The sequence below is a fragment of the Lacerta agilis genome, chromosome 6 (assembly GCF_009819535.1).
Source record: "Lacerta agilis isolate rLacAgi1 chromosome 6, rLacAgi1.pri, whole genome shotgun sequence".
In the NCBI taxonomy this organism is placed as follows: domain Eukaryota; kingdom Metazoa; phylum Chordata; class Lepidosauria; order Squamata; family Lacertidae; genus Lacerta; species Lacerta agilis.
Window position 1 is genome coordinate 29507483 of NC_046317.1, and position 125366 is coordinate 29632848.

Genomic DNA, 125366 nt, shown 5'->3' on the forward strand with positions numbered 1-125366 from the left:
CCGGTCGCAGTGCACAACAACGCCAAGGCCTTCTGCCAAGCCACCAGAGAGATGTCCCATCTGTCAGAAAGGATTTCATTGGGCGAATGATTGTCGCTTGAATCCACAAAACACATCACCTACCTCATCTCCAGTTCAGGGAAACGGTTCTGCGGGCCGCGCCCCGGCCCCGGTAAAACAATAGGGTGCAAGTTCAAGAACATCATGAAGGTCAACCATCCCAGAAAGGTGAACAACGCTACTCCTTATCCAGGTCATCAGGAAAAAAGAGTGATCCAGAGAGATATCTACTCTTCAGATGTCCAGAGAAAAGATGTGACCTCATCAAGCATTCAGGTTCCAGAGGTTTCATCATCTGCCTTACCTATTCAAAGGGTTCCAGTAGAGAACACAGCATTCAGTTCACCTTCTGCTGACCGCCCTTCAGTTCCTGCTGATGTTGATCCTGCTTCACAGCAAGCAATCACAGTCAAGCCTCTGATCGCAGAATTGCCTTCAACGTTGAGAAGACATCCTACTGAGATCAATCTCGCAACTCCTGAGCTTTATTCATCTTCAAATCAAGGTCAATCTGTCATTGAAGGACATTTGCCCTTGATGAAACAGCAGTGTTCAAGTTGCAACCCAGCTGATGATCACTTTCCGTGTGGCCAAAGAATGCAAGTGAGTGAGCCAGCTCCCTCTTGTGGAAGCTTAAGCATCACTCCAGTTAACAATGTCCACACCTTTGTGTCACCTCCAGCTTTTAAGCTCAGCCCGCCACAACCAAACAACTATCAGGAACAACAACTTCTACTGCCTCGTGTCAAAGAAGAAGTTCCATCCTGCCAGTTTGATGCACAACTGACTGAATGCCAACGGGTTCAACAGCATCAGCAACTTTTACCAACAGAGGAACCTCAAGTTTGCCAACTCAACGCCAAGCAGCTTCAGAGTTGCCAACTTCAGCAGTGCAAAAAACCCGAAGCCAAAAAGATATCTTCAAACACTGCCAACGAAGAACAAGAAGAATCTTCTGTCCCAGGTATACCACTCTTCTTAACAGAGGACTGTTACTTTTCAAATCCATGGTTTGCTCAGCAATTGCCAACATCCATTCGTGGTCCATTCCCAGACACCTCAATTTGCCTTATCCTGCCTAGGATGGATCGCCTCCCTGCCACAGTCACACTGACTGCAGGCCTAGTTCGAATCACAGATTCATCGCAGTTGCTGATTCCAGGATTTTCAACTGTTCCTTGTGTCCTAACAAAAGGTTTGGAAATTGCCAGACTCTATTTGCTTACTTCTACGCCTACAGCTCCTGTAGACTCTTTGCCTCCTCAGGCAGCAATGGCGCTAATCAAGATTACAGAAGAACGCCCTCATCTCGTCTTAGAAATGGGTGGACGAAAGATCAAGGGTCTTCTTGATACAGGCGCAGATGTTACAGTGATCGCCAGAAAAGATTGGCCTGACCAGTGGGCAACGACTGTCACCCAGGAAGTCTTCGGAGTCGGAGGTTTCGAACCCGCCCACCAGAGCGTGCATCCGATTACCTTCCAGTCAGACTCAGGCTCCATGGTGCAGCTCCGTCCACTTGTTATGGATGTGCCTATCACCCTTTGGGGTAGAGACTTATTGTCTAAAGCAAGAACTGTTGTCCATACGCATTTTTGATGTGGGCCTTTGCATCAGCGCCAGTACATGCTCTTCCACTCACATGGAAGGAAGGACCCCCTGTATGGGTCGACCAATGGGCGCTGACGTCAGAAAAGCTCGCTGCAGCAGAGGCCCTAATCAAAGAGCTGCTACACCAGAATCACATGCAACTCTTTACTCTCCATCAGTACCTCATGGATAGAGCTCCACAGTCATTGACTTTAGAGTGTTCCCTTGATAGTCTTCAAACTGTCCCTTGCAGAAAACCTATTGCAAAGTTCTCCTGGAGAATTTCACTGCTTGGTAAGGTGAATTCTCCTGTCTACAAGTTCTGTTCAGCAGCATCTTCAAGCACTCTTACGCCGTTGAAACTTTCTTTTGTCTCAGTGATCCAATCGTCAACCATGGGACGCTCCTTGCTATGTTCCGTGCTGTCTTTTGCATGGGCATTCTGTTGGCTGGTTTTGAATGGTACTCACCGTGCCTACAGATTGCTGCCATCACTTCTTGCAGCATACCTGTTTCCAACCAAAACCGCAAACCCTTTTCACCTGCTTTCTGTTGCTCTCTACCTGGTTGCAAATATGCTCCGCATCTCCCCAGGTATTCTTCTGGAGTATCTTTTCCTGCATCAACCAAGAACTCTACTACAGGCTCTTCGGGCAGTTCCTCCTTGTGCTCAGAAGTACTGTCTTCCGCAAGGAACTCTTCACCTGAAGATCAAGTCATGTAACCCTGCGTGGTACTTGCCAGCCTGCATCTTCAACGACAACCCCTTGTTGCTTAATCTTCTCAGCGGAGGACTGTCCCTACTTCTGCGAAAAGAACCCCTATTTCCCACACCTGTTTGTGTGCTCAACTCCATTCTTCACTCAAGAAACACGCTGGACAAACTTTGCGTGAAATTCGATACTCCCTTTTCATCACAAGCCGTGATGTCTAACTCTGGTTGTTAGCTATTCGCTAACTTCTCAACTTCCTGTCAAATGCAGCAATTCTTCAAAAGTGCTCAACTAACAGCACCAGTTGAGTTCTGGGCAGTTTGCCTTACCCTCCTACTGCCTAGGCCTTTTGTTTGCCTCTGGGCGGCCTCTGGTTCCTGGCTGCCTAGATTTGTTCCAGTTACTCTCATACCTGCACTCACTAGCAGATCACCTTGATTTGCTTGCTTAACCTCCTTTCTTCTACAGGTATCGTTGTTTCTTCAGAGCTCGATGTTTCAGTACTTTCCTGAGCTCCATGAACTTTTCCTGAGTTCCAGGACTATTTCTTCTACATGGTCGTGTGTAGTCGGAGAAGAAGACGACCGGCAACTCATTCATCGTCTTCATCCTCCTCTCCAACACCATTTTGCAGTTCTAAACCTGTCTTATACTTTATATTGTACTTGTAAAAATTGCATATTTGCCTTTGTATGCTTCTTGAAATATCCGCCTCGCATATTACATGTGTTTTCCATATAGCTTGGTAATTAATGATATGGGTGTTTATATATATGATAATTTTTCTGCAATGGTTTCCATTTAGAGCGTCACAACTTTGATGATATGGAAATGTTTATGTAAGGTCAAAGCATCATCTTTGTGCAGTTCTAGTCATAGACATTTTCATGCATATATGTTTTATTTCAGTAATCCTAAATCTCCACGTTGTGCTTGCAAAAGTTGTAGTTTAAAAATGTGGTAACATTTATATGCCTTATTTGAAATATTTCCTTTGGTCAAAGAATTGGTCATTCTCGGATTTGTTCAAGATATATATGTCAAGTCTGGTGGCGTCCTACCCTTTTGGTACCCCTATTTACTTTAAAGATTCCCCCTCTATATGCTACCTTTTGGCAGTAAACCAGGTTCCCAGCTTTTCCCTTCACTCTGTTTCCTGCTGTTAATGGGAGACCCTTATGTAGCTGGTTTAAATCCCATTTCGTTTCGCTGGAAACCCTTGCGTAGATGGTTTAAATCCTCATCCTGGCTGGGACACCTTTATGTAGGTAGCTTAAATCCCCTCTTATGGCGAAAACCACTTGTACATAGGTGGCTTAAATCCCCTCTCTGGAATCGGACCCTAGTTCCCCGTTACCTGTGGTCGCTGTGGTAAGTCCAGAATCTAAAGTTCCCTTGATTCTGTAGCCTCAGAGCCACAACCCCTTTATGTTTCCTTATCCATTTTCCTTAGTTTCCAAATAAAAAATTAAAAAAAATGGGGGAGGGGTCTGGGTAGGCCATGTAGCCCCAGCTCTAGTTATACTTTAATTTTGGGTCCCGGATCGGGACCTCTCTTATGTTTGGGCAGTCGTTATCCGTTATTCTTAATTTTGGACCTGTATCAGGTCCTCTCTTGTGTTTGGGGAGTAATTTGTTATTTTACGCTGCACGCGAAAGTATACATGTTTATGAGGTGATTTGTTGTGTTACACTACATATTGAAGTATTTATATATGCCTAGAAGGTTTATAGTGTATCGGATCGATCACTTTTTATGTTCGGCTAGTGGTTTGTTATTTTCATGACTTTATTGCTACATTATTGTACAAGTATTTCCTCCGATGAAGGGGATGAATATTGATGGTGTTGCTAGTGTTTATATCACAGTTTTGATGTGGACACTGTTGGCACTGTTGATGCTCTGCCCTTTCATGTCGAGTTCTATATCTAAACAAATGGTAATGTTTGTGTCAGATAAATGCTTATGATATTTCTAACCTTCCTTTTTATATAACTAAATCAAAATTAATTTAATTTAAAACAAAAAAAGAAAGATGATATGTCGGAATACGTTTCACGGATCCGCCATGGATTCATAATTAATAGGTTATTTTATGGGTTTTTTAAGGTTTACTTTTGGTATAATTGCGCGCAAAAGTGAAAGTGAAAGCATGAATGAATAGTGTGATTCACTTACAAGATTAATCCGCCTTTATTTTGTAGATCCGGTCATGTTCAAAGTTGTTAATGAGCGTTAAACTTGCTTCCCGCCCTTTTGGAGGGCAGCAACAGTGATTTTATTGGTTAAAGTACTAATGATGATGTCACGTTTGTTCCCTAATAAAAGGCAGAGGCACCCCGCTTAGGCAGGAGACCGCACGTTCTTTAGGAGAAGTTCGTTTATGTCTTTTAGTTGGGTTTTAGTTGAAGTCAAGTTTAGTTTAAGGGGCTAGGAGCGGGCTGGACGGGTTGGATGGGTTTTTCTTTAGTTAGAGTTAGATCGCGGAAGATCATTCGGTTTTAGTTTTAGTTAGGTTCTTTTAGGTTAGCCTAGGGATAGGCCCGCGGAAGATATTTCGGTTTTAGTTTATTTAGTTAGCCTCGCGGAAGATTGGGCGCGCAGGGTCTTTAAGCTTAGGAGAACTTAGCTTAGGGGACGAGCCTACGCGGGTTCTGCCGAAGCCACTAAAGATACAACCGGTGTCTGTCTTCCTTTGGGGTTAAAGGGGGGAGTAAAGTAAAATTTTTATTTCTTTAAACTGGTCCGTCTATTCAGAGTCAGGGTATATATTTTATTTCATGAGGCAATTTTTCTTTAAAGAAGGCAACTAGGAACTCACACACCATCAGAGTCTTCAATTGGCTTACTCATCATCCTTCAGACTGTGAGGCTTGGCCGGCGACCGTGCTCAAAAGCACGCGGAACGCTGGCCGCTTTCCCCGCAACTGGTACCTCGTGCATAACCAGTCCAAGGCCGTGCACGAGGAGCTCCAGCACCCATACCCCGACAACATCTGATGGGAGGGTGTTCCACAGGGCGGGCGCCACTACCAAAAAGGTCCTCTGCCTGGTTCCCTGTAACCTCACTTCTCGCAGGGAGGGAACCACCAGAAGGCCCTCGGAGCTGGACCTCAGTGTCTGGGCAGAATGATGGGGGTGGAGACACTCCTTCAGGTATACTGAGCCGAGGCCGTTTAGGGTATGAGAAAGTACTATACATATCTACTTTCTAATGCACACTTGGGTCCATAGGTGGCATAGGGCGGTAGATCCATTCCAAGATGAGGAACACTCCGGAGTTCTCTCCATTGCTACTATACTTGCAGAAAATAATAACAAATTCACTGATCTTCTCTCTGTGCATGAAAAACTCATACAAAGTACCAAAGAAATTTCATGGATATTGGCAGAGCACATACAGGAGGCAGGTACAAGGGAAAGGTTAGTGCTATAGTAGCCAGCCTGTGATGTCTGTACTTCAGTGTGGAAATGACTCCATTAAAACAACTGAATTCAAAGATGAATGCATATCCACATCAAAGTACACCATGCAGTGCCAACACCTTGGGGATACCTCTGAATCAACTCCAAAATCTTCCACAGAGCGTTTTACAAATGTAATGTAGGTTTGAATGAAGTTGTCTGTTAAACAAGGATAGGATACTGAGTGTTCTAAAATGCATAATTTGGAGGGAAGGTGTCTGTCCTCCAAAAGCCCTTAGCAGTTTGGAAACTGGCCGGATTATCCGTCACAGTCACATTCTCCTAGTTTGCTCCTTAAGACAATTGAACCCATACTGCATTTTTTCCTCTTTCGGGTTCTTAGACACAGCAGCCTAGCTTCCAAAATGTGTCAGATATTACTGCTAATGGTTCTGCTAGTTCGTCAAGCAATTCTTTCAGCTCCCTAGGTAGGAGACACACTGAACCTGGAATCTTCTTTTGTTGACTTCTTTGAAGAATTTACTGACACTTCCCTTACTACAAATTAGTTCTATTCTGCCCTGCTTTGGTTTCCTGAGTTTTCCTCCCAATGCATGTCTGCTTCCATTTTTTTTTCAATTAAACATATACCAGAAGTATTTATCTGAGCTTTCTGTGTCAGAATTCTTGCTATTTGTTCCACCTTTTATTATGTGGAGATTGTATTTTATCCTTTGGGTTTTCTTTTTTCCTCTGTCCTTTAATATAGTTGAAAACTTTCCTTTCTTTACAACAGCTAACATGAATTGATTGCATTTTAAAGTTTTTCTTTTTTTTCTTTTCTTACACTGCTTGACCGCTATCATATAATTTATTTTTTTCTTTGTTTCTCTTGAACAATATTTTATGCAAATCTTCCTAGCATTTCTTAAACTGCTTATTTCTCCCTCAGTAGGGAACATTTAATGTTTGGATTGAAATTATTCTAATGGAAAAACTAGAGAAAGTAACATGGTGTATAATGAAAGTAGAAGCTTCACTGTTAATCAGTGCTGGGGTTTCAAGAGAAGAGGAGGAAGGGATGAATGTCAAGCTCAGTTTATTTTACTAGTATTACTACTACTGCTGCTACTGCTACTACTACTACTACTATTTAAATTTGTATACCACCAGGGAAGACTCCCTGGAAAAGACCCTGATGTTGGGAAAGATGGAGGGCACAAGGAGAAGGGGCCGACAGAGGATGAGATGGTTGGACAGTGTTCTCGAAGCTACTAACATGAGTTTGGCCAAACTGCGAGAGGCAGTGAAGGATAGGCGTGCCTGGCGTGCTCTGGTCCATGGGGTCATGAAGAGTCGGACACGACTGAACGACTGAACAACAACAACAATACCACCATATACCCACAGGTCTCAGGGTGCTTCACAGTTATCTCAACTGTCCAATCTTCAGTTTGGTTCCTCGCATTTGCAAATCAGTTTGTGATTTTTTAATTTGTCACAATAATTTGCCAGCATTTTAGTGTTTGTTTCCCCTAATATATTTGAAATTTATAGCGGTATGATACACTGTTATGAGACCCACAGAGAGACTGACTCCATAGCTCTGTCACCACAATCAGGTTTCACTGCTTCTGGTCTATGTAATGATTGCTTGCAATGCAAAACCAGCCAAGCCTCAGAGGCAGTTTAGTAATGCATGGCAGAAAGTGTGATTCACTGCTAACTATATGCAGTGCCACCTCATCCAATATGTTGTGAACACCCTGTCTTTGTCTCTCTTCCTTTTTCTCCACCCCCACTGTTCAGCCCGGATACTGAGGTCCAGTGCCGAGGGCCTTCTGGCAGTTCCCTCATTGTGGGAAGCAAAGCTACAAGGAACCAGGCGGAGGGCCTTCTCGGTAGTGGCACCCACCCTGTGGAACGCCCTCCCATCAGATGTCAAAGAAATAAACAATTATCTGACTTTTCCCCTTAATGGATCACTGCCTTGTTGTGGTGAAGGGGCTTGAATAACTCCAAGAAGCTTTGAGCTATACTGTGAAGGGCCACCCAAAACCGACAGGTCATAGCTGAGAGTTTAGACTAAATGTGATCCACCTGGAGAAGGAACTGGCAAACCGCTCCAGTATTTTGCCAAGAAAACTCAATGGACATAAAAAAGGAGAAGCTTTGAGAAGTGAGAGTTTCCAAGGCATGCTCTGGTTCATGGGGTCACGGAGAGTCGAACATGACTAAGACGATTAAACAACAAACAACATCTGACTTTTAGAAGATACCGGAAGGCAGCCCTGTTTAGGGAAGTTTTTAATATTTGATGAATTATTGTATTTTACTCTTTTGTTGGAAGCTGCCCAGAGTAGCTGGAGAAACCCAGCCAGATGGGCAGGGTATAAATAATAAATTGTTGTTGTTGTTGTTGTTGTTGTTGTTGTCATCGTCATTGTTGACAAGCAGGTTTCCTGACTCCCTTCCCATGGCTTTGCACACTACCACCAACCACCCTGGCAAGCTAATCTTATGAATTTAAGGACACAGGCCCATTGATAGGAACTAGCTGTTAGATAGCTAAAAGCAGCAAAGAAATGCACTTTGATGGGAGAGTACTGGACAATCCTTTGCAAGCATCCGTCATACCTACAATAAATGAACACAACAGCTATTCAAGAGCTGAGGAAGAGGAAATGTGAATTAACTATAAGATCCATGGATTTAAATGAGATAAAATGTCCATAAAATTGACAAAGGACACAGGAAGCTTGATCATCTGTATCATCCAGCCAGGGTTTACAAAGGGTATTGGCCCACATGAGGTATGGAAGAGATATGACAGTTTTTAAGCACAATTATGTGTGAGATTAAGGAAAGTGGTTTAGTAAACCCACCCTTAATCTCATGCATAATTGTGCTCAAAAGCTGTGTCATATATCTAGCTCACTGTCATTCTCAAGACAGACCTTTGGCAATCATGAAGGTGGTGTTTGTTCTATAAATGGGGAAGCAAGAAAATAAGTCTGGTCTCTGTGCCCTTCCCTTAAGTAGTCCGACAGTCTTAGGATTCCCAGAAAAGATCACTAAGGCACAAACAAACAAACAACAAGCCACCCTGAAGCTATACAGACAGTGTGCCATATAATAATCAACAACAGAGACTCAATCCCAAGACTTCCAATTAGATTAAATAACAAAGAAAGAGTGTCATAACCTTTGTTCTGCCTGATGCAACTTCAGTTGCGGTCCCCAGGATTAGGCATGGTTTGTACGGCATGGTGTTTAATGTCTCACGCATTAGCTCTTTAAACACTACCTTTCATCTTGAGCCTATCGATTTCAGCAAGTACAAACACACAGTTTCTGAGTCGTCTGCCTACTAGTTCCTGATGAAAAGAGGATGCTGGAATACTCAACAAGAGTGGAGCCGACACAGTATGAAAATAATGCCTCCAGCTTACTGGGTCTCATGTTTTCTCCTACTGCCTTTCAGACCTGCCCCTTTCCTTTTCTTTGAGTATGCAAGTGAGGCTACGACTGCCAAAGGGAATTCTTATTACAGAAGCCTGTATTTCAGAACTGATTAAAAATAAATTATCCATGCCCTTCTAAAACTTATTCCACAGAGGGCCTTGTTTTGTGTCCATGCAAGTAAGAGGATCTGGTGCCTGGTAGTTAATTTGATTCACCTAAGTCTTACCTCAGCAGAGTTAAAACAAATCATAGTAAGGTTTTCATTATATTGCATGCTTTAGCCATTTTTGTGAGTTTCATCGGGGACAAACTACAAGGAGCACAGCTTTGAAGAGTTCCAACATCCCAACCCTTCTTAAGTAAATCAGAAAGATCTTGGAACAGTTATGAGGAAGCTTATCTTTTTAACTGCTTTGTAACATTCAGTGTTTTGTCTCATTCTCCAATGGAAAAATGCTGAGGAGTATTACAGAGTTTTCAAATTCTAGCTGTCCATGTGGGAATAGATCCTAGGAACCTGGGGGGGAAATGAAAGTTGGCAGAATTTCCATGTGGAAATTCATTTCATCTGTTTTCATTTTAAGACATCTGTCACGTTGTCTTATCAGTAAATGAAAAAGAAATGTGAAATTCTGCCATATGCATTCTATAAATTTCAATTTTGCTCTCAGGTGTCACACTTGCCATAACTCTGCTATTTGCTGCATTTCAGACAACAGACATAAGCATTCGCTTGTGGTTCTGCATTGTTGCCTAGTGGGACATCATTTATGGAAACATTTGCGATAAAACTCACTAGCTTCTATATACATAATATGCCTAGCGCTTGAAATATAGACAGTGGCATCAACCTCTCTATGGGAAACATATTGTATCAAGTTAATTAATTGGCAAAATTTATACCCTCTGTGCTTCAGCTGACATGTTTTGTGCCTTTAAAATTGACTGCTAAGACGTTTCATAAGAACCCCCACAATACAGTTTATTGTCATTTTACTTTACATTCCATTGTGCACAGGAATCCTAGACTCTATACTTCATGGTCTTATGAGGACCTCTCTTGATAGTTAAGCACATTGTTTCAATCAAGGACATTTTAAATGAGTGGCTTGCAGAGGGGAAAGCAATGCCCAAGGGTTTTGCTGTGAGACCCAAATCACTTCTACCTCCCCCCGCCTTTTAGACTTAAAAAAGGAAAAGGAAAACACTTTGCTTGTGGCAGTGGTAGGGGACCTTTTTCAGCCTGAGGGCACATTTCCTTCTGAGCACCTTCACCTGGGCCACATACATAGTGGTGGACACGGCCAGAAGCAAGGTGGGGTGGAGCAACAGGTACAATAAGCTATAATCCAGCCATGCAACAGTCAGTGGTTTCTAGAATCCTCTTCTTGTCTCCATCCAGGCAACCCAGAAGCACTGTAACTGTTCAAAGTTATTTTCCATATATATATATATATATATATATATATATATATATATATATATATATACATACATACACACACATATAATTTTTATTAAATTTTCTGTATTACAATTTAAAATACTCATTTAAACATCCTTAAAATGTCAATGACTTCCCTTCTTCTCTTTCCATGGTCCCTTTCTCATATCATAAAACCCTGCATATTTTACAAAAACTAAACCATTCAGTATTCCATTATTACATCCATCAAAACTTATTTATTTATTTACTTAATTAATTACACTGTTGAATTTATCTTAGAGCTGCCAACATTTTCAAGTGTACATAATTCCCCCCCCCATGTATTCAATCAACGTTTTCCAATCTTCTCTAAACATATGTTCGTCTTGTTCTCTTATTCTATATGTTAAGTCTGCAAGCTGCACATATTCTGTCAGCTTAAGTTGCCATTTTTCTTTAGTAGGGACCTCACTCGTTTTCCATTTGGGGGCTAACAAAACACAGGCCGCAGTAATAGCTTACATAAATAACCTTTTTTGACACCTGGGTGTTCAAAGTTCTTTTCCAGCCAGGCAAAAGCCCTCAAGGCAGGTGTGGAACACAACCTCTCATGGGGTGGGGCCTGGGGTGGGGCCTGGTATAGAGAGGCCTTCCAGGGAAGAAGAAGAAGAAGATTTAGATTTGATATCCCGCATTATCACTACCTGAAGGAGTCTCAAAGCAGCTAACATTCTCCTTTCCCTTCCTCCCCCACAACAAACACTCTGTGAGGTGAGTGGGGCTGAGAGACTTCAAAGAAGTGTGACTAGCCCAAGGTCACCCAGCAGCTGCATGTGGAGGAGTGGAGATGTGAACCCAGTTCACCAGATTACGAGTCTACTGTTCTTAACCACTACACCACACTGGCTGCAGCTGGGCACCTGGACAGCCTCCCCACACAACCACTGTGGAACAAATAGTTCTACAGTTTTGAACTAATGTGGTAAAAACCTACTAGAAACTAAATATGAACGTCCAGTTTACCCAAAAGGAACCAGAAGTCTGTGTGACCACTTTGTAAAAGTGAATAGATGCTGTTCGGAAAAATCTCAAAAACAGTTTTTGATACTAAGTATTAACATTTTTCTGCTCTTCCCTCTGTTAGGAAAAAATCTGCTTATTCAAAGCATGAGAGCAATATGATTAATGGAGCTATTTATGAAAACTTCCTGTGATCTGTAAGCAAAAGAAGAATTGAAGATCAATGAGGACTTTTGGCCATTAGCTTTTTGTGTGTATTAGGCTTTATATGGTTTTAATTGAGTGTCATTGGTTTTATATTTGGATAATGGTTTTATATATATATCCAAAATAATCTTTTTCTGTTTTATTGTTCTATGTGAACCACTTTGGGGGGCTCTGCCTTCAAAGATGGCATACAAATGTCAGAATGAATGAATAAGCAAACAAAGAAATACCACACAGATAAATATGTGGTAGAATTCTTCTCAAGCCTTGGCAATATTGACCAGACTTCCAAGTGGCTATGTGCACTTTCACTTACAGTGAATAGTTTTTGCCAATTTTGTATATACAGGAAAATGTTCAGAAAGATCCATAAGAGTTTTTTGCATAATGATTACAAAATATAAGTACCGGGTCTCCATCCCTCTGTGAAATCTAGCCGTTTCCAATAGAAACCGCAAGAAACACGCAAATGAACATCTGTAGGCTTTTGTGTGAAAGTCATATTTTGTATAGCATGGAAAGAATACATAAAGTGAGTGTTGAGAGAAGGCTGGAGTCCTTAGCCACTTTTTATATATTTTTTACCTCATATCACTTCATTTCATTTCTCCCCATTTCAAATCCCATGCACTTGGTTCCCTCGTGTCTGACAAAGATAACAACTTTTAAAGGAAACGTTTGTTTGCTGTAATTCTTGCCAAGATAGAACATATTAGCACTTGTGTGTGTGAGTGCGTGTGCCTGTGTGTGCAATATAAATGTTAAATGGTAGAAGAAGCATAACCCTTAAGAAATGAATAAATATAAGGACAATGTTAAGTGCCAGCAACCTCTGTTTTTAGTAGATAAAGGGTTCAATCTGGAAATACCTCTGCATGAAAGGGCATGCCAGATGTCTAAGGCCATGTGTGGTATTTTGATATGGATACACATTTGCATCTGCATTAAGATGCACGTAGTTACACAGATCCACCTGTGCAATAAGATATACACATACAACAGTGATATCCATACAATACAACGGTGTCCATTTTATTTCTCAGTGTGGAAAAGAACTGCAAATTCACCCCGCCTGTTTCCATGAAATGCTTCTAAGACATTCGTGCAGTGGCATTCTGTGGGTTTCTACATGCAAAAAGCAGGGCAGCCCTTCTTTTCCTCATGTGGTGGGATCTGGTAAAAGGTCTTAGTTCACAAAAAGAGATCCCCCCCCCAAAAAAAAAAACCCCAACAACAACAACAGAGAGTTAGTTTGGGAGTTGTGAATATGTTATTCCTGGTTTGTGGAGGAACAAGTCTACATCAAAGGATTCCATCTCCACAGGTGAGTTTGCAAGGGAAGTACTTTTATTGAAAGGTAAGATACTGATAATTGTTTCTTTCACCCTGTTCTCTTTTTCTCACACTGTACCTAGGAACCAAATGGCCTTGTAACAAGATAATGGATCTGGTTGGTCTTTAAGAAAGGATTGAAGCAGGCCACCTAGCTGAAGTTTTGGTCTTAGGGTCTCCCTGGCCTTCTTTTCCTCAGAGCTCATTGCCTAATCCCACCAAGCATGCCAAAGCTTAGTGCTTTCCCTCATGCCTTACCTGAAATCTGCAATGTGAGACTTGCTGCCTGAGTCTGCTCGTTTTCCTCTTGCCTCTGCATCCCGTGTTCCTTTTGTGTCACATCTTGTAGATTTGTTGATTGTATGTATGCCTCTTTGGTTGAATCCCAGGGTAACATTTTCGATACCTGCCCTGCACTGATCAGCCATGTAGCATAGGGACAAGGGCCCTTAAATAGGTTTCCTTACTGGTAATGACCACACAATTTATGTATCTATTTAAGCTGTACAGTCCTTGCTACTATGGAAACCCATTTTACAGCCCTTGTCCCTGTGTTATGTGGATGATCTGTGAAGGTAGATATCAAAAATGTTACCCTGGAACTCAACCCAATTCTACTATGCTACGCCACGAGGCTTTGTTTCTCCTTGTCTGCTCACAGACACACTGAGGAGCTCTATTTCTTGCCATTTTAGATTTACGACCGTTATGTACCACCCTTCCTTTGTTTAAAAAAATGTCTACTTCACGGAGCTATTCCATACATACAGCATAATGTATGGGATTCCAAGAATAGCCACTGCATAGCTTTTAAAATCTTTTTTGTTCCACTGATGGCAAGCTTAAAAAGAAAAAGAAAAAAAAGCACCATATGGCCTAACATTTGCATATAAAATTAAATACTGCCTATTTGTGCTATGTCTCCAGCAAAGCCTAAGTGCCATGTGTCTATTAATAAAGTTGTCATACCAGTCAAGTATTTCTTAAGCGTATATCAGTTACACCCTTAAAAACCAATAAATGTTGTGTGTTAAACCTCAAAGCACCATTCAGTGGGCAGTGGTTGTGCTCAACATCCATTATAGAAAGCATTTCCAGTCACACTCTTAGAGAAGCCTGATTGCTAGTGTATTCTTCTGGCTATCCTTAGGCTGCTTAGGTGCGATATTTATTACTTTATGGAGTACACCAGGCATCTTGCAAGCTTCTTTGGTAATCTTAAGGACTTTTTATGTTTGGGTCATTCTTTTTAAATGTGTGCTGGTATGTTTACAGGTCTCTGGAACCAAAGCACACTCTTTCTTCAATGCAATTATTCCATCTGATTTCATATTCTACAAAAGCAAGGAACGAACAATGGTAAAGAGCCAGTTGTCATAGGTGTCATAGGGAGGTGGGTAGTGCTCTGGTCTAAACCACTTAGCCACTTGGGCTTGCTGATCGGAAGGTTGGCGGTTTGAATCCCCGTGACGGAGTGAGCTCCCATTGCTCTGCCCCAGCTTCTGCCAACCTAACAGTTCAAAAACATACCAGTGCACGTAGATACAGTACATAGGTACCGCTGTGGTGGGAAGATAAACAGTGCTTCTGTGCACTCTGGCTTCCGTCACAGTGCTCCGTTGTGCCATAAGCAGTTTAGTCATGCTGGCCACATGATCCAGAAAGCTGTCTGTGGACAAATGGCGGATCCATTGACCTGAAAGTGAGATGAGCGCCACACCCCATAGTCGCCTTTGACTGGACTTAACCGTCCAAGGGTCATTTACCTTCACCTTATTATAAGTGTGTACAGTGCATCTCATTAGGGTGCGCACCTAGCTTTTTAAAAAAAATGTTATTATTTAAATGAAGGAAGAAGGAAGAGGGGGGTGACAAGACAAACAAACAAGGAAGGCAGGAAGGAAGGAAGATGTAAAAGTGACAAAATAATTCACAAAACAACCACAACAGAGGTGATTAAGAAGCCAAAATGGGAGAGATTTTATGCAGAGAAAAATATTCATGCCAAGCCAAGCTGACTGGGGGGCCGAAAGCAGGATGCCTCCTCCACTTCCTTCCTTGCCACAAAAGAAGGCCCCTCATCTATCGCCACAAATCTTTGTCCACAAAATCATATGATTCTATGATTAAAGACCAGTTTAGCTGTGTGGACTATATTGGCTCCACAGAGGGGCATCAGCCTCGCCACCGTGCTGCCCTGAGTCATCATGTAACAATGTTGGTGTTGGGAGGGCAGCTCTGTGCCCCTGCCCCACTTCAGGCTGCTATTGGGGGCAAGACTCCTGCCAGCATCCACACTGACAAAATGTGGGGGAAATGTAATAGCTTGGAAAAACTCTTTGGGACAGTTGTTTTAAACCATTTCATTTAGAATTCTGAAGAGATGTTGTTCTGTATGGCAAGAGATACCCATAGCACAATAATTTATTTCAAATCTATATTTGGAGCTTGTTTTCCTCAAAGGTTTGCAGCAGCATGTTCAAACACTTAAGACGATTTAAATTGTGATGACACAGAACCTCTCATTTCCAAGCCATTTTATAACTTTGCACAAAGATCCACGTCAAAGGGATAAAAACAACAACAACAACAGTAACTTTGGTTTCTTCATCTTTGGAGTTTAGGTTAAATAATTCCCATTATTTTAACATTATTGTATATGCATGTAGTAAAGAATAATAGCCTTTCTAGATGGCAATTTTAAAACAACAAATTGCTTGGGCAGCACTTGTGGAAAATTAAGCATTTTGCATTTTGCAAACAATTTTCTCCCCGTTTCAATGCACAGGGTCTCAGAACCCATTGATAGGCCCATGTTTAAACTGCTAATCACATGCCGCAATTTGTCATTATCTTGTGTCAAAGGTCAAATCGCAGCTTGTGTTCATGATCCAGCCAACCCACTCTCCTATGTGATCCAACCTAGCAGTTCAAAAGCACACCAGCACAAGTTGATAAATAGGTACCACTGTGGTGGGAAGGTAAACAGCATTTCCGTGCACTCTGGCACTCGTCACAGTGTCCCGTTGCACCAGAAGCAGTTTAGTCATGCAAATTATATGACCCAGAAAGCTGTCTGTGGACAAATGCCTGCTCCCTTGGCCTGAAAAGCAAGACGAGCACCACACTCTGTAGTCGTTTTGACTGGACCTAACTGTCCAGGGGTCCTTTACCTTTACCCTATGTAATAAAGGTGTGGAAAGGTGTCCAGCCAAATGCAGAGTGTTTACCTGAACTGATTTCACCAGATAAAAACTTTATCGCTCCACCTTCCATTGGAGCCAATATTTCCATTGGAAATTTCCACTGTTAGTAATGGAGCTTGATAAATTGTGCCCATTGACAATATCAAACCACCAGGTGTATGAATAGTCCCCTTAGAATGACATTTGAAGCTGAAGTTTCTAATACATTATTTTTCTCCCTATTCTTCCTTGATTATATGAGGCATTGAGGGAAGACCATGAAATTATAATTTAAATATCCTGATAAGAATGGATTAGTTGTGTTCCATTTTTAGCTCTTATTACATTTTTTGTCACCAGCCTAAGGCTGCAGATTGCGTATAAAGTATATTGGGCTTTAAATTCAATGATAAGTCATTCTTAGGAGAAAGAATTTTGTGATAACACAGGCACAAGATTAATCCACTCTGATGACAGCCTTACAAGTCTATCAGAAACAGAATAAGGTGTGAGATTTATCCATCCTATTGACAAGGACAGTGAAGTGAAGGGGAAATGGAACAAAATTAGTCTATTTGCATGACAACCTAAGACTATAATCATATGGTTCCACTCAAATCCTACAGTAATGGCCCACAAGGAAGCAGCATAAACAAGGCACATCACTTAAATCTGCAACGTACTCATCAACCTTTCCAGTCTTTCTACAGAAAGTTATCGCCAGTGAATAAAAATTAATTGCAACTTTCTCAAATACATGATAAACACAGATGAATGTGTCCTACAACAACATTCTTTCTAGACTTCATTTTACAAGTTTAAGAAAGGATAGATCCTTGCAATGTCAGGAGGGAAAAGATGGCACCCTCTTTTCAACAGGCATAAATCAGCTCAACTTAGGAGAGGTTTATCACTCTAACCAGCTTTTGGGCATAGCCCTTAATCTCCAGTAAGAGAATCTTGAGCTACATAGAAATAAAACAAAGAACTGAGTTTATGAGGTGTATGAGAGAATCTTTAATATATGAATTAAACAGGTCACAGAAATGCAAACAATTTGAGAAAGCGAGACTGACAATATGCTCTCCAAATCCCACCAAGCTATCAAGAAGGTTCTTAAATAAGGATAGAAGGGAAATTTGATTCGGTTCATGTTTAAAGACAAACCTATCCAACTCACACTTTCTGAAGTACAGCAGGTCTTAGAAATCTGCACTTCTCTGAATTCTGCAATGCTTTTCTCCAGCAAAATAATGTTTACAGAAATGCATAGACAAGGGTAAAGTAGCATGTGTTCATGAAAATAACATAGGAAAATGCATTACATCAGGGGGGGAAATTGCTTTACAAAAATGTTTAAATTAGGAAAAATTGCATAAAGTTGCTGATGAATTTTCATTAAGCGTTTTTGCTTTTTGTAAAATAAATAAGTAAAATAAGTCACAAACTGAGATGGAAGTGTGGAGATCTGGATTTAAGATTGGAAAAATGAGAAGCTGAGGGAAATTAAAACTGACAGATTGCTCATCCCTAATCTTAAACACTTGGATAGTTCAGCTAATAATAATATCATTACTACTAAAAATATGATATAATTGCATTTATAATGCTTTCCTTGCAAGTTAGCATTTGTGATACTTTAAAGAATATGGGAACTTGACACTTGGTCCTCACTGTAGTTACTTGATATCACAAAGAGGCCTCTTAAATGGCTGAAACGGGAAGAGGCAGGAATAAATTAAAGCAGCATGAACAGTGCTCAGTACTAAATTCAAAAATGAAAAACTCAACTCTTATCAGCCAGGACAAATCTAGATGAACATAATTTTGGAGGCAGTGGTGCAGTTAGGTAATAACCGTCTCCGGACTTAATGGTCTCATGGGGGTGGAGATGTTCTCAGATAATAACTTGCATTACTTCACGTACTTCAAAATGTGGTAATCCAGCCCAGCTGCATTTGACAGCCCTCCTGCTAATTCTCATGTACGGTGCTTCATACCTTTGCCCTGAAATTCCTGCCACAATGCACACCTGGGGCAGCAGTTTTCCATCCTTGGCTACGGTTGGACTGGGACCATCTTGTTTTCCCTTAAAGCAATGGGAAGGAAATAGGAGTATCTGGAGAAAGCACATACCACATAAAATTGTTTGCCACACCATTTTAAAGTGTGATGGCTGATGAAGAATTTTGTACACTATACAAATAAGAGTCGTTGTCATTGTTAATAAATAACAATGGCAACAACATATTCAAATGTAATATCACAGTGCAAATAGCTATCGGGGCAAGACTTCAGGAACTGTAAAATCAAAATATGTATTTTTCAGGATCTTTATAAACAGCAGTGCAAGATTGAATCCAGTCTGTTAACAGACTATCCCTTGAGTGACTATAGGTTTTAAGCTACAATCCTATGCAGTGCTACTTGGGAGTAAGCTTTTGCTGCATATTCTTCAGGTCTGTCTCTCGAGAGGATACATTATTTAATAAGTAAAATTTAATAGCACCTAACACTATTTCTATATGGCTCTGTACGTCTGTTTGACATTTCCTGTGTTCTTTTGTTGGGAGCTATAGCAACAGGTATGAAAAAGAAATTATTAAAATCACAACTTTTTTCATAAATAGATGCTTATTTAATTTAAAACAGATCTTCTAGCTGAATGTCTACAAGATTTTACAACTTGAATTATAACTTTCTGAAACCTGGAGTTTCTTCTGGAAATGATGGCAGGTGTAACAATGCCAAAATTGTGGGTAACTGTTGTGTTGTTTGAGAGGTCAGAATGGCACAGTTAATAGGGTTAAAGGTAAATATTCCTGACACCTATTCACCTAACCAGTGAGGGGGAAATGGTGAGGTAAATGATGCTTTAAATAGAAAAGTAGTATGTTTGTTGAGAGGCTCTTTATGTGGGCAAGGAGCAATAAAACACAAGGGACCTTTTAAAAGTGCAGAAAATACTGAGGCCTCTTGGATAGTTCACAGAAAACATCAGCTCAATAAGCTGTAGATGTCGATATGGCAAATATAATATGACAAACTATTAGAAAAAAATACAGAAGATATAGCATCACTGTACAAATTTGCAGCTGTGCAAACTGCAAATCCAGTACCAAGTTAGGTTGTGGTTGTCTAAATTTAAAGGTATGTGACCCAAGCAAGCTGACTTGCATGTGTATAGTCTCAACAGGACTGGATGTACTGGGGGGGGGGGGGGCTCTTGTCAAAAATCAGTCCCATGCCAACATCTTGTACACAAAAAAGGCTAATACATCAAGGAGTAGAACATGGGTAAGCAAACTTAGGCCTGGGGGCTGGATCTGGCCCAATCGCTTTCTAAATCCAGCCCGTGGGCATTCAGCGTATTTTTACATGAGTAGAATGTGCCCTTTTATTTAAAATGCATCTCTGGGTTATTTATGGGGCCTGCCTGATGTTTTTACATGAGTAGAATGTGTGCTTTTATTTAAAATGCATCTCTCATCCCCCCCCCCCAAAAAAATATAGTCCAGCCCCCCATAAGGTCTGAGGGACAGTGGACCGGCCCCCGCTGAAAAAGTTTGCTGACCCCTGGAGTAGAAGCTTAAAAAATACTTTATGCTACATCCTTATGTACACTTGCTTGAAGAGTAAGCCCATCGAAACGCCTTATATTTACTTCTGAGCAAACATATGTAGGATTATGCTACTAAAGTACTATGAAAGGTACAAGAGTTATGTTTCTCTGGTTTGTTGTTGTTCAGTCGTTCAGTCATGTCCGACTCTTCGTGACCCCATGGACCAGAGCACGCCAGGCACGCCTATCCTTCACTGCCTCTCGCAGTTTGGCCAAACTCATGTTAGTAGCTTCGAGAACACTGTCCAACCATCTCATCCTCTGTCGTCCCCTTCTCCTTGTGCCCTCCATCTTTCCCAACATCAGGGTCTTTTCTAGGGAGTCTTCTCTTCTCATGAGGTGGCCAAATATTGGAGCCTCAACTTCAGGATCTGTCCTTCTAGTGAGCACTCAGGGCTGATTTCTTTGAGAATGGAGAGGTTTGATCTTCTTGCAGTCCATGGGACTCTCAAGAGTTTCCTCCAGCACCATAATTCAAAAGCATCAATTCTTCGGCGATCAGCCTTCTTTATGGTCCAGCTCTCACTTCCGTACATTACTACTGGGAAAACCATAGCTTTAACTATACGGACCTTTGTCGGCAAGGTGATGTCTTTGCTTTTTAAGATGCTGTATAGGTTTGTCATTGCTTTTCTCCGAAGAAGCAGGCGTCTTCTAATTTCGTGACTACTGTCACCATCTGCAGTGATCATGGAACCCAAAAAAGTGAAATCTCTCACTGCCTCCATTTCTTCCCCTTCTATTTGCCAGGAGGTGATGGGACCAGTGGCCATGATCTTGGCTTTTTTGATGTTGAGCTTCAGACCATATTTTGCGCTCTCCTCTTTCACCCTCATTAAAAGGTTCTTTAATTCCTCCTCACTTTCTGCCATTGAGGTAGTATCATCAGCATATCTGAGGTTGTTAATATTTTTTCCAGCAATCTTAATTCCGGTTTGGGATTCATCCAGTCCAGCCTTTCGCATGATGAATTCTGCATATAAGTTAAATAAGCAGGGAGACAATATACAGCCTTGTCGTACTCCTTTCCCAATTTTGAACCAATCAGTTGTTCCATATCCAGTTATAACTGTAGCTTCTTGTCCCACATAGAGATTTCTCAGGAGACAAATGAGGTGATCCGGCACTCCCATTTCTTTAAGAACTTGCCGTAGTTTGCTGTGGTCGACACAGTCAAATGCTTTTGCGTAGTCAATGAAGCAGAAGTAGATGTTTTTCTGAAACTCTCAAGCTTTCTCCATAATCCAGCGCATGTTCGCAATTTGGTCTCCGGTTCCTCTGCCCCTTCAAAATCCAGCTTGCACTTCTGGGAGTTCTCGGTCCACATACTGCTTAAGCCTGCCTTGTAGAATTTTAAGCATAACCTTGCTAGCGTGTGAAATGAGCGCAATTGTGCGGTAGTTGGAGCATTCTTTGGCACTGCCCTTCTTTGGGATTGGGATGTAGACTGATCTTCTCCAATCCTCTGGCCACTGCTGAGTTTTCCAAACTTGCTGGCATATTGAATGTAGCATATTGAGTGTAGTTTCTCTGGTAAAAACGGCAAATAAGATAGGTCTGTAGATGTAAACAAGTCATAATTATGGATCACAGAAATCCATGATGAGTAGTGTCCAATTGGCCTCCCCCTGTCAATAGAAGGCAGGGAAAGTGTGGCAGGCAATTTTCAGCAATTCCCCTTCACCCCTGCAACCCTCTATTTAAAAATGATTCCATCAAAGGTTCTTCTCAGAGGCAAGTGACATTAAATCCAGTACAGTCTTTAAACTAAGATCTCTTGTACTGCTTTGTCCAAAGTAAACACAGACACTGCACATATAATTTCCTGCTTGTTCCTCTATAGATGCATATCCATGAAAAATGTTATGTAGCCTACAGTTTCAATTTCTATAATTCAGCAGTACTAACTGTGCCTTATCCAATAAAGACTTGTTTCTCTTATTTTTGGTATGAGTCCCTTTGCTCAGTACCGTGTTGTTGAAATTCGGTTCATTAAATATGCAGTTTCCTACATTGCAAAGCTAACGACAACAGCTACCAATGTTCATTCCTGTGTGAACAAAATTAAGGATGTACAAATGTCATTGCAAACTCATGTTTAATTGGTATTTAACAGTACCTGCTGTAAAACTGAGGTGCAAGTCCCCCTTGAATAAAATCAATCAGTAGAGACTTGAATCAAATCCATCAGTAGAGACTAACTTTATTCAAATGTACAGGCACTCATTTAAGAATTTGCTGTATAGTTAACTTAAACTGCAATGGTATTTCAGTAGTATGCCTCTTTGTGATTAATAGGGCTTGCTCCCAGCTAAGTAGGTATAGGCTAGAAGCTTATTCTTCTTTTTAGAATTGGTATTAGGGAAAATAAGGCTTTTTTGTGCCTTTAAAAGCACAATCAGGGCCACCAAGACATAGCTGATCTACCATGGTAAATATGAAGTTGTTTGGGGACAGCGGATGAAAAAGTGGCAATAACTATATCTGAAACTTTAAGTTATGTCATTATCTCCAGCAGCCATTTTGTTATGCCATGCTAGGGTTGCCATAAGTCAGGAAAATCCCAGACATGGCCTCTTTGGGGAGGGCAACCTGGCTACCCAGGGGGAATTTTTCACTTTTAATCAAAGGGGGGTTTATGGGTTTGTTTTTTTAAAATGTGTGCGGGCAGCTTAAGTTCAAGCTCCTGTTCAAGCTGGGCTCTGGCTCTGTTTCGGGCTCTGGCATGGGTAGTTCCGTTTTTGTTTTTGTTTTAATTTTTGTGCATTAGCGTCTTGGGTTTAGGCTCAGGCTTGGGAATGGGCAGCCCAGGCTCAGGCTCTGTATCGGGCTCTGGTGGCTCCAGTTTTGGGAGGGGTGTGTGTGTGTGTGTGTGTGCCGGCAGTTTGGGTTCAGGCTTGGGCTCGGGAGTGGGCAGGAGGGCTCTGGCTCCATATTGGGGTCTGGTGTGGGCAGGCGATCACACAAAAAAACTCAACAAGTTAGGGATTTTTACTTCTTGAAATATGGCAACCCTATCATGCCTCCCCCCTTCATGGATCACTGCCTTGTCGTGGCGAAGGGGCTTGAATAACTCTAAGAAGCTATGAGCTACACCGTGCAGGGCTACCCAAGACTGACAGGTCATAGCCGAGAGTTTTGACTAAATGTGATCCACCTGGAGAAGGAACTGGCAATCCACTCCAGTATTTTGCCAAGAAAACTCCATGGACATAAAAAAGAAGCTTTGAGAAGAAAGTGAGAGTTTCCAAGGCATGCTCTGGTTCATGGGGTCATGGAGAGTTGAACACGACTAAGACAACTAAACAAATCATGCCTCCATGACAGCCATTTTGCGACTGACTTCCTTTCTCACAATGTACCCCTGGTCCAAAAAGGTTGGCAACCCCTGTGATAAACATATAAATCGATAGAAAGTATAACTGAATGCACTATAAGCAATAACATTAACAACAACAATAACGGATGACAACCTAAAACAGATTGCTTTGCTACATAGAGGGATGGACAGCTCTTTTTCTGGTCTATATTCTTACTCATGATTCCATTATTTGCTACTTCCACATTAATCTGCACTAAAAACAACAACCCTCAAACTACTTTGAAACCCAAAGTAAAATGAATTGCGATGTATGTATTCTTTCCAAATATATATTCTCTCAAAACAAAGTTTTAAATTCATCTTTTGATACATTTAGACTGCTGACAACTGTTTTTCAACATTAGCTCAATTAGCTAAGTGCCAATTGACACATTATTCTGAGATGTGTAAATCAGGTAATTTCGTACGGGAATTTGCAAAGGCCAGATTCTGCATGTGTTGTGAGCTAAGTGAGTATTTCTCATTGTTTGATAAATGGGATATAAACTCATTTGGTTTATTGGAGCCTGGGCTTATTGGACAATCACCATCAAACATTTTCTCTGAGCTGGCCTTACTTTCTGAAGAATCTATACAGAGTCTCAAATTAAAGATAGCAATGAAGTGGGCAAGAGACTAATGTGAATAGATGTTACTTTTGTTTTTCACAAAATTTCTACTGTCTCTGGCAATACAGTTGTCCCTTCCATTTCCTAATATATAATTAACCTTGAGACCATTTTGCAAAAAATTACACAACTCTTGGAAATGACTCTCTTTCTTTCTCTCTATATATTCTAGACCCAAGTCTAAAGTTTTGTAGATTTTGACTGCATCAGGGATTCCCCCCCCCCACCAGTGGCTACTGAGATTTCACAGCAATAAGAAAGTCTTGGCAACATTGCAGATTTCGAAGGCATTTTCTCACATGGTCTACTGTTCCTTCTCATGTGTCACTCCACTCTTTATCCCTATATACTGGTAGATATTATCACTAAATCCAGGTGGTTTTATCTCCCAAATGTCTCTAAAATCTTCCATTTCCTCTTCATTCTCACCACAAAAATATAAAACTTGTCAAGTCCATCATCCTCTTCATCCTTGATTACTGCGACCTCATTTTCTTCAGGCTCCAGCTGATACCCTCAACATTCAGTTTTACCACTAATCTGTTGTGAAAATAATCCTCCATTAAGATAGTGCTCTGACATTCCCAAAATTGTCATCTCTGCTGGCTCCCCGTTGCCTGCTAACATCTGATGTAAGCTTCTCATATTATCCTTAATGGTTTTATGAGCTGACCCCTTTCCTGCTCGTCTCCGCTTTTCACCTTTCATTCCTACCTTCTCAGCTCATCTAAGCTCCTCATCAAGATCTTCTCTCCCCCCGCCTCCTTTTCACCTATGAGCTTCTTATGTGCTTTCCTCCTCTTTGTCAGTCCTCAGAAAATACTGTTGAAATACTACTGAAAATACACAGGGAACAGTTCCCATGCACGTGTATATCTAACCAATATGGTAAGTTTCCCATTGCAAAAGAGACTAGAAATATGTCTGTCGTGCAGCATAACAATATAACATGATTCCTTGGGGAAATCTTTTTGTGGAAAGACACAAGCCAATTCTTAAAGCCAATTCTTAGAAGGCTCGGAACAAGTAGGGTCAAAATTAATACAGTCTATTGAAATGGCACATCAGGTTAGTGATAGTGGAACTGTATGTAGATTGGATATTAGGGCAACACCCACCCAGACAGGAAGCACCTATCAGAAAGTACTTTTGTCATGGGCCAGGAGTCGGCTTCACCTGCTGCCAATCAGTCTTCTTGCTCTTGATGAGAACCAGCAGGCTCCAGCTTTCTTAAGCAGGGTTTCCAGCCTCAGTCAGTTTCTGGAAACAACATTTGTCATTCCATTGCTTCTCGTGATCTTGGCTTCTTGGCTTTTTATGAACCCCAGATAGTCTGGCTACATGAACTGAGATATTCCTGACCTTTAGGACTGGACTGAACCTTGTATACAGACTCTGCCTCCAGGCAAATATCCCCAGAGACTCATCTGGTTGGCTAGCTTCTCCCTCCATTGAGCTCTGTTGTGGCTGGCTGCACAGGACTACAACAGCTGTCATCCCAGAAGTAGAACTTATTACAAAGAACAACTTAATGTCCTCTAATATTCCTGGTAAAGCTGAGTCATTTCACTTCACATTTATTTGCTTCTGCAAGTTCCAGACAACCAAGCAAAGCAGAGACAGGGAAACCTGGTGCAGAATGATGTCATGTCACATGAGTCACTATAGTACCATCCTAGATCCCTCACTTGATGAAAAAGAGTTGGGATGAGCATGCTAACTTCATCTTCCCAGACTGTCTTTATCACCCATCCTGAGGTGTGTTTGGGGGGTATGTTCTGTAGTTGGGAGGCTGCTTACCTGTGTATGTTCCCTTTTCAATTTAGGACCATGGAAGATCGTGGTTCTAAAATGTGGAGGGAGCTTACACAAGCCGAAAGGCTCCCAACTTTAGAGGTCCCCATCATGGCGAGAAATTTATAATGTCTCAAGGTTTATGTTATGAGAGGGGAAAGGGAAGGTGAGATGTGAAGTTGCTGTTTTCAGCATCCTCCATAACCACACCCAAGAACAGCTGGGATATTAAGGTTGGGACGGTATTTTACACAATACCTTACACAATTGCTATAATAACTCCCAACAACAACCTTTCTGGTTCTTGGGAAAATAAGAACAGTTCCCTGCTGCATGATGTGAGGGGGGTAGTGGAAGAGAGTTAAGTGCACGATGGCATGCCCAGCACCTGCTCAGTTGTGTGTTATTGTGCAGGGGGACAACAGTGTGCCACCAGCAGAAGCCGTCCCATCTTTTGGCTAAATAACTCAACCCTGGGTAACATGGCAGGTGTTGCAACCTCAGCAAATGGAAGTAGAAATGGCTCCTCTCCACTCTATGCCTGCAGACTACACTGTAGTCTGATGCAGGCAATGAGAGTTTCGCCTTCATAGAAAGAAAGCTGAATTTTAAAACGGAGGGAAATGTGCTTGCTGCCTCCAGCCTACCAAGTAGATGTGGAAAGAGGAAACACTGTTTTCATATTACTTTCTAATTTTCTCTCGCAAAGAGAGATTTCCTGTCACTGTGGCTCTTGCCTGCTGTTACAAAGTTGGCAAACTTCCATATGCAGTGACAGAATGGCTGCAGTTGTGAGATGTGTTTTGTCTCGCATAGCCTTTCAGGGCATTTTTTTTTTTTCAGAAGAACAGTAGTGCCCTCCCAAATGGGTTCCTGTCTTCCATAAACATAGGAGAGAAGATCATGTAGATGGATCTGAGAGGCCTGAATTCTGTGGTAACCAGATGGATATTGCTTTCAGAGATCCAGAAGGAAGAACTCTTTCACCTCAGCTGGAAAAACTAACTAGAGATAAGTCAGCTCTAGGGCATAAGCTATGGACATTCCAGAAGAAAGTGACCCAGCGGATGGAGCCAAGCTTACCAAGACAAGCTGTTCAGTGAAGAGAGCACAGGTGTGGTATTTCAGGTTCTGCCTACCACACTTCATGTTCTGCTGCCTGAGGTGCAGATAGCACTGGCAAGCTGTTAGAAGACAGAGCTGTATGTACCATGTAGCCCATAAGCTAGCCTCCTGCCTTCAGGTGCAATGGAAGATGAGATCTGGTAAACAGTGCCATCAGGATGGGAACTTCCAGCAGTACTCCTTTTGGAGTTATAACTAGTGTGATATTTCACAATGCAAAGCCACCCATGACTGTAAAGCTGGTCAACACCTAGCACCACACCCAGTTGCTGCCTATCCTCAAAAGAAAAAGTTGTGTGGTTCTATTCTTGGGAACTGTGCACTCCCTGATAATATAATTTATTGACTTCATACACTGTTTTTACTTTGATTTTTAAAAAAATCCAACACCATACAGAAAAATTCTCAATAGATTAAGACACTCAAGTAATCCTAAAAAGTTCTAAGCATTTCTTTTCCACACATCATCTTAACGTGAGCACCGCATGTTTTTGCAGCTGAGTTCCAGTGAAATCAAAGTTCCAGAGATAATTTTATAAGATAGCAGCAGCAGCAAGGTCCTTTTTCCACCATAAACAATTGGGATAGAAATATATTTTCAATGATAGTAGTAATAGAATACAAAATTTGAAAGAGGTGTATAGCAGGAAGCAAAATATATCCAAGTGAAAGAGAGACTGGATGTGTGCTTGTCTGCATTACGTTGCCATATATTCCCCCCCCCCCATTCTCTGTTAGGTGCAGCAAAATTCATCTTCTCCCCACCCCCAATATTCTTTGCTACTTATCCTCTAATTATGATTACATCACCCCTTTAAGACCTTAACATGTACCTCCCTGTTTAAGCCTCCCTGCTGGTCCTGAAATTCCTTGCTGCACATTTGGCTTCCTGCCTCCTTCCTCCCATGGCTTTATATCTTTGTTTTCCACACAAAAGAAGTCTCAGTGGATTTCCTGTGCCTCCTTCTCATGCTGCTGCTCTTAAAGTGACTGAATTTCAGACTGTGATTGGGACATCTCTGGATAGCCAACGAAAGAAAGTCAACACGGAAGCAAACTACAGATTTCACCAACTCCTTTCGGGTGCTAGAATTCTGATTTGCTCAACCTTCTTCAGGCAAGGCTGATGGGATTCTGGTAACTGCCTCACCATTTCTTACTACTCATTTTTCATTCCTGGTTACTCCCCACAGCTTTCCAAGTCCATTGTGATCTCCATCCACTGTGCTATCCTCAGTCTTTGGTTCTATCCCTGTATCCTTCTTAAATCTTCTTGTTGGTCCCTAACGCTCCATCTCCTCAAACTCTGTGCTCATGCCTGTCTCCTGCTCAAACACCTATCCTCACTCATATTCATTCATCTGTTTTATCAAACTTTCTACACAGTTCCTTTCCTTTGCTCTCCAGCTGATTTGCTGTTCAGCATTTTAGCTCACTTCATCCTTCCCTCAAAATATTTGAAGAAGCATATGGACAGGCAAATGGCAGAATAAAGAGCTTTGGCATTTCGCCGCGATCCGCTTTCCTAATGGGCATGGGCAACCCCTTTGCACACGATCATACATTTTCCAGCAGGGCCAGATATTTTGTTACAAAGGGATTCAAGACTGAGCACTTCTTAGAAGCACCACCCATGAAACTTCTACTGGTCCTAGGTAGGTAATTTTATTTCATGAATGGTTAAGTTGTATGTAAGAGACAAAACTGGTGAGCAGGGTGTGGAAATAGGGAAGAGAAAGTTTGCGAGATCCATGTGGGACAGCCAAAGCACAGTAATAGAGCGTCCCCGGCATCATCAAGTAGGACTGGGATGGACCAATGGTCTGAATCTCAAGTAGTTTCTCAGGTCCAGCTTTGGAAGTTGCTAGATTTGTCAAACCCACCTTGGCAAAGAAACTCCAATGACTGCAGAAGACTGGCATGCATAGAAGTTGATGACAATAATCCCGTTAGCTCAAATGAATTCTGACCTTGAGAAGACAGAAATGCTATTGCAGTGGCGGCGGCGGCGAATGTGAATATTATCCAGTTTGTTAAACCAAGGCCACATCTCACAGATGGCCAGATTCGGAAATAATAATAAGAGGTTTTCTGTAGGGAAGAAGCACATAAATAATGCATAATGTGATAGAGGAACGGAACAGAATTATATATTTACAAAGTTGTATAATCATGACCTTTAAAATGTTTTTTGGACATTATTATTCATAGAAAGCTACTTCTTGTTTTTCCTGCAGTAATTAATCTTGGACATAAAGCACTAAGATGGCGATTCAAATATTAGAAAGTAATATTAGGGTTAGGAGAGTATTGTCCAACAACTGCTTACTTTATGAAGTTTAGGCTGCTATCCTAAGCACCCTTAAAAGATAGTAAGCTCCCCTGAAGTTACAGGGATTTCGTCTGAGTAAATGGCTTGGTCTGCATTGTTTGCATTCTGTTTCCTTTTCCTTTGTTTTAACGCATTTATTTATTTATTTATTTATTTATTTATTTATTTATTTATTTGGAAAACAGATTTTCCACTCTTCAGGGGGAGAAAGGAAAGCTCAGAGTGGCTTATGTGAAATAGTAATAAAGGTTGCCATTATGGGGAAATGAATTTATACTTAATGTTTTCAAAAGCAAAGTTTCATAATGCCGAAACTCGTTGCAATCACCAGATGTAAGGAGAATTTGAAAATCAGCCTGGGCTCCATTATCACACTCAAGATGAAGCAAATAGCTCAGGCATACTGTAGCCTTGAAAAATGGAGAAAGTGTTCTGAAATGATACTGCTATTGTGTGTAAATGTAATCTTCCATGAAGTTACATTGTTGGACTAGTGCTATGAAAAAGTAATGTTAAAATGCTTGTTGTGGGGAGGGGATGTGTCCTGCAGATGCACAATGTTTTTTGTCTCCTCTGTTATGTTCTTTGAACTGAGAACTATTTGCCACTTTTGCCCTGTGCAGGGAAACATGGTAGCATTAAACACTGATGTTTCGTTCTTTTGGTGTGATTGGTGGGCTACTTAAAAATGAGGCTGCAGTTTAGATTTAATTTTAAATTGTATTTTAATCTGTATTTTAATGAATTGTTTTATGTTTTTGTTATGATTTTATTGGTGTTAGTCGCCTGAGCCCGGTTTGGCGGGGAAGGGCGGGGTATAAATAATTTATTATTATTATTATTATTATTAAATTCAAAAATACTGTGGAGCTTTGTTTGATGTGCAGTATGTTTGTGTTTACTGAACACACTTTAAGGCTGATGCTTTTCAAGACAAATCCATATACTTGAAAGCCTAGATATTTGAGCTTAAATCATTCAGGGGTTATAATTTTGTTTTAGAGCCTTGTTCAACAGGACTCTTTAGCAATAAGATTTTTCAACTTAATGCCAATTTTATTTTGTCCCAAATGTGTTTGCCTAAAACTGATTTCAGAACTCAACAACTACAAAGGCAAAACTCACATTTCTTTTAAATTCCATTTAGTGTTCATGTCCACACTGCTGGACAGTAGCTACTCCTCCCAGAACTGTACCATCCCATGCGATGAGCGAGCAAAATGTGAAGTTCGTAATGGACGCCAAGGCTGTTTTTGTAGCCCAGGATTCAGTGGGCCCGGCATAGAGAAGCCAGACAGAAATGGATGTTATGGTAAGCAAGCTAATATTCATTGAGTTTCTTACAAATCATTATTTATTTTATTTTATTGGGTTATCTTTAGCAATCTCTTCTTCCGACAACCTTGTCATTCCAGCATGATTTGTAGATGTAGACACTGGAAGGTCACATGGTTATTTTAGACTTTGTTCCTGGTATTCCTGCATTTTTGTATGACGTGTGGAAAATTAATTTTGTCACCCAAGTATCTCCCTTTGCCAGTGTGAGGTCAGGTAATGAGTGCTGACAGGATTGGGACCCAGGTGGGGCCCGTGAAAGAAACAAGCTGAGGTGGAATGAGCATGCTCTGGGAAACCCTAGGGTTTGCAGAGTATGAGAAATATTTTTAAATATAATTAGGAGATTAATGTTCACACTCACACACATACGCCCAACAAATCAATGAGGAATTAGCATGCTGAGTGGCCATGGCGTGGGTAGAGTCACTTGGAAAGGAAAAGCAGAAAAGATGGGTTGGGAATGGAATAGAGTATCCTGGTGTGGGCTCTGGCTAGCTGGCTGGATGCCTGAGGCTAAATGGGGAGGTAGCACCAAAAGTCATGAGAAGAAGAAAGTGGGGGGGGGGGGTTGCACAGCCTCAAAACTGTGCTTTAAAAAACTTTAACAAATGAAGCCTGGGATAGCTCAGTTGGTAGAGCATGAGACTTTTCATCTCAGAGTCATGGGTTCAAGCCCCACATTGGGCAAAAGATATCTACATTGCAGCGGATGGCCCTTGTGGTCCCTTCCAACTCTGATTCTATATACAGTCGTACCATGGAAGTCTAAAAGAATCCGTTCCAGAAGTCCATTCGACTTCCAAAACATTCAGAAACCAAAGTGCAGCTTCTGATTGGCTGCAGGAAGCTCCTGCATCCAATCGGAAGCCACGGAAGCCCCGCTGGATGTTTGGGTTCCAAAAGAATGTTCACAAAACGGAACACTCACTTCCAGGTTTGCAGCATTTGGGAGCCAAAATGTCTGAGTGCCAAGGTGTTCGGGATCCAAGATAGGACTGTAGTTTGTACAAAATACTGAAAGGCTTGATTTATTTCAGTTGAAGATTGCTTCAGATATCCTACTGAGCCAACATCTCTCAAAAGAAATGTGGGGCTTTTTCAGTCTTCTATAATGACTCTCTTATTTGATGAAGTTTGATTGTTAGCATCATTTTGATGCGTCTCCTCTTTCTTTACTTCTTTCAAATACTGTAGAGCCCTGGATAGGAGGACTCAGGTGAGGAAGTCAGGATGGTCTCCGACAGTTGGTGTTGATCCCCCTCTCTCTTTCCCCTCACTTAAAGCATTAATTTTTGAGAGTTTGCCTTCATGTAGAATACCTGAGGGGATTTCACAGGAAGATCAAATGCAATGGATGAAAGTAGCTCACTTTCTTAGAGGGGTCCCACCAGGTTCTCACTGGATTTCACCTAAATAAAAATGGAAAGTGAAACCAAGGAGAGCTCTAATGATAAGAGAAAGTCCTCAGTGGGGGGTTCCATTCATACTTGCTCCACCATTGTTTCCCTGCCAGAGCAAGCCTACGCTTTCTTACTCAGACAAAAGTCACACCTCGTTCAATGAGGCCTGCTCCCAGGAAAGTGCCCAGAGGATTGCAAGCTTTTCTGCCCATGACTCCCGAAACCATATTGACCCATTTGTTTTTAAATGTCAGATGTTTTAGTTCTTCAGTATCTGTGAATAACAAATATATGGGGAGCCACAGGGATCCATTACAGACATTCAAATTAATGTGCATAGGTTGGGATAGAGCATGTTGCCCCTACACCCATTCCTTATCCATAAATACTGAAATAATTTCTCTTTTCCATGAATACTAATACTCAACCATGCATTCCTAAACAGACTTTTGCATGGACAAAAGAAAAGAGCCCCAAGGTGGATGAAATGGCCCTCCCAAAACACATTGAATGATAGAATTGTAGAGTTGGGAGGGACCCTGAGGATTATCTATTCCAACCCCCTGCAATGCAGGAATATTCAGCTGTCCCATACAAACCTGCAGTCAGGACCATATTCTAACCAACTGAACTATCCACACATGACAGGATCAAGGAAAGAACAGTACACCATCTAAATGTATTAATCCATCCCTTGGGCCAAGTTTAGTCAACAGGCATACACACAAACACATGAAGTAAAAATTATGGAAAGATAAATAAATGAGTTTTAGGTTGCCTGTGCATTCATAGCTTCTAGAAATCTCATAATAACAAAGGCATGTGGGGGGGGGGAATATTACACAAAATGACGCTGTTTCCAGAGGGGAAAATATTGTCATAATCAGTCTAATCTCTGTTTATAATGGAAAAGGAGAGGACAATGACCATATCCGTGTGATAGCCTACATGGCTGACTGGAATGGATTTTACTGGAATGGAGTTACCCTGAGAGGAATTTGTCCTATCATGTTCCTGTCGTTGAGAAACATGTTTATCAAGTGATGAGTCTTTAATTTTCATGTGATCACATGAATTTGTTACTACTCCAAATCCCTTATATTCACCAACGTGTGAAAGGAAAAAAAGGGGGGGTCTTCTGTCACACAGCAAAAGAACTAATGCGAGCCAAACACATGCTTAATTATTCCATGAAACCAGGAATGACTGAGCTGTGACCCTCCAGTCAGCATGGCCAATGGTCAGAGATGATGGGAGTTGTAGAGTATTAAAATATGATACATATATATATACACACACATACAGTGCTTTTTTTCTTTTAACATGTTTAGGGTTACTCTCATTTTGACTCAAGAAAATCACCATTTTATAGTTCAAATTGGGGAAAATAAATACAGTAAATGGACAAAAGTACAAAGATTCACAGTGTTTAGGGGTATGCGTACCCCTGCGTCCCCCCAGAAAAAAGCACTGGGTGCGTGCGTGCACGCACACATGCACACTGCTAGTTTAAAATTTAAGCAATAAAAATCTGGCCTTTGAAATATGTCTACTGTAATTTTCAAGGGGATGCTTAAGGTCTTATGTTCTACTGATTTCAATGAGGCTGGGTGCTTCACTTTCCCTGACTTGCACCTGGGAGCACCAAATCTGAGTTCACTGAAAAAGACCAAAGGGATTTTAGTAGGTCCATTTGCCCCTTCTTGTGCGGGTGACTTCGCAGGCGGACCCCGGACCTCCTCTGTGAACTAGCCTATTGCAGACCACATTGTCTTCCTGCTGCCAAATTGGCAAACAGTGGCAGGAATTAGAGGTCGTTCCACTTCATGTGGGGCCAAGTGACCAATAGCTGTGCTTAGCCCTGCACCCAGGGCAAGGATAAATTCATGGCCTGCTGGGCCTTTTGACCTCTCTTTCCAAAGGGATTTTAGATTTCAGTGGCAATGGAGTATATGTAACATCAATCTGGGAAACTATAATCTGTCTGTTAAAGCTTTTATCTGGCTTCGCCTACCTACGCAGATTCTGCTTGCAATCCTAACTCCTCTCCTCTCACTGGTGGATCTTTACAGAGTGGTTCCCTGCCAATTGTGATGGCTTGAGTGGAAGAGGGCAGTTCAAATCCCTGAACCAGTCTTCAGTCGTTGTGTAATGGCAATGAGGCTGGCTCAGCTCCATCTCGTCACCTTCCAAATACTCCTTTTTGGTGCTGCTTTGTGGGTCCTTCTGGCAGGGATCCTGCCAAGTGGGCCACCTGCTCACACGTTTGGCAGACAGTGGGAAGCCAGTTTAGCCAGGAGATCTGGGCAAATGGACGCCTCTGGTCATTTCAAACCCTCTTTCCTCACGCTACTTTAAAGGATGAATTATGTGCACTTACCTGGGAGTAACTCCCAATGAACTGTTTCTGTTTGCCTAGCCTTTGTCTCTTTTATTGTTGGATATACTGTGGTTTTTGTTGTTTGGTTACTGCTTTATTGTGGTTTATTGTCAAGAACATGTTCACTGGCTTTGGCAAGGTGAATCGTCTCCTGCATTAGAGAACTCCGGGACACAATTTTAAATTTCCCCACAGTACTCCATAGTGAGTTGGTGGCTTCCAGGGCCAGCATCAATGGTGGTCCCTGGCAGAGTTCATGAGCCACAGCAGCTGCCCAAGCTTTCTGGGTGAAGATAGTAGGAAATTTCTTTAAATTGTTTTTACTGAAATATTTTCATGAATAACAAAGCTACATATAGCATTTCTGTTTTCAATACATAGTCTTTTCTACAGGTTGGTTACATTTGGTGTGAGACATTGCTATCGTAGGCATTGTGAGTTTGTGGGGGGGAGGCGGTGGAGAGAAGGGGGTAATGTTATTTCCTCTTTTTGTATAGTGTATGTGTGAAGTTTTGTGTCAGCATCACATGGATGGGTTCTTTATCTATTCATTCATTGGTTTTCATCAGTGGTGCGGGAAATATTCTTGGGAAAGCAAAAAAAAAGAGCGTTTTTGTATAGTGTATATACAAACACTTTTTGTATAGTGTATGTGTGAAGTTTTGTGTCAGCATCACATGGATGGGTTCTTTATCTATTCATTCATTGGTTTTCATCAGTGGTGCGGGAAATATTCTTGGGAAAGCAAAAAAAAAGAGCGTTTTTTGAAGGCAGTGGATCGCACAACTCTTGGCTAATCTTCTTTGTAGTCTTCTAAGAACATATTTACCATCTGCTTTTAATTGGATAAGATCTTAAAAGGATTAAAAGATAGTCAGGTTAGTTATTAGCTTGAAGCTAAAATAAGTGGAGCAATGCTGTGGCTTAATGATATGTTAGATCTTGGAGTGTGAGTGTGTGTTTTTCTCCTCTCCCTTTCTCCTAGGAAGTGCTTCTGGAGATAAATGCCTGTTACTCTTCAATTTATAATGTATGCTTGCTAGTACAACAGTCCTTCTGTTATCATCAATGCAGATTCTCTTTCATGTATGCATATAAGCCGCAGCTCGCCAAATGACACACACAGTGCAAGCATGTTAGTTAGATAGGTGGCAACGCTCACTGTTGCTGTCATTAGTAGCAATTTAACAATTTTGCACCTGTTCAGTAATAGCTGGCTTTTAATGATATCCTTAATGATGTTATTTAAATACGTCTCTTCTCCAATCTTAACTCTGGAGCTTTGTGTTGATATAATCAAAGAAGCTGTAGTAGCTATTGGTTTCAGAAGTAACATTCAACCTTTTTTAAACAAAGGATCTGTATGATTTTTTTTGAAAGCAAGAAGAGGTTGAACTGACAGTTGTTAGTTTAATTCATTTAATGTGTATACTGCTATGAAACAGTTCTTTACTCTTTAAAGAGACAGTGATTCAATAACGCAGTGTGTCTTCTCCAGATTGTCCATGAAAGGAACTTTGTCAAGTAAGATAACTCAAGCAGGGAATGGGATCTAAAGATCAATGTGCTCTGCCCCATGTTAATCTCATTCAGAGCAGGCTCAGTGAAATGAAAGGGCATGACTAACATAGGCCCATTCATTGCAATGAGTCTCCTCTGAGTAGAGATGGAAGGATCTGTCATTTTTGTTTCTCAGAGATTCTCATTTTTCTGATCTTAAAAACAGATCTCAACGTTTTACAGGTCATAGCAAATTTTATTTTAAAAATTCTCGTGCAAGTTCTGCAGCATCATGCTGCAAATTTTTAAAAAGCATTTTTAAAAAGGCAGTTATCAAAAATATAAAGAGAGCAGATGAAGCCAAAGACACCAGCAAAGGTCACATTTAAACAAATGTTGTAACATGAGCCATGGATAAATATATCCTAATCTTATCATTATTCTTGTCATGTGGTGATCGCTAAAGTTGCCACATGCACCAGGGAACTATGGTTCCATTTTCAGGATGGAAAGACTCCTGTTCAATACTCTAGAAAGCCAACACTGCTCACAATATTGGGATAAATCAGGGTGGAAAACATCTGCCCTTCCAGATGTTGTTGGACTACAGCTCTCATCATCACTTGCCACTGGCTGTGCTGACCGGGGTTTATGGGATTTGGAGTCCAACATAATCTGGAGGGCCACAGGTTCCCCATCCATGTCATACATGGTGGGGAAAACAAGACCACCCAAATCTCATAGGTTCACATTTTTAGGAGGATTGCTGTGGATAATGTGTGTGTGTGTGTGTGTGTGCTAAAATCATGAAGAAAGCTGATGGTGATGAAAAAATGAGTTTATGTTGGATGTGAAAGAGGATGATAAGGAGTCAGATGACGAATTCAAATTAGAGGACTGAGCTGCTTCTTTAAATTGCAATTACAGCTTTAGGTATGAATATAAACCACATCTAAATTACAGAGAAATGGAACTTCCGTGCAGCAGATAACCCAGATCCAGAAAAATAATTCAGACTCGACCAAATAACAGTAGATGACAAAGAAGCCAATTGAAATGCAATGTTTGGGAATTTCCCCTCCCATATTAGAGATAAAGTGGGCTGACATACTTGCAGCTTTCCTGTACTGTTGTATAGTTTTGCTGCTGGCTGCCTGATGACTGCTGACTGCCAATTTGCTGTTTCGCTGGCACAATATTGAAGTAAACAGCATGATCACAGTGTTTACTTTAACTTTCTAAAATATGGCAGGACAATGAAGCTGAGCTGTTTGTTCTGCACAGGCCGGCAGGCAGGAAGGGGAAGAGACAATAGCCACAAGAATCCCTTGTAAACGTCAGTCGCAATTTACACTCTGAGAGATGAATCAATCTCCACACTAGCAGCTCGCCCAGCCATCGTAAGGCTGCATAGTGCCATATGAAGTTGGGGCTCTGAAAAGCCATCATGTCTCTCCTTTCCAACTGCACAGCAATTATATTTGCCAGAGTTTTTGAAGTAATTGTACAGCCTGTGTATATGTAACCACAGCTGTCCTGCTGCAATGATTTCCCAGACACAGCAAAGATATTTTGAAAAGCACAGGCTGCACATAATACATGAAAACTCAGAACCCCCCCTCCAAATACCAGTCCAGTCAGTTTATCTAACTTTAAGATCTCTCAAAACTCAGTGCTGGGTTTAGGGCGGTGTAGGCAGTTCCCATGTACAGGGTGCCTAGCCATAGTGACACAAAAGTAGTAGGAATAATACCGGTAATAATAATAATAATAATAATAATAATAATAATAATAATAATAATAATACATTTATACAGGTACCTACTGAAAAGATCCATTAAAAAGAAACTGCACCCAAAGGAATTATTCTGAAAATAAGAAATATTTAGGAGGGGAGGGAGCCACAAAATTTTGTCCTCATTCATGGTGCCATATTACCAAAGTCCACCCCTGCAAATCTTAATTTGTTAACTGATTCCACTGGAAGACAATGTGTTTTCAGAAGGTATTAAGATAAAGGTAAAGGGTAAAGGGACCCCTGACCATTAGGTCCAGTCGTGGACTACTCTGGGGTTGCGGCGCTCATCTCTCTTTACTGGCCGAGGGATCCGGCGTACAGCTTCCGTGTCATGTGGCCAGCATGACTAGGCCACTTCTGGCGAACCAGAGCAGCGCATGGAAATGCCATTTACCTTCCTGCTGGACCAGTACCTATTTATCTACTTGTACTTTGACATGCTTTCGAATTGCTTGGTTGGCAGGAGCTGGGACCGAGCAACAGGACCTCACCCCGTCATGGGGATTCGAACCACCAACCAGCAAGCCCTAGACTCTGTGGTTTAACCCACAGCGCCACCCATGTCTTTAAGATAGTGCTCTTCAAATTCCTGAAGGACTGTTGCCTTGTAAAAAGGCAAGGACTTGTTCTCTCCTGCTCCAGAATGGGCCCTAAATTACAGGAAGGTAGATTTCAACTGAGCATTAGGATAAATTTATTGACAGTTTACATTATAACCAATTAGTTGTAGGGGTGATGGCTTTGCCCTAGCTGGATTCTCAAAAAGCTGGATCTTTTTGCCCTAGCCTAGATCTTCAAACAGAGATAGATAGCCACCTGTTGGGGGTGCTCTGCATTGAGGAGGATGGTCTACAAGGCCCCACCCAACACCATGGTCATAATATGCATCATATATTTTAAGCACCTGGCTTCCCCCAAATAATCCTTGCAACTGTAGTCTGTTAAATGTGCTAGGAGTTGTAGGGCAAACTATAGTTTACAGTAAGGTTACCAGATTTTTTTTCAATGAATCCAGGGACACTTTTCAGCTTCAATGGGTTTTGTCAAGGGACTGATCTGTGAATCCGGGGACTGTCCCCGGGAAATGGGGACATCTGGTAACCTTACAGGATTCTTTGGGGGCATGCAATGTATTGCATGGATGTGATCTATGTCAAAGTTATACATTTAATATACAGTGGTGCCTCGCTAGACGAAAATAATTCGTTCTGCGAGTGTCTTCGTAGAGCGATTTTTTCGTCTTGCGAAGCACCAATGCAAACCGCTAGTTTTCGCTTTAAAAAAAATCGTCTTGCGAGGCAGCCCCATTGACTTTTTCGTCTTGCGGGGCAGCCTTCCACTAGCGAATGCCGTTCGTCTAGCGAGGCATTCGTCTAGCGGGGCACCACTGTACATAAAATGTATGTTTGAACACATTGTATTTGGAATCCTCTAAAGCGGTTACCTTTAAAAAGTTTCACTCTGGCAAAAGCTGATCTGAATTAAGCTAGCTGATGACTCATCAATGGAAACAGGAGCTGCAGAGCTCTCACAGCACGAAGCTGAAACTTGAGAAGTAAGTGTGTGCTTGTTGGTGATGGCTAGTGGTAGCAACAGCGGTTGCAGACAAGCTCTGCAATGCTGAACAAGCTTAGACTGCAACAAAATAGAAAATGGAAGAAGCTGAGAGCAAAAAACAACACATACACAGGAAAGAGACCCAATAAATGCAAGCAGATATTTTGCTGTTGACCCTGGCATAACTGTTTTGAGTATTAGGACCCAACTGAATCAATAAAAAATAAGTATTTCAATAAGTTGACTAGTTATGATAGAAAATAGTAGGATTCAAATATCTTTGTTCTTTAATTTGTATGTGTAACCAGAACTCAGTAATATACATGCAAAGTATATTTTCTTAAAGCACATAAAGAATATGTTCTGGTTAGCCATATTGATTCGTATGCTGTTGGTGGATTTTTGTCATTGTCTTGTTCGGCTGTGTATGTGATAAAGGGGAGCCATACCAGGGTGAAGGTGTCTTCTTCTATTTGTCCCCATGTCAGTTTCAGTTTATTGGTTAATTTTTCTAGTAGGGCTGTTTCCCATACTATTTTGTACCATTGGTCCATGCTTACTCCTGACAGGTCTCTCCAGTGTCTGGATCCAAAACACCCACCCATCCCACTCACACATGAAAACAAAGATTACCACAGCCAATCACAAACAAACAACCACACCCTAGGCCAATCCCAACCTCTCTCACCATCAAAGGAACACAAGTGAATAGCAGAGAACCTGCACAAGCGACGCTGACACAAAATCCCATATATATTAAGTAAAACAGAAACGTTGGCACCCAACCCCAACCCCACTCACCTCTCCCCCCTCCACCTCTCTCCCCCTTTTCTTCCAGCGTCTCAACAAATGAAACTGATCTGTAAAAAATGTTACTTGGGGGAGGGGGGAGAGAGAGACATTGTACATACTTTTGTAAACCAAGAAAATCTTTAATTAAAAAAAACAAAAAAATATGTTCTAAGATCTTGAAGGATCTAAAGATTGTAAGGTGGGAAAGAATTCTCTCTTTGCAAGACTTCCCTGGGAGAGCCTCTACCACTCGGTGTAGAAGATGATGCTAAGGTAGAAGGACCACACTGGTGTGGCTCAGTATCAAGCAGCTCTTGATATCGTCTTTCTATGATATGCCTGGTCTTTCTCTTATGAGAAACATGTGGGCTGAATGTCTAACCTAGCTCAAATCACCTTAGCCTGAGGTTACAAGCTGGTTCTTGCAAAGTCTGGCCCGAGGCATAGCTCCACAGCATGGAACAGTAAAGGCATTCCGAAAGCTAGTGATTATAGAAGCTCTTCACACTAATTCTCTTCTCAACCTGAGTTCAGATAGACTCTTGTAAGGGTCCCCTGCATGCTTGGAATTTTATCAGCATCTACAAAAAGAGTTGCAGTTGAGAAGGCGGCCCTCAATGGGTCAATTAGAACATTCCCTTCTTAGAACAAAAAAAAATGGGACGGTTTGATTTTACAGCAATCTTCTGATTTTGACTCAATAACTGCTTACCAGTTAATGAACACACAGCAAAGTGTTTTATTAAATATGAGGCAATAAGTCCTGCAAGATAACCAAGTGATACAAAGACTGACTTTTCCTCTCTCTCTCTCTCTCTCTCTCTCTCTCTCTCTTTCTCTCTCTCTCTGTGTGTGTGTTCATTTTATTTTTTTTAAACCACATCTTCAAGAAGTTTAGTAGCAATGGTTCTTTTAGATAACATTGCAATAAAAACAGAGTCCTGAATTAAAGGCCTCTTATGATTTTTATCATGATAAAACACAGGACTTCCATATTGCAAAAAGAGCAGTAGTCATTCCCACTCTCTTTTGCTTAATTAAATAGCCTGGCTAAGCCATAGTTCTGAGTTTCAGAAAAGCAAATTCTTAAGGTTTGGAGTGAGTTACTTTGCATGTCGAGGTCCCCAAACCACCCCTCAAATGAAACACACTTCACACAGAAATTTAAGTTTAAGGTTTTTGGGCATAATTTTGGCCACAACTTTATTAAAACACAAAATATGTGAGTGGTTGCTTAGGCATTGGTTCAGACTATCTGTCCCACTGGGGACAGAACTGACATCCACCCGCCTGTGGAAGTGGTAGCTGCAATAACGGATTCTATGTATATTGGAAGGTCAAAGGAAACAATAGATGTTTGGAACAAATTCGTTCTTTCACCTTGAACTCTTCTCATAGTGTGGGAAGGAAACTGCTGGTTTTGTTTTGCTTGGAGGATGAGGAGACTTAATAATCTTTGTTGAAAGAGTGGGATCTTATGGGAATCACTTCAGTTGCATGATAGCCTATGTAAGAATTTGGAGTATTCATGTCATCACTGACTATAAACATAGAAGAACAGAAGCTCAGGGTTGTACTTATTTTCAATATATTCAGTACAGATTTCCTTATATTGATATTAACGAAAATACACAACCCTCTACTGTATCCAGAATGCTCTATAGTTCTTAATGGACTGAGTCATGCAACCATTGAGTTAAAAGGGTCTAAAAACTACCTCATCTTTTCATTGTGACAGGGCAGCAGGTCTATCACCTGCCCTCTATATCATGTGTCCTCATCCATCCTGGCTTAGCTCCGTTCTTAAATTGGGTTTATCTTGGCTATAGTTTCCTCCTCGAGAAGACTAAAGGTCATGAATAAGGTTTATTGTGGCCATGCTGCTTTCAATTTTGTCACATCCCCCCCCCCCCCGGCAGTATGGCAATAGCAGGAGAATAATTGGCTGTAACTTGTTTGATCCTCTCAATTTTTTTGAGTACTTTAGTGACTCTTTTTGATAGCCACTGTAGATCCCTGCAGACCTCTGGCAAGAGATGCAAACAGCAGCTTTTTTGATTTACACAAGGTTTTAATTAATTATATGGTTTTATACACCTTTGCCTCCTCCATGTGTGTCATTTCACCACTGCGAAGATAATTAATGGGTTACTTTCCCTTTTCACTTGGAGTGGGTGTAATGTCTGCATTTGGTGTAGGGCATAGATCACATGAAGACAGCATACACACAGCTTGCACACACACAAAAATTTGTACACAAATAGTTCATGGAGGTCAAAGGATGGAGAACGCTATCCCAAGCCCCATCCGCTCATTGATTGCATCAGGATTTTAGCCCTCTCTACAGGACTATATCCATTGCAAGATACGTATGGTCAGTCTTTGAACAGCCTGTTAAAAACAATGTAACTCAAGCTTAAATCCACATGTACAGAACAGTTTTGTACAAGCCAAAGTGAGAACTCAATTCTTTTTGTTATGATTTAATGTTGCACATTTGTTACCTAGACACAAAGATCTTGTTTTTGCTACAAGGAAAATGAAACTTGCCCCCAAAACACACCACAATAAATGGCTATTTTCTACCAAACAGATGAATCCAATCTTTGCTTATTTTAAAGGCAGCTATGTAATGGGTGCTGCAATTTGAAAGAATAGCTCGAGTGGATATGCTTTATTCATAATGAAGGCTGTTCACATGACCAGCCATCTAAACAAGTTATTTTGAGAGTGGACATAAGCTTCAGCAGTGACTAGCATATATCTTTATTTAATATATGTTTCTTGCAAAGAGCCTAGATTTCTTTGGAAAGAAAATGTGTCTCATACAAAGCTTTGCTCAGAGAAGGGAAGAGAAATGACTCAGACAGCAAGGTCACATTGTTGCCCGCTCAAAAAAGTAGCAAGGGGAAGATTATTTCTGAAATCACATCCTGGACACTTAAGTGGAAGAACAGATGCTTTGCTATTCCACTGGCCCTGGCACATAGCACTCATACAAAAAGGACAATTGTGCTGACATTGATCTATTCAAAAAGGAGTTCACCAAAACAGAATAATATAGCCTAGGTCAGGCATAGGGAACCTTCGGCTCTCCAGATGTTTTGGCCTACAACTCCCATGATCCCTAGCTAACAGGACCAGTGGTCAGGGATGATGGGAATTGTAGTCCGAAACATCTGGAGAGCCGAAGGTTGCCTATGCCTGGCCTAGGTAATGTAACCTCTGATTACCTATAGCTCCTTCACTTCTATTACTAATGATATTCATAGTACTTTTTAATGTGCAGTGTCTTGCAGCTTTGGAAGGAGAGCTGCATCTCAGTGGTAGAATATCTGCCTTGAACACAGGTCCCAGTATCAACCCCCCTAAATATCCAGATAGAGCTGAGAGAAAACCCTGTCTGAAATCTAGAGTGCTACTACAAGTCAGTATAGACAATACTGAGATACTAGTAGGTAGTTTCCTATGTTATGTCAAAGGTCCCGGTTTCTTTACTGCTAAGCATTGGACACTTTGGCTATGGCAACATCTGGACCATGCCTAGAGATTCAGTGCACATTTAAAGCCGAACCTATCCAATTCAGACTTTCTGGAACAATATGTGAACCAAAACACAGCCATCCTTCAAAACACTCTTCTGTTTTGACTGGCTTGGCCAGCTTGGCTTTCTAGTTTTGTGTTCTGCTTATAGATTTCCCTACATTTTTTGTGCTGTTTACCGGTATTTATTTGGTGAGTGATATTGCTGGTGTATTTTTTTAAAAATAGATTATTGTGTATTTTTTTAAAAAAAAATGTCACACTGATGATTTTTCTTTTTATTGCCAGCAGCCTTGAGCAATATTCCACTGGAAAGATGGGATACAAATATTCTTAACAAATAAAATTTAACCAATAGTGATGTTGTTTCCTTGCTCTCAAGGTGCATTCAGATGCAGTCTTTGTTGTTTGTAGGATGACATGCTGATATCTACATGAAGAAAAGCAAGAGGGGCAATGCATATAATGTCACCATAGACAACTAAGGATCACATTATTATAGCAGGACAATCCTCACACATCTCACGCAAGAGGTCTTGAATTGAAATTGGCATCCATCTCTCCATTATTCTGATGGGAATATCTGAGTGATCAACACTGGCTATGCATATTTAGCTTTATATTTATCATGCCAAATGTAATTTCCAGGGACATTTTTATTTAGTACTGAACTTGTGATACAGAAAGCTACAGTCTAGGTATGAGCAGATATACCCTCACCTCCTTCAATTCCATTATTTTTCCATAGATTCATTCTAGATTGATTTCATTTATTATGATTTACTAAATTTGTATCCTGCCCTTCATCTGAAGATCACAAGGCGGTTCACAACATGAAAACACAAAATGTGAACACAAAATACATAATAAAACAAAACCAAAAACATCTTATAACCCCCTTTCCACAAAATATTAGATGCCCTACATCCAGCTTTTCCTCTTTCTGGTATATCTTGGACAATTTCTTAAAATATATTTCAGTGCTTGCACATGAACAGCCTCTCATAGTTTTCAGTTCACATCCTTTTCCTGTTACTTATTATATCAATGTGCACAACTACCAATGCATCCTGATTGCAAACCAGTGCACAAAAGAAATCTTCAATGTGATGGAATGATTACATCAGTATTCCTCTTTCTGCAGTGCGTTAACCGGTGCCCAGATGTGCTTCTGCACATCAACCACAAGCAAGGGAGAAAAAGACATAACCAAAGACTGCTGCAAAGCTTGCATGCGCAAAAGACCTGAACAAAACCTGCTAATGCATGGGAAACAACTTCAAAAAATAATTTCAGATCATTCAGAATCCTAACAACTGGGGAGAAATTCAGATGAGGAGAATTTCAGTGTGATCCCTCCTACAGTGCAGATGTTCATTACATGTTTGTTAAAGTCATGCTCAGTATAAAATCGAGGGGATTTTTTGTTCCTAGTGCAGCATGAACCTAATATTTTAATGATTGAAATTTAGATATTTATCCTTATTGCAGAGGAAAGAGCAATGTGGTATAAATGTTTAACATAAAGTTTAGTCAAATACGTGATATCGGTTCTGCAGTCTTATTCCGGAAGCAGTTCACAGTGCATGCAGAAAGAATCTTATTTCCATAACAACCACAGTGAAAATAGGAAAACAAATAGCTTCAAATGTGTATTGACTTGAAAGTCTATTCACAGGAACACTTTTCAAAGTTAATATGACTTTCCATCTAGAGTAGTCGGAGGCATGAACGCAAGCAGTAGCTGTTAAGTGAAAAGGAAGCTCAGTTCTATTTCTTTCTAAAGTGGACATCAAGTAGAGTTTGGAGAGATTTTGGACAGTAATTGTGAAATAGTTTTAATTGACCTGATTTCTTATTATGATAAGTTTGCCGGTAGTAAGAACTGGCCTCCCACAGTGAACTCCACCCCAACTTTTTCAAAGCAGAGCCAAACAATTGTGCAATATTTTAACCAAGAGTTCAGTCTTCATAGCATGATAGAAGTTTAGCATAGGGCTACAAAAGGGTTACAAAAGCCATATCCTGATTGGGGGTCTCTGTGTGCCCAGTCTAGGAAATAGATATGAAGGGGGTGGAACATGTAAACTGACACTATTTATACAGCTGCATAGCATAGAGGAAAGTCTCATTAGCTGAACATCGAGTACATCCTATTGTATAAACAGGTAGTTGGCTCATGAAAGCATGCCTTGTGCTTACATTGCCCTGGCAGATTCATATTGTCATTCCAAGTGTGCGTGCAGAAGAGATTATGTCCTCTTTTGGCATGTATTCTGACCTGCCTTTGGGAATAAAGTGGCAGAAATGTAAATAAATCTATAAATCAGACCAAGGCAAACAAAGCTTGACAGTCATGTAGACTGGTCCATGAAGTGCATGACAGCTCACCTAACCCACAGGTTTAGCAGCCCTTCCCTCCACAAACCAGAGACACTACTGAGGTATTTTACATGTGTGGAGGACTATCTTGGGCTTGCTGTATCTGCCAAAGCTCACATTCCATTAATGGACCACTAATGACCTCCCCCAAGAGCCTTCTGGGTCTGCTTCTCCGCTGTTTCTTTCTCTACATCTTCCCATCTTTAAGTGAGCCAAACAAGAAGCAGCTGATCTGGTGGAGTGGAACCACAACCCTAGCTTCCTGGCAGTGGTTTTTCCTACTGCTTACCATGAGGGGTGGAGCAGCATGGAGGGAGGTGTGCTGCTGGTGGATTGGCTCCACCAGTGCGGCCACACATAACCTTGCCTGGTATTTTGCTGTCCCCAAATATGGGCCCCAGCACTGCCAGGCAAAGGTGCCCCATGTTTATTGGCATGGTGTGAGGCGTATACTCCTTGATTGTAGGGGGTAACATCAAATGAGAAGCAGCAGGAGCCACCCACTTGCCTTACCTTCTACTTCTTGGCAATGGTGTGGACTTGACTCAGAAAGTGACCAGGCAAAAGTGCAGTGTCCAGTAGAAAGGAGAGGGCTCTACTCAGGGGAGGGGTCCAGTAAGGGTGTCTTGTGATCCAACGATTGCAACAAATCTGGAACTAATACTAGACCACAAATTGTGTAGTTCTGCTGCTAAATAAATACCGAGTAACACCTGCCCCTTTTCAATCCCAACTTTCTGCCAGTATTTGCCATTGCTTTTCTATTGTCAAGTGGGTCTTACAGCTATTATTAAGCAAAAGCACTTTAATGAGAAAGGGAAAATAATTGAGTAGACTTAGATCTGCTACTAGTAAAGCTTCCTCTGTCACAGGAGATTCAATAATTAAATAAGTAGGTAATATCCTCCTTATTGAGGAGATTTAGGAAATCGTAAGGACATTATCTTATTGCAGTGTTTAACATCAGTGAAGGGAGAAGAAAAGCATTATGGCTGGTTTTATTGGTTGCAATACCCATGGAGCTCTTTCTTATTTTGAGTAGCACAACGCTTAAACAGTTTCTATGTCTGCCTTTGTTGCTGAGGTTTATTTCTTCGGTGGTTAAAATGTACATGAAACTTGCTGTTAAAATGGAAGCAGTAAAGGGAATCCAAAACATTGTTCTAAATATCATCATTCCGCTGTTATTCATCTATACTGTTTTGGTGGTGTTACTTTTTTTAAAAGTACTTATTTTTAAAATAGTCTCCTTGTTGTTCAGTTTACATTCCATATCTGGCAAATATCTCTACTTTAACACAATTTGATTATTAAGAGAAAAGGATATATATTATCCATAGTAGCTAACGAAGTAACTTTATTAAATTCATCGTTCCATTCAGCTAAATTGCAAAATTACGATAAACTGTGCACTTCAAGGGGGATTTATTACTTCATACCCAAGACCACTTGCTTTTTATTCTAGCCTTAAGAAACTATCCTCTGATTCCTAGTCCAATCACAGGCACACATTTGAAAAAGAATCTCTTTAGAATGATACTGTGGTCTTAAATTTAAAAGGAGTGATCAATGTGTATTAAGGAAAGTACTCCTTTATATGTGTGTGTCATTATGGACCTTCTCAGCATCCTCGAGTGAATCATTCATTGCACAACTGCTGTGTAAAGTAGGTGTGTAGGGCAGGCATCCCCAAACTCAGCCCTCCAGATGTTTTGGGACTACAACTCCCATCATCCCTAGCTAACAGGACCAGTGGTGGGAATTGTAGTCTCAAAATATATGGAGGGCCGAGTTTGGGGGTCCCTGGTCTAGGGCCATGTGTGCCAACTCTAGGGGATCAAGGTGTCTTTGGCCCACTCCATATTTGTTGGAAGGGGGCCGGTCCTCTCAATGTTGAGGGGGTGGAGGAGGCCAAGAGCTGAGTTGAGTGTGGCACAGCTTTGATGGCCAGCTCCTCCAGAGCACTCAACCTCCTCCAGACAATGTGACACACACGTGTGCCGGGTCCCCTCAGTCTTGGGGGCAACATGTTGCCTCTGTCTGGGGCTGGCATACAGTGGCTGTGATAGTCGTCCTGAATTTCTTGTTGTATACTCATCTTCAGGATAGGGCTGTATTCACACCAGCTCCCTTTGGCTCCTCAGAGATATTTCAGCAGCCTTCCTGAATTTTCGGCTGTCTTTCTTAAGAAGTAAATTTCCACTCCCACAGAGCTGCAATTCCCAGAGTGGTTTAACAATCAATCCCTCTTCCTAGGGAGCTCTGGGAATTGTAGCTCTCTGGGGGGAATAAGGATCTTACAACAACTCCCAGCACACCCAACAAACAACAGTTCCCCTATTCTTGGGGGGGGGGGAGTCAAGACTGTTTATAGTGGCATAATATGGCTTTAAATGGGGCCTTAGATTACTTACATTCATTTTAAGAAGACAACAGGATTTTGTTTTATTTCACTAAGCATGCTTCTAGACATTCATTTTGATTTGTTTGCAAATATTTTGCTGACATTGCATCAAAGCAAGCATTATTCCACACTTTCTCTTGCATTTTATTGACACTTTCCTTATATAGTCCAATCTTTGGAGGAAGTGGGGTTTTTGCCAGATATCTCCCAATCAATTATAATTGTGTAGCCTGGATTTGCTGATATGTGATTCAGTTCCACCAGAAAATCATGACAGTCTGGAAGAGCCCCAAATGACAACAACACAGGGGAGATCTGGGTCTCTGCCATAGATGACTGCTATTTGCATTTCCTTCAGATTCAATAGCATTGCCGTGTGTTCTAAAATCTGAAAGTTAGGCAGCGGGCAAAAGGAATCTATTCACTGGGAGTGGATGCACTGAAAGAGCTTTATGAAGCAAAATGTATTTTCCTTGCAAATTCATCCTTCTGCATATTAGGCATGAAAGGCCTTGGTCAACCTGTTTCTCTGACAAAGAAAAAGAAGAAAACAGAGTCAAGAGCTGAAAAGCCAACTTTTTCTGAAAATGTTGCAGCGCACACAACAAGCATTGAAAATGGCCTCACATGCTGATCACCATGTATACAACTACTTAGCATTTGGATTCCTGCAGTCGTCTTTTGAGCCTCTAGTGGCTGCTGTTATCAGGGGCCTTGAAATAGTTGAGATCCCGCACGGGATGCAGTTCTATAAGTTTAGACTGAGACAGAGGTCATTTATCACAGGGGAGCCATTTTTCAGCAGCACTCCAGGCTAACTGTAATGTGTGTTACGTGAGAATAAAGAAATTACTGCTTAGCATGAGAAAATGTTGCAGGAAACAGGGAGCTGAGAGAGGCAGGAAATATTTAAGTGTCTGCACTTCTGTACATTGGGTTCCGAATGGACAAATTAGTCTGCTTCAGCCTTCTCCAACCTGGCGCCCTCCGGAATTTTTTGACTACAGATTCCATCAGCTGGATGGGGCTAATGGGAATTGAAGTCCAAAACTCTTGGAGGGCACCAGGTTGGAGAAAGCTGCTCTCTTTCCAGGTCATCAGTGCATGTATTTATTCCTGACTCTCTCTTTCGTTGTGGAGGGATCTTGAAATTTATTGGTTAGCTTCTTCTCTGTTATGGAACTGTCTTGATTGAAGATTGACCTGAACAAAAGTAAAATCAACTTTAGGAAGTGTTGTGAGATCTATCATTGGAGAGGACTTTTAAGATCCAGGCTGTCAGTGGTGGGTGGAATCTCTGATAGGTTGTAGTTTGCTTAGTGCTATTTTTCTGGAGTGCTTTGGTTGTTCTAAGCCTCTGTTGGGGGAAAGCTTCAAGAAGATAAAGAGAGATCAAGAGAGATGAAGAGCAATCTCAAGTTTACTTAATACAATGGGTATGATCAACTTTGTGTTGAATTGAGAACTAACAACTGGGTCACACATTCAATGATCCACATTATGTGAATTAGGAGTGGTTTACCTAGCAGTTCGAAACCACGTCAAAAGTGCAAGTAGATAAATAGCTCTGGTGGGAAGGTAAACGGCATTTCCATGCACTGCTCTGGTTCGCCAGAAGCAGCTTAGTCATACTGGCCACATGACCAGGAAGCTGTACGCCGGCTCCCTCGGCCAGTAATGCGAGATGAGCGCTGCAACCCCAGAGTCATCCACAACTGGACCTAATGGTCAGGGGTCCCTTTACCTTTACCTTACAGATATAATATTTGGAGGACTTGAAGCAAAAAATTGCAGTTGTATATATATAAAAAGGTCAATCTTTGTATGTTGGTCATAAAAGCCCATGAGAATGGGAAGCAATGGCAAGCTTAGCAAGTAATCATACTTTCTTTGTTTCCACTTCTGACAACCGTTCATACCGCTACATTTGTCATTGTCTAATAACTCCTTCCTCTTCTTCTGAATCGGGTCTACATTTTGTGAAGTTGGTCCCCCCCTCCCCCCGTTTGAATGCAGCCTAGATATTCAGAGATGGTCATGTTGAACTTGTCACATTTCATGCAACTATGTAACTTTTAGATGCACAGGAACCTTTTTCTGATAAACAAGGGTAGCAACTCTTGCAATGTCCCAGGGCCTCAAACTTTCTTGTGGGGGGGGGGGCATAAATTTGTGTGTGTTTGGAGGGGGTTAACTACAGGAAATAACATACAGAATTGGAATCCAAACATTGGCTTGCTCAGTACCAACTTTGGCATTTCAACCAATTTTTTCTCCCCTAATTTTTTTTATGGAAACATGTTGAAAATACACTATCTTAACTTTCCTTCCCCCTCCCTCATCCTGAATGCTCTCTTTTCTTTAGTTTCTAGCTTTAGTTTCTGGATTACATGCTTCATAAGAGAGGCAGCAGCAACAGGTTTTACTTTGCATAGAAGTGCCTGTGAAAAGAGTGAGATTGAAAAATATGGTTGACATGAAAGGGCAATTTGATCACGTTACATAAATCCTGTCCTAGGTCCTGGAACAAAACATGAGCTCACACAGGAGGACCCTGTTTCTTCTAGTGATAGATGCATTACATTTTTAAAAAGAAAAAGAAGACAATGTTTCCTATGGGAAGAAGATAATCAAAAGTGTTGATGTTGTCACTTCCACCCACTGGAATTAAGCTGTTCAATTAATTAAGATCATCTGTTTATATTATCAGCAAGAGATTTCACAGTAATTGTACAATTAGTAACTGTAAACGTCTCCTACATAGACTTTTGTGTTCACTATGTTTGTGTTGTTCAGATTTATCTTTTCTTAGTGACAGACTTCTGTTTTTTCCCATTGTTTGAGACCATATTCCTTGGGGAAATATGACTTAGCACGTCAAGATCCTTTGCATTGTTTTAGTGAGTTATACTATGTCCCAAAGTACCACATAATCCCCGCTCATAGAGGGACGTCATGTTCTTTTCTCCATCAAGCCCTCAAACTTTGAAATGGGAGCATGGAAAACTAATGCAAATGTGCTCTTGGGAATGTAATTATGCAGTCAGTTCAGTTCATCTGGATTTCAGAATGCAGATAAAAATACTGCGTTGCTCACTTCCTGCATCTGACAAGCTAGCATGTCAGGGTAAAAACTACGCGAGAACAGTTCTTCCTGATATACTAGCTTTCCACAGGCAGGAATGGATTGAGTTGCTTTTTTTTCATGTGGTAGCTTTCAAACATTTTATTCCTCATCCACACCACAGGCTGTAGTGGTAGAGGAGGGTTTAACCATATATACTGCAATGTCTTGTCATATTGAATTTAACCAGAATTACCTGAGAGAAAACAAAAGCTTTTCACTTCATGAATCATTCCAATATATTAGTCTCTTGCTGCCAGAAGCATGTGTCTATCCCTAATAACCAATAGCAATAGTGTGGAGAAAAGATCACACACACTTGGGCCCATAATCAGTGTCATCCACACCACAGTGAGCTCCACTTATGATCTTAATGTGGTATCGATAACATATAAATTGATCTTTAGCACTGCTTGTGGACAGATTCATATTCTTTCCTATGAGCAAGAAGAATACTATGTACACACAGAGAAAATGGTGTAGCTTGGCAGTAGAGCACATTGCTGGAGCCTTGGTTAGTTTCCTTGGAATCTCATGTACCAGATTGAGGAAAGGCCTTTGACTGATACCTTGCAAAGTCACTGTAATTTGGACTAGATAATTTAGGGGGGAAGTGCCATGGTAAACCTGCATCTGCACAATGGATGCCTTCTTCTGCCACAGCTGCAACAAAATATGCCTTTCCCATATTGGTGTCTACAGCTACAGCAGGCACTATAACTCTCCTACAGTTTGACTTAACCCCTGAAGGCGCACTCTTCCATCGTCTCCTGAGACAGACAAATACCAACCAATTTAGTATACGGCAGCTGAATCATTACACATGCAGAAAATTAGCCTATTTGTGCAAAAGAAGAAGAAATTCTCTGCTATAGATCTTTAGAACTTATTGTGACCTCTGCATAGGTGCTGTTGGCCTGGCTTTCAGAGATTCCTTATCCGTTGCACAAAGCAAACAAATCACTATTAATATTAGTTCAGGGTGAGTGAAATGGATGCTTTAACATCACTTGAGTTCTTATCGGTCCATTCCACAATCCACCAAAAGAATCGTAACCCATTTCTAAAGTGTGATTCCTCCATGACACTGACATGGAAGCTTTTATGACAATTCATCCCCAGCTAGTGTTTGCAAGCATGAGATTAAACAAAAAAGTGCTGAGCTTATCAATTTATTTCCAAGGTGATATTGTAGTAAGATACAGATAGAACAGTAATAAATTGACTGTTTTGGAATTCAGGAGGTATCCACCATGTCAGAACAGAATTTCAATGGAAAATTAAATGGGCTTTCATACTATTATTATTACACTAGTTGTTTCATACCACAGAAATGGTTTTCTTTATTAGCTTTCAGTTTTTATACGATCTAGCCAGGCATGTGGAAATAAGATACATACTTGTGAAAGGTGAATAATTCATTGTGAAGAACAATGAATGTAGAAGGTAGTTGTTGCCTATCTCTGCAATTGCATTTTTTATATATATAAAAACTGGATTGGTTTTTAGAATTGGGTTTTTTTTAAAGTGGCTTGCATTTCTCAATTAAATGTTTTCTCTGAAGGAACTCCTCTCTCCCTCCTTCTCTCTCCCTCTCTTTATCTACTTCCTCCACCCCAACCCACCCTTGGGAAAGGAACACAGACAAACAAAATGACTCTACAATTATGTCTTGACAGGAAGAAACTGCAACATAAACCATGTGCCATTTTTCTCAAATAAAAGTATGATTATTACACTGGTTGTCATTGCCTGCAAACCACATAAACTGTTCCTGAATCCATTCCCAATTACATCGTTGATAGTTCCGGTCCAGTAAAGGAAAAGCCCAGAGCTGTAAAAGCAAAGGGGGGGGGGACACACACAATATAATTTTATCTGATGAGGACAACAACACATCAGCTAATAAAATGCTTGTCATGGCCAGCCACTGTCTAGGCAAGGAAGCTGGGAACTTGAGGATGCCCTTGGTGGGTCTGGCAACTTGCAATTATCTTGCAACTAAGCACTTCTTTGTTGTGATTGATGGACAAAAGAATTTGAAATAATCTTTCTGGCTGAAAAATATACTGTAACACTCTGATTAGGAACCGAGAACAGTACTTTTTTTCAGGGAACAAGGAAGGAAAAGGTATTCGATTTGTTTATGCTGCCTTGGGTGTCCTTGCTCTGTAGCTTCTGTGTGTTGCATGTGGGAGCGTAAACAACTTAATTCTAAGGTTCATGCGTTGACCTTTTCCTTGCTTTGATCTAAGTAGTGTCTGAAATACAGATGAGAAACCTGGAATACTGGCAGTACCCTTTCACAGAGGAAGAGATTTAAATGTGAAAGTGCACAATGAAGAAGGCTCCAGTCGCAGAAGGCTTTGAACAGCGTGTAGGAGAAATGTACAGAAGAAGAATGATTACCTTGTGGGTTATGAATAAGGCCTACAACTAAGTATAGTTTTGGCCTTTGGATTGTCCTGCTTTCCTGAAAGTAGAAAGTAAGTTTTACCATATCACAACGGAGCATGGAGCTTTTTGATCTGCTCTTCTGGGTCAAGAGATTAATTCATGAGAACCCACTCTACATTTCACATAATAACTAGAAATCTTTTGCTGCTGCTATATATCAAATAATGAGTGATAAAGGGAAGGGAAATGTAGGTGACACTGTATTTAAAAAATGTGTCAAATAACATCTTTAAAATGTGGTAATCTAAAATATAGGGATGCGGGTGGCGCTGTGGTCTAAACCACAGAGCCTAGGGCTTGCCAATCAGAAGGTCGGCGGTTCAAATCCCCGCAACAGGGTGAGCTCCCGTTGTTCGGTTCCAGCTCCTGCCCACCTAGCAGTTCAAAAGCATGTCAAAGTGAAAGTAGATAAATAGGTACCACTCCGGCAGGAAGGTAAATGGTGTTTCCATGTGCTGCTCTGGTTCACCAGAAGCGGCTTAGTTATGCTGGCCACATGACCCGGAAGCTGTACGCTGGCTCCCTTGGCCAGTAATGTGAGATGAGCGCCGCAACCCCAAAGTCATCCACAACTGGACCTAATGGTCAGGGGTACCTTTACCTTTAATCTAAAATATATGTGGCCTGTTTAAATCTTACCAATAGATACTAATCAAAATGGTTATACATTTGCTTTAGTGATGACATTCTGAGATTCTAAGTCCAAAGATTGATCCACCTGCAAGAATTTTTACTGCAGTGTCTAGGAAATGATCTATTCTGAATGAGTCTTAGCAAGCAAGCCAATAGCCAACCGAAGACCAGCTGAAGGGTTGTTAGAAGCAGTGCAAGAGTTGCTTCACAGATGCAGAAGGAATCCATGCATGGCTGGCCTATATCAAGAGGCCTTTTATTCTGTTTCTGATGTTTTGCATAACTGCACAAAAAATGGAGGGCTTGTGAGCAAAGTGCAACAAATACATTTCCTATATTTACTGACAGAATTTCGGTTCAGACAAATATCTGTATTTTTACTTTTAAATCTGGAAAAATATGTCCTATGAAACACTTAAATTGTGCTTTCTTTGTAGCCTTTTATATGCCTTTCTTTGCTGCATTCACTGGGGCTCCCTGAGTTCTTTTTATTGGTAACTGCAGAGCAGGAACAGCTGTATGCAATATGTAGCAGTGTAAATGGGATTTCTATGGGGATCATATAGAAAAGTCCCCCTGAAACAGTTTTCTAGAGAATTAATCAAGTAACATAACCACCCCTCTTATGCACAGGCAGGCAAATGATTAAGAGAATTTACTGTATCTCTAGATGTGTGAAAATTTCACATGTAGTTAGTGTGATAGTACCAGGTTCTAATATCATGTTGGGATCCTGCATGAGTAGAGGGGGTTCCTCACTTCAGACTTTTACCCTTACACTTGTGGAGACCTCTAAAATGTGTATGGTTTACATCATGGGTAGGCAAACTAAGGCCCGGGGGCCGAATCTGGCCCAATCGCCGTCTAAATCCAGCCCACGGACGGTCAGGGAATCAGCGTGTTTTCACATGAGGAGAATGTGTCCTTTTATTTAAAATACATCTCTGAGTTATTTGTGGGGCGTAGGAATTTGTCCTCCCCCAAAAAATATAGTCCGACTCCCCACAAGATCTGAGCGACAGTGGACCGGCCCCCTGCTGAAAAAGTTTGCTGACCCCTGGTTTACATGCTGCAAGGGGGAAGGGATTGGCAACGTGCCTGTGATTCTCCTACAATTACAGGGTTCAGTGTGTGGAGGGGATGCAAGACCTTTCCTGCTGGCCCCACCTCCCATTTCACATACAGTGTCACATGTGATGTGCACATGTTGAGCAAAGACCTCTATCTGCAGAGAGAGAGAGGCTTCCTTACTTATAATAAGCTGAATGCACATAAGCCCTCCATATAAGCCATATGATGGAAGGGTCTCAGCTGCATAGCTAAACCCATTTTGCTAAACACAAGCAGGCTCCCCTTTGCAGACATCCATGTTCAATGCCTTGACCCTGAGAGCATGTTCCTTCAGTGGCCATCAATCAAGATGGCTCAATAGAACCTCCAGACTCAAAAGCAGTATACCAGCTGTAAGAAGGCAGCCACAGTGAGGGAGAGCTGTTGCCTTAATGTGACGGTTGTGGGCTTCACAGAAGCATCCAGTTGGTCTCTGTGGAAAAGAGGATACAGGGCTGGGTCTGGCCCCCTTAAGTTCTCCCCAACCCCTCAAAAAGAATATTACTTAAGAAAAATGAATGAAAGATAAAGAGTATAAAGAAATGCTCCCCTTAAGTTATTATATTTTCTAATTATATATTCATTGTATTAAATACCACTGGATAAGCTTATCAGCTATTTTAAATGTCAGCCGCATTAACGTTTGTATTTGTCCAATGATTTGTTTCTTTGTTTCTGTGACTGGTTAGGGCTGAGAACAATGTTGATTTCACGATTATTGTGGCTTCCTTAGTTGGGAACATTTGGTATGGGAACATCTCAAATGTGACATCCCATTGTGAGGTCTTGCTCGACATGCTTTTTTCTGGGGGAGAGCCGTCACTTCTTGTAGCGTACAGAAAATGCTTCTGCTTTATACCGAATCCATGAAATGGATTCTGTGATCGACACATACTTCACATTACTCTTAGATGTAAGACTGAAATGAAGGAGGAGTGGTTAGCAAAGGCACTCTGCACTCTGTGAGTCTTAGACAAACTTTGGAGCCTGATCCTTGATTGGTCAACAGTTGATCACGGGAAGATGAACTTGTGAACTGACTCCACAGGAAAAGAATTGGGCTTGCTATGTGAAACTGTAATCATTGATGTTTGAGATCTTGACCAGCTCATTCACGCTTGCAAGTCATTACCTGATGATGTAATAATCCTACTGCAGTTATCTAGGGATGAGTATGCAAGTGTGAAACGGCAATAAGTATGCTCAAGTCTTTCTAATACCCTCACCCCTGGTCATGTGATAGGAACTCACCTGTCATAGCAAGCATAGCTGATAGGTGGCTTTCAGGAAGGGAGCATGTCAAATCATCTCATCTAACTAGCATTAAAAACAAATACTGTAAGGTGGGTAAATGTGTTTTGAACAACATTTGGGAGCAGCTTTTGGAATGAGCTGCGTGGAGCTCCCTTTTTGATGGCAACAGTACTGCTGATTTACTTCTGGTGTGGGAACTGGGCATGGAGGCTATGAGGTGGAGGGTGCACGGGTGGACACACATCTATATTGCATCAGCCCATGCGCTTGCGCAGCACTGACCTTGCCCCACTGCCTCTCCTCACACCGTCCAAGGAAGCAGCACCTATGGTCTCTGCCAGCTGCTCCTATAAAGACATTTCCAATTTTGATTGGAAAGAAGATACATGCTGATGCATAATTTGCCCAGTTCCCTCCTGTCTCATCATGGATTCCTGCCCATAATTTCTCATTATCTAACTTGATTAATCTAGCTCCTCATCTTCTTTATTTTTGAGTTTTCCTTGATATCTGGCCGACTGAATACTTTGCTCGCAGCTGAGTTGAGCTTTAATGTGTTTTCCTCTTTTTATGTTGTACAAATGAAAGATTACAAATGAAAGATTTTCTTCTGATGATACTTCCTAAGCAAGGCTGAATTGTTCTTTGTGGCTAACCAAATTGTTTTCCTCCTGAGAAATACTCACCCCTATTTCTTTTGTGAAGCCTGATGTTACAATTTAGAAATGAGGTGTGGGGGAATGGGTTGCCAGTTAGAGTCCGAAAACTGAAATTTCGTGCCCAGCCACAGAGTTCCCCACCCAGCACACCCAACTGCTAAAGGGGGTGAAATAACTGGACAAGACAACCGACGGGGGTTTTAAATGGCCAAAACTTTATTGATTTCAGATGTAGGAAGCCTTGGTATAAGAATTGGGCATGGTTAATGCAGCAAACAACTTAAATGAAGGGTGGGGAAAGGATGGGTGACGCTCCTGGCCAACTGGATGAGGAGGGCAGAGTAGGCTTTATTGTTGGTGAGTGGACTTGAATGAAGCCTGCCTCCCTCAGGTCCACTCGCCAAGCCATGCCCCCTGAGGCCACTGCAGATTGACGCATTTGAATCAGTGAGTTTGGCGGGAACCCGTGAGTCTCTGCAGTGGCCAAGGGGGACGTGATACACACAAAATGGTGTGTTGCATCCAGGCAGTGAGGGAGGCACTGTGTTGGGCTGCAACCACTGCTCACCGAGGAAGATCAGTAAGTGGCAGTAGCTAGAATTCAATATATCTGGAAGCAAAATAATGGCAGAAAATCATCAAAGACATGTTTAGCACATACACAGAAGGCATCAGAATGGCTTCCCATTTAGGCATCTCTGTCCATTTCTCTGGAAGAGTAGAAAATGAAATATGGAAACCAATGTGGAGAAAACCATACATAATAAAAAAAAAAAATACAACAGAGTCTGCAAGCTATTTTTGCTATACAGGTATTATATACACACACACACACACACACACACACACACACTATGGTGCTTGCAAGCTCTTTGAGACCATGCTAGCACATTCACCCATACTGAATGAAGCCTTTTAAAGAGAGTGTGGGCTGGTCTGCTTGTGGTTAATTTGTCTGATTTATTTAGCATAAGCAAAAACTGACTTTTTGGATGCCATGCGAATCTTCCAAGACTGCAGTACTATGTACACCTACCTGAAATAAAGTCTGTTGAGCTGAGTAGGACTTAATTCCAAGTGGACATGTGCAGAGTTATGCTTTAAATGCAGGTTTCCTGGAAAATAGGTGTTCAAAATTTTTCAAAATAAATAAATTGTTACAGATAATTTTGCCTATACAAGTCTGCGGTCCATGTTGTTCCTTCTGCAGTGCAGCAGCAAGGGGGAGACTAGAATCATCTGCTTTCATTTTTTATTATGTCCAAACCCAAAACTGTGGTTGTAATTTTGGTTTGCTAAAACGAGTTCCTAAACCATGGTTTGAAATTGGATTGCTCAAGTAAAGCATAGTGCAGACTAACCACAGTGATTTTGTGTGTGGTTAAGCTCATAACAGTCTGCTTTTTCCTCTCCAGGTATTTGATGTGTTAAAGGATCCTTTTCAAATATAAAAGGATTCTGTGGGCAATAAGGAATTTATTCCCAAGTGAATTTTTAATACAATGTTCACATGCTTCACGATTTGAGTAAATATGTCCATGTTCATGTGAATATTCATGTCCTGATACAAATGATTATTCTGGTCTTCTACTTTTTTTAAGAGTTAACCTCACTCTTATCCATATAGATTTAAAACTTTATCCAAGGCACCACCTGAAAGAAAAGCAAGGTGAGGATTAATCCGGGCATTGCGGCCGTGAACTTGTTTTGTCTTCTGTATAACTGGAGACTCAGCACAGCAGCACAAGGGGTAATATATGTCAGACTGCCCACTGTGCTGAGACCTCTACACAAGCTGAGCACAGCAGGGTGAATGTCGCTGGGATTTGTTTTACAGGAAGCCTTCATTTCCTTGCTTTGGAGGGGTTAAGTGAGCCACTTCAACCACTGCTTCCCTTCGGGGGTTACACTACGTAAAGGCAGCTCCAGATTCCCCCAGAGGCTATGCCAGCAGAGAGCCGCTGTCAGAGGAGAACAGCAGGATGCAATGAATCAATGTATTCCCCAGCTGCCTTGGCTCTGCTTACTTCCGAGGCAGGGCTGTCCAGTTTCATGCTGTGATGGCCCCTCAGTGGCCTCCAGCCTGAAGCTGTCAAATTCACCCCCGACAGGTTTTGGCCACAGGGGACCTGGTGTCCAGGTTTATTCTGGAAAGAATCAGGCTGAATTTCATCCTTTTGCCTTAACCGTCTCTCTTGTGGTAGTGGAGGAAAATTGACTATAGAAACTTTGGACAGAGTCTATCAAGAACTACTCCAGTGGAAGCTCCATTTAAGTGAATGTGGCCATTCAGTGAAATGAGTGTAATGTTTATTACCAGCTAGCTGATAACTTGGGTGTAAAGGTAAAGGTAAAGGGACCCCTGGCCATTAGGTCCAGTCACGGATGACTCTGGGGTAGCGACACTCATCTCACTTTATTGGCCGAGGGAGCCAGCATACAGCTTCTGGGTCATGTGGCCAGCATGACTAAGCCGCTTCTGGCGAACCAGAGCAGCACACGGAAACACTGTTTACCTTCCCGCTGGAGCAGTACCTATCTATTTACTTGCACTTTGACATGCTTTTGAACTGCTAGGTTGGCAGGAGCAGGGACCGAGCAACGGGAGCTCACCCCATCATGGGGGTTCGAATCGCCAACCTTCTGATTGGCAAGCCCTAGGCTGAAAGATTGGGCCATCTCAGTGGCAGCCTAACAGAAGATACAGGCTGTGTTGTGGGTGACTAGAAGCCAGCAGTCCATCCTCATCCCCATACCTCCTCAACATCAGTTATGGACCACGTTTCCCCCATCCTTCTCAGGATGGCAGTGGCAACAACAGGTAAATGCCGTGGTGGCATGAGAATAGGAATTGCAAAAGAGGTGGGTCTGGAGCCTGAGCAAGGAGCATTGGTGAGAAAGAAGACTCAAGTCATCTCTTGTAGAGCTGAGAGTAACCAAGGCTATGTCCTTGATTGTATTGCTGACTACTCAGAATAACAGCCACGTTTTAATGAAAAATGACTTCCATGAAAATATTTCCTCTTATCTCAGCTGGGTTAGATCATGTTTTACTATACATCTTAAAACTTACTGTGTGAAATATGAGTTATCCATTGACAATGTGAAGGCAAAGGCAAATGTTTAATTTTATTTAAGATCTTAATTTCGAAATGCTGTTTTTTCATGTTGTTTGTGTTGTGTGTGCTTCGTTGTTCAGTTGAAGAGGACAATTTGGTCTGTGACCATTTAATAAAATTTGATTGATTGATTGACTGTGTGAGTAAGTACATACAAAGTACCTGCTCTGTGTAGAATACTGACCATGAGCTCATTCATTTTCAATTATCATTAAGGGTATAAAGCCAACAATTTGTTTTAAACAATTTGGGCTAGAATATAAGAAATGGTTTTACAATATTACACAAATTAATCTATTTTTAGATTCGTGTAGCTAGGATTTCTTAGCATATTTGTGTAGCTGTAAGTCCCACTATGTTACCTTGGACTCGTTTTTAGTAAGTAGCCACAGAATCACAGTGTGTACTACTAACAACATAAACAACAACAACACTGCCTTTATCAGAGGCAAGGTTTGCCCCACCCATGTGGGGAGCTCACGGAATGGCACTCACATGTGGGGGAAAGCCAGTAGAGTCTGGCAGGGCAGCATTGCTTTCCTGGCTTCCCAACCCCAACAAAATCAATGGGACTTACTTCTGAGTGGGTATTTATAAAATTGCACTGTAAATGTTATTTTATTTCAAAAATGTTGGGGACGGGGTTTGAGTTGAGGATTGCTTTGCAACATTTGGAACAGCAAAACCTAATGTATAACTATGGGTTGTACCCAATGCTACATGAGTAGAGTTCTGCTTGCATAACATGATTTCTCCTTATCCTCTTTCTGCATGCCCCCAAACTCTGCTCTGGAGGGTTTCCCAAATCTATGAAGCAGGTGTTATACATATAAGGGGCTGCAGGAGAGAGGAGAGGAAGTCAGAGTTCCATTGAGCAATGCTATATAGTTCCAATCAGCACATTAGTCCAGAGTGCACAGATAACCTTGGACCATATTGGAATTCACAAATATTGAATTTTTCAAACTTCTCTAGGGTATTCATAACTCATCTTATGATCATTTAACCCTTTGGATCAAACCATAAGATTATGGCATCTTTTAAACACTTGCCCTTGAAGTTTTGGCTTTTGCTTAACCACTCATTGCCACAATCAATCAATTTCATAGGCTTCCACACACATTTAGAAGAATAATTCTTATAAATCTATACATATATCGCCCTTAAGGACAACCTGTGCACTGTCAACCCTCAGTCATATTCTCTGAAGAGCATCTAACCATGATGAAACCAATGGGCTTAGACTTGACTGCCTTCGCACAGATTTAGGCTTTTAATCTACTTAATATACAGGTTCAGTAAATGAAAAATAGATATTCAGCGGTATGCCATATGATGGCAAACACATTATTTAATAGGGAGTTCTTCAAATGATGAAAAATCTCTATCCGTGATAGGTAGCAGGTGCTCAAGCCATCCCTTGATAGCTTCTGACATCGTGTAGAAAACTGTATTTGTATTAATCCATATGGATGATTCATGATTTCCTGGCATTGAGACATTTAATGGGAACAAGGAGGGTGCAAACAATACACCATTGCCATCAAATAAAAACATAATAATAATTTGCTGTACACTGTTAAAATTGAATCTGAATTCCATTAGTCCCATTGACGCCTTAAGCCCAATGGCATTTGGCTGTAATGACTTTACCATCCCTTTGAATGGAGGGAGCCAATCAATGTGTTCATGCCTTTTCATGTATCTCAGGCAGAGCATCTGAGCAGCACAGAACTCCTGAAAGAACAAAAATGTAGAACTGATTTGAACATAGCTTTTATCACTGGCAAGTCAATATTTACCGATCATTGCTTGTCCAGTAAAGTTTTCTTTTTTTCCTATTTAAAATAATAGCAATAACAACATCATTTCAGTTATATCTGGACCTTTCACAAATTTCCAGTGCATTCCCCAAACGTTGTTTTGCAATGCCTGAGAGGTGTCTTTGCTGGTGGTTATTTGGTTGTGCATAATTAACCCAGGTAGTAATGCGACCACAGAATGAATGTCTGATTGCTTTCAAGAACATCTGTTCTGGCCAAGATGAGAAAAACAAACTTGTTTACAAAGGTTCCAAAATTCCCAATCTATAAACCCTGCAGTTTGCTACTTCCCTCAAACCATGCAGCATTCAGTAGCATTGTAAATTATGATAAAAAAATTGAAGAATAAATTTAAGCCCTTGGGTCCCAGAATTGATTTGTGTTATGCGTTTCAAGACTTTGATTTATTAAGAAGCATGTGGTTGATTAATATGTTTTGAATATATTGTAAGAAGTGAAGAGGACTATTTTAGGACAGACATTCACTGCCCTTATATAATTTTTTCATCCTTTAAAAAAAAATCAGCATAGATACTCACTGTCCTTATATAATTTTGTCATCCTTTAATTTTTTTTTTAATTTGGCTTAGAAAGGTCAATAACAGCAATGGTTATAAGAGTAATGTTAAAAAAATATATGCTCGCACATCCCATTCATGGAATGACTTCTGCTTGCACAATGGAACATTTCCTCTCTGTCCTCTCATGCACCCCAAAATTTCCCTAGATTGGAGGAAAATATTTGGTGTGGGGAAAGTAGAGGAAGAGGCAGTTCCATTGCTCAAGCAGAAGTCCTTGTTCAAATGTGATTACTTCAGTGGCTACAACCCACTCCTCCTAACTTTAGTACAACCTGCTGGGAGATCAGCCCAAGGAGGAGACAGGAGGGGTGGCTTCCTTCCACGGCTGAGTTGCCTTGCGCACCTTTTCGCGCCTCTCCCGTTCGCTCACAGCAAAAGCGCCTCTGGAAGCAGCTTTTTTCCTGCGCAAAAAAGCACCCCCTTTGCAGCTTTCCACTACACGTTGGCAGAAAGAATCAACACGAGGGCAACGGGGATTCTTCCCCCCCCCCTTTACTTCGTTCCAGAATGAATTGAAAGGAATGCCGAGGAGGGAGAGGGTGGGGAGGACTAGCAGCTTTCAAGGGAAGCAGGTCCTGATGAGGGGAATTTTTTTGAAAAGGCTCTCACCGGATTCCTTGACCTCCACCCGCCCAGGGGCGCCTTAGCCATAGAAGCTATAGTGGTGCGGGGAACTGCAGAGGAGCCGCCCTCCAGCTGCTGCCCACCCGGAGGGGAAGGTGGGATTGGGGAGTGCTGGAGGGATCCCAGCGCCATGGCGCCAGATAGGCTTAAGACAGCCCTGAGTGCATGAGAGGTTCCCATTCTCCTCCTTCGAAAAAGAAACAATGTACACTTAAGCAGTATAGTTGTGTAAGTATTTAGTACCTAAACTGTTTTGGTGGGCTGGGTAGTCCCTCGACTTAACTGGCCAACCCCTTGACAATGCCTCCCCCAGGCGGGATTGGACCGTTAACTGGGCAGGCGGAGACCCCAGGTATCCCTTCTGAGGGAGGGCGTTGCCAGACGAACTACCAGGTGTCGCCCAGGAATTCAAGGGGCTGCGTGCGACCACACAAACGTCGCCCCCCATTTAATGTGGGGAGCGGTCAATGTGGCCTCTGCCTCTTCTGTTTCTCACCCTATCCTTCTTTTCGCTTGTAAAGAAACAATAGACACCTAACAAGCACAAGAGTACAATTGTTTGCCATCTAACTACACTGAAAAGTGTCATACCTTGATTCCATAGAGGTTTAATCCTATGTACACATACCGTTTGTGACAATAAGTTTTTCTTTTGCATACTGTACATCTTGCAAAAGAATAAATGATTTTATTAAAGAATAATTTTTAGGGATAGGATTAGCATTTTGCCCCAGTCTTCAGCCTTAAATAATTCCCAGAGTTGCTTACAATGATCAGTAATATCCAAATAAGAGCAGGCAAAGGCTAACCTATTCTCCTACCTGTGGGATGACCCTCTAGCCAGATGAGAGGGGAAAGGTCTACCAGCTCCTTTTGAACACCACTAGCTACTAGTTGTTTCTATGGCGATTCAATCAATGCTTTAGACATGTAAATGTGACAGTCATTTTTTTTTTTGCAAGTGATTTCTCCTAATGTAATGCAACAGTGTATGATAATTTCACTAATTTATGCCATTATTATTATTAATGCAGACTTTTACCAATTTACTCATTTTTGTACACATTATTGGTTAGACAGGTGCCACACAAAATTCGGGTAAGTGTGGATTTCAAGGATACCTACATTTAGGGTTATATATTATTTTTGATATATACCTCCGCAAATAGCGGAGGTATATATCAAAATGTAAACCAAACTAAAAATTTCCACACACACCATTTTTTATAGACCCACTTATTTCCTGTGAAAATAAATGGATATTTGGAGACTGGGGGAAGGTGGGTGGATTCTAATATTTTGAGGAGGGGGCAGATAGCTTACTATGATGGACAAAGCAGCAGAGGGCTACATTTTGCTCAACCTAAAATTGCTGCCATTTCAAGGGGTGGTGGAGTTGAAATAAATGGCAGCTTGACAATGTTTGTTATTAACACCAGAATAGTTTAGTAGAAATGACACTGCATTATAGTATATAGAAAATGGGCATAATAATACTAATCCACCTTACAGGTTCAATATATATGAAGCACTTTGAGCACTATACAAATGGCTAAGTATTATTGTCGCCTACATCCTTTGGTTTAGAATGTGTGTGTAAATTAAACTAAAAGGAAGAGATCAGGATAAAGCATAGTTTTAAGTGGGGGTGGGGGAAACTGCTTTAACGTTTTCCAGGCACTTGATTACAGAAATCCTTTTCTACCCTATTTATACAGGGCCTGAGGCTGACGCTGAAATAAATCAAGAGTAATATTGCTGGCGCAACTTCATTGCCTTCCTAGTATTAAATAAGAAGGCGCCTCTTAGAGCATGTCCATTTAAGTCCGTCATTCCTGCAGATGGTCATTGAGTACAACTTAATTCCACAGGAATTTAGTCAGTCAGGCCCAGTGACTAAACACAAGCCAGCCTTGTAAGGAAACAATAAAAGGAGCTTGTTTCCTTTTAGAAAATGGAGGGAAATGGCAGCACTGGTCTAAAACGAATTTGCGAACAGGAGTGTGACTACTATATATGAGTCTCCATTAAAATCTTTACAAGCACCTAGTTGAGGGAGTAATGCCAACACCATGATAAAGTTAATTAGCCAAAACTGTAAAAAGTTTTTAATAGTGAACACCATATGAGACAATCTATACCTCTTGGGAGTTTTCCTTGCACCCCTTGAGGGTTGTAATAAAAGCATGTTTTCTACACTGTGCCACTTATACCTGAAGTTGAAGGTGGAGGGAAAGCATGTTGCAGCTTTTATTCTTGAATCTTAGCAGAGGAGAGGGTTTGGAGGAGGTGGATACAATTAATAAGAAAAGGGTTGAAAGCAGCCATGTATTCTTGAAATGAAATAAAGGCTCACATGTGCAGTGTTCTTGCTCTTTCACTTAAGAATTGAAGCCCATCGTTTTCTTAAACAAAATGTCAATTGTCCTTCACATAAAGAACGATTAAGATTCTATCTTCTACTGTTTGATAAACCTCTCACATTCAGTGAGTGACTGAATGCTTCTCCCTTCAGTCAGCAGAGTGCCAGGAATGGTTCCTTGCTTGAATAGGCTGACAGAAACTGTCTGTAACATGACAGTAAATGGGGAAAACCCGGCATGCATGTTCTGTAGGCACTTCAATGCTTCTGTATATTCAAGCAGCCTTGAATAAGCAAGCTGGTATTAATGTTGTTGATTAATTGTCCCTTGGGCAACACCTTAAGGTTCTGGACTAATATTCAAAGGTGTGTTTTCCCACCCCCACCCCCCAGGAAAAAAAACCTTATGGTACCCCAAAACTCCTACCATGTCCTTTGATTGCAATCTGAGGTACACAAATGAAGGCAAACAAGGCCAATGAGAATATCAGCATATTGCTGAAATATACAAACTATTTAGTGAGGGGACTAAGGGGGTGTAACTCATCTGGAGCAGCCCATTGGGAAATGGGTACACTAAATAGCTAAACATGCACCAATGGCTAGAAACATATGTATGTTCCTACCAGAAACTATATACTTTCGTTCGTTGTCCTCTTGCTATCTCACCATATTGTTGTTTAGTCGTCTTAGTCGTGTTCGACTCTCCATGACCCCATGAACCAGAGCATGCCTTGGAAACTCTCACTTTCTTCTCAAAGCTTCCCCTTTTTTATGTTCATAGAGTTTTCTTGGCAAAATACTGGAGTGGTTTGCCAGTTCCTTCTCCAGGTGGATCACATTTAGTCTAAACTCTCGGCTATGACCTGTCAGTCTTGGGTGGCTCTGCATGGTATAGCTCATAGCCACAACAAGACAGTGGTCCATAAAGGTGTATCTCACCATACTCAAGTAGTAAATACCTCCTTTCTGTACCTTGCATAGTCCTGCTCTCTGCACACGTTCATCATCTCTATTACTTTCCTGATTTTGAATTTACAATTTTCCTGATAATTCAATAATTCTGAGTCTTCCATGAAAAGAAATGTGAACTACATTATTTTCTTAAAACCTGTTATAAAAACCAATGAATCATTTACACACACAAAACCAAAACAAAACAATGAGTAAAGGCAAGCAAATTAAGGTTGCAGTCCTATACACGTGTCAGTGAGACTAAGTTCCTTTGATCTCAACAGGGCTTATTTCTTTGTAGACATGTGTAGCATTGCAATGCAAAGATCTGAATATGTGAAAGGGGGGAAATGATATATATCAACATAATGTGGGTTCAGATTATCTAGCTTAGTATCTAGAGACCTGTGCAAATGTGAAAGTGCTCAATTTTATTTTATTTTTAAAAGAAGGTGGTTGACTCTTGTTCCTTGGAGGTTTTTAAGCAGAGTTTGGGTGGCCATGTATGAGATAGTTGTGATGCCTGCATTGCATTGGGTTGCAGGAGGTTGGACTAGATGACCCTTGGGGTACCTCCCAACTATACAATTCTATGATTCTTTTTTTAAAAGCTGGCAATTGTGTGGGTTCTCCATTCTCACTGATGGCTATAGAGCAGTTGAAATAAAAATTTACAAGTAATGAGTATTTGCAATAAACCCACAAACAAATCAATGTTTATTGAAGGATTCTAGTCTGGGTATATATTGAATCTGTTGTTTGGAAATGGATCCATCCTTTCTTCAAGCATTTCCATTAGTAGAAGACAGAATCCTTTCCACGATATAATTTCCTGGAATTTTGCAGAAGAGGAGAGAGATTTGAATAGAGAGCTTGGCAATGATTTGATTTTGTTTCTTTGCAGATGACAATGAATGTACAAATGTCACACAACTTTGTGGAGAAAATGCCAACTGCACAAATACAGTAGGAAGTTACTACTGCATGTGCGTACCTGGATTCCGGTCAAGTAATCGTAATACCACCTTTGTGACCAATGATGGGACTTCTTGTGTAGGTAAGATACCAGTAAATATGCTTTTCTTGCTGCGTATTTTCTCTGGGTCAATATAAACCACCAAAAATTATATGAAACTGTAGAGTTTGAGTCTCTTGTTGCCAGTCATGAAACTTCTACTTAAATATTCCAGTCTATTTTCATTCAGTTTCTGAATCATAAACTTGTAAATCCTGATATCCTCCCATAAACATGATTCAGTTAGCTTCAGCAAAACCTTTCTCAGCCATCCCACAAAGAACACAGGACATTTCAAGCATAATAGTTTCACAATTCGTTTTTCTACCTTATCCTTCTTTGTCTACCATGCACTTGATGGGAGAAGTAATATGAAGGATTTCAACCTCACATTTCCTACCATGAATTGGGGAAAGGGGAGGCCGACCCCATGGCTGATGTTCTGAGGAAGTTAAATGGAGGTTTCATAGGCACCCATCATTGACATACTCTGTCCTACTGGAATTGGAGCTCTAGCAAAGAGAAGAAAAAAGTGGGGTTCGGGTATCTGATAAGGTTGCAGGGTAATATCTCTTACATTGCCCCATACCCAGGATTCACACATAGCAGCGGGTGTAGCAGCAGGGCCCATTCCTGAGAGATGAGCCTTTGGAAATGGTCCTCCCAGTCCAAGCTTCTCAGAAGAACTGTGTTCACCAAGTTAACTTCATATGTCTTCATATTCACCTACTGTGTCTTCTCACTAGCTGAGGGATCCAGGAGCCCAGAAGAAGTGCATTGAAATAGGAATATACGAAGCTGCCTTATACCAAGTCAAACAATTGGTCCATGCATATCAGGATTGTCTACACTGACTGGGTGTGGCTCTCCAGGGTTTCGAACGATGTTCTCTCCCAACCTTACCTTGGGAGACTGGGGACTGAACCTGGAACCTACAGTAGTGCATGCAAGGCAGGTGCTCTTACACTGAGCTATGGCTATGGTGTTTCAAAGGACTCCCCACTCACTGCTCTATCAAGAACAGCTCTGTGCTCTTATTCATTACAGACATGCATATTTGCTACCTTAAATTATAGTAAATGGAAAAGCTTGCCATGAACCCCATTTGTCTATTCAATATCCTATCAAGCTCAAACCACAGTTAACAAGTAAAATAAACGTAATATACTGTATTCTACCCCTCTACAATATGTTACGTGTCTCTTTGGAATTTACATATCTGAAACAGAATATATTTAGGATATATATTGAATAAAAATCTACTAGAAAAATATATTCTGTAACCTTTTAATAGACCCAATGGATTCCTCTTTTCTGGAAGAACTATATATATTTTAGTTTTTTTCTTCTTCTGGCATTTTTCTCATGATGCTGGGCTGCCCCCTCTGGGACTAGGGAAAACATCAATAAATCCACATTCTCTTGGCAAGTATATTATGCCTGTGTTGATTGCAGCTTGTTTGAGAAACATCTCTCACACTTTCTCGTACTGGTTAATTAATTCTTCTCATATAAGATATTCTTCCCAATATAAGATAAATGCTTGTATTTTAATCTATGGAGGTGACGAACAGTTTTTTTAAGATTACTTCATACTTCTATGAAACTCTTTTCCCCCAACTTGATAGAATTTTATTAACACTGTTGACCCCAATGTCATAAGCACTTTGTTCTTGATTTTGAGACTGTGAGACCCTGTTGTCCATAAATAGGATTCATGTCTTGATAGGAGATCACACAAAGAAAGTGGTTGTTTATTATGTTGTTGTTGTTGTTGTTGTTGTTGTTGTTGTTGTTGTTTGTTATACTGCTCTTCAGCCAAAATTCCTAGGGCAGTTCAAAACATGAAAAACAAAATGAGAATACAAAATACATAATAAAACAAACAAAAACAATTCAATAACTCCCCTTCCTAGAAACACATTCAACAAGAATAAATCTCTGGACTCAGCAAAAAAAAAAAAAGTAGTTTTGAGAAGTAGCAGAATATCAGCGGCAGGCAAAATTGGCACTTGACAGCACAATCCTAAATATGGTAAATCCCATTGTGTTCAATGGGGATTATTCTGATTAAGATTGCCGTTTCGGATCCTATACTGATCTTGTAATCTTTGACTGTCAGCCATGGTAGCACTTAATTGCTTAAGGGTGTGGAAATGTGAGCATGCTTGCTTGAAACCCATCTTCTCCACTTCCACCCTGCAAAAGATGATCAGAGCTGTCAGTGGTAGCCACCGGGTTGATAGAGAAGAGATTATTGTGTGCAGCCTGGCAACTTTCTATTTCACCTTAACCAGTACTGGGCTAACTGCAATATTCCTGGACTGCCACAGTAGGTTTATCTCATCACTACTGCTGCTGCTGCTGCTGCTGCTGCTCCTCATCCTCCTCTTGGCTATCACTTTCTGGTTGCTTGTCAGACAGGGCAAGCAGGGAGTAGTCTTGACTGCCCTTCCTCTTCTCCCCTATATAGTATGGGCTAGAGTGAGGAGCAGATGAACAAGCAGCATCCAAAGGTGAAGACAAAGAGTAGATCCAGGAGGTTCATGACAGTGGTCCCCCTGCTGGATGATGGGCATTTTGGCAGATGGTCAGCATGCTTGGGCAATGGGCATCCTTGAAGCTCGCCTTAGATTTCCAAAGACAATCCAAAGTATTTTCTCATTGGCCTCAACTGGCCAGTCCTTGTGTAAGCAGTTCTTGAACTACACCCTGGGTTTATTAAAATTATGAATTATATTATAAGGAACTTATAATAAATGATTTATGGTGGTGATTAACTTCTTCCTTTTGTGCTTATAATTTTGAACTACGCTGAATTATGTATAACTATCTTTGCACAGTGTTTATCACATTTGGGGAGAAAGTGCTGTTAGTATTAATTTATGCATTAATTTTTAATACTCTATTTATAAGTGCACTTCTAAACCTGATCGATATGCAGTATATTATTTTGTCACTCAGCTTAAAAGGCATTGCGGGCTGTTCCAAGTTTGTTTGTCCCTTGGTAGAAAGCCATTTATTTGTATTTAGGAATCCAGCTCCCTTTTTTTTTTTGCAGCTGACATGAAGAGAAAAACCCTTGTAATAATAAACTGATCTCTGACTGATCTATTCAACCATTATGAAAAGGGATGTTTTGCCACTGCTTCCTTGTACTTGACACTTGCATTATTTTTTTTTGACAAGTGAATCTATGTTGTAGCAGTGTGCTCTGCATTATCCTGCTTATCAAACTAGTCTTGTTTACAGTTTCCTACTATGCAGAGGTTACTTGGAGCCTATTCTTTTATCATGTCAAGAGAGGAAAGGGTGATCCTGCCTGTGGAACATTTTAACAATGATATTCCATGCAGCATGATAAATAGAATGACATTGAGCTTTATATTGTGCCCCCTATCCTGGGATAGGTAAAGAGTACTGGCTGGAGATCAGGATTTCAAGTGAGGGCAAGGCGGGGTTTGAAGGATTTTGTATCCTTGTCACGCCACCCTGCCAGCCCTGAGCCGCTTTGCGAGGCTGGGATCATTCAGCGCTCCCTGTGCACCAGCATACCATGTTACACCACTGCAATAAATAAAACATACAAAAGTACCCCCAAACATCAGCATAGTGCATTTCTGTCACACAGGGAAACCACAGCTAGTTCTCGCGCAATTGAGATTAGGGGCCAAGATTTCCTGTCAGGTAGGTCCAGGGCTGGATTTAAGTTTGATGAGCCCCTAAGCTACTGAAAGTAATGGGGCCCTTTATATGCCCAGTTGTCCTTTGTCAACAACAAATTGTCACAGTTTTTTTGTGTTGAATATATGCTATATGGTAATTTATGGACCTAATAGGTATCTAAAGCCATTTGCACATAACAAAGTATGTATTTTATCAAAGTAATTGTTGGACTGAAATACAATTAAGAAGAAGTATATTAATAGTGAAATAATTATTAAGCTCTAACTTAAAATGATTTTTTATTCATAACAAACTTAATAATGCAAACATATTGGCATTTGGCAATAACAAAAGTTCCTTTAGAAACACAGTTTACAAAGACTCATAAACTAGTCTCCAGAAACTTGTTATAACATGAAATAATAATAGGTGTAAATATATGATGCAAACTACTAATAATTATAAATAGCAGAATGTAGGCACCCTATATATAGAAATGAGCAAACCAGTGATATTTTAGGGAGCAGGCTATCAGGCGGGGCCCATTATTTACATCACAGGAGCCTACACAACACAATGAGTTCCCCACATCAAATGGGGTGGTCACGCGCAGCCCCTTTGATCCCAGGGCAGCACATGGTAGTTTGGGCTGGCACCACCTTCCCAGGTCAGATACCTGTGGTCTCCGCCTACCCAGCCAGCCATCCAATCCATCCTGGGGAGGTGTTGCCAGGGGGATTGGCAAGGTAGGAGGAGAGACCACACAGTGCACACAATAGAAGGTGAGACATAACTGGGAAACAGCAGTTGACTCCAGAGCTTCCCCACCCTCCACTCCCTCAATTAACGCTTACTTTGCAGGATAACATTTATTCCACAGGCGCACACGCACGCAGGCGCTGCTATGTCAAGGCCACTGTTGAAGGGACGGAAAGGAATTTCCCTGCACTGGCAGGTTTCGCCTTTCCCGTAGCAATTCATCGCAACTTTGGTGGTTGCAGGCCTTGGGCGGAATCCTTTAGTCATCTACCTAAATGGGGGGGCATGGGGTGGTGACCCCCCACCCCCATTGCGGCAGTGATACCAGGGTTCCCGTTAGAGGGGTCTTAGGGGGAGGCAATGGCCATACGCTCAGAGGTTGTCATTGCCCTCCTCCTCCAGCGGCGGCGAACAGGGGGGGCGGGCTATCTGCTTGAACATATGTTCTCCAGAGCTAGCCCAACCCCCACACATGCTGGATAACCCTGAATTTACCCAGTTCCCCAGCTGGGGACTGGGAAGGATAAGCCCAATGCCTGAGCCAAGGTCTCCCTACATCTGAATCTTAATAAAGTTGTGGCCAGTTTGAATCCCATAGAACGTTGTCTTGTGTCATTATTCCGCTCAGGGGTCGCCTGGGGTTTGGGGGACTCCGCCTGACCACGCAAAACACTGTTGCTGTATGTAGATTTTATTTTTATTTTTTTATATTATATTTTGGAAATGTACATCCAGTTTTTTCCTTTAATTATTTTTAGGGGGGGCCAAGGGACTGGGGCCCTAAGCTATAGCTTGTTTAGCTTATATGTAAATCTGGCACTGGGTAGGTCTACTTTTCAGTCTCACTTGAGCCACACTGCTATCTCCATTTTTTGACATTTAACCCTGCTCTCATTCCCTTGACTTTTATCCTGCAAGGCACTATAATTGCCTAATTGCCACACATGTTTCTGTTCCATTTGATCAATAGCTTAGCTTTCTTCTTCTGCTGCTGCTGCTATTAAAAAAAATGTAGATGTGAAATTTCAATATGTGATTGCTTGCAGCACATCGGCCTACTACCAACAAAGCGGCAAGGTGTTAGTATGTAAAACCTTTTTTAAAATTCAATTTCTCACAATATTTGCAGATATAGATGAGTGCGCTGAACCAGTAACTGCTGCCTGTGGAGATCATGCGAAATGTGAAAATGTGTATGGAGGATATAACTGCTCCTGTAAGGAAGGTTATCAACCATCCACAGGAAAATTACAGTTTAAGCCAAATGATGGCACTTCCTGCCAAGGTAAATGATATTATAGAGCTTTATGTGTTATTATGAAACTATATCTTCTGAGAGGCCCACCAGTAACTCTTTATCTTCAGTTAGATTAATCAGCTGGATATAAAAAAGTGGCAAGATGTGAATACCTACATTATTATCATGCTTTTTAAAAGAGAGAGAGAAGACTGATAGGTGTGTTTGCTGAAAAATAGAAGTAGCCTGTCATATATTATAAAATACAGAACTGATTTTCTTCTATTACTTACCAACCAAAGTCCATTAACCATTAAGTGGTCAAATACACTATATGACTGTAGCTTTGCTATTATCAATAGAGCCTTAGAGATATTCCAGAGTTGTGCTACACTTGAGTAAAGATTGGGCAAAACTTGTAAACAGAAATGCTAACTTGGTACGATGAAATCACCTTTGCTTAATCTACTGTAGATTCATGCACGTGTCTTTTTGGTTCAGATTGAATTTTTTGTCTAAGTTGGTTTAAGTACGAGTGGCTTTTTAAAAAAAAATGCATTGACAAGTATCAATACATTACAGTGAATATGTGGCTGTCACAAATTTAACTGCACCTGTCATAACATGCAGTATTGCTTACCTCATGCTGTGGAATCATCATGATATACTGTGTTTTCCTTACCCTCATTCCACAAAATTGGCTGCCACTGATTGGGGCAGAGAAATGCAGAATGTTGTGATGTCACAGCATGGATAGCATGGAGTTGCGGTGCTGTTACCTCATAGGGTAGCCACACTTGTCGGTTTTGACCATTCAACATCTATCCCTAAAAAGTTCAAGACACCATATAATCAAATTTACAAAACCACAAAAGAGAAAGAACAAACCCAGGCATGTCACTGATTTTTAAAAGGAGCTTCATAATTAATCAAATGAGCTCCCATCTATTATTATAGCTACATAAATCTTCACTTTCATAAAACATTCCTGAATATATAAGAGCATTCTTAAAAGTAAAAATAAAAAGCTCGTAAAAGTCACAGCAGTAGAAGCAGCTTAGAAAAGGCATTCTGCCCTGTGTGAGAGAGGAGAGATGTGTCTTCTGAGAAGGTAGCTGCTATCCATGGCTTTGTAAATGCATTTAAAATAGGAATGGGTAATATTAGTCTATTTTGAGTCCAATTCAATTTTGTATACATGCTGAGTATATGTGGTTTGGTACATATCCCTTCCCAACGAGATTACCCTGTGTTCAATCCTGCATCTCACAGTTAGCTATGAATGAATATATGTTGAGCCGTTCACAATATCATTTGCACATCCAACTCAATTTAACAAAAAAAAAGTATCTCTGGTTTTTAAAACATACCGAATGGAGAAGTCTGGAGCTTTAGTTATCAGCCAGACTGAAATGACTGTATGCCAAGACCTTAATATTCCCTTTTAATTTCAGCAGCAATCCCAGCGCCAAAGTGTGAACTGAACTATGACTGCATAGCTGAAAATATTAACAGAACCTTAGCTAAAGTAAGTAAGACTCACATATTTATCTATTGTCAAATCTTATTTTTACTTTCCCTCTGTCCTGAAATGATACTGCCCCCCTTGTTTCCGATGTAGATCTTTAACCCCCCCCCAAATGTTCCTGATGTAGATCTTCACTCACCCCTTCCTTTCTGATGGAGAGAGGCACCATTTTGTCATTCATCTCAGGTGCCAAAATGTATTGGACCAGCCCTGTAGACACACCTGCTTGTACAGTGGGTTTTTCAGATTTATTTTTACAGCTACCCTATACAGGTACAGTCTATATGGAAAGACAGGTACCTACACAAGGCTACCCAGTGAGCCAGGTCTGGGGAACCTGTGTGCTTCCAGATGTTATTCGACTACAGCTCTCATCATTCCTTGGCCATGCTGGCTGGATCTGCTAGGAGCTGGAATCCAGTGACAATGGGAGGGTCACAGATTTCCTACCCCTGCAGTAAGCCATGAATAGACTGAGACTTGAGCCTTCCAAGTCAACATCCAATATTCTATTCACTCTCTCACGTTGGCTCATCTTGTTAACTAATGTTGATAAATGAATATGAATCTTCATTTGACTGTAAATGTTAGGAATGTCATGCCTAATGGTTTCAACTTTCTTTCAGATTAGAAAAATAAAAGAACCCCTGGCTGTATTACAAGAAATCAATCAAAACACTGTAGGGCAAATTTCACCAGTGGATGTGATTTCCTACATAGAAGCATTATCTGTATCTTCTCCCTTGCTAACCATCATGAATAACACGATTTCTGACAATGAAATGCTCTATAATCTAACTCTTAATGTAAGTGAATCGAGCCATGCAGCAGATTTGAACTATTTTTGCAGGGTGGGGAGCACTTATAAGATATAGTACATAACCTAAATTATTTATTATTAATCTAACAGGAATTCATTAATACTGTGAACAATTTTGTTCAGAAGGATAAAACAGCAGCGTGGGAAGCTATCCCAGAAGCTAACAGAAGAAGAAGCCTCACTAAACTGATGCATGCTGCAGAACAAACCACAGCACTCATGTCACAAAGCTTTCAAAAGACAACAGAAGTGGAGGTTAATGCCAGTGATTTAGGTATGCAAAAGGGAGCAAATGATTTTGAAAACTGTTCCTGTTTTCCTTCCAGGACAGACTGTTGATATTGGAAGCAATGTTGTGCGAATGCCTTGCAGAGGCTGTTGTTGTAGAGTCTCAATTAAGACACCTATCTTCACACTACTCTTCTGTCCAGCTCTCTCTGTGCTTGGAAATCTAAAGGGTCTCTTCACTGTGCCTTCTGCATGTGTCTTCCAGGAGCTGGATCATGGCATCACAGGAACGCATATGAGATAGGTCGGCATCAGACACAAAACTGAGACAGAGAGTTTGCAGTTGCCCATGGCTAGTTAGTGAGTAGTAACCACAGCTGTGCCATGCCATTGCAGAACTCAGTCTATTAGCATACAGATAAAGGTTAAGGACCCCTGGACGGTTAAGCCCAGGTGAATTTGACTATCTTTGCTTTCAGGCTGAGGGAGCCGGTGTTTGTCCACAGACAGCTCTCCAGGTCATGTGGCCAGCATAACTAAACCACTTCTGGTGCAATGGAACACCGTGAAGCCTATTTATCTACCCACGCTGGTATGCTTTCAAACTGTTAGGTTGATGGGAGCTGGAATAGAGCAACGGGAGCTCACTGCCGATCATGCGATCGGCAAGCCCAAGACGCTCAGTGGTTTAGACTACAGCGCCACCTGCGTCCCATTAGCATACATCACCCAGCTCTGTCTCTTCACCTCAAAACTTCATCATAAAACTGCAACACTTCATCATATACTGTAAGTGCATAAGCTGCAGGCTACACCAACAGGAATTACTTTTTAGGCTCTCAAATGGCTGCACACCTTTTCCCATGTGAGTGAGGGTTTTGGACCCCCCCCCCATCCTAGCCACCATCCCTGGGCGGTCAGAGTTCATGTTGTCAGCTGCCTACCTGGGAATTTCTCTGGCTGGCCATTCTTCTGGGCGTGATGGCCCACCCAAACCTAAAATTTAAATGGGCCAGTCCAGTCAGGGGCTCTTATGGTTGGCCAGGCATTGTCTGCTTTCGTGCCTGGCCAGCCAGCTGTGCGAGACACCCTTGGCAACAGGACTTTTTTTTTTTTAATGCTCTCAAAAACATTTGCTGAGATTTGGTTTGCTGGAAACTTCAGGTCACAAGTGTGTGTGCTTTCTGTGCTATAAGTAACAGACAGTCCAGCTAAGTAATTCCAACCCATTAGTCAAATGTTTGTTTTGTTTTGCTTTTAACTTTCTGATTGACCTTTCTGTTGCCTTATGGGTGACTGAAGCACTACATTGATCAGAGCAAAGCAACAAAAATGACTTTGTGTCCTCTAATGTAATTTTCTTTGTCCAGGGTGGTTCATATTAGGTTTCTTTCTTTGGTTTCGGCAGCAGACATCATTACAGCGCCGTGCAGCTGTACTTTGTGTAGCTGTATCTTTGTGTAGTAATAATAAAATATTCATTTCTCCCTCCAAATATTATAAAATAAAAACTGTTCAATGGTACTATGCTTTTAAAGATGGCAATTGATATTCCATTTCAGAAATGCATTCTTAATAAAAAGGTTGTTCCTTTGAAAGTAGTTTCCATTATTCTTTAGGAAATGCATTGAACGCAAAGCAAATTAGGGGCTGCATTTTTCCAAGGAAAGGTACGAAAATGGAAATAAAAGATTTGTGCCTACTAGAACTAACGAACTCCTGAACAAATATGAACCACACAATGGCGTGTGTGTGTGTGTGTGTGTGTGTTTGTGTGCGAGCGTGTGTGCGTGCGTGCGTCTTCGCTCTTAAATTACCTGGCTGGACTTTGTACTGACATCTGTAATAAATGTTCAGCTGAGTGTAAACCTAATTGCAGAAGTGTGAGGTTTAGTAGGCTGGGATGTAATTGTGATTTCCAAAGGAGTTTCCCCCCCTTTCTTTTTTTCTTTTGCAGCTTTCAAAGTTCTTGCCTTTGATATACAGCGCATGGAGCACATTCACCAGCATGTGCAGTTGGGAGGAGAGATTATAAAGGTCTCTGCAAAGAAAAAGGAAGCAACTACTTCTAAAGGTTAGGGAGAGAAATGTGACTCGAGGAATTAGGCTATAGAAGTGAAGTTCAATGGGGTTTTCCAGAAGCCTCCTCCTTTGCAAAATTCAGGAAAGTAAATCCTTCAGGAGTGTTCGGGATAGCCAATCGCAATAATGCAATTTCAATGATTTCTCAAAGGTATTTCACTAGAGATGCACCCTTGGCAAGGGTCAAATGCCTGCTCTTGGAAATATTCAAAGTGTAATAGCAAAGCAACAACAAAACAAACCTCTGGAATAGATCCAGTTAACTTCCATGAATGGACCTGTACATAGAAGGAGCCAAGGTCCAACAGATATTCCCTGCTGGAAAAAGTGGGGAGGCGATTTTCACTCATTTCCTCCTTCTCCCACCACCCCCCGAGCCACCTTTTTTTCCCCTAGACTGCAAACTTCTCCCAAACTCTTCAGAACAGATTTTCACTGGCACAGGGTTGGATCCAGAATTCGCATGAGCAGATTTCCACTCACAGGACACATGCAGAAACATGGTAGCTCGGTCAGAAGAGCAGGAGACTCTCAATCTCAGGGTTCCAGTTACAATTTCAGGGTTGTGGGTTCAAGCCTTACATTGGACAAAAATATTCCTGCATTGAAGAAGGTTGGAATAGATGATCCTCATGGTCACTTCCAACTCGATTCTATGACATCACAGGAAAGGAGGGGCAGGTTTTGCTAGTTTCCTCCTCTCTGCAGCTTCCTGTTCCTCCTGAATATCTGCTCTGGAAGTTTGGAGGAAAGAACAGCGTGGAAGGTGGCACTGGGAGCTGCAGGAGCAATGGACAACAAAATATTCCTCCTCATTTCAGCAGCAGCCTCTGCTGGACTTCAGTGCCTTCTCTGAATCAAAGGATCCCTTCCAGTCACAGAAGGGAAAGTTTGGACCCATCTGCTTAATTTTGTATCTCAAACACTCATTTTTAATACTGGTGGGTTATATTATCTTGAAAGGCAGACATTCTTCACTGTCTCTTAACCTTTTCAATAACTGTGTTGCAAAAAAAAAAAAATTCTGTTATGCATATTTCATGCAAAATAAATACAGATATCTATTGTTTGTCATTTCCTTATTATCTTCAGGGTTGTTAGGAAACAAGCTACAACCCACTAAGCACAGTTTGTTTGATTGATAGGCACCGTTGCAGTTGTGTTTCTGCGGTACAGCAATATTGGCTCTCTCTTCTCATCATCGCAGAACTTCTCACTGGAGGAAAATTCAGAGCATGGAGAGACAGTAGGGTCATCAGTTATAGCTGTCGCAATTCACTCCACGCCACCTATGCTGTACCCGGTAGAGAAAATAACATTGACTTTAAAACATGCACAGGTAGGTTTTCTTTCTAATTATCACCTGATTAAAAGTAAGCCTACAATTATGTTGTAACAAGGAGCGACTCTGTTTTCATTTGGTTGTTCACTCACACCTATGTCATTTGCTGATATGTGTATATAATATGATTAGAGGGGAAATTACAATTCTGATTTCCACTCAGCAAGTGCCAGGAAGGGAGTGTGTTAGCACTGCAAAGTGTTGATAGGAATTGACAAGACTAATAACTGCATGTTGGTTCTACTACACAATTGTCAATAATTGGTTAGCGTAATCCGAATCTCCTCCTCACCTCTCAACATTCTCCATTTACAAGCTGTGCATCTGTTGCATTTGCCACGTTTGCCCAGAGAGGCAAAAGCAGATGAGCAAAATTTAGCAGGGCACTGAAGTTAATGGTGCTGGTGCTGCATCTCACAAACAGGTGACCTGGTGGTCAATCAGCAGTAGATTGCTGTAATGTGCTGTACGTGGACTGCCATTAAAGGCTATTTGGAAACTTCAGCTGGTACAGTACGTGGCAGTATGAATGCCTGAGAGGGACAAAGAATCAGATCACATCCCACCTATTGTGTACCAGTCACACTGGCTGCCTATTGTTTGTGGGTCCTATTTAAAGTGTTATTTATGACCCTAGATGGTCATAAATAACACTTTAATGGGATATTGGGACAGCTTGGTTGGTAGAGCATGAGACTCTTAATCTAAGGGTTGTGGGTTTGAGCCCCAGGTTGGGCAAGAGATTCCTTTACTGCAGGGCTGAACTAAATGGCCCTCACGGTCCCTTCCAACTCTACAATTTTATGCTTGAGCTTGAAGATCAGCTTCTGGGGCTTTGCTCTCTTAGCCTGATGATAAGAGGTTGCTGGATTCAAAAGATGTGGCCTTTCAGAAGCAGCCTCACATCTGTGGAATATCCTCCCCCTGGTGGTATTTATAGTCCCATCACCAGAAATTTCTTTTTAAAAAAAACAAAACCCAATCTTAAAATCTTTTATTTCAGTCTGCTTTTCGTTAGCTGCTGTGACTATGCCTGGATAGCTCAGTTGAATAGAGCCTGGTACTGATAATGCCAAGGGTGCAACTTCAATACCTGTATGGGACAGCTGCATATTCCTGCATTGCAGGGGGTTGGACTAGATTGTTCTTCCAACTCTGCAATTCAATAAATAAATAAATAAATAAATAAATAAATAAATAAATAATACCCCGCCCAACTGCCTAGGTTTCCCTAGCCAATCTATGATTAAGTTACTTGTCATTTTCAGGAGCATAATTTGCTGAGTTTCTTGTATTGCTATTTTTATTGTGCTTGTAATTCATTAACTATCTTGTATCTCTTCTTGGAAGGGCAATGGACCTGAAAGGTGACTCAAAAGTCTTTTAATCAGTTAAAAAGAAAAGAAAAGGAGAAGAACAGAAAAAGAACAGTTTCACTGAAAATTTAGAGAAATTCATATGATGACTTTCTTTCCTCCTGTGCTAAAAGACATGATATTGCATAGTGTAGGAAGTAGCAGTTGATAGGAAGTAGAGTGGCATTAAATCCTGACTCAGCCATAAATCCCACTCAGTATTCTTGGCGAAATACGATGTATTGATCTTGTCTACCTCCCAGGGCTTTTGTGAAGAAGTCATCGTGATGGGGGGGGAGGGAGGTGCTCAGGATACAAATATAATAAATAAATAAGTAGAATATTAAATGGGTATGATTCAGTATGCACCTTTAGCAGTTAAGCTGAGGAAAGTTTTTTGGTTTTGATGTTGTTTTGCAGGAAGATAAGGGGAATAATATGGACGATGAAAGTCCAAAGTAGGCAAGCAGTATCATAGCACTTTAAACAGTCATGACTTACTCTGAAGAATCCTGAGAATTATAGAATAATAGAACGGTAGAATTGGAAAAGGGACTCTGAGGATCATGTTCCTAGTCCAACTCCCTGGAATGCAGGAATATGCAGCTGTCCCATGTGGGAATCAAACCTGCAACCTTGGCACTATCAGCACCATGCTCTAACCAACTGAGCTATCCAGGCTGATCTTAGTATAGTTGGTTAAAGATGCTGAGAGTTCTAAGGCCCCTCAAAGAGCTACAGTTCCCAAGTGGTTTAACAATCAATCCCTCTTCCCAGCAACTCTGGTAATTGTTGCTCTGCGAGGGAATTAACGCCCTCCTGCCAACTCTCCACTCTCTTAATGAACTACAGTTCCTAGAATTATTTGGGGGAAGCCATGATTGTTAAAGTGGCATGATACTGATTTGAATGTATTGTGCAGATGGGGCCTAAAACAAGAAAGATGGGACATTATTATTATTATTATTATTATTATTATTATTAATTATACTGCCCTTCACCACAAGATCTCAGGACAGTTCACAGGATAAAAATACAAAGTAAAAACACAAGTAAGCAGTTAAAACAAAAACAACAAAACAATGACCTCTCCTCCCACAAACCCATTTCAAAGACTAGAAGGTGAAGTGATGCAAAAAGAGAAGAATTAGCAAGCCCTGGTCAAAATAAGGCCACTGGAAACGGACAGGAGCAAACATATTAATTGTACAGACATTTTAAAATCAATTATTTGAACTGTTGATTTCTAAAACTCAGGAACAATGTTTGAAAAGGAGAAAGCAGGTGTACTTTTCCTTCCTCTCTTTAGTCTACCTTCTTTACCTATCTTGTTTCATCTTTCTGTTCTGATTTTCTTTGTTTTTATTGCTGTGTTTCTCCTGAACCTGAATTATGAACAGTTCAGATTCTGGGTTTTGTGGAATAAAGGCATTGTGATTAATTGCCTCTGCTAATGTAGCAAATACTTCTTATTGAGTGGCTTTGTGCCTCTTGCCATCCATTAAACATTTTCCTTCTGTTCCAGACTGTAGACAAAAAAGATGTTAAGTGTGCATTTTGGAATTATTCAGAAGACACAATGGAAGGAAACTGGTCTACAGAAGGATGTGAACGAGCACATTTCAACAGCACGCATACCACATGCAGATGCAATCATCTTACCCCTTTTGCTGTTTTGATGTCCTCAAACAACTCTGAAGTTGTAAGTGCTCTTTTTAAATATAATGTTTATTAATTTCTTTAGATAGTTTGTGTGTAGAACCTATTGGTCTCTGCAGTTAAATCATTACTTCCTTCCTCGCTTGGTCTTTGCGTGTTCAGACCTTTTAACCTCCCCCTAAATAAACTTTATTGATTACAGAAAGTGAGTGGTTGCATAGGCTCTGATTCGACTAGCTACCTGCTCCGCAGGTAGCACTGTCCCAGGGTTCCAGCATAGGTCAGCCAAGGGTGAACACCTGGATAAGCGGAAAGCCGGGAACATGCTCTCTCCACCACCCAAATGTCCCCCTGGACTCAGGCATGGGCACAATCCCCTCTCAGGGGTTTACCAAACCATCGAGTCCCTGGATTCCTTTAATGGAATACCCTTCACATAGGGATGGCAAGAGCGTTCTCCCATCCCTATCACCTGAACCAGAGCCTATCCACAACCGTACAAGTTGTGACGATTTGCTACATGGCAGGCGAAACCCAAGTGGCAACAGCCAATCAGCCAAGTGGGGAAAATTCCTGCCGTGCCCCTGTCCCAATGACAGACGACACACGATGGCATAGCAAGATCAAGCACAAAAGCCCTAAAAGTAGGGAAAGGTGGACGGGTGTTCCGATACACAAGCTGAAAAGAGGAAGCTTTAGGTCATGTGCATGGGTATTTGTAGGTCCCTCAATCCCTTTAGCCTGCGTCCCATTGGCCTGATTGAACCCTGCATCGTGGGACCTACCAATTGGGTGTTGTGGCTGTCCAATCTTATCCACCCACAACACAGGGTTTGGTTGCCAGGTCTCACCGCATTACGTGCCCTCTTGAAGGGAGGATCTGATATCACTTTATTCTCACTGAGCAAATATAACAATGGGATAATTCTTTAGCAGCAGTAGATATTTTCATTATAACAGTGTAATGCACATGTGATCTCTTATATGGGTGCTAACTACTCTACTCTTCCCCCCCATTTATTATTTGTTTTTAACTGCCATTGAGCATTTTTCAATGCCCATAATATTTATTATCTGTATATTATTCATGCTTATCAGTAACCCCAAGACTTAAGTCACTACTATCTTCATTTTACAAACAGAAAACAGGGCAGAGAAACCATTTGCGGACACGGAGCAGCTGTAAAAGTACTATTTATACCACTAACAGTCACGGTTTCCCCCATGATTCCCAGGCACTGTTGCTTGTTAAAGGTGCTGAGAGTTTTTAGGTGACCCCTATTTCCCTCATAGAGGTACCATTCCCAGAACGCTTTAACAATCAATCTTCCCAGGAAACCCTGGGAATTGTGAGGGGAATAGGGGCCTCCTAATAATTCTCAGCACCTTTAACTATCTACAGTTCCAAGGATTGTTTCGGGGAAGCTAGGTTGGTTAAAGTGGCATAAACTATGCTATAAATGTAAGATGTGGATATGACTGCAGAATATGCAATAGGCCTATTTTTCCCAGAAGTAAACCTGACTAAAAAATAAATAAATGTTTGAACAGACAGAACTTCAGACTTTTGAAAACCATAGTGCTTTTTATTTAAAGAAAAAGCAAATGTAGAATGATACCCAAAAAAGTGGAAATATTTTATTGTGATGGCTGTGTGTGCCCATTTCCAATATGCAGCACTTAGCATTCAACAAAACCAACTGCTGTGTATAATAACATTGATATTAGACAAGCATACATATGGAATTGTAGTCATTTGCATATATAGTGATATAACATACCTTCTCCCCTCCTTTTAATTTTTTTAATTCACTTTTTATTTCTATTTTATTTTGTTCAGTTGAAACATTCTCAGTAAGAAATTAAAAAAAGAAGTACCGTACATATCTGAGTATCAGATTAAAGGAAGATAGCCATAAAATGGACATGGATTCTAAATACAGGCCAAGTGATCACAGAGAGAAGAGAGAGAGAGAGCAAAAGTCAAAACACTTCCCCAAAAAACCCCTCACATTTGAACTGAAATTGTAAGTTGCTTTTAGCAACTGAGAAGCAGAATCTGTCAGCATAAGAGCCCAGCATGTGTCAATGCAATGTGCTTGTGCTAATACTCTCAAGTCGGCTAAATCCTCTGTCCAAAAATAAAAAGCTCCATCCCTAGAGTCATACTTAGACTCCTTCCCAGCTCATGAGGAGTCCTCAAATAGAAGAGTGTGTTTTGCATCTGTGGGGTGTTTACTTAATGTGGGTTTAAAATATGAATCTGAAAGCAAGTGAGGCGCAAGTTACAAGACAAGTCAAGAGTGAATTGTTTTTGTTTCCTAAAAATAAAATTAAAAAAATAGCCCAGGTTTATACTCCATCTCTTCGAGTGGGATAATTTTCAAAGCGCTTCAAATGATATCCATTACATTATTCTGTCATAAGGTATTAATGGGCAGTTAAATTAACGACAGCTACTTGGAAAAGAAATATGCTGGGCTCTATGGCTATTGGTGACAGATAATTGCCAATTCAATCTGACGATCTCTACAGTCCCTGAAGAAATCGATATCTATATTTATCCAGGCATACCAATGCAAAACCAGATAACAAATAGCCTGCACCCCCACTGCACTCCCCAAAACCTGTTCTGGGTTTCCCCCCAATCCTCCAGAGCAAATTTAGAAGGCACAGACAAAGGAGGAGATAAGTACTATCGTCCAAATTCTATGATTTTCCCCCCTGCACACTTCCTTGTACCAACTAGTACCTTAATAAAATCAATTTTAAAATGTGTAAAGCTTTTCAACCAATAACTTGGCTGGGTATTTTAACAAGGAGTATGGAGTGGGGAAATGGAGTAGAATCAGAACTCCATTATCAAATGAGGTTTTAAAGAAGCTATTCTTTAGCCATTCTCTCTAATATTTTATATTATTATTTCCCCCTCCCAGGATGACAAGAATTATTATATTCTCACAAGAATTACTCAGCTTGGAATAATTATCTCCTTGATCTGCCTCTCCATGTGCATTTTCACTTTCTGGTTCTTCAGTGAAATTCAAAGTACGAGGACAACAATTCACAAAAATCTCTGTTGCAGCCTTTTTCTGGCTGAGCTAATTTTTCTTGTTGGAATTAACATGAATAGTAATAAGGTACGTGGCCTTTCCTCATGCCATTTCATGTTGGGTCGGAAAGCAAATGTGTGCTCTAAAGTGCCTTTTTCAGAGGTGCAAGTAGCATTTCTCAGTTTCCCCGTGAACGTTTTACCCACAACTAGCTGTGGATATAAAACATTCATTTAAAGATTCCAGGAAATCCCATTTGGAAAGTGTAAGCCTCATTGAAGAGAAGGGTCTTCTGCCAGTGGTCCACTCTGAGAATGGGAGCCTTAACTAAGACAAAATGAAAGCAGATTTTTAACTGAGTTTAAATTGACCATGTTGCAATAATATCAGAAGGTGTGAATGCCAATTTACTTCGGCAGGTGTTGTCCTGGCCTTGTTTTCAGTGTAAAAAGGGGCTGCTTGTATACATGCCCTTGTGGAACAGGGGGTATATATAAGGTTGAATATATTCAGCAAAATATATATATATCATCTTCTTCATCAGTTTGTGTATTTCATGTGATTGTAGGCACACAGACAAAAAGAAATGAGCATGAGGTCTGAGTTTTAAAATGAAATGGGTTTGGTGGTTTCCTGTGTACTTACAGAAAAGTAATGACAGGGCCTGAGCCATTTTCCTATCGAGACAAATTTCCAGTGGAAGAGGTTTTGCTGGTACTATGACAACATTTTTAACCTGCATCGCAAGATATGGAGTCTTTTATGTTATTCACTTATGCTTTTTTCTGTTTTCCCTTCTAGCTATTCTGTTCAATCACTGCTGGATTACTCCATTACTTCCTCTTAGCTGCCTTCGCGTGGATGTGTATCGAAGGCATTCACCTGTACCTTATAGTTGTTGGAGTAATCTACAATAAAGGATTCTTACACAAGAATTTTTATATCTTTGGCTACGTGAGCCCAGCAGTGGTGGTTGGCATTTCTGCGGCACTGGGATCCAAATACTACGAAAGAACTGATGTGTAATTCATTGTTTTCATATTGACTTTAGTTATAGACAGTTCTGACATGACTTCTTCCTGCATCAGCCCACTGAGATGTGATCGCCTAAGCATGTTTCTAATAGGAAACTATGTTCACATAACAGTGAGTTGCCTGCACAATCCTGTGTACATTATATTGGGCTGTGACTACCTATTGAAGAAATGGTTGGCCCAGTCAGCTTTGACAACTATGGTGGTTATTTTTCAGAAAGAGATGTGTGGCCTCTCTGCAACTAAGAAAGGTGTATGCAGTCTACTCCCCCCTCAAACAGATTATTGGAGCTGCTAACACTCACCACCCCTACCATTTTGTCAGTGCTGTGCACACTGCTGTCAATCCAGTCTCTGGATGCTCTGAGGCAGTTCTGAGTACTAGATGAAGGAATCTAGCCCCAGACAGATGCACGTTTGTGCATGAGAGCCACACCCACCAGGGTATGAATGCATGGACACTTGATTGCACACATCTGCTTCTTGGGTTTCAGGGAATACATACTGTGATACTTATGGAAATTTTCACTGTTAAGTTCTAGACACAAAGGCATATGCCCTGATCCAGATGGGCTTTAAGCTTGTGGTAGCTCAGGTGCCCAAGCTGCCATATCTATAAAGAGGTGGGCATATCATGCCTGTGCAGAACTGCCCCCTTCCATGAAATGATGACTACTATTTTGGGTTTAACATGATATGTTGGGGGGGAACATATCACGCAGGGTCACTAGTCTAGTAATTCAGACAATCAGGCTTGTGGCTTCCCTCAGCAATAGGCTTCCCACAATGAGGAATACCACATATCTAGTGGCTATAATGTAAGAACACAAAATGAGCCCAGTAGACTAAAAGCCTATCTAACCCAGCATTTGGTTCCCTCAGAAGGCAACCCGATACTTATGGGAAGCCCATAAGCAGTGCCGGATTTACATATAAGCTAAACAAGCTATAGCTTAGGGCCCCACTCTTTTGGGGGGCCCCAAAAAAATTAAAGGAAAAAAACTACATTTCCAAAATATAAGATAAAAAACAAATAAAATAAAACCTACATACCTATTAGGTCCATAAATTATCATATAGCATATATTCAACACAAAAAACTCTAACAATTTGTTGTCGACAAAGGACAGCTGGACATATAAAGGGCCCCATTACCTTCAGTAGCTTAGGGCCTCATCAAACCTAAATCCGGCCCTGCCCACAAGCAGGGCATGAACTCAACGACACTCTTCCATTTATGTTCTCCAGCAACTGGTACCCAGAGGCATACTGATTCTGACACTGGAGGCAATATATAGTCATTACAACTAGCAGTCATTTCCAGTCTTCAAAAACACCTGATTCCAAAGACAGGAGTGATTCATCTGTAAGCAAATTTGCAAACATGCACTATTTACTTTTCAGATGTTGGCTCAGCACAAAGAACAACTTTATATGGAGTTTTATAGGACCAGCATGTCTAATCATTCTTGTAAGTATGGTTTTTTATTATTGGGGTACATAAAATTGATAATAAAAGGTGTATAATAATCACTAACCCATCGCTGTCCCACCTGTGAGTGCTAATTATATGGTAAAATGAACTATTTTAGCTGTTTTTAAATAGCCACGCTAAAATATGTTTATCTATTACGCGCCCAAGTACTTTGCCTGTCTCACAGACAAATGTTTGATTAACTAATATTTCAGTTGAGGGCCCGTTTCTTTCAACCTGACGGCCTGAGGGAACGGCATTCTCTGTAGCAATTCTGGTATGTAAGATGTAGCATCTTTACATGTCAGTGATATCTCTGCAGAACTCAGCAGGAGAGATACACAGACACTATGCCAGGAGACAGATAATCTGGTATTTCAAATGCTGAGTTACTTAATCTTTTATCTGTGATCGGTCATCTTTGAAGATTAGGCTGTCATCTTTATGATTTTATCATCCGCGTGTACCCTGCCATCATCAAGGCTATTTTAAACAAAATTGCGACATCAGAGACAAGAACCCACTATTTCACATGGGCAGGCAAGTCAGCAATTGATAGCCTCTATTTCTGCTGGGGAAAAAGGAGCCTTTTTTTTAATTCCTACTGGAAATGTTTTCAGGTTTGATCTTTCTGAAACTTTTGGTGTCCCATTATAAACAGCAGCAGCAAAAATACGGTGTGTGTTTCTTAAAACAACTACAACAACACGCTTGAGTGCATGAAGATATTTTCAAAGTGCCGCTAAGTTACACATGTAAAAATGGATTGAGATAAAGTAAGAAATGTTAGAAGGCACAGTGATAAGAGCAGGTGCTGTGAGTAGGCAATTAAGCTGCAGCTTCTTGTCCTTATTTATTTGGTAATAAAATGTGATTACAGTAGCACACAATACTGTAACTATCAATCTATAAAGCAGATAGATAGATAGATAGATAGATAGATAGATAGAGGGCTGTTTCGAATAGGGATCTGCCAGTTTCAGTTTCTCTCAGTTTCTCGTTTTTCCAATCTTAAAATCTTCTCTTTTGAACCTTGGTTTTTGGGCCTTAATTTGAAGAATTTCAGGTATTTGTAGCCTGCTTTAGTGGCGTGGGGTCTGTAAGACCTGTCTTTTATCGGTATAGTTGCATTGTGATGTTTTAATGGTTAAAACAAAATAATAAATAAATAAATCCTTCCAGTAGCACCTTAGAGACCAACTAAGCTTGTTCTTGGTATGCGCTTTCGTGTGCATGCACACTTCTTCAGATGTTTTAATGGTTGTCATACTTGCTTCTTACTGTAATATTGTTTTCGTAAGATGCTTTGAGCCACTTTTGTGAGGAAAGCAAGTAATAAATAATCATAAGCATGATTGCATTTACCCATATCTGCATTAAAAAAAAACCCTCATTAAAAATCCGTCAACAATTCAGCGTGAATTTCTCCTAATAAACACAATGTTGTGTAGTTTTTGACTGTCACTGACATTTCCCAAAGCAATTCCCCCTAATATAATGCATATAATATAATCTGTCATTTTCACAAATATATGCATGTCGAAGCACTTATTTTCCCCAATATATGCATTTTTGTACATATGGTTGGATAACTGCACTGCAAAGTTTAGAAAAGTGTGAATTTTGAAGGATACACTGGCGTAAGAAGGGCGGGCCGTAGGGGGCGGGGCGCCCCGGGCAGTGTGATCCCAATAGGGTTCTATCTTGGAACGCCCCGTCCCTAGAATGCGTGCCCCGCCCCCAGAACGTGCGCCCTGCCTATGTGGGCAGCGCACCCCGCCTGCTTCCTGCCCTCCCCTACACTGACGTAGGAAGGGCGGGGCATGGGGGCAGGGCGCCCTGGGCAGCGCGATCTGGATAGGGTTCCATCTTGGTGCGGCCCGCCCCCACAATGCGCGCCCCGCTACAGAACGTGTGCCAGCCCCACCCCCGCCTGCTTCCCACCCCCAGTGCCGGAGCATGAAGCTCCGCCACTGGAAAGATATATGTGTTTCAGTTTGTGTGTTGGTTCAAGAAGTGTGAATTAAGTAGTTTCTCATGAAAAGGCAGGCAAAATCAAATCCCGTCCCCATCCCTTGTATCCAGTGGCATCCCTTAAATAGAAGGCTGTCTTTGATCTGACAAAGGCTTCCATCAGTGGAAAGGGAAGTTTATTTTTTACTAATTCCCTCTCCATACTTCAGCTACTCTGTTCCTATGTGTTCCTTCAACCTTTCAGAGTGGATTGTGGTGGGGTATTCATCAGGAAAGAAGAATCAAATCCTTATTCCACTAACAGAAGCTTTGGTGAACCAATGTGCTGAACACCATTAGGACCAACCTACATACAAGCTCTTTCAGATTATAGGGATTTGTGGAAAAGGATAAACTGTTTTTTTCCTGATCCAGGGACCCATAAGTACTGCCCCACACATGCCCAGATGCCTGGAGTTCATGCATACATTCCTGAACACATCAGCAATGATGTTAACCTGACTATCAAAACATCTTGAAATATTCACAAGTAAATATGGCTTAGTACCCAATTGCAAACAAGAATTTCAGGTTGAGGAAGTGAAATACAATCCAAAATATAATGGCAGCTGTTGTTCATTGAGAGGCATTGAGTTATGGGTAACCCCTGCTTATAGATTCCATATGGCAACATTACAAATTTTGTTAACTTAAATATTTGCAGTGTTCTGTTTCAGTAAGTTGCATTCCATTTTTATTTTTATTTTTTGCCTGGATGGAGTGAAGAAGCTATTTTGAAGAAGATGGCAGGGGTTTTCAGAAATAGGGCACTGTGTTGTTTTATGGAGCAGAAATTAGAAGAATAACTGAAACCGCCAGAATGAAGCTGTACATGATTGTGACTTTCAAGCACTAATGGGTAGATGGCAACAATTTCATAGCCTTTTCAAAGCAGGCTTTTCTGGACTTCAGCTCTCAAGTAAAGCACACAGAAATATGCCACAGCTTTACTTCTTTCTTAGAAACATTACACCTTTAGTGAGCAGGAAAACACCTCAGCCAAGAGCCAAAGAACTCATTGGGGTGCATGAAAGGGCTTGGACAATAGGCATGGACCTAGTGGGACTTTTCATTTTACCCCATTTAGAGGCTGACCACCATGCCAAAAACCCAACTGTTTTTGAACTATCTTTCCATTTCAAAAGAGAAGTGTTGAAGAAACACAACAGCACCACTGTACTTCAGATACTTATTTTGAGGCAGATCTGACATGTCTTCATAGAAAAGCCTTGTTCACTTAGGCATTTCTCCTAAAAGAACTTGTTCTTTTCTGAGCATATCAACAACACCTTTTCCCCTCTAACATACGTACGCATTAATACCAATCTGCAATTAGAATTCTGAAGTGCATGCCATTAGCCTCATTGATCATATCAAGCATTTTTTATTGTTATTCTCTGTGTAAGTATACATGAAAAGGACTGGGTCAGACATTTGATAGATTGAACTACAGGGGGAAAGGAGTACTTTAAACCTGCACAAAACAAGCTGCAAGCTAAAGATAATTCCCCCAACTTGTTTCTCTTAACAGCCTTTCCAGCCCTGCAACCAATATATCTAAGGCTGTGTTTCGATCAATGCACACAAGTCATGTAGGATTGGGGGGGGGGGGGTTGCAATTATCTAATTTTAAAACAGAGTAACGAAGGTGGTGCAAAAGATTGGGAAATAAAGAAAAGCTGCAAGTAGGCAAGAATAATTATGATCCATGGACAAGAAACAATATAAAATGCTAGGGTGAAATTATTATTTTATTTTATTTATTTATTTATTTATGGGTTAACCCAAACCTTTTCCAGCAACAACAGGGCTTGAGAGACATCACCATTTTTGCAGCCAGTGCAGGAAGTGGGAGCAGGGACAAATACACTTGAAGTTGAACAGACTTCAAGGCTCGTATGGGGAAGAGGCCTGGATCAGGCCCATAGACATCATGCAACAGCAGCAAAGGGTGCTGATCCAGCTCTGCCCCCCCCCAAATGCCCCATTTGTGGGTTTCTTCCACTGTGGGGGGAGTGGATTTCATCAGGACCATACATAGGGGAAAGGGTTAAACATGAAACTTTCCCCTGCACACAGTGCTGATGCCGAGTGCCAACTATTTAAACTTTTAAAACTAGACACATTACTTGCAATCATGCAGTTAATGTCATGTCTGTTTTGACCCCTGAAGCACATGCTTGTCTTACTAGTGCTGGTTTTGACCTTTAAAGCCCTATGTAGCCTAGGACCCTCGTACTTACGGGACTGCCTCTCCTGGTATGTCCCGCAGAGGATCCTAAGGTCCATGAATAATAATAGCTTAAGGGTCCCGGGCCCTAAAGAAGCCAGATTATCCTCCACCAGGGGCAGGGTTTTTTCAGTGATGGCTCCGACCTGGTGGAATGCTCTGTCCCACGAGACTAGGGCCCTGCAGGACTTGATCTCCTTCTGCAGGGCTATTCCGCCTGCCCTTCAATATGAATTAGTCTGATCCTCCATTCCCTTTTCCCTTTCCTTTTTCTATGAAGAAACACTTCTGGGACCCCAGATTTAAACTCTTCCCTGGTCTCCTTGCTGGCCCTAGCAGGACCAACTTGGCCAGTTAGCCCTGACAATCACTTGATGTTTACTGAACTGGGTTCCCCCCCCCCCAAAAAATGACCCTGAATTTTTTTGAATTTTATTGACATGGATGCTACATTTATGTTGTATTTTATGCTGTTTTTAAGCTGTTTTTAAAGTTGCTTTTAATCAGTGTTTTTTATATTTTCTGTTGGCTGCTCTGAGCCCGGTTTTTAAATCGGGAAGGGTGGGGTATAAATAAAATTATTATTATTATTATTATTATTATTATTATTATTATTATTAATAATAATTTTTTATTATTATTACTCAAAAGCAGGTCCCATTGAGTTCAGTGGGATTTATTACTGGTATCTGTGTCCAGTTTTTCTACAATAAAAAAATTAAAAAATTAGGCATACCCTTCACGGAACCCTTAATCTCTTACCCCCTCTTTTCTTCCCCCCTCCCAGTATTTCTTCTTGTTGTTGTTCTTAAATATTTTCCAGTGCTGTGTCAAACTAGAGGAAATAGCTAAAGCATTTGGGCAGGTGTATTCATCAGGGAGATGATAATGAGAGAAATCAGACAGCAAGACATACCTTTCATTGTTTGACTGCCAGCTTGTGTGCAATTTCAGGCAATTAATATGGCATACATTTTCGTTTTCCGGCTTAAGCTGTTGCATTGTTATCAGCTTAACTCTCTTCCATCCTGTGACTGAACAGCACCGAAGCAGCATTTTCACCCATCCGTTAGCCAGGAGACAGAAATCTGTCCTCATTCATGCCAGATTGCACATCAGAATTGAAGCTTGTTAATTCTAACATTGATAATAAGGGTCATTGGGGAGAATGATGCCTATGCAGCTGCTCCTGAACATCAGACAATTTTGAAGGAGCCGTATCTAATATGATATTTTTTTTAAAAAGCAAGTATATAACTAAAAGAGCAGCAGGAGACATCTCTCTCTCCACCACCACCATCCCCGTTTTTCTAAGATTTGACATCAGCATATAGATGGTTTCATCAATTATTGAGCGAGAGCCTGAGAAAGTAGAAAAGGGATGGTTTCGGAGCTTCATTTTTGAAGTTTTGAATGTGAAGCACTCAACAGACTCAGAAGTAGTGTGTCAAAATCTTTAGAATTAGCTTTCCCTTTCCTAAGTTGACTTTCTTTTTTTGTTCAGAGAGCCACAGAAGGTCTAATCCATGAGAAGCTTTGATACCAGACAGTTTTCAGTAGTCTTCTATCAGAAGGGAGGGATACAAAAGGGGATCGTCTCCCTTTGAATTTGCTTATATTCAGAACAGTTGCTTTTTGAATTGTTCAGCTACATTACAGTTTGTAAAGGATTGTTTTGATTGCAGTTTAACCTTAATTATTTTTAGAATGCTCTTCCCCACCCCCTTTCTGCTCTGTTCTTTGTGGCAGCTTCGTATTTTTTTCATGCAGGTGCAAAATGTGTTGTTGCACATTACGGAAAAGTAAGAATGGAGCTGAGTAAAATTGTTATACTTTTGCCAATTAAGATCTGTATAAATTGTAGTGATAGGAGCAATTAAGACTTGGCCTAACAATGGACGTCGAAGTAATTCCTTTGGTCTCGATGGGATATTTAAATTCATACATGATCCACTAACATCCTATTTGTATCAGAAGTCCTACTGAGTTCAATGGGGCTTACTTCCAGGTAAATGAATATAAAATCACAGGCTAAATCAAGCAAATATTGGGCAACATATAATTGCATACTGGGGAGGGGGGTTGCTTCACCAGCTTCTGCAGGTCCCCAAACCAGTCATTTGAGATTGCTGCCCAACATCTCCAGTTGCAAACATTGGGACTACACAAGGAAAAATAGCAGGAACAACAGCACCTTGTAAGAGCAAGCACTCTTCTTACTGTGTGAAGAAGAAGAAGAATCGGGGACACACCCCAATCTATGGTTAATTGATTGGATGAGTTCCACTGTGACCATGACTCCAAGTCAACACAGAACTGTTGCATATGCATTGACAGGTTTCTGTGTATTTTAAAACCTTTAGCACTCAATTAAAAATTATGGTTGGTTATGCTAACTCTAGAATTATTTTACATAATATCAAGCACTAATATATGTACTCACGAGACAACATCAGGGCATTCTCCTGCTCTGTGAAAAACATTGTGAAGATCTGTCAATGACTAGCATTTTAACTCTACGAACAAGTGAAGGCTTTCTTCTGGGTTAACGGCACATTATGTGCAAATGCACATATTAGAACCATGATATAATTCCCCCTTTCTTTTTCTTTCTTTTTAAAAAGCAGCTTCAGAGCAGGCAATTGAAAATGGAGAAGTTGTGCATTGTTTGAAGATAATTTCTTCTTCCACAAACTACCCTTCTGCTCCAAGTCCAGCCTGCATCCTCCAAGCTATGTTTTCCCCTTGCGAGATTTAAAAACATATATTGTAAAGATGCATAGAAAAGCCATTTTGTGAGGCAATTTAGGAGGAGGCAAATGAGACTTACCCATTTTGAGAAGAGGCAGCAGGAGATTCTCCAGTTTCTTGCCCATAACCAAACAAAGTGTTTGCCACCAGTTGAAGAACTATCAGAGTTTCAGCCAGCATCTTCACAGCACTGAAATGACCCACAGAATGGCCCAATGGAATTTACACGCATCGTTCCAAGTAGACTTTGCTGGTGGACTTCTGGTATGGGTAGGATGGTGTTCTTAGTGAGTCATCTCTGAATTTAAATATCTCATTGTTTTTCCCAACAATGGCCAAGGGAACAATGTTACATCATGATATAAAATCATTCCCATTGGGTCTTTTTTAGGATATTACAGCACTACTGATTGCATTTTCACTGCTGCTTGAAGTGATGGTTAATGGAGAGAATCTGGAAGCCTTTTGTCATTGCTAAAGGAAATAAGCTATAAAGTAATGCCATGCACCTGCCTTTCATTGAATGGGCTTCTGTTGGGTTGTTAATAACTTAAAGCAGAACATGTCATGTTTCCCATCCTGTTCCCAGTCATATCTTTAGAAAGCTGCCATTCATTTGTTTCAGTGTAATTATATCCTATCTTAAAGACTATGGGCAGGTAAAAATAACGACAAATTTTCTATCACAAACATTCACAATTATTATGCAGGCTGAATGAGAAAACAAGGGAAGGGGATCAAAAACATTAGTAAGTATACGCTTCCGCTATCCCCGCCTTAATTTAATGAATGCCAGAGACTGCAGAAGATTAACAGTAACTCTTTTATTGTCTAAAAGTTACTGCATAAGAACCATAACAAACCCACTAAGGCAGAACATTGTAGTGTTTCCTTCTTAGTCCATATGTAATTTCCCATGCCATACTATATAGGGCATTGCCTATCTGCTGAAGACCACATTTCACTTAGTGCAAAGCCTACCAGATTGGGACAGGGAAGAAATCTGATCTACATTTATAGATGAAGCTATTTTTGAAACTGTGTGTGAACCAAAACCCAGTCATCTTTTCAAATTCACACTTCTCTGAATTTTTCAATACAGTTGTCCGGCAAAATAATGTGTACAAAAATGCATATATAAGGATTAAATCTGCATGGAAATGCATATGTTTGTGAAAATAGCATTCAGAACTGCATTATATAGGGCAATATTGCTTTGCAAAGGTGTGTGTATTAAAAGATGTCTATCAGGAGAAATTCACAGTAAAAATGCTGCCGCATTTTCATGAGAATTTGTTCAAAATATTTGAAACTGATGTGGAAATGTGGAAAGCTCAACTTAAGAGTGGAAAATGAGAATATGAGAGAAAGCAGAATTGACTGATTCAGCCATCCTTATTATCTACCAGTCAGCCAAGACAGTGTATTGTGCCTATCCTAACACTATCCTTTCTTCTCCCTCATTCTTCAAACTGAGGTTTCCATCATCAAAATTTGTCTTCCTCTGCTAAACGCCTTCCATTACCACAAAATTACAGCTGGTGGATTTAATTACTCTCCTCACAGCCATTTATCATGCTTCACCCTCCTCCTGCCAACACCATCAGATTTCCCATAACCTACTATGAATAGGCAGGAGAAATTATTCTCCTTTGAAGCTGAGGTGACAAAATCTAAGTGAAGCATTCATATATATGTACACCGAAAATTGTTCTAGAAAACTATTAGATGCTCATGGCCTTTCTTTGGATAATTCTGCAACAAAGTCTATGGCTAGGCAAATCAAAATTCAGCTCTTCTTCCTGTATGCCAGCATAAGGCAAGAAACACATTCAAAGCCAGCTGTTTAAGCAAACTGCCAACAGAAGATGAAATAACTTGTATTCCTCAGATGTGTGCTCAATATGGAGCTGTCTGGATGTCTTACAACTCAGTCATGGATCCTAATGCAAAATCTAACAAGCTAGGATATCATATGGTCTTGTAATTCTCTCTGAAGGAACTTAGAATTACAATGATTCATACTTGCTGTTTTTTCCCATCTGTAAACAGGCACAATAGTGTTAGTACATTGGCGGGTTTCTTTGTATACTGTAGTGTTCAATAGCTATTCATTTAAAAGATGTTTTACTTTTTTGTTGTTTACACAGAAAGCTGTGGAATCAGATATTGCTAAGAATACAAATAAGCTATGGGCAGCTATGCCTTGTCAAATACCTTTGGGATCAAGCAGTTTGAAATGGTTTTAGGGACAAATACAAATCCCTACCCCACAACAGGCTTGGCTATAGATGGGGACCACAAGAATGATCCAAAATCCTTTGTACCTGGAAATAATCCAGATTCAAGTTCTCATAACTCGAGAATCTCGATTCAGTCCATTCACTGTTCCTGCAATGCTACCAGTTAAACTCTCTCTACGACAGCTAGTAGAAAGAAAACTTGTTGTGTGTTGAGACCCCAAGACCACCCCCCTCGTTGATGAATAAGACATAAGGACATGGATATTAGGTTAATGTTATTGGACAAATTTAGGCCACAACTTCATTGGGCCACACAGGGAGTCCAGTAAGGGTGAACCACCGGTAGGAAGAGCCCTGTTGATGCAAACCAACTTGAGCTCCCCCTGGTTTCCCAACGGGGTGGTGGCATGGCCCTAGCCTCGCCCCAGGCTTCAGACAAGATCTACATCCCCAGATTCCTTTAACAGAATACCCTTAAGCTTGGAGGGGCAGGTGATGGCCACACCTCACCTCCCCCATCATTAGATCAGTGTACACATGACATTAGCCACAGTCTACAACTATTTTGTCATTTCCATGAAACACTGCATTTTGATGTGTTTGCCCCCAAACCAACTTCAATCGGGACTGAGAAAAAGAACAAACTAGTTGCACTTTAAGCTGATCATGTGTTCACAGCCTTTATCATGGCATAACCCTTCTCTCCTCTTACCTCTCTCCTTCCTGTTTTTTAAAAAAATCATATGATGGATTCATATGACCTCAGTTGGTAGAGCATGAGACTCTACTAATCTCAGGGTCATGGGTTTGATCCCCATGTTGTGCAAAAAGATTCCTGCACTGCAGGCAGTTGGACTAGATGACCCTTCTGGTCCCTTCCAGCCCTATGATTCTCTGTGACCTTTTTTCCAATATAGTTTTGTTTTGAGTTTTTTTTTCCATTTTGGAAAATGCAGTGGAGAGTTTTGCACTTGATTTTGAGACCCACACATATCTGACCCATCCAACCATTTATATATGATAGATTCATTGAATCATTTCTCCCAACTCAAAAGGGGTGGCTTTGGAGGGGGAAGTGCATTTGGGGGGATGTGGTGGAGAGTTGTGCTACCTAAACATAAAAAATAAGGCTAATTTCATTGTTGCCAATTTAGATTTTGCAGTCACATTACTGTTGAGGGGAAAAAATAAACCTTTTAGTGTTGATGTAAGAATGCAAAAATTGCAGATTTCAGTCTCCTGAGTAGCCTATCTTTTTTACAGCAGCTCACTTTAGACATTTGTTAGCACAGATACTGATGTGAAGAGGTAATTAGAGCTATTATACAGGACATCGAAATGACAGCAGGGCACATTTGACCATGCTCTTGCACATCTTCCACCAGTCATTTAATGTGTTCTTGAGGGATACACATTGGTTTCAATGGGACTTGTGCAGGAGAACTTTCCAGTGGATTGTGCCCCATGGGTCGCATCTCTGAACCTCCAGCTATTAACATAATCCCATTATTAACAGCATTATTTGGACCCGACATGTCATGTCACCCAATGAAAAAGGAAACAATAAATACTAGTAGCCATTAATGTTAAACAGTCCTAATCATGAACAGCACATAATGAAAGTGAATGATTATGCTAGTAGATCTCTCACAAGCAGAAAATTACACCATTAGGACCAGAGTCATGTGGGTGGTTCTGGGTTGAAAGCTACATCCCTTTATATATGAGAAGCCATGCATTTGTTTATTGAATTGTACAGGAAAGTCCAAGGCTTTTCCTTTGTCAAGCAATAGGAATTATAGTTGGCTCTTGTCCAGAATCATCTTGCTTTTATGAGTGTTCTTGGTGTATTTAAAACTCAGACGATAGTTTCCAACTTTAATTCTCCCTCTAGTACACTTCAACTTCTCACCCACTTACAGCAGATGGTGTAAGACCACAAAATAAAAACAGGTGGGAAGGGGACCCACCTTTCTAAGAATATATTCAAAACTGTTACTTAAACACTTAAGAACTTTCAAAGGACATCTGTAAATTCCATACGAGCTTAGAAACTTTGATAAATAGAGTGTCTCAAGCACCAGGACTTTGGTGTGACACAAAATATGGGGGGGGGAAATGTGAGCATTACAATACTGTCTCCAAATCTATGAAGAGATAGCATCCATTGTTACAGAAATGTATGTTGAGAAAGCACTTAAAATGACATAATCACATTTTCAAAACAGAGGGAAGCAAAGAAGATGCATGGCAGAAGACAGAAAGAGAGGGATAGGACATGGAAATTAAGGGAGATGATGATAGGTATGTTTAGCCAAATGGAGCAAAGAAGAATTAAACATACAACAGGAGGCACATTGGGTTAGATCCAATGGTGCCCTTCCATCTGTGGAAGCTCCTACCCATGAGTCTGGAAGCAATTTTATGGATTCCCATTTCCTCTGGTAACCTCTCACACCACATTTCACACTATGCTGGAGGGATCCTTACACTAAAAAGTAGATGGGAGGATGCATGGTGATGTGGGGTAAATAGGGAATCAGTGAAATTCACCTCTTCTCTTCCATGAGTGGGAACCTGGAATGACCATTCCATGAGCAGAACTATACTCCAAAACCAACCCATAATTAGGACAGAGATGCATGAAGTTGAAATTAAATTCCGAGTTTGCCACTTAGATGCCACTGAGATGTCAAACAGTATGAGAGCATTGTCTGGACTAGATGATTAGGCTGATGCCACTTACATTCCTAAAACTTCATGCATCCTCCAAGTATTACCCTTTTGTGTTCCGACTACATCTTGCCCCACTTTTAATAAGAGCATTCCAAACTCATATTATGCCAGTTAGAGATAAAGTGAATTATTTCCTCCGTTATTCACCAGAATATGTATATTATATAAAAGCCTGCATATAATTATTATAAAGGTCAAATTAATTGTATAATTAACTTGAAGAACTGCTGGTTTCAGAAGTATTATGTATATCAGAATTTTAAATATTGGTGCTAATAGCAGATTCCCTCCAAACAGCATCTTTGGGGTTTGGTGTTAGGAATGCAGTATGCATGGGAAAGGCCTTAGCCCCACTTTTCTGTCTGCCACGTTCATAGTGACTTCCACATCTATTGTACATTAGCAAACATGTATTTAACAAAGTTAATATGTTGAATGTGTTAAATGCATGACATAAACTTCCTGGCCTGGACTTCTCTTCTTCCATCTCCCTGCCCCCCATCCTCAAGACTTTCTTCAGGTCTTTTAAGGTGACTATTTCAAGTAGTTAATTGTTTCTTCACTAACTACCTAGTAGTTATTACTAAGCACAAGGGATTGTGAACTGTTAAGTGTGATAATGTATCATAGAGGTGTTTTGCCCCATCTTTGGGCATTATGCCTGAATTGGAAACATTAAGTCCATGTTGGGGGTCCCAAACTGTCCCAAACATCCTTACGCCTGCCCACTTAACCCCAGACCTTTCGATGTTGAACATAGAAGGTCTGAAGGAGATTCTATCCACATCCATTCAAAGGGGAGGAGAAATCACCATACAATCACGAGCTCTGCTAAACTTGCCTCCCTACTCTGTGGATACAACCCAAAAATGCAGGTAGATGCCCCCATAAGATCTTCCTTGCTCAACACAGGAAGGTATGGAATAGAAAGATTGTACAGTCTGCACACAGAGAGATGTTGGAGGCAGGGCTGGCACACATAGCCCTGGGTCACCTACACACAAGATTTTCTGTTCATAAATAAAGCATTTGTGTTCCTAAAATAATGCCTTTGTAGGGGTGCATGTGATCAAACCCAGACTGTGGTTAAGACAAGTTCTTAATTGTCCACCCCACCAAAATCTCCCATATAGGCTTCCCATCATGGACCCAAAACTGTGCTTCCAATTGCTGTTTTAAATATGAGTGGGGGGGGTCCCCTCCTCTTGAAGCATATTGCTGAGGAAACAAGTGGATGTTTCATTAATATTACTCAGTCAGCAGATGCAAATCCATAAGAACCGACTGGCACAATTGCAATCAAGAATTCACAGACAGAATGCAAAAAGCTAGCCAGCTGAAAAGTGGCTCATTCATTATATTTTTAGAATTTCACAAATCTAAGTGAAAAGATATGGGGAAGGGGAAGGACACCAGCAATGCCCACAACAGCAGGAGTCCTCAGGCATTGCTCCACAGCAGGCTCTCTCTGTGTGTCCACCTACCTGCACTTTTGGTGTGGTACAAACCCACTTAGGGTCACTGTGTAAACTGAGGTTTGTGGTGTTGGATAAATGAAAAAACAGGTAGGGCTAAACTCAAAGGATGTTTTTTCTTGGGAAAGGAGAATCAGGGTGGGGTAGGAAGTTAGGGAACAGCTAGGCAAGGCTTGGAGATGCATGTGCCTGCAACAGTTCCTGCTTTATGTTAATTGTGTGTGAAGACCCCCAAACCCCCTCCAAAATAAATCACAAAGGACACAGAATATTTGTTTAAGATTTTTGGCATTAATTTGGACACAACATTATTGATTACAGCATGTGAGTGGTTGCTTAGGCATTGGTTCGGACTACCTGAACCTGCACTGGCAGGAACAGGACTGACAACTGGAACCTCCAGAGGTCAGTAAGAGAAAACATATTGGGGAAGCACAGAGGTGGATTTCTGCCTCTTAGTTCACCCCAGATGCTCCCAGGAACTCTGGCATGGCCCTACCCCTGAGAGGGGATCGGACAGAGCAAATCGAGCCCCTGGATTCCTTTAATGGAATTCCCTAGCAGCAGCAGCAGCAGCAGCAGCAAAAATGAGGGGCAGGCACAGCCAACCCATAATCCCCTCCACCAAACAATGAACCAGTGCCTAACCGCCAGCCTTACAAAGTTGTGACGATTTGCTACATGGTAGGCAAAAACCAAATGGCACCAGCCAATCAGCCAAGTGGCAAAATTCCTACTGGGCCCCTGCTCCATGAACAGATGACTCCTAGACAGGCATAGCAAGGTCAAAAATACAACCTTAAATTATAGGGAGGGAGGGAGATCCACTGCACGATGCAAAAGAAAAAGTGCTTCGCCTTGTGCAGCCCCTTAAATAGCCCCTTAGTTGCCAATCAAACCCCAATGGACAGAAAATTTTCCCCAGTAACAAAGAGGCAACCAATGATGTGCGGAGGTCATCCAAATGGGCCCGCCCCAGCAACAAGAAGGCAGTTTGGTGATCTCACCGCAACACGTGGCTCTCCATGATTTGGAGGACACGATTTATTGTGGTTCAAACACAATTTTCTCTTTGGGTTACTTACTTAATGGAAAGGTATTTATTCCACTTTTCCACTATAAAAGCATTCAATGTAGTGTACAACACCAACAAATGAAAACAACACATTTAAAACTAATTGAATAGTTTTATCGATAAAAAGGTGTTCCAACTGGTTAATATCAATAGATATTATTTGCCACCATTTTCACCAGCAGCACCTCCAATTAAAGCTGACAGTTCTCAAGTAAAAGCTTTTGGCTTGGCCTTCAGTTATGCCAGATGGATTTCTTTATCTGAGGAACCAATTCCATGCATGCTGGGGAAATAAGGTGTGAACAAGTTTGTGGGCACATACAAACTCTACTTGTGTAGGCTTTGCCTGTACAGTTATGGGCACCTGAATAAGTAAACAAATCAAGCAAACAAAGTCTATTTGCATACCATTTAGATTGTGCAGGCTATCATTTCCCCAACTTCCCCTCCCCCGACCATTTGCTTAGGGTCTTGGTGGACCACTTACCTCTTTCTGCACGTTGTAGCACTTGAAATACACTAGGCTAGATGCTGTGTGATTTTCAGATGTAGTTTTTACTGTGTCTATTATTTCTTATATCATGTTTACCAGTAATTGCATTACAGTCTGAATACCATAGAACTTTATAAAATTAAAATATAAAGTGTCCTTCACAGATATGTCACAAACCACCTGAAGGAAAGTCAGTGGCCACTGAATGTCCATGGACCACAGTTTGGGAACACCTAGTGTAGGATCTTTCACATAAACAAGGCAGGGGGGGGGTGAAGCCCTGTGCACACAAAGGACCAGAGAAATACTGGATGGGGGATACTCAGGCAGCGATTCTTCAACTTGAGAGAATTGTACATAACCAAGTGTCCCTATTTTACTTTGTGAAGTATTGTACAGCTTTTATAAAGCACCAAAGACTACTTCAGAAGCTTTCTTCAGGCAAACTTTGTCCAAGGAATGTGCTGTTGTTATTGATAGAGGTGCAGGTGGACTCTGCAACATAATTATTTTAATACTGATATGCTGTTACTCATGAATATTTTTGGTGAATAACTGCTGCTTGTGAATAGCTGATCAGACGCTTCCACTTACTTCAAACACTAGCATAACTTTATTGAACAAACCTCACAGGTACCTAACCTAGCGCTTCCCTGCTACTTTCTAAGGAGCACTTCCTGTGTGGGAGAGCTGCTTTCTTTCAAAGTGAAAAGCACCTGATCTCTAAGATATATTGGTATAAGATATTATATCGGATACTATATTACATTATGCTGGGTATTGCATACATTTGGACATTTTCTTTTCTTATTCCATGTGATATATGCACTCAACAAACATCAGTGAGGCTCACAGCTACATTTTTCGTGGCTCACGTCAAAGAAGATGTGAGCATTGCAGGCCCTGAATTCTTCTGGCTTAATTAAAAATCCAAGCCATGGAGGAATTCCTGGTTTATCCCCCTTCCCACCTGTTCCACGACACCCTTTGTCTCCCTTTGGTTTAGACTCTACCTACAGGTCTGAGTTGCCAGCAATGGCATCAGCAGCAATAATGACATTCCAGCCACAGGGAGAGAGAAGAAGGTATGGCCTCTCCCTACCTTCTCCAGAGCCTGGAGAAGGGGAAAAGGTCCTGGAGGCTTTGGGGAAGTGTACTTCACCTGAGGGCCATCAGCACCATTTTTCCTGGTGTGCTCTCTATATATTGCACCGGACAAGGGAAGGTGTAAGTTGTGGGCTTACTATATGCTGCTACTGTTGCCACCAGCAGAAAATGGGACAGGAGGATTGGAGGATCAAAGGGCTGGGTGGCTAGGAGAAAGAGGGCTTTGACCCAGAGATAAAGCAGGCTATTGCTCATTTTTGTGGTGGTAGCTCAGATTATTTCCAAGACAAAGCCATCACTGCTCAGTAGTATCATTTGTGGTTGGCTCGTATGTGGTTGGCTGTCTGATTTATGGTATACTGTTATTTGTTCCATGCCTCGATTCCATATTTTTCTGGCTTTTTCTTAGTCAAACAAATGCAAAGCTTAATACCAAGTCCATAGTACGTTACCCTTTTTACCAAAAGTACCTTTGAAATTCAAAACTTTTCACTTGTATCTTTTACACCCAAAGATTTCAACGCACCCATGATGTTCCTAATGTTACTTAGTAGGAAACAGTAGGTTTGTATTTTCAAATGAAATATCTGTATAATGCCTAACCGAGAATACATATTCCATATATCTACTTTGGGGGAGAATTCTGATCCAGAACCTAAAGAGATTTGCCAATAAATTCAATAAACATTTGCAGACTGCTGTTAATTATACACTTGAAAGGATATAGAGTTACATTCGTCTTTGACCTAGGTTACTGTAGTACTCTTTGTTCTATTAAAAGGATCGGAATAGCTCTTCCAACAGAAAAAAGGGGTTTGATTTGTTTGCTTTAAATATGAAATACAGCTATAATTCCAACGTTCATCTTGTTAAACTGAATACATATATGTATATATTTCCAGGTTAATTTGATTGCTTTTGGTGTCATTATCTATAAAGTATTTCGACAAACAGCCATGCTAAAGCCAGAAGTTAGCTGCTATGAAAATATAAGGTAAATTTCAACTTTGACTCTTTTTAAAAAACTAAAACCACTTGATTTGAAAACTGATGTTATTCTATATCAACATCACTCCTGAAGGAAAGTGTACTTTACACTGCACCCAGGCTTGTCTCTTGCTGACAAAAGCCAATGACTATGCTTGTGTGTCCATTTACCCGTGAGTAAGCCCCACAGAACTCAACAGGATATGTAGCGGAACTTCCCCACCTTCTCCTCTCCCCCCACAACACCTAAATCTGTTCTGGGAATTCACAGGGTGTTCACAGTATGTGCAGGGAAAGGAGAGGGTGGGGAATATCTGCTGCTAAACGGTTTAGTTGGATGGCACCCTATTAAAATAGTTGGCAGTAAGGATGGGTTGGTAAGATTCCATGGACTCTAAGTTCTGCAGTTTTAAGAATCTGGGTCTTAAAACTGTGCTTCAGATAGAAATCTTGTTAATGAATTAAGATTGCCATATGGTGGGGATGAGTGGCAGTGGTGGCAGGGCACAGCCGTCGCTGCCTCCGCAGGGTGGCTTGGCAGGGGTGATCATGATGTCTCCCGGCCACAGAACGATGGGCCTGAGAGGGCCCAGCCACTCGGCCATCCTGCACCATGACTCACCATTCCACACGATGCGCTCCGTTGTCCCACTGCCACTGCTCTGGGCACATTTTTTGGTGCCTGGAGGAGACAACTCAGGTGTGCATGGCAGGAAAGCAGGCAGAACTTCCCCCTCAGAGCTGCCAGCAACTGCCCACCATGACTGTGGCTGATTCTGATTCCCACACACAACTTGTCACCCCAAAGTGGCCAAAATCCTGACTGTCGCTGCCACAACCCTGACCAACGAACGCCTTTGGGGGGGTTATTGAGTTTTTTGGAGGGGCAAAGTTATCCACAAAAATTACTTTTTTAGGCTTTGGGGGGATTTTAAAAGCATTTTTAAAACAAAATCACCATACTTGTTGCCATATATCCATTTCCCCCAAGACATTTTGCTGGGGGGAAACTCCCAAGCCAAACTCGAGGCATAATCCCAATTTATGCTGCAATCCTATGCATGCCAACACAGAAATAAGTTCTACTGAGTTCATAGAGACTTACTCCCCAGTAAGTGAGTATAGGATTGCAGTCAGGATGCCCGTTGTTGTTGTTTTTCCACTAAGGGAGAGCTCAGAATTTGTTTCACTCTCCCATTGAAATCAATGGGGTTGAAAAAATACTTCTCTTCCGTCTTCTTGCTTTCTGGGTGACGCACTCTGTTGGTGGAGAAGAGAGAAATAGGAGGAGGGTTCAACAAACCTGCCTTTTCATTTGTTTGTCTCCCAGGATTGTTTAATTATTATTTTGTGTGCTGCTATGATTTCCCGATCAACTCATTTTCTTTAAAACTGATTTATAGAGACCTTGAAAACCGTTTGTGCTGGCAAGGCTGGAGTGTGTGTGTGTGTGTGTGCTACAGGGACCACTGAAAACAACTTACTGTTTTTGTTGCTTAGAAACACTCCTGCAGTTTCAACTCACTGCGTTAGATTTATAGTTAGGATTTAGCAATTGTTTGATTGATCACTTTTCTCCTGTTCCTCGCCCTATCAGCTTCACACAGTGCACTGCTTCTAATGAAGTCAAAAAAAAATATTCATTTTTTCTGGAAGCAGCACCAAAAAAGAAAAAAGAAAAAAAGAGGAGGGGGGGAGAAAAGGCTTTCTTGTGGAAAGGAAGTCCAGCAACTGCTGGACTGAAAATGAAAAAGAAAAACTAATCAAGGAGCTCATTTGTGAGACAACATGGTGTAATTTGTCAGAGTCCATGAGCAGGGCTGGGTGTACTTAGACTACAGTGTGTTAACAAAAAAAGAGGGTGGGGGGATCAGAGGCAATTGATTTGTATGCTATTAGGACATCAGTATTCTGACCCTGCCATAATTTAAAGTTCCCTTGCATTGTAAAAGCGAAATCCTTTTAATATAAAGAGAAAGTCTGGTTTTACAGCCAGCACTATCTCCGAGGCTGAAACTGAGAAACAGCCAAAAGATCCCTTTGATGTCATGCACATGTGCTGACCTAAGAGCATACTATACATTTTTTCCAAGGTTTCTTAGGGGGTATACTTCATAACAGACATGTGTTTTACCTTGGGGAATTACACTAACAGTAGATTTAAAATCAAATCATATGGCTCTGCAATACACCAGAGAAAACAGATTTGAAGATTAAGACAGGCAGTGTTTTTAAAAAACCGTCCACTTTTTACTCTTTCTTCTGCAATTTTTGTTGCTGTGTTGTTTTTTTCCATTTTGTTATGAGAGCAAGAGAATATCGTTTCGGCAACAGCACCGCAGCACACCCTAAAGGAGGAACCATGTAACTGCAATGCAATTTTCAGGGATATTTCAACTGCAAAAATTATTTCCTGCATTTGGTGGGAGAGGGGGGGAAGGGAGAAAATTCTAACTCTTTTGCTTCTGCCTAGATCTTGTGCACGGGGGGCTCTTTCCCTCCTCTTCCTCCTTGGGGCGACGTGGATCTTTGGCGTGCTTCACGTCATCCAGGGATCAGTGGTCACGGCATACCTTTTTACAATCTTCAATGCCTTTCAAGGACTGTTCATCTTCATATTTCTTTGTGTTTTGTCACGAAAAGTGAGTGCTTCTTCTACCTAGAAATGCTTCATGCGGCACACCTGTGCCAAAGCCACCCTTGAAATTTGTAAACCAAAAAGTCCCCTCCTCTTTAAACATCCCTCTCAGAAGTTTTCTGCCCCCTTCTTTTAACCTCAGAGATTGCTTTCACACAGGGGTCTGCAGTGGTTAAATCATCCCAAAAGGGACAGGCATGGGAAAGCTCTCCAGGTAGGGTATTTAAAGGGAAGCTGATTCAGCTGACCCCATTTTTTACCACAGCTCAGGGATTGTACTGGCCCTTAGCAGAAGTCAGCATGGTGTGCTCTGTGTCTGAGAAGCATCAACAGAGAGAAAAGGGTAAAAGATTGTCAGAGGCAGAGAAGCTAGAAGATTTACATTGCTTCCCTATCCATATTATCTGGGCAGTCCTATTTATTTAAATGGGCCACACTTAACAAGTAAGTGTATTAAGGATTGCAGCCGTAGATGAATAAAATAATTCGTGCACATACATAATTCACAATCATCGTCCTAAGACTCTGAAATCTGATTTATGTCTCACAGATCTAGAATTTAAGAAGCAATGCATTTCAGATTGTACAGCAATAATCCTATGAAATAATTAAGGAGGTTTACTAACTATAGTCATCTGATTCTGGATTGAAGCCTTTATGTAAGATCCTGCAGTCTGCATTCTGAAAACCCCTTCAGCATCGTCCCTAATCCTCTCTGAGGCCAAATTATGTAAAAACCTTTATAACAGAATAAGCCACACTCTCTGGAAGATGCTTAAAATACATATATTTACCTGTTAATAAGCCACTGTATTCATTCCATCTTTTCATTTCAGATCCAGGATGAATACTCTAGGTTGTTCAGAAACGTCCCTTGCTGTTTTGGATGCTTAAGGTAAATTGATGGAAAGCTAAGATGAGCAGCACCGTGGAAGAAAGGAGAAAACGAGAGGCTTTGGAAAAATTGCTATATTGTGAAAGTATGAAATGAGCTACTGAGCTGTCATCTCTCTTAAATCAATTACTTTCTCTCCAGTATAGATATTGTACTTAAATGTGCATTCAGGCACACTATATTGTGTACAAACAGCATATCTATACAAGACAGACTGGTTTATTGTGTAACAAATAAGGCTTCTAAAGGAGCTCAGGACTCTTCAGGGCTAATGGCTGTAGCTCAGAAGGGAGCAAACCCAGTGTGCAAAGCTGTTTCTGAGAGTGGCTTTCCTATTAATGTCATACCTGCTGACTTGGAAATGAAAATAATTTAGCTTATTGCTGTTTAAAGAGAGTAAATTCCATTAGAGTGTTAATAAAAAGATTTTACTTTTATCAAAACTCAGTGTCCACTGTTGAAAACAGCTAGATTAAAAATAAGGTTTCTCTCTCTTTCTGTTGATATAATTGTGTGGTTCTGTGTGTGCATCAATGCCTCATTTATATGGAAACAATTAAGGGGCTCACATCACGAAGGTGGTGCACACATTCCCAGTGCGCTCCCACCTGCTTGAAGCCAAGTACACAAGATGTTAGCCACAATCCATACATACCCTGTAGTATGCCACATTAACTTTGTACTTAAGCTGAGGTGTGGGGCAGATGGTCTCATCAACCTGTGAACGTAGCCCATCTAAGATAAGGAAAACTCTTACCCTTAACCTCCGCTGCCTTGCAGAACATTTTCAGTAGAAGAAAAAGCTAAGGAGTCCCTAAGATGGTTGGATGGAATCTTGTAACCTCCTTCTGGCAACTCCTGCGTCCAAGCTGGTGTCAAATGTATTGTATTGCTCTGCTTTCCTTTGGACTACATCAGCGAGTCTGAGAAGGGGGTCTTGATGTCTGGGAAGCCCAGCCTGCCAGGTTTACGTCCTGGGGAGGTCACTTCAATGCTGCTAATGCAGCTGCTTGCCTCCAGTCCCGGAATCACATTCCATCAATTCTTGAGACAGATGGGCTTCTTCTCTGAAACGCTGGAGCATAACTGCTAGTTTGTATAGACAATACTGAAGTTGATGGACCAATGGTCTGACTCAGTGTAACACAATTTTCTGTGTCTGAGAAAAGTGTCTTGCATAAAACAATCAAATTTGATTCCAATAAGAACTCTCCATGTCCAATTTAATCACTGACAGACTGATTTCAAGGAGTCAAAATTTATTTGAGATCTACAGATAGAGAGTCCTTCAGAAGTGCACAGTTCCTCCAGGACGGTTTGGTAAAAAACTAAATTTAGAGGACCATTCAAATGGCAGGTGAAAATAAATGCTTAGATTTAAGTATTAAACTCTCTGCCTATTGAGTGAAATGAATACCTTCTATTAAATCTATCAATAAGAGTGCTGCAATACCAGAGTGGCTGCTAATAATGTTGTTGTTGTTGTTGTTGATGATGATGATAGATCAGTGTTCAGAAAAGAAAACTTAGCTCTACTAAAATAATTTGCCCCCTCCCCATCCACCATTCCATCCTGTATTTGGAACTGACTTTCAAAGACTCTGCAGTATATAGGGGACTAGGATTTAATTATGCTCACCATAAACAAAACACTGGAAATTTCAATTTTACTATTTATACCACACCCATTTGACTGGGTGGTCCCAGCCACTCTGGGCAGCTTCCAACATGTATAAAACATTTTTTTAAAAACCTTCCCTGGGGGTCCCGTCCAACATTTCTTTGATGAAAATAAGGACATCCTAAGGAAAAGTGGGACCAGAGGTATAGCAAGCCCAAGTGGTACCTGGTGCGGATTTTTTTTTGTCCCCCCCCCCACATCCGCCCACACCCCTTCAAGTCACAGTGAGCGTTTTGCATTCCCCCACAATGCTTTGCGGCAAATGAGGTGCCACAAAGCATTGTGGGGGAACATAAAACGCTTGCTGTGACTTGAAGGGGTGTGGGCGGATGATACCCCAGGTCCAGGTGGACTGAGTAAAGCAAGCACAGCTAATGCTTTTGCAGTGCTGTGGTGAGTCCTAAGCCCAAAGCCACTGGATTTGCTTTGGCTTGTGCTTGAGGCTCTAGGTGTAGGTGCCAAATATCACCCCTTGAAGATGGCACCTTTGTGCCCCCTGAGAGGGCAGTGCCCTGGTGAAATGTGCCAGGCTGCTGGATGGAGCCCTGGCTGGGTAGAGCTGTGCTTCTGTGGCTCTTCCCAACAGGAAGGAAAAAGCAAAGTGTGTGCTGTGTAAGCCAGCTGCTGCACTGAGCAACTTACGAGTTGTGGGGTGGGCATGCTGAGAGTCACTCCCCTCCCCTGGAACCTGGGGCGGGCCCCCCACCCCCACCCCCCAGCAATGCCCCTGAGCGGGACATTCTGGGATCAAATCAGAAACCGGGACAGCTTCTGAAAATTGCATAATTGAATGCTCCTCAAAATAAAAACAAACAAACAAAACCACACATAGAAAAGGAGCATATTGGTGAAGAAATTAGGCTGGAACTCTATTATTAATGAGCAACATACAGTCCCCACCTGCAGTGTGAAGTTGTGTAGTCTAATCACAGGTTTACTATCTCCATTAAACACTGAATGCTGCTTTTTCTTGACTCTTCCATTTTCTGCTGAACAACCGCTTCCCATTGTGGCATTCTAGCATTCAAACCACTTGGCAACCAGAGGATTATATTTATATTGTAATACTAATGTCAAATGTTGTTGGTTTTTGTTTTGCTTTTTGCTTTTTTTAAAAACCAAATACTTCTGGACACACTAATTATTTACTCACCTTGTAGTAATCACACCTGCTTTCCAATTCCAAGAACCATATCTTCTTTTAAACACACGTATTGTTTTTTCTTCACTGCACCCCACACATGGTCCTTCCGACACCCCCAAACTACAACACCATCCCTGGTGAAGCATGGGGAGCTCTTCAGGGGTGCAGAGGCCTTCCTTGACAGAGCTCTCCTTCTATGTGAGGGCTATTATTTTTATGTAACATGCTAATTTGCTAACTCAATGAAGGGCTGAAATCCCTTCTAGATTTCATGGTTTTGAAGCCACAGAAAGAAATAATCAAGGGCCTAGGATTCTGTTACACAGTTAAGCAGAAAACCAAAACAATCCAGAAGGAGTGGATGGGAGTCAACCACTGTACCTCTATCCAACTTGCTACACAAAGTCTGCAGTACTGTATATGTTTTGAGCTTGTATGCACATAGGCTCTGTGTAAAGACTTGGATCAACATACTGAGGACAATGGAGGGTCTGGCAGGTAGGACAACCACCATTTCTCACATGTTCATTTCCCAAAGATTAGAGGTTCAGTTCTGAGCCAATAACACCAGCTGAGTTGGGGTTATTTAACCATTTTGGGGACAAAGGGAAATTCCTTGTGAAAATTGGGGAGGGATGGGATATTTGGCTTGTCTTTTGTTGTTGCTGTTGGTTGGGGCACTTAGCTTAGTCATCAATGGGTTGTATCCAATGCTAGTGCTATCCTCTTTGCTGTCATTCCCTGACAGCATTGACAGTAACGAGAAGGAGGAACTGCTTCCACTTGCTTAATCTACTGTTTGGACTTGCCTGAGCAAGCAGGATGAAAGAAAACAAATGCACAGGGGTCAGTGACAATGACAAGGTGTTGGCACGCTTCAGGAAGGCCCACCACTGTAGACATCTTGCCCTAAATCCCTACAGAACTTTGAGAAGGCACTGCCTGTTCTGTACAGAAAGTTCCTGTGTGGTTAATTAATTCTCAGCTATCCTAATGAATATATATATGGCCTATGCGAAATTGTCCCACCTGATGTATGCATTGCACAAGGTCCCGAATATACCGTATAAGAAATACGAAGAGCTGCAAATGCACACATCTGGGGGAGATAAAATGTTAACCAACCTGTCAACTGCTAGACTTTTAGATTAGATCTACATTAAGTCAAGACATAGCCACAGCCTGGGCCTGTCTGGAAAAGCTATTTATAAACAAAATGAATAGAAGGGGAAGCATAACATGTTCAGTACATTGACACTCCATTTAGCCTTGGCTAAAGTGTCAGATGCCAGCATAATAAAGTTGTTCGCAACATTCGGCTTTCTTCATGTTTCTCTGCCAAAAGGATATAAGCCGCGCTGGTCTTATTTAGTCACTTACTGTAGCAGACTTCACCTAATCCACCTTGTACAAAACAATTTAGCCGTGGTAAAGTTACACACTCAATTTTCTAGTGAAATACAATGCTATCTCTTTTGAGAAGAGTATGCTCCATTCTGCTTCTAATCCAGTGATAATTCTTAGGAGCAGGAAATGTTTCATGTAGCTTTCGAGTAATAAGAAATATGCACAAGGGGGAATCAGGTGCAACTCCAAGCCAGCAAGAGCTGTTGAAATCAGTTAGGGATGTCGCCAACACTGATTTTTCCCAGCTTGAAAATATGGACATTTGTCACCTTTAATGCACACCTAAAGTGCAAGGCGGACCCAATGGCCACAATTTTTTTTCATCTTTGTTTTAATTTGGAGAAGAATGCAACTCCTTTGGTCTTCCCTTCCTTCCATCCAGACATGATCCTTCCGGTTCCTCCCCTTCCACAAGGGAGATCTTTTCACTTTTCTTATGCCCTGGGCCTAAGACAGACCTGTAAAATGAAATTTTCTGCAAGGGTTCTTGATATTAGCCAAATCAGGTTTTGCCTTGCATGCTTTTGGGCACAGTACAATATCCAAGGCCTTTTTCCCCAACCAGAATTCACCAGAACTCAGTTCTGGCACCTCTCAGGCAGGTGCCATTGCCATTATAAGAGAACAAGGGAGGTGTTTGTGGTGGGTTCCAGCACCTCTTTTTCTAGAAAAATAGTACTATGGTGGTATTCAACTAAGCTTTACTCAGAAAAGACCTGTTGAAATTAATGGCCCTATTGAGGTCATATGAATTAATTTGAATGGGTGTAATTTGAATGAGTAAAGCTTAATACCACCCCAGGGCACTAAAATTGGGGGAGAGATTGAAAATATCAATTATTAGTAATTATTCAATAGCCAGTGTTTTTTTATATATATAAAAATGAAAATGCATGAAACGTTGTTGTTGTTGTTCAGTCATTCAGTCGTGTCCGATTCTTCGTGACCCCATGGACCAGAGCATGCCAGGCACGCCTATCCATCACTGCCTCCCGCAGTTTGGCCAAACTCATGTTAGTAGCTTCGAGAACACTGTCCAACCATCTCATCCTCTGTCGTCCCCTTCTCCTTGTGCCCTCCATCTTTCCCAACATCAGGGTCTTTTCTAGGGAGTCTTCTCTTCTCATGAGGTGGCCAAAGTACTGGAGCCTCAACTTCAGGATCTGTCCTTCTAGTGAGCACTCAGGGCCGATTTCCTTGAGAATGGATAGGTTTGATATTCTTGCAGTCCATGGGACTCTCAAGAGTCTCCTCCAGCACCATAATTCAAAAGCATCAATTCTTCGGCGATCAGCCTTCTTGATGGTCCAGCTCTCACTTCCGTACATTACTACTGGGAAAACATACCTAATACTAAAAACCCTAAATGTCTACTCTTCATGAGACACATATACTTTATTCATTCATTCATTCATTCATTTATATCCTACCTTTCATATTATTCCTATGGTGTTTTGTGAAGCCTATTTACTTTTAAAGAAGTGAGTGCAAAAATATTTTTTAAGGTAAAAGGAAGGGCTACCCTTAAAAACAAAATCAATGGTAGCTCTGCTCTCAGGTGCTCAATAGTCCCCAACCCCCTTTCTTCCAACACTTCAATTAAATACCAGGGTAAGATGTGTGATGAGGCAATAAATGAGGCTTTTTTAAATCAAGAAGTACAAGCAGCTGTTGAGGCTGCAAAGTTTTGGATCAATGTTTAATAGTAAGAAAAGCACTCATCCAACCCACAGCCACTTGGTAACAATGCCTTAAATTCAGTCTAAAGAAATTCTAAAGCATCATTCAAAAGAGGTTGAAAATAGAATGTGGCAGCTAGACTGGTGACTGGGAGTGGCCACCGGGACCACATAACACCGGTCCTGAGAGATCTACATTGGCTCCCAGTACATTTCCAAGCACAATTCAAAGTGTCGGTGCTGACCTTTAAAGCCCTAAACGGCCTCGGTCCTGTATACCTGAAGGAGCGTCTCCACCCCCATTGTTCAGTCCGGACACTGAGATCCAGTGCCGCGGGCCTTCTGGTGGTTCCCTCACTGCGAGAAGCAAAGCTACAGGGAACCAGGCAGAGGGCCTTCTCGGTAGTGGTGCCCACCCTGTGGACCTCCCATCAGAGGTCAAAGAGATAAACAACTACCTGACATTTAGAAAATACCTGAAGGCAGCCCTGTTTAGGGAAGTTTTTAATCTGTGATATTCTAATGTATTTTAATATTTGTTGGAAGCCGCCCAGAGTGGCTGGGGACACCCAGCCAGATGGGCGGGGTACAAATAATAAATTATTATTATTATTATTATCATTATTATTATTATTCATGGGTGAATACAACTTTTTAGGAAATTGGATGAAAGGTTTTGACTAAACACGAGTTTATTTGCAATCACATCACAAAATTTAAAGTGAGGATGCCAACACAGATTCTGGTAGCTATCCCTCACAGAATCCTGATAATCTGAATTTAATTTTTTCCCCCCCAAAGACCAGCTTCTAGCTTCCACATGGGCAGGCTGTGCAAAATGCTTTTAATCTAGAAAATATCCCTTAGCCAGAGTGTAGGACCTTTGCTCTGCATGGATCCTTGTTCCTTCCCCTGCCTTCTGTTCTCTATTCCCACTGTCCCTAAACACTGTTGTTAACATTCACAAAGGCTTAAATGCATGCTAATTCCATGATGCAAAGTTTAATAGTGCAACGTAACTTGAATTTTCCAAGTCACAAAAAGAAGTTAACCTAACAGGAATTGCTGGGTCATATTGTGCTTTGAAAACGTAATGTTGACCTTTCCCTCCACAAACGCTGTGCGATGCACTCTTTGTCCCACTTCCCAAGAAGAAAGGCATGGCACATGGTTGGCCACAGGAAAAGTCATGGTTAGACTCTAAGTCAGGGGTAGTCAACCTTTTTATACCTACCGCCCACTAATGCATCTTTCTTGATGGTAAAATTTCCTTACCGCCCACCCGTGCTCAATGGAAGGAGGATTCAGCTTGTGCCCTACAAGCCCCTAATGCCCACCTAGAATCCTGAAACGCCCACTAGTGGGTGGTAGGGACCAGGTTGACAACCCCTGTTCTAGGTGCTTCTACATGGGGATAGCTCCTTTCCTGAACATTACAGTGCAGGTAGGGGACTGAAGTAGGCTAGGGATATTGGTGAGTCCCAAATTCTGCTATCCTAACCCTGCTTACCTCTCAGTCTCACTGAATTCAATAGGAATTACTTGTGAGTAGATATGCTTAGGACTGTGCTGTAAAGTATTGTGGAAAAGAGAGCATTACCCAAATCGGTGCAAGGAAAATAGGGTTGGCTACTTTGCTTAGGCAATGGCTGCCTTGCTGATCTCAAAGACTGCATAAGCATAGACTCTCTCTGTGCAATTAAAGTCCATGCAGTGCAGATGGGCTTTGTTCCAGCCATGGGAACAAGGTCAGGAGCAAAGCCAGGGGATACAGCCCCACTTCTCCATACAACATATTAACACTATGTCTCCCTCAATCAAGGGCTCATTCAGTCACATTCTAACTAGTTTTAATTCCTACACACACAAACACACACACACACACACCCCTAGTGTCTTGGTGAGGGGGCTGGGATCTGGAATTATATCCAAAATCAAAGACTGCAGAATTATCTCATTTAGAAACACTTGGTCTTTATTTGCACATGACAACACAAAAAAGAAAAGCACTGGTGGTAGTGGAGGAAAGCAGATTTATGAATTATTGGGGAAATGAGAGATGCATTACATGATTGCAGTTTGAAGGGATATCTCCCCTGAAGCTAAGCAAAATTGAAAAGGCATAGGACTGAAGCTTAAAAGAAACTCCAGTGATATCACATATTCTACCTTTTTAATAGATGATTTGTATGCAACACTTCCAAGAGATGAGGGTATTAGAAGCTACTGAATCGGACACAATTGCCTTGTACACACAGCATGAAAATGTTTTGCAATAATGGGGAAAGTCTATGAGCCTAGATTCCAGCAAGCTGCCTTCAAAGCCACCATCTTTGCAAAGCTTTGGACTAATTAGATCTTCAACACATCTTCTAGTTGAGACCTTTGACCCCATTCCCTTTGCCACTGATTTGTGAATATTGTCAACAAAATGTTGGTCTGAGATGCCATCCTTTGAGACATAAATATCACATGGATTCACTACTGTATGGCTAGTGACTTTGTAGTGGAGAAACTAGCATGATTTTTAAGACTTGATCCTATTATCTGCTATGCCAGTCGTTAGGGTATTGGAGGTGGCATAACAAAAATGATCTGTGGTTTTCGGATGTTATTGTTGCAAGCCAACACAAGACACCACCGCCAAGTGATTCGGGTGGATTAGGACAGTGCCAGATTTACATATGGGCTGAGCAAACTGCAGTCCATGGCCTCATAATCTAGGGGTGTGGCCTTTGGCCTCTTGCAAATTGTTTTTTTAACAGGCAGGTTATACTATCTAGGCCCAGTTGGTTAGTAACAGTAAAGAAGAGAACAAGGTTTTGTTTCTCATGATCAGATGCTATTAAGTTTGGGCCTCGCAAATTCTCCTAGCTCAGGCAGTCCTAGCTTGAATCTGGGCCTGGGTTGGGTCATAGAGCTAGGGAAAATCTGTAGAGGTGCAGCTCCTGATAACCACCCACTCATATAATGTATTTATTGCTATTTCAGTCTGCACCAGTTCAAATCTCAATGCAAAACACAGAGCGACAAATGATTACAAACTTCATGTTGTCATTTTTTCGGGGGGGAATAGGAGCCAAACTGATAACCACCTTGCTATTTCTTCACAATTCTATATGCAAAATGAAACTCCATAAAGAACAATATGGTCATGATGTTTTTGCTTTCCAGTTTTTAAAACTCATAACATAATCATGGTTTGCCCTCATTTCCCAAATCTGTTTTGTGGCATTGCCTCGATCATCATTTCTGTTGCAAAATTCTTATAAACAGTTTGAAGTAGGTTTAAAAGCAGAGGAAGTTATAGGAAAGGATAATTTGGTTTCCTTCATTCTGTTGAGGTTCCTTGTTTCAGTATTAAAAGAAAGACTTTGTAATTCTTTACTGCTGTCTCATGATAACTAGCAATTTAGTTTACTGGGATTTCACCATGACTAACATTATTGGACCTAAAAGCCAAATTACAGCTCCCACATCTGTCATTTATCACGGCAGCAAATCTTCTGAGAATTCTGAAGGCCATCTGGAACCACGGTAACCATAGTCTCTGGAGACAAGTGTCCTATTAGAGCTGATGATAAAGCTAACTAGAAGGGAGCCTTTGCATCAGAAAATCTGTAAATGAAGGATTTTATTTCAAGTAACATATATTTTCCTTCACCGAGTTTCTGCTTTTAAAATCATGACTTACTAAAATATTATAAGCATAATGATTGTATTATAGAAACATTGGGTGGGATAGGGTCTTTCATATACCTTCTGGCTTCAGTGGACCATGTCGCTAAGCCTGCAAAAAGGAAATATTGATGTAGCAATACCTTAGCACTGACAAGAGACTACCACTGACATGGCTGAGGAAAAGTAGATGCTCTACAGAAAGTTTACTCAGAAGTCAGCCCCACCCCTAATAGCAGCATAATGGTAAACAGGTGGGTGTATGCAGTGGCACAGCATGGGTTGCCAGCATCCGGGTCAGCGCTGAGGGAGGGAAACGGATGGAAAACGCATGCGCATTCAACTGCCTTAGGTGTCTGCATCACCCAGGGCATTACAGCTGCAGAGATAAGAAACGAAAATTCATTCCCTTGTCTGGAGCGGTCACTTCCTAGCTTGCGTGGAGAAGCTGTTTTCAATGGAGCCCGGTGATTGAAGCGTGCAGCTGTATTGAGGCAACACCAGGTGTTGAAATTTTGTGCCCCTAACAAATTTTGCGCCTGGGGCAACCTCCCCGTTGCCACGCCACACCACACCACTGGGTATATGTTAAAATATTTCCAAATAAATCAATGGAGACCCCCCTGGTTGAACCTCCCCCAAATCTTCTTTCTCTGCCACACAGGCACAACAGAGCATAAGATTGTGATTTACTGTGCACTCAGTTGTGGCACTTCAGTAAGGGTACATAAGAACCATCCAAGAGATACAGTCACACAGTAGTAGCTGGTGGGGGAGAGTGGGGTGGGGAAATGCTGTTTACCTGGCTTCCCAACATGGAGGTCACTGCTAGTAACCAAGAGGGTAGGAACAAGGTGGCAGGGAAGTTGGTGTGGTGTCATCACAGTGGTAGGAGCATTGGGTTGCTTCTGCCACTGCAGCTACACCATGCCCAGTGGCGTAGGAAGGGTGGGGCGTAGGGGGCGCTCCACCCCGGGTTCCAGGGGAGGGGGGCTGACACTTGGCGGCCCCTCCCACCACTCCCCGCTGCCCAACACCCCGTCCGTGCTGCTCCACGAACGGCCAGGGCAGCCCCACGAGCTGTCTTGCCTTGCTCCCCATCATCTATTGGCCATGACCTCTGCATTGGGAAGCCAAGTGAACAAGCCCACTCCACCCCATTCTGCCACACTGATCACTACTTCAGTCACTACAACCTGCATATGGATGACACAATCCTACATCACGCAGGGTCCAAGTCTAGACTAGGAGTGCACAAGGGAGCACAAGGATGATAGGTGACTGAGTACTTTGCTAGAAGGGAATGCTTTCCACAAGTGTCAAAACACCAAAAACTGACAAAGACAAAAGAAAACGAAAGGTAGTTGAATAATGATTGAGTTTTCAGAAGCCTATTATGAAATCAAGTGAATTCTGATTAATTTTGACAAGGGTAGCCTGCATCAGCTGGATGAGGTTTCATTCCAGTAATAAATGGCGGGGGAGAGGCAGCTCTGCCATTACCTCAAGGCAGATCTCGTCTCAAGCAATAACCCCTGGCAGGTCTATTGTTCTCCACAACCTGCTCCCTAATGTCCTGTGCTCCTCTGGAAAAATCTCCTTCTAAATTGAGAAATCATGCCTTAAGGCTCCTTCCTGCCTAGAAATTCCCCAGGAGTGTTGCTTCAGCTGAATGTTAATTTTTACCCTCCGTTGCTATCTCAGGAATAGGTAGGATTACTGGACATTTCAGGTAACTTACTCTCATTTATCAGGATCCCGGTGGCTATGAAGTTAAGGTTTTTCATAGAATCATAGAATCATAGAGTTGGAAGAGACCACAAGGGCCATCCAGTCCAACCCCCTGCCAAGCAGGAAACACCATCAAAGCATTCCTGACAGATGGCTGTCAAGCCTCTGCTTAAAGACCTCCAAAGAAGGAGACTCCACCACACTCCTTGGTAGCAAATTCCACTGCCGAACAGCTCTCACTGTCAGGAAGGTCTTCCTAATGTTTAGGTGGAATCTTCTTTCTTGTAGTTTGAATCCATTGCTCCGTGTCCGCTTCTCTGGAGCAGCAGAAAACAACCTTTCACCCTCCTCTATATGACATCCTTTTATATATTTGAACATGGCTATCATATCACCCCTTAACCTTCTCTTCTCCAGGCTAAACATACCCAGCTCCCTAAGCCATTCCTCATAAGGCATTGTTTCCAGGCCTTTGACCATTTTGGTTGCCCTCTTCTGGACACGTTCCAGCTTGTCAGTATCCTTCTTGAACTGTGGTGCCCAGTTTTTACTTTGTCTTTAAATTTAAACCCAATTTGAGCATAAAATAGGTGATTGTCACATTACCAACTAGGATCCCAAAGAGACACCATTTCACTCCAGAGTAACTCTGGTGGTCTTCCTCTTCCTCCATCACTTTCTGTTGGCTAAAGAAGTGCCACAGCAATGGAAATGGCAAGTACAAAACAGGTTTAAAGACTCTCTCAAGGCAAATCTAAAAAAATGTAGTATGAACACCGACAACAGGGAAACACTGGCCTCAGGGCACTCAAATTGGAGAACAACCTTTACCAAAGGTGTCATGGACTTTGCAGACACTCGAACTCAGGATGAAAGGAAGAAATGTGCTAAGAGGAAGGCACGCTTGGCAAACCCTCACCATGATCAACTCCCGCTCTGGAGTCCCCACTGTGGAAGGACATGTGGATCCAGAATTGGCCTCCACAGTCACTTACGGACTCCCTGTTAAAACCATATTTATGGAAGACAATCTTACTCAGCTACAAGTGATCACCAAAGAAGAAGAAAGAATAAGAGTATAGGAACATGGCTGTTATGTTGGATTAGTCTGGTGTAGCAATAACCCAACATACAGACACAATGGGATCCTCCTCTCTGAGTGCACCACTGGAGCAATCAAAGAAAACTGGATGTAGGTCTTTATTCACAGTAGTTGAAAGAACACTGCCTGTCTATTGTTTTGGGAAAGGCAGGGGCGTTGTGCTTCAAAGATCAATTCTCGCAGCAGACGAGTGCTGGATGCCTCTGTTTAGTTATTAGCTTTTAGATGCTTTGGCTTGGCACTAGCAAAATCTATTCTTGTAAGAAATATATGTCTCTATTGCATATTTGTTTAAATGAGTTCAAAAGTTCTTTGCTTCCTGGTGTCCCCCCCCCCCTTTTGTCTCATGTCAATCGGTGGCAATTTTCTAGCATCAGCCTCACTATCTTATCGTCAGATTTACACTGTCTGGTTCCCCAGTGCCTTTAACATCAGATCACAGTCAACTGAAACATGAAATGGAAGTGGTGGATGTTGGGTCATATAAGATACAATGGAGGGTTAGACAGGAACAATTTGAGAGCAGGCAGGCAGTCCAGAGCTCTATCAGGTAGTTACATAATAAAACAAAGAGAAGCAAACCTATTATCTGGGCTACCTAACCATTCTTCTTTGACTCTAGTTCAACATGCTTGCAATATATACTTGGATCCAGGGCTTTTTTTCAGCCAGAACTCATCAGAACACAGTTCTGGCACCTCTCAGGTGGGCGCCATTGCCGTTCTAAAAGAACAAGGGAGATGTTCATGGTGAGTACCAGCACCTCTTTTTTTTCTAGAAAAAGAGCACTGCTTGGATCCATCTCAGATGGGTGGAGGTACCACTCCTGAACCTGATTTATGTTCAGATGAACCCCACTATTCTAACATTAGCTCTGGTTTTGTAAGCACCCTGGTTTAAGAAATTTGGTAGCTACTGTTGTCGCTTGTGCAGGATGTATGGATGAACAGATCACTTCTGGTCCACGCCACTTTCATATGTGTCCATTCATTAGCCTGTTTCATCCTTCTCAGGTTTTTGAAAAACACAGCCTTAAAAAAATGCATTTTTATATGCATATCAACCTGCATTTCTTGGTAGTTGCACACCAACAGCTGCAACCATTAGAGCACTACTCAAAGTGATATACAGGTACAATTGGCAGCTCAGTGAGCAGACTGCTGCACTGAAGGAAGATGGCCTAGTCAAAAGTTTGAATCCAGGTAACTGGCTTATTTTTTTTAGTAAGCATGAATAGAATAGGAAATGGAATGGGTTGCCCCCTCCCCTTTGCAGATACATTGGTTTTGTTTTGTTTATTGCTTTAGGATTTTGTTCCAATCTGTGCCAGAACTTACTTTAAATGAAAAGCAGAATACACATTTTAAAATAAATAAATTGCAATGCAATTAACTATCAAGGCAAATCTGCAAGTCAAATTAACAAGGTATTCTTGTTGTTGCCAACAAGAATATAATAGAATGGCCTTCCAATCTGAAGACGATTTTCTAATAATAAAATTGCTGCATTTGTGTTATTGAATCCGTTATTTTCAGCTTCTGCCAACCACTGTCAACAAACTCCTTGATCCCCTTGGCAAAACAAATTATTGCAGCAATGCTACAACAGCTTTTCACTGTGTTGTAAAGAAGAAGAGAAATGTATTCTGTTTCAAATGTATTCTGTTTCAAAGTTTCATCTGGACTTCAGAAAAGGGGAGAAATACCCTTTGCATGTATAGTCAATCATAGATTTCATTGAATTCAAAGGCACTTGCTTCCAGGTAAGTGTGTTTAGGATTCAGTACTCAGTTCCTGCTTCAAGAAAAATAGTGGTGGGGTAGGGTTTTTTTTTGGGGGGGGGGGACAGCCAAAGCAATGCAGTACTTGAGGAATCGCTCATAATGTGAAGCCACAAGATGCAGATCAGTAACAAAGAGGCATAAAGAAGTCTAATAAGAAGCACAAAACTAACTTGGTTACTACTTCATTTCCATCTGTTAGCAACTGATGGATACCTGCAACTGTCTGGGCTGACCCCTTCATGAGTTGGAATGAGTCAAACATCTCAACCATCTCTCACTGCAATGAAACAGCTAGCCACCCACTTACCAGAATGCCCATTTGCACCATGCCACATACAACTGTTGTGGCTCTGGTATGGCCATGGTGGGGGCTGGACTTTGGCATGGTGGGAAAAGGCACTTCCACCTCTTCTTGCTGTGCCAATTGCAGAAGTCGCACCTGCACAGCCCTTTGGCCAATCATGGGCATGTGATGTGGCAGGGCTTGGGAGCAGACCCCAGAGGGAACCTTTTATCTCTGCTCCACTCCGTGGCCATATAAAGACGGCCATGCCAGGGCCCAGTCATCAGTCTACACTGGATTCTCCACCCTCAATTTCAGGATTATGGGCCACCTGATACTTAGGAGGCATGGCCTTGTGGGACTTTGCTATGGATTACATTTGGGCCCAGGGAGGAATTTTCCTGTCTGCGAGTTTTGCTTGCCTCTTAGCAATCGTCACATCTTTTTGGTGGAAAATGCATTGAGGTGGGCCCTTAGGCCACACAGGCACCTGCTCTGCTGTCATGGAGTATCCCAATAAAGAAGCCTGGATGGATGTTTCATGTCCAAATATCCAGCTGAGGGGTGCATGGGACTTAGAAAATACCCCCTCAGTGATCTTGGTGAGTCAGCCGGATGTGGTGCATAGGCTGACCCTTAACCTTGGTCAAGCCTGTTTAACACTCAACCAGGGATGGCTGATATTGTGATACACGCCCAATGCCTGTGTCAAACCACCTGACATCTGTAATCAACAAAGTTGTGGCCATCTATCCAGCCAACTGACCCGTCTGCCTGCCACTTATCTGCTGCTTGTCTGCAACTCGCCTGTTCCCTCCTTCCTACCCACCCACTGCTGCTACTCTTCCCTTCTTGCCCGTCCATTCATGCACCCTGGCTGCTGCAGTACAGGCATTCCTAGCATTGCTGAGAAAGGCATTGTGAGGTTGCCCAGTCAGTATCTGCAGCACTGCATCTGTAAACCACAACTTTATAACACAATCTCCTTAAAACTTTGAAATTGCAAGGATGGTTCAAAGTGTTTTTAAAGCTGTAGTTTAAGGTGAAGCAAAGTGCTGGAGGGGGGGCACCAATGCTCTCAGGGTGACCTCACCCATAATGCCTTGCTCTGAGCAAAGACCCTTTTTTCCGAGCAAAGCTAGAAATGTGCAAAGTGCAGAGATGGCAGTAGCAGAGGGGGAGGAGGAGATTGAGTAAATAGGGAGGGGGGAGTTAAGGAGGAAAGAGACAGTGGATGAGGTGGTAGTGGTAGGAAGAGGGTCAGAAGGAAGAAGAGTAGCCACTTGGCCTGTCTTGAAGTGACTCTGACTTGAGCAATTAACAATCGCAGTCCTGCAAATAAGGGTTGTCCAGGGATTAAATCTGCAACATCTGACCAAGAATCAACCAGAATATTTAAGAAGAGGAAGGATATCACTTTTCATGGAAGAACTCCCTCTGGTTTCTCATCAGAGAAGTGAATTCATGGAGAGCGGGAGACCAGAGGGAGATTTTGGGTCACATGACTGGTATTTTTATTTCCCTTCAAAAGAGGCTTGTCAGTTTTGCAGATGTTTGTATAGCTCAGTCTATTTTCATCTTTCTACTTTTCTGTAAAACTTTCCTGCCTCGGGCAGTTAGCAAAGCAGATTCTCCTCTCCCCTTCATAAAGTATCAAGAAAATCAACTACAGATGTAATCCTTAGAAGGCCCGCTTCACTCACATAGCCCTTCATGTGGCAATCTTTTCATGAAAAGAATGGATCTCTTCGTCTGATTAGTTTAAGTGAGTTTGCGCTGGGAAGAATTTGTTGTCTTGCCTCAGTGGCAGGAGTTATCTCATGAGATTCAGGGATTTGCACATATAATTTGCATTAACACTAATAGGCCATGGAGTATGTGTATAATTCCTTCCTGCCCTTCTTTCAGGAAGAGAGATTCTC

The 125366-nt window shown here is 41.3% G+C and overlaps 1 protein-coding gene across 2 annotated transcripts; it reads left to right on the plus strand.

The window, feature by feature from the left end:
- The first annotated feature begins 27878 nt into the window (after positions 1-27878).
- Positions 27879-109399, plus strand: ADGRL4 (adhesion G protein-coupled receptor L4). 2 transcript variants are annotated; one of them, XM_033151746.1, is made up of 16 exons: positions 27879-28590; positions 30415-30579; positions 67966-68118; positions 73631-73786; positions 75193-75266; positions 75893-76072; positions 76177-76360; positions 78272-78388; positions 79542-79735; positions 82619-82795; positions 85689-85892; positions 86607-86827; positions 88244-88310; positions 105339-105430; positions 107897-108065; positions 108898-109399. In XM_033151746.1, exons 1-16 carry the CDS (start codon positions 28464-28466, stop codon positions 108958-108960), a joined length of 2343 nt encoding a protein of 780 aa, XP_033007637.1. In that variant the 5' UTR covers positions 27879-28463; the 3' UTR covers positions 108961-109399. The 2 variants fall into 2 exon arrangements, with proteins under 2 accessions (XP_033007637.1, XP_033007638.1); XM_033151747.1 differs by having other exon boundaries at positions 75196-75266.
- Positions 109400-125366: the final 15967 nt, after the last annotated feature.

Coding starts and splice junctions, on each gene's coding strand:
- ADGRL4 (XM_033151746.1), top strand. CDS start 28,464: ATGGGCATGGGCAACCCCTTTGCACACGATCATACATTTTCCAGCAGG. Junction 30,580..67,965: donor AGACAGAAATGGATGTTATG/GTAAGCAAGCTA, acceptor GTTTCTTTGCAG/ATGACAATGAATGTACAAAT. Junction 108,066..108,897: donor TTTGTGTTTTGTCACGAAAA/GTGAGTGCTTCT, acceptor TTTTCATTTCAG/ATCCAGGATGAATACTCTAG.